The sequence below is a fragment of the Scyliorhinus canicula genome, chromosome 13, assembly GCF_902713615.1.
Source record: "Scyliorhinus canicula chromosome 13, sScyCan1.1, whole genome shotgun sequence".
Classification (NCBI taxonomy): domain Eukaryota; kingdom Metazoa; phylum Chordata; class Chondrichthyes; order Carcharhiniformes; family Scyliorhinidae; genus Scyliorhinus; species Scyliorhinus canicula.
Window position 1 is genome coordinate 3,552,034 of NC_052158.1, and position 130,230 is coordinate 3,682,263.

A 130,230-nucleotide genomic window follows, 5' to 3' on the forward strand; every position below is an offset into this window, starting at 1 on the left:
AAGCAATCCATGTTTCTACATTTTCTTCAAATGCCTCTATGTCTTCGAATGCCTTTGCCCACCATTGCCGCCCCGATTCCTGGGTCTTTAAAATAACCTTTATTGTCACAAGTTGGCTTACATTAACACTGCAATGAAGTTACTGTGAAAAGCCCCTCGTCGCCACATTCCTGTGCCTGTTCGGGGACATGGAGGGCGAATTCAGAATGTCCAATTCACCTAACAGCACATCTTTCGGGACTTCTGGGAGGAAACTGGAGCACCCGGAGGAAATCCAAGCAGACACGGGGAGAACGTGCAGACAGTGACCCAAGCCGGGAATCGAACCTGGGCCTGGCACTGTGAGGCAACAGTGCTAACCACTGTGCTACCGTGCTGCCCACTTACCAATTTATTTGACTTCCTCCCCTCTTCTTTTTCTCTTCCAAACTGGTGTTATTTTTGTTTCACTTCCTTTCTTAACGCAGTTTGCTAATTTTCGATGGGGTTTTGGGCCCCCCGGTATTTTTAATGAAACAGTACTGTCGCTATTCTCACCAATGGTTCCTTTCTCGTGCTCAGATTCTCCGAGGCACCTCGAGAAGGAGTTGGTTTTTAAAAAAAGCTTCGGCGGATGTGCAGATCGGCAATCAGTTCCTGACACATTCCAAGATAAGCAGGCATTCCAAAGCATTCCTAAAGCTAAATCTACCGCACTTTTCATTGACGGTGAGGTGATCCCCTGAAAGGCGATTCTTGACTTGAAATCCTGCTGAATTATGCCTTTCGACTGCTGACAAAAGACACCTCCTCTCTAGTTTTGTTTAAAGATTGGGTTTTCATTGAAGATCTTTCTGGAAATCCTCCTTCATCGCCAGTTTTGATTAAAACCGTGCTTTAAAAAAAACATCATTCTGAAAAACCTTGCGGGAGTCTTGGGCGGCATGGTAACACAGTGGGTAGCGCTGTTGCTTCACAGCTCCAGGATCCCAGGTTTGATTCCCGGCTTGGGTCACTCTCTGTGTGCGGAGTCTGTACGTTCTCCCCTTGTCTGCGTGGGTTTCCTCCGGGTGCTCCGGTTTCCTCCCACATGTCCCGAAAGACGTCCTGTTAGGTGGATTGGACATTCTGAATTGTCCCTCTGTGTACCCGAACAGGCGCCGGAATGTGGCGACTAGGGGCTTTTCACAGTAACTTCATTGCAGTGTTAATGTCAGCCTTCTTGTGACAATACAGATTATTATTATTATTGCTCCTTACTGTTTTGGTAGTAGAGAACAAAAAGCAAGAGAATAGGTTGTCACACCGTAGGTTATTTCACCAGCAAGACCCTATATTAAAATTGAGAAAAATTATTAACGATATTAAAAAATTCCCCTTCCAACAATCCAGTGACAACGACAGCACAGTTAGAGCAATATATCCAGCATAACAAAACAAATCCCACTTCATCAGTACTGACTTTTCAGTATAAGTCAACCAGATAAACCAAAATTATTTAACTTCAGAGCATACAGCATTCTAACACTTAGACCAAAATAGAGAAGGGTTTACACAGATGTCAAACCAAGTTTCCGAACAAAAATGTTTACGTCGTCTGGGCAGTCAAAGAAGTGGGGCGGGGTTCACCGTCCCTCTGCACCCATTTTCTCCGTCCCAGCAGCCGGCCAATGGGGTTTCCCATTGTGGGCACCCCACAATGTCGGGAAAACCGGGGGGGGTTGGGGGGGGGGGGGGGGGGGGGGTGGGTGAGTGCGCTGCAGGTGATGCGGAGGATCCCGGCGATGGATAATCCTGCCCGTGATCTTTTCCCTCCACAGAGACTTGAAGATGGGCCGGGTACAGAAGCCAAACCCTCCTTGAATCGGGCAGATTTTGCCCTGTTAAATGCTGCCCCTTTTTTCGCCACCTCTGTGCTAAGGTCCTGGAACAGCCGGATCGAGTTTAACGTCCCGGTGCTCCCTGGCCCGCTGCAGGATCTGCTCCTTTTCTTTAAAATGATGTAACTTTATGATGATTTATGATTATTGCTCAAGGGGGGGTTCTTCTGCATGAGGTCTTGGTCGCAGCGGGCGATTAACCTAAGCTAATTCTGGGGAGGATTTGAGAATTTTGCTGGCTATGCATTCTGCTGGGCCATTGCCCTTCCTCCCCGCCAGTAAACCCACGAAGTGGATGTTTTGTCTTCGAGACCCGTTTTCCAGGTCACTTGCTTTATTTATTAAATACTTGTTCGATTCCAGGGCCGAAGACAAGTTTTTTCTGCGCGCCGTGATCCGCTCGCTGTGGCCGGAGACGGCCACTTCCATATTTTTGACCGTGTCTCCCCCATGCCTCCATATTTTTGTTCACCCCTTCCGATTGACTTGAAATTTGGTTCAGGGACTCACCTACTGACCTTTGCACTTCTCTGCCCAGCCCCCGATGTGACTGGTGTCCTCGGCTGATGGCCGCACGGTTGCCTGGGTGGGGGGGGGAGAGGGGGGGGGGGGTACACTCGCTGCCGCCATTTTGTCCGCTACCGATTTTAGGGAAGTTTCTGAGTCTGAGGAACACACTGGGCTCTCCACTCTCCTTTTCTTGTGTTTTTTTTAGGCATTCTTCTTTGCTGTACTGTTTCACCCAGCGATTTATTTTATAGTTGTGGTTACCGCTACCGTTTAGCGCGATACAGATTTTGTTCGGGTCGGTGTGAGTCCAGATGCGTTCACTCCGTTTACATTCAGCGGAGGAAGTCCATCCTTCTGGGGAGATACTCTTAAAAGTTTTCATAGTCATTTTGTTTATTGTGATTCAGGTGTTCCAGAGCATCATTTTCCTTCCTAACCCTGTGCGGAATCTCCTCAACTCTCACTGCAGTTAAGGAGTAAATGTGAAGACCGTACTCGTTTGAAATTTCCGTTGAATGTGAATTGGTTATCGCGGTGTTCCTGAATTTTCCCATCCAATATTCTCAAAAGTTCTCCGAAGTAGCTGGAATCCTAGTCCTGATGTCTCTGCGCGTCTGTTCCACAACCTCCTCATATTCTTGCAAACACCATCTGCCCACTTCTCTGCTCGGTGCATGCCATTGACTTTTGTTGGTGGAAATAGAGCAAAGATGTTTTGTTCATGTTTTGTATCATTAACTGGCTTCCTCTCAATGTGGGGCTGGATTCTCCACGGGCGGGACACTCTGTTTTGCCGGCAGCCTGGGGGTTTCCTGACGGCGTGGGGCTGCCCCACAATGGTAAACCCCATTGACCAGCCGCTGTCACGGAGCATCCCGCCGGCGGGGTAAAACAGAAATGTGTCGCGGCGGGGCGGAGAATTCAGCCCGTGATTTTTAGTAACATGGAAGATTTTCATTTACAAAGAACAAAGAAAAGTACAGCACAGGAACAGGCCCTTCGGCCCTCCAAGCCCGTGCCAACCATACTGCCCGACTAAACTAAAACCTTCTACACTTCCTGGGTCCATATCCCTCTATTCCCATCCTATTCATTTATTTGTCAAGATGCTCCTTAAACGTCACTATCGTCCCTGCTTCCACCACCTCCTCCGGCAGCGAGTTCCAGGCACCCACACAGGGATCAATCAACATGTACAAACACCGCAGCCAATCACCAGTTAGAAAACACACACGATAAAGGCAGAGGGCACCATGGTTCCCGCTCATTCTGGGTGCTGCCTCTGAGTGTAGCAAGAACTCATCCAGCCCAGCACGGACTCACAACACGTGCTGAGAGAATCAACTGGTTCGGACAAGGCTTAGGTCTCTAGTTTAAGTTAGCATCATTTAGACCCACAGTCATCGTTAGTTAGTTAGAAGTAGTTAATAAAATTGAGTTGAACCTTCATCAGTGTTGGAAGTGTCTGTTCATTTCTCAAGTCTACACTAGCCAACACTTCACAGGGGGTGAATGTGGTGAATGTATTATATTAATAATCCACCAGTGTATTTGTATTTGTTTCTGTGCTATGTTGTTGCCCTTGTGGGCTTCTCCTATGGGCCATTGTATGGCATTATCCATAGGGGAACATGTTGAGACATGTATGGGCTCCGCCCATGCCTCCTCCCCTTGAAGGGAGGTATAAAGAGCAATCGACCTGCAGGCAATTCTCAGCATTGGTTCAGTCGCAGGCAGGCACTGTTCTAAGTTGATTAAAGCCACGGTTTACTTCTACTCATGTCTCGAGTGAATTGATGGTCGCATCAGTCTGTCACTCTCTCTGTCCCTCTCACTCTGTCTCTCCCACTCTCTCTGTCTCTCTCTCTGTCTCTGTCTCTCTGTCTCTCTCTCTCTACCTCAGCTGACTCTCTGGGTAGAGTGTCTGTCAGTCTTGGGTGGAGGTTTCTTGCTCGATGGAATGGATGAGAGAGAGAGATTCAGGGTCAGCCTCCAGTATATAGACCTTTCTGGTATTTCCCAGAAAGTTCTGTCCTGTCCTCCAATCAGGGTGCAGCCCTCAATTGGTTTGGATGTGTGGGGAAGGTTGTCCTTTTCCTCTGCCCAGGTGCCGTTCTGTCCGGAGAGAGGGTTCAGATACAAATGCCTCCTTTGTCTCTGCTGAGATTATGTTTGTCTTGTGCCCATTCGCGCTCCTTCCTTCTGATGCTTCCAGTCAGCACCTGACTGCTGAAGTCCGGTGGGGCTGCGCTCTGTCTGCTTTTGCCAGACTGCGGATTTCAGCAGACTTTGGACAAGTCTGCTTTTAAATACCAGCATCCTCCCCGTTGGCCAAGTTTTAGGTTCAATGTCCCGGCAGCCATTTGGCTACAAGAGGTCAGTTGGCAAAATTAAAGCACATGGGATTGTGGGTAATGTAGCGACGTGGTTCGGGAATTAGTGACAGACAGGAAACAGAGAGTGGGAATAAATGGATCTTTTCCCGAGTGGCAGGCAGTGACTAGTGAGGTACCACAGGGGTCAGTGTTTGGGACCCAGCTCGTCACGATATATATAAATGACCTGGATGAGGGAACCAAATGTAACATTTCCAAGTTTGTTGCTGACACAAAACTGGGTGGAATTGTGAATTGTGGGGAGGATGCAAGGAGGCTTCAAGGCCATTTAGACAAGTTGAGTGAGTGGACAAACACATGGCAGATGTAGGACAACGTGGCTAAATGTGAAGTTATTCACTGCGGTGTGACATACAGAAAGGAAGAGGATTATTTAAATGGTGATGTATTGGGAAGTGTGGATGTACAAAGGGATCTGGGTCCTTGTACAGCAGCCAATCAAAGTGGAGAGGCAGCTGCAGCAAGCAATTCGGAAGGTGAATGGTTTGTTGGCCTTCATTGTGAGAGGATTGGAGTTCAGAAGTAGGGATGTGTCGCTGCAGTTATACAGGGCCTTGGTGAGACCACACCTGGAGTATTGTCAGCAGTGTTGGTCTCCCTGCCTGGGAAAGGATTTACTTGTCACAGAGGGAGTGCAGCGGAGGTTCACTCGGCTGATACTGGGGTTGGGGGGACAGTGCAATGAGGAGAGATTGGTTCGACTGGGTCTGTGTTCACTCGGGTTTGGAAGGATGATGGGAGATCTGTGTGTTTGTGTGGGCGTCACCCCCAACAACCCAAAGCAATGCAGGTGGATTGGTCACGATAAATTGCCCTTTAATTGGGGAAAACTAAATTTAGTGTACCCAATTCATTTTTTCCGATTAAGGGGCAATTTAACGTGGCCAATCCGCCTAACCTGCACATCGTTGGGTTGTGGGAGTGAGACCCACGCAGACACAGGGAGAATGTGCAAACTCCACACGGACAGTGACCCAGAGCTGGGATCGAACCTGGGACCTCGGCACCATGAGGCAGCAGTGCTAACCACTGCATCACCGTGCTGCCCTGGGGAAAACATTTTGTTAAACTAAATGTGTGCTGCAAGGGCAAAACTGACCAAGAATTGTACATAAGTCCCGAAAGACATGCTTGTTAGGTGAATTGGATATTCTGAATTCGCCCTCCATGTACCTGAACAGGCTCCGGAATGTGGCGACTAGGGACTTTTCACAGTAACTTCATTGTAGTGTTAATGTCGGCCTACTTGTGATAATAAAGCTTATTATTAATATAATTATTATTATAAGATCTGATTGAAACGTATAAAATTCTAACAGGTCTGGACAGACTGGATTCAGGGAGGATGTTTTCCCTGGTTGGGGAATCTCGAACCAGGGGACACAGTCTCAGGATACGGGGCAGACCATTCAGGACTGAGATTAGGAAATATTTCTTCATTCAAAGGGTTGTGAATCTATGGAATTCCTGACCACAGGAGGTTACCACAAGTCCCTGAAATATTCCCTGGCTCTACACTCCTGACCCAACACTTACCCTGGAGCATCTCGACATCAAGGCCTCCTACGTCAGACTCCTATTCATTGACTACAGCTCCGCCTTCAACACCATAATCCCAGCCAAACTCACATCTAAGCTTCAAAATTTAGGACTTGACTCCTCTCTTTGTAACTGGATCCTCGACTTCCTGACCCATAGACCACAATCAGTGACAATAAACAACAAATCCTCTTCCTTGGTAGTCCTCAATACCGGGGCCCGCAAAGCTGCGTACTTAGCACCCGACTATACTCCCTCAGCACACACGACTGTGGGGCAAAATTTGGCTTCAACTCCATCCACAGGTTTGCTGATGACACGACCACAGTGGGTCAGATCTCAAACAACGATGAGTGGGAATTCAGGAAAGTGGGCAGCATAATCAAAGACCCCTCCCACCCAGGTTATTCTCTCTTCTTCCATCAGGCGGAAGAAACTAAAGTCTGAGATCACGCATCTCAAAATCAGTTTCTTCCCCGCTGTTACCAGACTCCTGAATGACTCACCTGTGGACTGAACTGATCTCTCCACACATCGTCTCGACTCAGTAGTACTACACTTCGTATGCTTCACCCAATGTCTATGCATTTACATTGTGTATCTATCGTATGTTTTTCATGTATATAACAATCTGTCTGGACTGTACACAGAGCAATATGTTTCATTGTACCTCAGTACACGGGACAATAAACCCAAATCCAAATATTCAAGAAAGAGACAGATAATTGTTTACATTTCAATGGCATCAAGGGGTTTAGGGAGAAAGCTGGAATGTGGCATTGAGATAGAGGATCAGACACAATCATATTGAATGGTGGAGCAGGCTCGAAGGGCCGAATGGACTCCTCCTGCTCCTTTTTTATATGTTTCTGTGTTTATGTGTGAGGTTTGGTGGGGGGCGGGGTTGCCCCTGTGCTTGTAGGGGAGGAGGTTCCCCGTATCCCTGGGGGATGGGGGCGGCGGAAGTCCGCGCATGCGCTGGAGCGTCACCGGCTGCTGACATCATACCGGCGCATGCACGGGGGACGGGGTCTCTTCAGCCACCGCCATGGTGGAGACGTGGCGGAGGTGGAAGTAAAAGAATGCCCCCACGGCACAGGCCCGCCCGCTGATCAGTGGGCCCCGATCGCGGGCCAGGCCCCCGTGGGGGCACCCCCCGGGGCCAGATCGCCCCGCTCCCCCCCAGCACCCCGGCGCCCACCCGCGACCCCAATCCTGCCGGCACCAGACGTGCTTTGATTCCCGCCGGCAGGAAAGGATTGTCAGCGGCGGGACTTCGGCCCATTGCGGGCCGGAGAATCGCCGCAGGGGGCTCGCCGACTGGTGCGGTGCGATTCCCGCCCTTGCCGATTCCCGGGTGGCGGAGAATTCGGGCCACAGCGGGGCGGGATTGACGGCGACCCCGGGCGATTCTCCGACCCTGCGGGGGGGGGCGGAGAATCCTGCCCCAGCTCTCTGTGCACAGAGAGCAAAACCCATCCAATGTGTCAAAGAGCAGCACGGAGTTAATTCCTGATGGATTGGGAAAAAGGGTCAGGAATGACCAGGATGCTGAAGAGAGTTGAGATTCTCGTCATTCACAAAAAGTCCCATCTGGTCAGTGTGTGGAATAGTCTGTCCGAATCAAACTGCCTGTGCCCGGCTTCACACGCTGATCCCTGTTTGGGCAGAGATGTGAAAGTGAGTGTCTGCCTCCTCAAAACCAGATCGTTCCCCATTGGCAGCTTTGATTGGCAGCCTGCCCTGGAGAAGGAAAACTCTGATTTGAAACCCCAGCCATGGGTCAAATAGTAAAGTCTTCATTGGCTGACAGTGCGGAAGGAGACAGGCCAATGGTCTGGGTGTAGAAAGAGCTGCTGAGGCTCTCCAGCTTGTTCAGTATCGAGGAAAAGGACAAGTCTAAAGTTAAAAGCTGCAGCCTTTCAGCTGCTACACTGTGACACACATTACAGCAGCTCAGAGCAGAGAGCGGCTCTGTACAAACCGCACCCACTTCAATATACTCACTGTGCAGCTTGTTCAACAAATCAACTCAACCATCATCAATATGAAAAGCCCTAAGGGCTGGGGGAGGAGTCAGCCAGCACCAGAGACATTTCAGACTCGTTTTTAATTCAAATATTATTCTTGGAAAAAATTGAGACAACCGTGTAATTCTCCACAGCTGATTTTTATTTTTAAAATCTTCATTTTCACAGTGATATAAGTTTCGGTCAAAATTCATAACAAATAAATACCAAACATCTAACTTGAGTTGGAGTCAGGCTGGGTTTACGTAAAGGGACAGGTCAGGAGGAGCTGGACAATATGTTTCAGTTTGTGTTTCCCACAAAGTAAAACACAGTTTGACCATCCATGCCTGGGGCTGCTTTGAGACAGAAGTATATGAAGGAGAGCAGCAGGCTGCCTGTCACTCACAGGGCAAAATCCCCACCCCCTCCCATCCTCTCTCCACCCACCCCCACCACCAACAGACCTTCACTCTCATCGCCTGGGTTCAATTATTCCCTGTCACTCCCTCTAACCCGGTTTATTCTGAATTCTGCTCCGGCTTTTATCTCCAACTCCCAAAGCAATCGGACCGAGAGCAGCAAACAACAATAATTCCTTGAGGATTGCAGTGAACGTCATGAGGGAGTTACTGAACTGAATGTGTTCAGCAGCAGAGCAGGAACATTGAAACTGAAAGTTGTTTGAATCAGGAAGTGCTGAGTGTGAACATGGCTTCCAGACAACAGGAGGAAAGTTGGACCGAGGAGGCAATTTGTCCCATTTGTCTTGATTTCTTCACTGATCCGGTTTCACTGGAGTGTGGACACAACTTCTGCCGCTCCTGTATCACCCAGTGTTGGGAAAAGGAGAGAAATTCCTGCCCGGAATGTCGACAGGAGTTTCCAGAAAGAAATCTCAGAACCAATCGGGTCTTAGCGAATCTAGCTGAGAAAGCTCGAAAATTAAAGCTGAATGGGAAAGAGAAGGAAAGTAAACTTCACTGTGAGGAACATCAGGAAGAACTGAAGCTGTTTTGTGAAACTGACAAGAAATTGATCTGTCTGATTTGTAGAGATTCGCGGAAACACAAATCTCACAACTTTCTGCCGATTTTAGAAGCTGTTGAAATCTACAAGGTAAACGGGAACAGATTTCTCACGTCAGATACCTGGGGGTGCAGGTTGCTCGGGATTTGGGGGGGTGGCTCCGTAGGTACAACATTTCTAATTTGGTGGGGAGGGTGAAAGCTGATCTGGCAAGGTGGGATGGTCTCCCTCTGTCACTGGCGGGTCGGGTACAGGCGTTAAAATGAACGTGTTGCCGCGATTTGTGTTTATTTTCCAATACCTGCCAATTTTCCTGCCAAAGGCATTTTTTAGAGAGATTGAAGGGATGATTACCTCGTTCATCTGGGGAGGGAAGGTGGCCAGAATTAGAAAGGTGCAACTACAGAGAGGAAGGCAGGCAGGAGGAAGGCAGGCAGGAGGAAGGCAGGCAGGAGGAAGGCAGGCAGGATGAAGGCAGCCAGGAGGAAGGCAGGCAGGAGGAAGGCAGGCAGGAGGAAGGCAGGCAGGAGGAAGGCAGGCAGGAGGAAAGCAGGCAGGAGGAAGGCAGGCAGGGGGAAGGCAGGCAGGAGGAAGGCAGGCAGGGGGTTTGGGTCTTCCGAACCTGATGTATTATTACTGGATGGTGAATGTGGAGAAGGTACGGGGCTGGGTCAGAGGGGTTGACTCCCAGTGGGTCAGAATGGAGGAGAGTTAGGGCAGCACGGTGGCCTAGTGGTTAGCACAACCGCCTCACGGCGCTGAGGTCCCAGGTTCGATCCCGGCTCTGGGTCACTGTCCGTGTGGAGTTTGCACATTCTCCCCGTGTCTGCGTGGGTTTCGCCCCCACAACCCAAAAACGTGCAAGCTAGGTGGATTGGCCACGCTAAATTGCCCCTTAATTGGAAAAATGATTGGGTACACTAAATTTATAAAAAAAAAAAAAAAAAGAATGGAGGAGAGTTTGTGTAGGGGGTCGGGATTGAAGGTGCTAGCAACAGCGCTGCTCCCGACGGCCCTGGGGAAATACTCAGAGAGTCCGGGAGTATTAGATTTGTTGGGAATTTGGAGGCAGTTTCGCCAGCACTTCAGGTTGGGGTCAGGGTCAGGGAAATGCCGATTCGGGGGAACCACAGATTTCAGTCAGGGAAGTGGGATGGAAATTTTCGGAGATGGGAGGAGAAAGGAATTAGGACACTAAAAGATTTGTTTCTTGGGGGTCAGTTTGCAGGATTGAAGGAGCTGGGAGTGAAGTATGGGCTGGAGCAGGGGAAATATTTAGATACATGCAGGTTCGAGACTTTGCCAGAAAGGAGATACAGAGCTTCCCAGTGGAGCCGGCCTCCACATTGCTGGAGGAGGTGCTGACGACAGGGGGACTGGAGAAGGAGGTAGTGTCGGCGGTTTACGGGGCTATTTTGGAAGAGGATAAGGCAGTGCTGGAAGGGATCAAGGGAAAGTGGGAGGAAGAGTTGGGAGAGGGGATGGAGGAGGGGTTCTGGTGTCAGGTGCTCCGGAGAGTGAACACCTCCACCTCATGTGTGAGATTGGGGCTGATACAGCTGAAGGTGGTATACAGAGCTCACCTCACAAGGACGAGGATGAGCCGGCTCTTTGAGGGGGTAGAAGATGTGTGTGAATGTTGCGGGGGAGCCCCGCAAACCATATTCATATGTTTTGGTCCTGTCCAAAGCTAGAGGATTACTGGAAGGAGGTGTTTAGGGTAATCTCTAAAGTGGTGCACGTGAAACTGGACATGGGCCCTCGGGAGGCCATATTCGGGGTGTCGGAACAGCCGGGGTTGGAAACGGATGCGGGGGCAGATGTTGTGGGGGTGGGTTTGGCGCTGCCGAATCTGTGCAGCTACTACTGGGCAGCAAACGTGTCGATGATTCGGGAATGGATAATGGAGGGAGAGGGAGTGGCATGGAAAAGACTAGAGGCGACGTCTTGTGTAGGTACCAGCCTGGGGGCACTGGTGACGGCACCGTTGCCGCTTCAGCCGACGGGGTATACCACGAACCCGGTGGTGGCGGTGACGCTGAGGATTTGGGGGCAATGGAGGCGGCACCGGGGGGAGACAGGGGCCTCAGTCTGGTCCCCGATACGAAACAACCATAGGTTTGCTCCGGGCAGGATAGATGGTGGGTTCCGAAGCTGGCACCGGGCGGGAATTAGAAGGTTGGGGGATTTATTCATTGACGGGACTTTTGCCAGTCTGAGGGCACTGGAGGAGAAATTTGGGTTACCCCCGGGAAATGCCTTCAGGTATATGCAGGTTCAGGCGTTTGTCAGGAAGCAGGTAGGGGGATTCCCGTTGCTGCCTGCCCGAAGGATATAGGACAGGGTGATCTCGGGTATGTGGGTCGGAGAGGGTAAGATCTCGGAGATATACCAGGAGCTGCAGGAGATGGAGGAAGCCTCGGTGGAGGAGCTGAAGGGTAAGTGGAAAGAGGAGCTGGATGAGGAGCTGGATGAGGGCCTGTGGGCTGACACCCTGGGCAGGGTCAATTCCTCCTCATCTTGTGCCAGGCTCAGCCTGATCCAGTTTAAAGTAGTACACAGGGCGCATATGTTAGGGGCAAGGATGAGTGGGTTTTTTGGGGTGGACGACAGATGTGTGAGGTGTTCGGGGAGCCCAGCTAACCACGCCCATATGTTCTGGGCGTGCCTGGCCCTTGCGGAGTTTTGGGAGGGCTTTGCAAAGGTTATGTCTAAGGTCTTGGATACTCGGGTAAAACCGAGTTGGGGGATAGCGATATTTGGGGTATTGGAGGATCCGACGGTGCAGGAGTCGAAAGAGGCCGGAGTTCTGGCCTTTGCCTCCTTGGTAGCCGGGAGAAGGCTCTTGTTAATGTGGAGGGACGTGAAACCCCCAAGCGAAGAGGCTTGGGTCAGTGACATGGCGGGATTTCTCAGGTTGGAGAGGATAAAGTTTGCCTTACGAGGGTCCTTGCAGGGGTTCCCCAGGCGGTGGCAACCATTCCTTGACTTTCTCGGGGAACGTTAGGTGGAGGTCAACAGCAGCAGCAACTCAGGGTGGGGGGGGGGGCTGATTTCTTTCCCCTTTTGAAAGGGGCGTTTGCCCTATTTTGTTTTGAGTTGGGTGTTAATTTGTTAAACTGTTTATTGTTTAGAGGGTTAAGTTCTTTTTGGTTGCCATGTTGCCCTTTTTTCTTTGTATTATTTTCCTTTTTGGAGGGTTTTGTAAAATTATTGAGAAACTCTGAATAGATACATTTTTTTAAAAAAATTTGATCACCTGATTATCTGATCACATTTTCAGGGTCTAACACTTTTATTTTCTGATTTTCTCTCCCAATCCCAGGATGGGGTGAAATCTTCCTTAGATTCTCTCACACAGAAGAAATCGACGGTTCTAGAAATGGAGCAGCAGCAGAAACAGAAGATTTCACAAATTAGGGTAAAGTCTCCCTGTGCTGAGCTTCCAAATTTAATTCATTATTTTGTGTTTTTATTACAGAAACATATTATTTTTAATGTTTCTTCTTATAGAAACAGTCGGTCAGTCTGCAGAGCCACATCACATCCGAGTTCACTAAAATGCACCAGATTCTCACTGAGAAAGAGCAGCGTTTCATCCGAGATCTCAGGGAAGAAGAGGAACAAATTCTGAAAACAATGGAGGAAAATCTTTGTGAAATTCAGGAGAATTTAAATTCTATTCAGGAGAAACTCTCAAAGTTGGAAAACCAGTTGGAACAAAAAGACGGAGTGAGATTTCTGAAGGTGAGGGATTATATTTCAGTTTAGTTCAGTGAAAGTTCAGTCACAACATGATCCACACAAGCCTCCTCCCATCCTACTTCATTTCCCTGTCAATATATCCTTCTGTTCCTTTATCCCTCATGTGTTTATCCAACTTCTCCTTAAATGTATCCCTGCCTTTCCCTGGGTGGGTGGAATTTAATGCTGTCCCCCCCCGGGGTACATTTAGTGTATCCCTGCCTTTCCCTGGGTGGGTGGAATTTAATGCTGTCCCCCCCGGGGTACCTTTAGTCAGGGTGTGGGGTGAGTGGAAGTATGGGGAATGACACTGTGTGGAGTTTCTGTTGTCTTTCCATCTCTATACAGATTAAGTCCGCGGTGGTAAATCTTGTGGGACAGCCTTCCTGTAACCAATTCAGCCCCTTAACAGGGCAATTACAGTTCTCATCCTGCTGTCACTGGTATTCCCCCAGCAATGAGCAGGGGTCTCACAATACGGGAAGCCTGAAAATCAAATCCTGTTGGGATTACTGGTGGGATTCTGGGAGGGGGTGGGGGGGAGAGATGTTGGGATTGAGGATGTAGCGGGAATGCCCTTGTTCAGTTGCACTGTGTACCTGATTGAGGGACTGTAAGAGGTTCACACTCCCGTTTCCTCTGACTGATGGTTCTTGACTTGAGGATTTTAGAAAAAACATTGGGTGGCACAGTGGTTTGCACGGTGGTTAGTACTGTTGCTTCACAGCGCCAGGGTCCCAGGTTCAATTCCCGACTTGGGTCACTGTGCAGAGTCTGCACGTTCTCCCCGTGTCTGCGTCGGTTTCCTCCGGGTGCTCTGGCTTCCTCCCACAAGTCCTGAAAGACGTGCTGTTGGTGAATTGGACATTCTGAATTCTCCCTCTGTGACCCGAACAGGCGCCGGAATGTGGCGACGAGGGGCTTTTCTCAGTAACTTCATTGCAGCATTAATGTAAGCCTACTTGTGACAATAAAGATTATTTTATAGAAATATTAAATACACAGACTCAACCACAAACTTGTTTTTCAGAAAAACACTCCCAACACGGAATACAAAGAGCTCTAAACTAATGTAAATAACATTACACAACATTTAATTGGTTTTTCTGATTTAAATCCCTCCACAATTTAACCTCGGCTTCCACATAAACACACAAATCACCACAACTTATTAAAAAGCCTCTCCTGAAAATCCACAGACAAAACCCCACATTTCAGCCCAAACCTTCCTTATTTCAAACCCAAATCCCCCCCAGGAATTGGTTGTTACCCTGAAGTTATTTTAAAAACCTCAGCCCCAATCCCCCTGGGATTTGGCTGATAAATTCCAATTCCCCACCCGGCTGCTCCTTCTGGTGTGAATTGTAGGCCCGGGAGCCAGGTTGACTGTTCTTGACCCTCCTTCTTGACTGCAGTGCCAGACCCTTGTATCTTGCCCCTTCACAGTCGGGGGGGGGGAGGGGAGGGGTGGGGGTCTTGAGAAAGCTGGGGGCTTCACCCTGCGCGGCTGTGAGCCCCCACCGGGCAGAGGATCAGTGCGGGGGTGGCGCCGACTTTCTGGTCGTAAGACCAGGTGGATCCTGCAGAGATAGCCGCAGGATCGGAGAATCCAGCCCCCTATGTCCGGACACCATGCTCACTGCTGTGACAGACTGGAGTAAATTCCACCCCGTGTGATAATGAGTTCCACATTCTCATCACTCTCTCGGGAAAGAAGTTTCTCCTGAACTCCCCATTGGATTTATTTGTAACTATATTATGTTTATATCCCGATTTCTGGATTCTCTACAAGTGGAAACATCTTCACTGAATCTCTCAAACCCGACCCCTTTCATCATTTGAAAGATCTCTATCAGGTCTTCTCTTTTCTACAGTAAAGTTGATCAATCTTTGCTGTTAGTTGAAGCCTCTCAGTTGCTGTCGATCTTTTTGATACTTTCTCCTGTGCTTCAATATCCTTTGTGGAACATCCTCTTTCTATTCCATGTCTGCAGCAATGGGAATTGACAATTCTCAGCAGCTTGTAACAATGTGAGGGTCATTTCTGCTTTCTGGATAAAGACAGTCCGTCTCTGTCAACTCAGATTTGTGTTTTGTTTTTTTCAGGAGGAAGGATCTCGGAAGAGGAGGTAGGACATGAACTTTACTGAAACTCTGGGCAAGTTGGTAAAATTACTCAGCAAAGTATTTGTGGTCAGTTTATAATCAACTCTTTAATATTTACAGGATTAGCGATGAGGATAAAAAGCTGTCACTAGCAGATGGTGTCCTGTCCATCGGAAAATTCAACAGGCCTTTCCCATTCCCAGTGTGGAGAGAAATGCTGGATGTCATTAACCCTGGTAAAACTCAGATAAGTTCCTCTGACCTGATTTTTAAAAAAAAATATTTAATGTATTTGAAAATTTTTATAATAATAACATTAACAATGACATCAACATGGTATAATAAACATTTACCCCCCCATCCCAATCTTCACACACCCCAACCATAAAACAACAATCCGGCCCTCTCCCCCGCCTCCCGCTTGGAATTCTGCATCTTCTGACATTTTAATTTTCCCCGAGAAAGTCGACGAACAGCTGCCACTTCCGGGTGAACCTGACCATTGACCCTCTAAAGGCGAGCTTTATTTTCTCGAGACTGAGAAACCCAGCCATGTCACTAACCCAGGTCTCTACACTCGGGGGCTTTGAGTCCCTCCACATTAACACGATCCATCTCCGGGCTACCAGGGAGGCAAAGGCCAAGACGTCGGCCTCTTTCGCCCCCTGAACTACTGTCTCTTCCGACACTCCAAAGATCGCGACCTCCGGACTCGGCACCACCCATGTTTTTAGTACCGTGGACATTGCCTTAGCGAAACCCTGCCAAAACCCTCTAAGCTTCGGGCAAGCCCAAAACATGTGGACATGATTTGCTGGGCTTCCCGCGTACCTCGCACACCTATTCTCTACCCCGAAAAACGTACTCATCCTAGCCGCTGTCATGTGTGCCCGGTGGGCTACCTTGAACTGTGTCAGGCTGAGCCTGGCACATGATGAGGAGGTATTAACCCTGCTTAGGGCATCCACCCATAGACTCGCCTCTATCTCTCCTCCTCGCTCGTCCTCCCACTTGCCCTTAAGCTCCTCCACCGGAGTTTCCTCCGCCTCCGAAAGCTCCTGGTAAATATCCGATACCTTCCCCTCTCCCACCCAGGTACTGGAAACTACTCTATCCTGTATCCCCCATGGCGGCAGCAGCGGAAAGGCCGGCACCTGTTTTCTCAGGAAGTCTCACACCTGCAAATACCCAAACCCATTCCCTGCTGGCAATTCAAATTTATCCTCCAAGGCTTTCAAGCTGGGAAAGCTCCCATCTATACATAGATTCCTCATCCTTCTAATTCCTGCCCTTTGCCATCTCCGGAACCCACCATCCAGCCTACCCGGAACAAACCGATGATTATTATAAATCGGGGTCCAAACCGATGCTCCCTCCACTCTCTTATATCTCCTCCATTGCCCCCAGATTCTCAGAGCCGCCACCATCACCGGACTTGTGGAGTATCAGGCCGGCCAGAACGGAAGAGGTGCCGTTATCAGTGCTCCCAAACTGGTATCTTTACATGACGCCGCCTCCATCCACTCCCATGCCGACCCCTCCCTCTCTACCCACTTCCTAATCATGGCTATATTAGCCGCCCAGTAGTAATTGCAGAAGTTCGGCAGCGCCAACCCACTCTCTCCCCGACTGCGTTCCAGCAACACTTTCTTCATTTGCGGGGTTTTACCCACCCACACAAAGCCCAAAATAACCTTATTCACCCGCTTGAAAAAGGCCTTTGGGATGAAGATGGGGAGGCACTGACAGAAATCTGGGGAGGACCGTCATTTTCACGGTCTGCACCCTCCCCGCCAGTGATAGCGGGAGCATGTCCCATCTCTTACAGTCCCCTTCCATTTGATCTACCAACCGGGATAGGTTTAACTTGTGCAGTGCCTCCCATTCCCAGGCCACCAGGATTCCCAGATATCAAAAGCTCTTCCCTACCATTCTAAGCAGCAGCTCTCCCAGTCTCTTCTCCTGTCCTCTTGCCTGGATCACGAACATCTCGCTTTTCACCATGTTCAATTTATACCCCAAAAAATTGCCAAATTCCCCCAGGATTCGCATAACTTCCCCCCTCCCCCTGCCACCCGAACCAGCCCTTTCCAGTTCCTAGAGGCTCTCAACGCCATGGCCAATGGCTCTATGGCCAGAGCAAACAGTAATGGGGAGAGGGGGCACCCTTGCCTCGTCCCTCCATGTAGTTTAAAATACCCCAATCTCAGCCAGTTCATACGCACACTCGCTACTGGTGTCTGATAGAGCGACCGCACACAGTCAATAAAGCCCTCGCCAAACCCAAACCTTCCCAGCGCCTCCCACAGGTAATTCCACTCCACCCAATCAAAAGCCTTCTCCACATCCTTCGCTACCACCACCTCCACCTCCTCTCCTTCCGAGAGCATCACAATAACATTTAGAAGCCTTCGAGTATTGGCCTTGAGTTGCCTGCTCTTTACAAATCCCGTCTGGTCTTCCCCTATCACCCCCGGGACACAGTCCTCTATCCTTGTGGCCAGTATCTTCGCCAGCAGTTTGGCATCCACATTCAGTGGAGAAATTGGCCTGTATGACCCGCATTGCTCCGGATCCTCCTCCCGTTTCAGGATCAATGAAATCGAGGCCTGCGACATTGTCGGGGGGAGGACTCCCTTCTCTCTTGCTTCATTAAATGTCCTCACCAGCAGTGGGCTCAATAGGGGCAGCAGGGTAGCATGGTGGTTAGCATAAATGCTTCACAGCTCCAGGGTCCCAGGTTCGATTCCCGGCTGGGTCACTGTCTGTGTGGAGTCTGCACGTCCTCCCCCTGTGTGCGTGGGTTTCCTCCGGGTGCTCCGGTTTCCTCCCACAGTCCAAAGATGTGCGGGTTAGGTGGATTGGCCATGCTAAATTGCCCGTAGTGTCCTAATAAAAGTAAGGTTAAGGGGGGGGGAGGTTGTTGGGTTACGGGTATAGGGTGGAGACGTGGATTTGAGTGGGGTGATCATGGCTCGGCACAACATTGAGGGCCGAAGGGCCTGTTCTGTGCTGTACTGTTCTATGTTCTATGTTCTATATCTCTGAAAACTTCTTATAGAATTCCACCGAGTAGCCATCAGGCCCCGGGGCCTTGCCCGGCTGCATGCCCTCCAGCCCCTTGATTATTCCTCAATCTCAATTGGGGCTCCCAGCCCTTCCACCAGATCCTCATCTCGGAAACCTCAACTGATCAAAAAACTACCTCATCCCCTCCACCCCAGCCAGGGGGTCCGACTCATATAATTTACTCTAGAAGTCCTTTAACACCTCGCTTACCCCTGCTAGGTCCAGGACAGTATTCCTGCCTCTACTCTCTACTTTACCTATCTCCCTGGCCGCCTCCCTTTTCCTGAGCTGGTGTGTTGACATTCTGCTTGCCTTTTCCTCGTACTCATAAATCGCCCCCCTTGCCTTCCTCAACTGTTCCACCGCTTTCCCTGTGGTCAACAGCCCAAACTCCGCCTGTAACCTCCGCCGCTCCCTCAGTAGCCCCGTGTCCGGGGCCTCCGAGTATCTCCTGTCCACCTGGAGTATCTCCTCCACTAACCTGTCCTTCTCAGCCTGGTCCCCCTTTTCTCTGTGGGTCCGTATCGAGATTAATTCCCCTCTGACCACTGCCTTCAAAGCTTCCCAAACCATGGCTGCAGAGACCTCCCCTGTATCATTTGTTTCCAGGTAGTTCTGGATGGACTTGTTAACCCACCCACAGATCGCTTCATCCGCTAGCAACCCCCATCCAGTCTCCACAGTGGGCGTTGCCCTCTCTCCACACTAATCTGTAGATCCACCCAATGAGGGCAGCACGGTGGCGCAGTGGTAGCACTGCAGTCTCACGGCGCCGAGGTCCCAGGTTCGAACCCAGCTCTGGGTCACTGTCTGTGTAGCGTTTGCACATTCTCCCCGTGTTTGCGTGGGTTTCGCCCCCATAACTCAAAGATGTGCAGGGTAGGTGGATGGAACACGCAAAGTTGCCCTTAATTGGAAAAAATGAATTGGGTACTCTAAATTTATTTTTTAAAAGATCTACCCAATGTGGGGCATGATCCGACACTGCGATTGCCGAGTACTCAGTATCCACCACCTCCGGTATTAGCGCCCTGCCCTGAACAAAAAAGTCGATGCGAGAGCATACCTTGTAGACATGTGAGAAAAAGGAAAACTCCTTCGCCCTTGGCCGTGCAAACCTCCATGGGTCTACTCCCACCATCTGTTCCATAAACCCCTTCAATTCCTTTGCCAGCCTCCTCCCTGTCCTGGATTTTGACCGCTCCAATTCCGGATCAATGACCGTGTTAAAGTCTCCTCCCATGATCAGGTTATGTGACTCTAAGTCTTGGATCTTACAAAACACCCACCTCATCAATTCCACATCATCCCAATTCGGAGCATATATGTTCACAAGTACCACCCACACCCCCTCCAACTTCCCACTCACCATTATGTACCTACCCCCGCTTGTCTGACACGATTCTCCCAGCCTCGAATGCCAATCGTTTGTTGATCAAGATCGCTACCCCCCCCGGTCTTTGAGTCCAGCCCTGAGTGGAAATGAAATGAATGAAAATCGCTTATTGTCACAAGTAAGCTTCAAATGAACAGAGAACATAGAACAGTACAGCACAGAACAGGCCCTTCGGCCCTCGATGTTGTGCCGAGCAATGATCACCCTACTCAAACCCACGTATCCACCCTATACCCGTAACCCAACAACCCCCCCCCCCCTTAACCCTACTTTTTAGGACACTACGGGCAATTTAGCATGGCCAATCCACCTAACCCGCACATCTTTGGACTGTGGGAGGAAACCGGAGCACCCGGAGGAAACCCACGCAGACACGGGGAGGACGTGCAGACTCCGCACAGACAGTGACCCAGCCGGGAATCGAATCTGGGACCCTGGAGCTGTGAAGCATTTATGCTAACCACCATGCTACCGTACTGCCCAGAAGTTACTGTGAATAGCCCCTGGTTGCCACATTCCGGCGCCTGTTCGGGGAAGGTGGTACGGGAATTGAACCGTGCTGCTGGCCTGCTTTCATCTGCTTTAAAAGCCAACTCTTTAGCCCTGTGCTAAAGCAGCCCCTATGCTTGGCTAACGCACCCATTTCTCAATCTTCTGAACAAAGAACAAAGAAAAGTACAGCACAGGAACAGGCCCTTCGGCCCTCCAAGCCTGTGCCGACCATGCTGCCCGTCTAAACTAAATCTTCTACACTTCCTGGGTCCGTATCCCTCTATTCCCATCCGATTCATGTATTTGTCAAGATGCCCCTTAAATGTCACTATTGTCCCTGCTTCCACCACCTCCCCCGGCAGCGAGTTCCAGGCACCCATTACCCTCTGTGTAAAAAACTTGCCTCGTACATCTCCTCTAAACCTTGCCCCCTCGCACATTAAACCTATGTCCCCCAGTAATTAACCCCTCTACCCTGGGGAAAAGCCTCTGACTATCCAATCTGTCTATGCCCCTCATGATTTTGTAGACCTCTATCAGGTCACCACTCAAACTCTGTCGTTCCAGTGAGAACAAACCGAGTTTATTCAACCGCTCCTCATAGCTAATGCCCTCCATGCCAGGCAACATCCTGGTAAATCTCTTCTTCACCCTCTCTAAAGCCTCTACATACTTCTGGTAGTGCGGCGACCAGAATTGACACGATACTCCAAGTGTGGCCTAACTAAGGTTCTATACAGCTGCAACATGACTTGCCAATTTTTATGCTCAATGCCCACGGCCAATGAAGGCAAACATGCCGTATGCCTTCTTGACTACCTTCTCCATCTGTGTTGCCTCTTTCAGTGACCTGTGGACCTATACACCTAGATCTCTCTGACTTTCAATAGTCTTGAGGGTTCTACCATTCACTGGATATTGCCAACCTGCATTAGACCTTCCAAAATGCATTCCCTCACATTTGTCCAGATTAAATTCCATCTGCCATCGCTCCGCCTAAGTCTCCACACGACCTAAATCATCTAGTCTGTAACCTTTAGGTGTGTCTCTTGTAGCATTGCCATGTCCGCCTTCAGCCCCCTCAAACACGCGAGCCCTCTTGACCGGCCCATTCAGCCCTCTGACATTCCATGTAGTCAGCCTGGTCGGGGGGGCTTACCGCCCCTCCCCCTGCCGACTAGCCATCACTCTTTTTAGGCTAGCCTCTAGCTCGCGCCCTCCGCTTCCTCGAGCACCCCCCCCCCCCGCATTCGCCTTTCCCAACCTCCCATTTGACCCTTAGTAACAGTTTCTCCCAGTCAGCAAAGCAGCTCCACCCACCTCTCCCCCCTCGCAACAACACTAGCAACCCAACCCCCCAAGTCCAGCTCCAGCTTAACACCTGCTCACCCCCCATTGTGCTTCCGAGAGTGAGCTGACCCATGCTGACTTGATAGCGCCGCCCCTGGCACCAAGCAGTCTGTCTCCCCATTGTTCTCTCCCCTCTCCCCCCACTTGGACAAACATATTAAAAGCATCACATTCGCCAGGAAACAAACATCAGAAAAAACAGTGAAGAAACAGCCACTTTAGAAAAAAAAACCCCAAAAAACAGAACCAACCCCAAAGACCATCCCCCCTCTAACCAGCTCCCTGCAAGACAAAGTTACCTTTAGCCATCCAAACAGCCCCTTATTACACACAGCACTACTGATACTGATACAGCCCAGCACAACAAATCACCACCACAGTAATCTCCAAGGCTTCAGTGTTTTTTAATTCACCTCCAGCCTCTTTTCTTTAATAAAAGTCCATACTTTGTCTGGCGTTTCAAAGTAGAAGTCCCGTTCCTCATGTGTGACCCACAGACGGGCTGGGTACAGCATCCCAAACTTCACCCCCTTCTTAAAGACGGCCGTTTTTGCCCGATTGAATCCAGCTCGCCTCTTGGCCAAATCCGCGCCCAGGTCCTGATAAACGCGCAGCTCACAATTCTCCCACTTGCTGCTCCGTTCCTTCTTGGCCCACCGCAGAACGTGTTCCTTGTCCAGGAATCGGTGAAAGCGTATCACCATCGCCCTCGGTGGCTCGTTCGCTCGGGGCTTCTTCGCGAGGGCTCTGTGCGCTCTGTCCACTTCCAGGGGCCGAGGGAACGCCTCAGCCCCCATCAACTTCTCCAACATGTCCGTCACATAAGTCCTTGCATCCAATCCCTCACTGCCTTCAGGGAGGCCGACAATTCTAAGATTCTGCCTCCTGGACCTGTTCTCCAGGTCCTCCAGGTTCTCCTGCATTCTTCTCTGGCGGTCGTTCATCATCCCCACCTTGGTCTCCAGCACGGTTATGTATTCCTCGTGCTCGGACACCTTTTTCTCCACCTCCTGGATCGCTCTCCCGTGGGTCTTGATTCTGCACGACTTGATCAATCGGAGCTTTAATCGGGTCCAGCGTGTCCTTCTTCAGCTTGGTGAAGCAATCTTCAAAAAACTCCACCAGCTGCTCCATTGACCACTGTGCCGTCTCCCCGCGGCCCTGCTTCTCCGCCATGTTTTCCCGCGTTGCCGGCTCTGCTCGTGTCTTCCTTATAGGACTTTGTCTTCTCACACGGCCACTTCTGGTCCAATTCTCCGTACACCGGAGGGGGATTTCTCCTGTCTCACTCTTCACTGATTTATCCAATAAAATCCAGAAAAAAACAGAGGAAAAGTTCCAAACGTCCGTCACAGGCGGGAGCTGTCAAATGTGCGACCTACACCTCCATGGTCGCCACCGGAAGTCCCTCTGTCCTGATTTATATCTTATATTTGAATCATTATCCATATAAATATCACAGACACCGGGCGGGATTCTCCGTCTCTGCCACCTGCCAATGGGATTGCCCATTGTGGCCACCCACACCGCCGGGAAACCCACGGGCGTGGGAGCGCTGCCGGCGCAACGGAGAATCCATCGGCAGAGAGAATGTTTAAGGGCTTTGTATAAAGAAATGAGGATAAAAATGGTCCTGATTGGAATTAAAGTCTGATTCATGCACCTCATCCACTTTCTAAAAATCATTCTCAGCTTGGTCAGCTGAAACTGTCAGCTCCCTAAACATCACCAATACAGGAACTCTCAGATGGAGCTCTGTCTCCAGAACCCATCGATACTTTACAAACTTCAGCAAGTGGAAACTCTGCCATTCCCAGCTGAACCTTTCCTCCTCTACAATCCTCATCCTCCTGATACATCTCCACCTTGTGGACCAGACTCATGTCCATGGCCAAGGTTAGGACAGGAAGCCTGGGAATGAGGCTTTGTCTGCCTGTTGAGGGAGGAGGAGTGGTGAGGGGGATGGAGTCAGCTGGTCTTCACTGTGGACCTGGGGAACAAGCCCTGGATTGCAATCCATTTCCTGAAAGTGTCAGCAAAGCCCATTTTCTCAATTGTCTTGAGGAAACATTGCACTCACTCTGGATGAATATCTTTTATACATCCAGGGAGAGGATTAAGGTAGAGGTTTGTCTGTGGAGAATCAGGTTGGCCGTGCCACCTGGGCACCTTGGCAATGCCAGGCTGGTAGTGGTAGGGTGCCTGGGTGGCACCAGCAGTGTCAGGGTACTGATGTGTTATGTACTCTGGGATAACACAGGCTGCAACTGGATGCAGCTTTCCCCAAAAGATACTCTAGACCCTGGAGTGAGTTCAATCTGATTTATTGAACCAGTAGCACAGTTAGCACAGTTCTCTATGAGTTCGACTCTCTGCCAACCTAAATGTGGTTACTCTGTCTGACTGAACCAGACTAGCTCTCAGCCACGTGCTGGAGGTGTGATACTGTACACACACCCTGACTCACTCTGTAGATGTTCATCAGTGGAAAGAGGCGGAGTGTGAGTGCCTCGTGCCTTTTACAGTGAGATACCACCCCTCAGTGTCCTGCCTGCCCATTGGTCATGTCCTGTTCTCTGTGTTCATTAGCTACCTGTCTGTATATCATTATCTGCATACTGCATATCGCGACATCTCCCCTTTTTTATGTTTTGTTGGCATTTGGGAACGTACTCACATGTGGTGGCATATATTAACATCTTTATAAGTGGTGGCATATGTGAACGTATTTACATGTGAAGACAGCTGTCTAATGTGAGAAAACAGAATATAGCAAACAAAACAAATGTTCATAAGTCCCGTCTCTGGGGCTTGCGTCTGATCCTTGTCGACCACCGGAGAGGTGGTGGTGGGGACGACGGGGCCTTGACAGGCGGGATAGAAGCCTGACTGCTGGCCTCGTAGTTCGAGGTATCAGGAGGTGGCAAAACAACAGACGGAAATGGAGAAGAAAGCGGTTGCGGGCAGGCAACTTTGCACAGTGCCCGGTCTGTTTCATCTCACAACAGAACCATCAGCCATACGTACAACATACGAGCGGGGTGCTGCCTGTCGAATAACGACAGCTGGAGCTGGCCAGCCACCATCCGGTATCTTGATCCTGACAGTGTCTGCCGGGGATAACACGGGTAAATCAGTGGCATGAGCATCATAGCCCTGATTTTGCTGGTTTCGGAGCTGCTGCACCTTCTGCAGCACCGGGAGGTGAGCCAGGTTGGGCAAGTGTATGGCTGGAAGTGTCGTCCGCAGGTCCCTGTTCATTGGGAGTTGAGCCGGCGACATGCCCTGTACGCAAGCAGCGCAAGGTAGATGTCAGAAGCAGAATCCGCGGCCTTGCAGATGAGCTGTTTCACAATGTGCACCCCATTTTCAACCTTCCCATTGGATTGCGGAGAGTGTGGGCTGGAAGTTACATGTTTGAAATGGTATGACTTGGCAACATAGACCGCTCGTGGCTGCTGGAGCCCGGGCCATTGTCACTCATGACAGTGTGGGATACCATGCCTGGAAAACGTCTCCTTACAGGCCTTGATGATGGTCCGAGATGTGAGGTCTGAGAGCTTCACGACTTCAGGGTAGTTCAAGAAATAGTCAATAATCAAAACGTAGTCATGACCATTCGCACGAAAGAGGTCGATGCCAACCTTGGACCACAGGGAGGTCTAGATTTCATGCTGCTGGAGTGTCTCCTTGCTCTGTGCTGGCTGGAAGTGTTGACAGGTCGCACAGTTGAGGACCATGTTTGAGATGTCCTGGCTAATACCGGGCCAGTGGACAGCCTGTCCGGCTCTGCATCTGCATTTCTCGACACCCAGGTGTTCCTCATGGATTTGGCAGAGCACCAAGCTCTGGAGACTGAGTGGAATGACAATCCGGTCCAGCTTGAGGAGGATACCATCTCTCACCGTCAGGTCATCCTTTACATTGTAAAACTGAGGACACTGCCCTTTCTGCCAGCCATTGGCGAGGTGGTGCATGACACGCTCCAAGAGGGGGTCTTTGGCTGTCACCTTGCGGATACGAACCACCTTCTCATCAGACGCCGGGAGGGTGCTAGCACAAAGCTGCACCTGTGATTCAATCTGCCGGATGATTTCCAGCGGTTCACTAGGCAATGTGATGGAGCGGGACAATGTATCGGCGATGATGAGCTCCTTGCCAGGCGTGTACACTAAGTCAAAGTCGTACCTTCTGAGTTTAAGGAGGATGCGCTGCAACCGAGGCGTCATGTCGTTCAGGTCCTTGTGGATAATGTGGACCAGAGGCCTATGATCCGTCTCGACAGTGAATGACTGCAGGCCGTAGACATAGTCGTGAAACTTGAGATTGCCAGTGAGAAGACCCAGGCATTCCTTCTCTATTTGCACATACCTTGTTTTGGTGGGCGTCATGGCCCTCGATGCACGGGCTACCGGTGCCCAGGATGAAGGGTCATCGCGTTGAAGCAGCACCGTACCGATGCCATCCTGGCTCGCATCTGTCGAGATCTTCGTCTCCCTGTCTGGGTCGAAAAATGGCAAAACGGGTGCAGTGGTGAGCTTGGCTTTCAGCTCCAACCACTCTGCCTGATGTGCTGCCTTCCACTCAAAGGCAGTGGACTTTTTCACCAGGTTTCGTAGGGCCATGGTGTGTGAGGCCATGTTTGGGATGAACTTGCCCAGAAAGTTGACCATGCCCAGGAAGCGCAACACCGCCTTCTTGTCTTCAGGGACCTTCATGGCTTTGATGGCCTTGACCTTGTCTGTGTCCGGGCGCACACCCTGCTGAGAGATCTGGTCACCTCGGAACTTGAGTGTCGACATGTCAAAGCAACGTTTGGCCCTGTTCAGCTTCAGGCCATTGGCATGGACACGGCGGAATACCTGCTGGAGACGGGAAACATACTCTTCAGGGGTCGTGGACCATATGATGATGTCGTCCACGTACACACGAACCCCTTCAATACCCTCCACCATCTGCTCCATGATGCGATGGAAGATCTCTGATGCCGAGACAATGCCAAACGGCATGCGGTTATAGCAGTGTCTGCCAAACGGTGTGTTGAAGGTGCAGAGCCTTCTGCTGGACTCATCCAGCTGGATTTGCCAAAATCCATGTGACGCATCTAACTTGGTGAAAGAACGTGCGTGTGCCATCTGACTGGTGAGTTCCTCCCGCTTCGGGATGGGGTAGTGTTCACGCATTATATTCTTATTGAGATCCTTCAGTCTGTATATCATTATCTGCATGTCTGCATATCGTGACAGGTACCCTGCCCAGTGGGCGTGCCCCTGGGGGCCTCTGATCCCCTGGGAGACCCCCACGATGCCGTTCTGCCTGGTACCTGTTTGTGGAAATCAGTACCGAACGGCGCCCGCCCGAGGTCTCTGAGGGGAAGGGAGATTGATCCCACACCTCGGGAAACTGAGGAATCTGCATATTAAAGTGAGACTAGCTGCCTCGCTTTAATATGTCAATTTCTGCAAAGTGACCCCGCCCACAATGGGCAGGATTCACATCACAACGTCTCGAGAGATCACGTTAGATGTCACGGGATGTTGTGAGCCGGGTAGATCCCGAGAGCGGGGTCTCCTGGCTTTTATCGTCCACGCTGAGCCGCGGCGAGCTGCTTTTCGGGCGCAGCGTGGCCATTGGATCGCGCCCTGAGTGTTGCCGTGGGGACTGAATTAGCGCTGGAGAGCCTGACAAGCTGGAGCTGTTTATAAACGCTCCGCTCCCCAAACACTCCCATTCCAGACAAGAAGGTGGCTCCACGGAGACCTGCCCCCAGACTTTCTGAGTCAGTGGCCAATCGCGGGGTGGACGTGGTGGAGCAGAGGCAGGACACCCTCTTCCCCAGGGTGGGAAGGAGACCCAAGCCCACCATCATCAACAGGGCCTGGGAGGAGGTGGCAGAGATGGTCAGTGCTGCCAACCTCACCAGGAGGACTGGGGCCCAGTGCCGAAAAACGATGAACGATCTCCTGAGGTCAGCTCGGGTGAGTCACCACCTCTGTGTCCCTGGCATCACTCCTGTCCCTCACTCCTCACAACCCACCTGCCTGCATCTCCCTCACACCCCACCCTGCACCAAACCCCAACACCTGTATTGTCCTCTTTGGCCTGGTGCCTGGCACACACATGCCACCAGCTACAGACCTCCCGTAGAACTCACCTCCATGCGTCTCACCATGTCCTTTATGTGTTCCCGAGGACAAGGTGACCCACAATCACCGGGAGTGGCAGAAAACCGGCGGGGGCATCCCAGACCTGAGAGTGCAAACCCCCGGGGAACAGAAGGCGATGGAGCTCGCGGGCGAGGCAGAGGGAAGGGCCGTCTCAGAAACAGAGGTCGGCATGTGGTAACCAAGTGAGAGCCCAATGCAAAGCTGATGGCCCAACAGCAACTGAGTGACCCCCTCTCCCACAGACCTCTCCTTCCCAAGATCTCACCGTGTCTCTTGTCTTTTGTCTTGCGGGATCACCATCAGACGAGGCCGGGCCGTCCGGGGTCGCTGACCCCCAGCCACATCCCCAGAACACCCCGGAGCACCAGTCCGGGGAAGACACCGACTTCTCGTCACTACTGTCACCTGCACCCTCCACCATCGCAGAGACTATCACCTCGGGGGGCATTTTAGTGAAGAGGCTCCTGGGTCACCTTCTGGTGCTCACTTCACACAGGCTGCAGCACATCAGGTGGAGGCAGGGACTCCCGAGGGAGCGGGCGGTCGGAGGGCTGCCCGATCCCAGGAAGCAGCTGTAGCCGGACAGGGATCGAGCTTCTGGGATGTATGGCGGGGGCAGGGCCCCAGGACACTTGAACCTGGGGTCACCCTCAGTGAGAGGTGGCAGGAAACGGGGCCAGAAGTGTGAGGCCGCCGTGTATGTCAGCTTACCCAGTGAGTGAGCCGTTACCACTCACTATCTCCCGAAACCCCCTCCCCACAAGCTATATGGGCCTGTCAGATGGATTGGCCGGCACACATGCAGGGATGATCCAGGCGGACAGTGGAATGTGATCCTAAAGGCAGGAGTCAGACTTTGTCAAACGATGAGGAGATCCAGAGCTCATCTCCCAGCGAGTCGTCATCATCCTCTGTCCCGTGGACAAGACCCGCTGATACTGACAACCCAGCACCAACACCCTGTGGGGATTCTGGTAGGACCCTCGGAGGGAGGGAGGGGGAGCTGGGGTAGTGGGATGGAGTGAAGGGAGGAGGGACAGAGAAGGTGGAGTGAAGGGAGGAGGGACGGGGAAGGTGGAGTGAAGGGAGAAGGGACGGGGAAGGTGGAGTGAAGGGAGGAGGGACGGGGAAGGTGGAGTGAAGGGAGGAGGGACGGGGATGGTGGAGTGAAGGGAGGAGGGACGGGGAAGGTGGAGTGAAGGGAGGAGGGACGGGGAAGGTGGAGTGAAGGGAGGAGGGACGGGGAAGGTGGAGTGAAGGGAGGAGGGACGGGGAAGGTGGAGTGAAGGGAGGAGGGACGGGGAAGGTGGAGTGAAGGGAGGAGGGACGGGGAAGGTGGAGTGAAGGGAGGAGGGACGGGGAAGGTGGAGTGAAGGGAGGAGGGACGGGGAAGGTGGAGTGAAGGGAGGAGGGACGGGGAAGGTGGAGTGAAGGGAGGAGGGACGGGGAAGGTGGAGTGAAGGGAGGAGGGACGGGGAAGGTGGAGTGAAGGGAGGAGGGACGGGGAAGGTGGAGTGAAGGGAGGAGGGACGGGGAAGGTGGAGTGAAGGGAGGAGGGACGGGGAAGGTGGAGTGAAGGGAGGAGGGACGGGGAAGGTGGAGTGAAGGGAGGAGGGACGGGGAAGGTATCTGCGGCTCTGGGGAAGGGGGCACCACATGGAAGTGGGGGGGGGGTATGGGTGGAAGGACAGGGCGGGGAGCTGCCGGTGACCAGGCCTCTTAGTTGGCCAATTGAGAGGTGATGAGGTTGTCCCGTGTGCGGCGGCCCTGGAGCACACGTTGGGCGGCCTGTCCTGTCAGCCCGGGCGTCCTTCCTCCTCCAGCATGTCGCCCTCTGCTGGCTGATGTTATGAAGGACACAGCAGGCCAGCAGGATGTTAGAGACCCTCCTGGGTCTCCAGCCATTGGAATGGCTTCTTGAGGATGTCGATGCTCCGCTCAATGACGCTCCAGGTTTCTGCATCGGCCTCGTTATAACGGGCCTCGTCGCGTCGGTCTGGGACTTCTGGACAGGTGTCATTAACCATGGCCTCAGCGGTTAACCCTTGTCGCTAAAGAGCCAACCCCTCACCTGAGGGAGCACCTCGAAGGTGCCGGGAACCGACGAGTGCGCCAGGATATAAGCGTCGTGCCCGCTGCCTGGGTATCGGGGGCAGACGTGTGGGATGTACAGCTGGTGGTCACACACCAACTGCACATTCAGGGAGTGGAATCCCTTCCTATTGATGAAGGGCCCCCCTGATGATCCGGTACTTGTAGGGGGACATGCGTACCATCGATCACCCCCTGGACCTGGGGCATGCCAGCGATGGAGGGAAATCCTGCTGCCCGGGCATCCTGGTGTGCCTGGTCCAGACTGAAGGTTATATAGTCCGCTGCCCGGGTGCATAGGGCATCCGTCACCGCGCGGATGTACCTGTGAGCCGATGTCTGCGAGATCCCAGACAGGTCCCCGCTCGGCCCCTGGAAAGCCCCAGAGACAGAGAGGTTCAGGGCGACCGTCACCGTGACGGCCACCGGGAGCGGGTGACCTCCAAACCCCAGCAGTGTCAACTGCACCACCTCCTGGCACAGGTGGCACCTGGTCTCACTGGTTAGCCGATGTCTTCGGCGGCACAGGCGGTCCGGCAGCTCCTCGAAGGACAGGCGCCGATGGTAAACACGTGCCCTGATGCGGCGCCTCCTTCACACCTCCTCCTCGGCCTGTTGGACGGACGGCACTCGAGCCTCACCGGCTGGGCCCTGCTCTTCTGGGGCCGGCTCCTCTTGTGCAGGATCCTCCCTGAGCAGGCCCTGTGCCTCCAGCCTCCGTGTGTCCGTAACGGGAGCTGTGGCCAGGAAGATAGCGAGCATTCCTGGCTCCGCTCCAAAATTCATTCTCCGCAGGGGGGAATAGAGAAGACATGTTAGCACAATGAGTATTCCCGAACCCATCCCGATTCAACAGGCTGCACGGTGACCCTGAATTGTACTTCAGCTCCACCCTCCACATGTCCCCACAAAGCCCACCCCCACCCCTCAGCCGCTCCCCCCGATATGTTGCCGTCTGCACTGCACCCCTGTCCCCATCAGTGAGGGGCACCGGGCCTGTGATGTGGGGAGGCTCTATCCTCACCGACCATCCCTGTCGACAGGGGTACCGGTGGGTGATGGAACCCGTGTCAGCGACAGGCTCTCTGGCCCGTGTCCTGTTTCCTCCAGTGGGGTTTACTGTGGGTCTCCTCACTGGGTGGGCCGTGTGTTATCCCACCAGCAGGGGGGCACCTGGTTGTGGGGTGGAGAGGGTCACCGTGTGCCCCCAATCGCCTCCATGCTTAGAGGCTTGTGTGTGGGCAGGTCCGACAGATGGGGGTGAGGCAGGGAAGTGTGTGTCTGCTGGGAGCTTAGCTGCAGTATGATGTGGGTCCTGGGTGTGACACACAGGTTGTTACAACCTGTCCGGGGGCAGGGTGGATGGCAGCAGGGGCGCGGTGGGCAGGCAGGGCTTGGAGACAGCTGGTGGTCCTGAGGGGTGGGCTGGCAGATAGTGTGACTGGTGAGGCCTCTGCCCTGAGAGGGGCAGTGTGCCAGGGAGGGTGCCAAAGGCCACGGTGCATGTGTCCTTTGTTTGGGGTGAGCTCTGCTATTCCCCTGCTTCCCCTGCAGTGGGGCTGAGCTTCTGATGAGGGAACTGAGGAGTGGCAGCACCTGGTGTGTGACTGATTGAGCTTGGCCACGCCCATCCCGGTGATGGCTCAGCCGGGGTCTGAGGCTTTCCAGAGGGGCGGCCTGGGTGGGCTGCCAAATGACCAGAGGCTCTATGAACATTTCCAGGACACAGTGAGCAGTCAGCAGAGTGAGCAGCCAGGGGCCTGTGAGAAGCAGCAAAGGGGTGTGTTTAAAACCCAGATTGCAGCAATGGGGGTCTGAGCCAGGCCACCCTGATCCCGAGGGGGACACCCCGAGTGCACAGACCTGTCACCAAGTCGCTCCCTGTTACTGCCCCCGGCCCAGGCAGGCAAACCCCCCCCCCCCCCCCCCCCCCCCCCCCCCCCCCCCCCCCAGCAAGTCCGACAATTATTGAGGCTTTTTGAGAGTTTATTACCCTCTCTCTGCCCCTCAGCAGCCATGGAGCCCAGTCCCCGTTTGGAAATATTTGCACTAATTCACACCCGCGTGACTTCTGCCTGAGAGGGCGGAGCATCGTGGAAGGGCGGAGCATACTGTGTCCAATCCGCTGATTAGATTTAAATCTATGTCAATGAGGGTTTTACATGGGCCCGCTGCAGGGCACAAACTTTGATTTCACCGCCAGGGAGGGACTGGAGCCTGGCGTCGGAATCAGTGCCGGGCACAAACCTCGATTTGTGCATTACGCCCGATTCTCCGCCCGATCGCGCTTCCGGTGTCGTGAAGCGGAGAACCCGCCATATTTGTTTCCATGGAGCAGAACGGAAATATCTCGGTGTTAAGATCTTCTAAATTTGAGAAGAGATTAGTTTATTTTGATGATCTCTCTCACACACACACACACAAACACACACAGTCTCACACACACACACATCAGGTCAGCTTATTTTGATGTTGAGGAACAGGAAATCAAATCAAAACTGGTGAAATCTTCCCCTGATCCCCAGTGAGTCTCCCCCGGATCCCCAGTGAGTCTCCCCCGATCCCCAGTGAGTCTCCCCCCGATCCCCAGTGAGTCTCCCCCCGATTCCCAGTGAATCTCCCCCCGGATCCCCAGTGAGTCTCTAATTTCCTGTTTTCTCTCCCAGTCTCTGTGACCCTGGATGTGGAAACAGCGAATCCCTGGCTCGAGGTGTCTGAGGATCTGAAGAGTTTGAGATGGACCGAGACCCAGAGAAGTCTCCCTGACACCAGGAAGAGGTTTACAGACTGGCCCTGTGCGCTGGGATCAGAGGGATTCACATCGGGGAGACATTACTGGGAGGTGGAGGTGACGGGGAATCGGGACTGGAGTCTGGGAGTAGCCGCAGAGTCTGTGGAGAGGAAGGGCTGGGTCAGACTGAGCCCAGAGACTGGATTCTGGACCATTGAGCGGTATCAGGATGAGTTTTATATAAACTCCTCTCCTGAATCCCCTCTCCGTGTCGGTCAGATCCCCGGGAAGGTGGGAGTTTATCTCAGTTATGAGTCTGGGACAGTTTCATTTTACAACGTGGACACCAAGTCCCATCTCCACACCTTCACTGGGAATAAATTCACTGAGAAACTTTATCCTTTATTCTGGACTTGGGATGAAAACCAGTTTCTGAGAATCTGCTCCGGTTCTGATCTGGACCCGAAAAGGGGCGGGGCCTCGGGGTGGTGACATCATCACTGACATCACAAGGTCAGGGGTCGGGATCAGAAATCACTCTTGACAACAGGTTGTACTAAATGAGTCATTTAATTTCCAAATTGTAAAATCTCAATCAGACTGTAAATAAGAACAACACAAATAGAAATGTCAGAGAAATAAAATAAAAACGAAATTAAATATCCTGAACTTTTGCTTGCCGTTTATTGTAGTGCCAATTGCAGCCACACGATGGTGATGTCGAGCTGTACAAAGATCAGTAAAGTTTTACAGCGCAGTATCGCCACCTGCTGCTGGATACCTGGTACTGGCAGGAATAAAAAAAACAAAAAATGCTCAAACACTCGCTGCCTGGGCTCAAGCCTGGACTTTTAAAAAAAATATCTTTATTGTCACAATTAAATGAAGTTACTGTGAAAATCCCGTCTTGAAGCCGCTGCAGTCCCTGAGGTGTAGGTACACCCACCGTGCTGTTAGGGAGGGAGCTCCAGGATTTGGACCCGGCGACACTGAAGGAACGGCCGATATATTTCCCAGTCAGGATGGGGACTGACTTGGAAGGGAACCTCCAGGTGGGGGTGATCCCAGGTATCTGCTGCTCTTGTCCTTCTAGATGGTGGTGGCCATGGGTTTGGGATCACTGCCTGTGCGGAGTTTTGCAGTAAAATGGACGATAGTCATGAGTAGCGATAATCAGCAAAGTGACAGGATATTGCTCGTTCAAACTTGAACAATTGCAAACCTTGCATTGATCTAACAGCACCCTGCAAATAACATTGACAGCTTTTAAGATAAGTCACACGAAACTCACATTTTAATCAATTAATTGTTTGATTATAACTTAACTAAACTAATCATTTAACATTAATTTCCGTACATTACAGAAGAATTCTGAAACAACATTCCAGTAACCATTATAATCAATTTCGATGAGCATTAAGTATTAAAGACCAAAGAAGTAGCGCTTTTGGCTGATATTTACACAGCTAGTTACATGTGGGAAAATGGTCATATACTTACATTGAAATAAACCTGGACAAACTAAAGCTAATTGTTGGAAATTAACTGGGAGACCTGTAGAAATGTTTAACAAATCCTCAGAAAAGTTTTGTCAGATTAGGAAATGGGTTTTGAAATTGGAATTCCCTCCCTAACAGCACGGTGGGTGTACCTGCACCCCATGGACTGCAGTGGCTTCAAGACGGCAGCTCAGCACCACCTTGTCAAAGGGAAACTAGGGATGGAGAATAAATTCTGACCTCGCCAGCGATGTCCAGAACCCATAATGGAAGAATAAAAACTGTTACAAAGCCTGGAGATTGCTGCATTTGGACATGAACTGCTTCAATATCTGAATAATAATCTTTTATTGTCACAAGTATGAAGTTACAGTGAAAAGCCCCTAGTCGCCACATTCCGGCACCTGTTCGGGGAGGCTGGTACAGGGATTGAACCCGTGCTGCTGGCTTTATTCTGCATTAACAAAACAGCTGTCTAGTCCACTAAGCTAAACCGCCCCATTAGCTACGATGTTGAATGTTGGGCGATTAAGACTCTGCCTGCTTACTCAGGTGGGTATATAGGATCCCACTGAATCATTTTGAGTTGGGGAGAGTTCCTCCCCGTGTCCTGGTCAATATTTATCTCTCAATCAATATGGCTGTGAAATTTTTTAGATGCGAATTGACCTTTGAAGTCATGAAACAAATGGAGGATTTTCTTTTAAATGATGTGTGTGGTGTGAATTTAGCTTATTTTATATCACTGTTAAAAGGCACTAATTCTTTGTTTTAAGCAGAGTAAAAGGCAGCTTTGAAGAAAGTTAACTTTTTTATTTGAAACTGAAGTTAAGTTGTCAGCTTCCCCACCCCTCAGGGTTCTCAGACACTGAATAGAAACACAAGTTGCTGCAGTCCCAGAGGCTGCTTTCCCCTTTTTGAGAGAGAGCTGACTGGTGGTGGGTTTAACCTGAGGGTCACCACATTTCAGGCGAGGAGCAAGGTTGAACCTTCCTGAATAACCATAGCTGATATGGGAGTTGAACCCACACTGCTGGCATCGCTCTACATTACAAACCAGCCATCCAGCCAACTGAGCTGAACCAACTCCCTTTAACCCGACTCCCATTTGCTGTGTTATATTGGCCAATGTAAAACAATCTTACTTTTCAGTTCAGCGATGCTAGAATGCCCATTGCTGTGAATGTTTGTGAAACAAGTGCATTGAGTGAGAGAGTTCCAGCGGGCTGATAGCGATATGGTGAAGGGTTTACCAGGTGTGGGCCATGAAAGCAACGTGAACAATGTGAGGGATGAAGCAGAAATTCCACATTCTGTACCACCTGCATGTCCTCACACTTGGTGGAAAGCCGACTGATGGGGATTTTTTTCAGGGCCAGAATCGTCCCCAGAGCCTTCGTTTGTCAACAAAGGGTTTCTTGATATCACGATGAGTGGATCGAATTGGCTGAAGACTGGCTTCTGTGATGCTGGGGCCCTCCGGAAGTGGCCGAGGTGGATTATCCACTCGGCATGTCTGGCTGAAGACAGTTGGAAATGCTTCAACCTTATCTTTTGCACTGATGTGCTGTGCTCTCCCGTCATTGAAGACCATTTTTAGAAGTGTTTCAGGAGTGCGACAGACCAGATCTGTTGGTTGTGCAATCGCTTAGCTCTGCCTATTACTTGCTGCTTATGCCCTTCACCACACAAGTAGTCCTGTGTTATCGTGCACCAGGCTGACACCTCATTTTTAGCTCTGCCCAGTGCTGCGTCTGGATGCCCTCCTGTATTCCACATCAGGCATTTTCAAAGTTGGGGTCGTGACCCACGGGGCGGTGACGGGAGGGTTGCGTAGCCGTCCGTCGCGGCGTTCTCGATTGCGCAAATTTGCGCACAATAGCCGGCTTTTAACAATGCTGGCTGCGAGCGGCCTTCAAAATGACGGCTGCGACCTGATGGAACCATCAATTCACCAGACACGTGTTTCCGATATGAATCTAGGCTTTAATCGACTTACTTCAGAGCCAGCCTGTTACCCGTTGATGAACTCTTAGTGAACTCAGGCTGACTCTGGACAAAGGTATTTATACAGCTGCACTAGGGGGAGGAGTCATGGGCGGAGCCAAGGGTGGAGCCCAGGACAAGTTCCTGTGTACTCCCAGAGCTACTCCCCCTAGTGGTAGGCTAGCGCTACTGCGCTTACAAAGACAGCGTGAATTATCATATATATATATATATATTACATTCACCACACGACCATATAAAAAATTGTGGGTGCACTGCCGTCATTTTGAAGGCGGCTCGCAGTCGGCATTGTTAAAAGCCGCCTGTTGAGCGCAAATTTGCGCAATCGGAGACGCAGGAGAAGATTTTTCTTTAAGTTGTAATTTAATGTTCCTGCCTGAAGGGAGGCAGAGAGCAGGTCACGCCCCCTGAACGTCGACATCACGGGCTTTGGGTGCGATTGCGATATTTTGCCAGCAGCAAACAAGGTAAGAGAAAATGGTGGGTCGCGAAGGTCAGCCGGCGTGGGTCGCGAAGGTCGGCCGGCATGGGTCGCGAATGTCGGCCAGTGTGGGTCGTGAAGATAGGCCGGTGTGGGTCGCGAAGTTCGGCCGGCGTGGGTCACGAAGGTCGGCCGGCGTGGGTCGCGAATGTCGGCCAGTGTGGGTCGTGAAGATAGGCCGGTGTGGGTCGCGAAGTTCGGCCGGCGTGGGTCACGAAGGTCGGCCGGCGTGGGTCACCAAGTTCGGCCGGCGTTGGTCGTGAAGGTCGGCCGGTGTGGGTCACGAAGGTCGGCCGGCGTGGGTCACGAAGGTCGGCCGTCGTTGGTCCTGAAGGTCGGCCGGCGTTGGTCGCGAAGGTCGGCCGGCGTGGGTCATGAGGGTCGGCCGGCGTTGGTCGTGAAGGTCGGCCGGCGTTGGTCGCTAAGGTCGGCCGGCGTGGGTCGCAAAGGTCGGCCGGTGTGGGTCGCGAAGGACGGCCGGTGTGGGTCTCGAAGGTCGGCAGGTTAGTAAAAATGGGTCCCCGGAAAAAACTTTGAAAAACACTGCTCTACATTGAACCGGGCATAAGCTACTGGTTTGATGGTGTGAGATCAGAGATTGATGACCACAAGTTTAGTAACTAAACAAACTGTTTATCGTAACAAATAAACTAAGTACAGAGTGCAAAAAATGTGCTCCCACGACGCCAGACTCAGACTGACTGGGAAAGCCCATGCTCATCCCCAGGATTCACACACTTCAGCAGAGATGTACATGGGACTGAATGGACAATTTATGTGCTGTAATATTTAACCATTTATAATAGAAATCTATCACCGACAACTATCTGTGACAACTGTTGTAGCCACACCACTATTCTGTCTGAGACCAATTCACTCAACGCAGGCTGGAGACCTCCCTGCTCTCTCAGTCTCAGTATCACACCTGTTATGGGCCAGGGTTTAGAGAACCCCAAAGTGTATCATGGAGTTCACCTGACCCACAACTTTTACTAGATTGTGGTATGGGGAGCACACGGCCCACTCTACAGGGGTGGGTACAGCAGAAATGGAAAAGTATTTTTTAAAGCAAAACAATGTTTATTCTATGAACTCAAATTAACCTTTTTAAAACATACAGTGAACATCTTAGAAACCATTAATTCAAATACAACCCCAAAGAATACAACACTAAGTAATCCTTAAGCTGTCCTTTCAACATCCATAAGACTTACAAAAAACCTTTATACAAAAGCACATCAGGTTAAAGACACTACTGAGAGCAGTTATTAGTTATAAATCACCAAAGGATCGATTTACAGTCTTTAGGTGACAGAGAGAGAGAGACTAATACCCCTTCTGGCCGTGACTGCAGCTATCCAGCTTCGAAAACGAAACTAAAACACACCCTGCAGCAAACAGCCTAAAACAAAAGTAAAAAGCTGACAGACAGCCCAACTCCACCCACTCTCTGACATCACTGCAGTAATAAACACCCATTTCTTAAAGGTACTCTCACTCCAGATATTTATATCCACACCCATTTATAAACACCCATTTCTTAAAGGTACTCTCACATGACACACCAGTCAGTGCATTTACCCACTGGGCAATCAGGGCCACATGAGGAACTCTGAAATCTAAATCAGAATATAGTAATAATTCAGGACAGAGAGAGACCCCAATCATCGTCTCTCTCTCTCTCTCTCTAGAGAAATAAACAATAATAGAACGTCAGCCATCTGCTGTGAGACTGGGAACCCCAATAGATATGGATATAGATCAATAATCGAGTTTCCCAAACTTACTCTGACACTGACCAGCTGCATAAATTAACCAGCTGAAAATCCAGGTCCCTAGGTATCTCCTTATGCAAATTTCTAACATCACCAGGTTAAAGTCCAACAGGTTTGTTTTGAATCACTAACTTTTGGAGCACTGCTCCTTGCTCAGGTGAATTCACCTGAGGAAGGAGCAGTGCTCCGAAAGCTAGTGATTCAAAACAAAGTTGTTGGACTTTAACCTGGTGTTTTAAAACTTCTTACTGAGCTCACCCCAGTCCAACGCTGGCATCTCCACATCATGGCAAATTTCTAAAGCTAGTCTGTTAACTTATAAACTACATGAGCAAGAAAGTTTCAAAGCCAATGTATAAAACAGCTTTCTTTACAAAGGAACAGAATATTTCTCCAAAATATGGACAAATATGTTTCCTTAACTGTCTCTTCTTCTCCCGGTGAAGGATGATTGCAATGCTTCAATGTCCTTCGAAACAATGGGTGGAATCATCCTCTCCTGTTGGCAGGGGATGTGCTTGGCAACATAAGTGGACAATATGACAGGAAGGCCAAAATCCATAGTAGTCTGTGTTTGGTATGTCCAATGTTGGGAACATAATTCTAATGCGTTTGCATTTCAAAGTGCTGACGTGTTTGACAACTGAATATGAATGATATGTATCTGGTGAACGGCATTTCGGGGTTAGTTTGCTACCTAGCTGCAGGAAGCACTCACAATCTTCAGCACCACATTATTTTTAGGCAAGTCTCTACTTGCTGGCAAATGGCTTCTGATTTGCCCACCACACCTCGGGCAGCACGGTAGCACAGTGGTTCGTACAGTTGCTTCACAGCTCCAGGGTCCCAGGTTCGATTCCCGGCTTGGATCACTGTCTGTGCGGAGTCTGCACGTTCTCCACGTGTCTGGGTGGGTTTCCTCCAGGTGCTTCGGTTTCCTCCCACAGTCCAAAGATGTGCAGGTTAGGTGGTTTGACAATGTTAAATTGCACTTAGATCACAGATCATAGAATTTACAGTGCAGAAGGAGGCCATTCGGCCCATCGAGTCTGCACCGGCTCCTGGAAAGAGCACCCTACCCAAGGTTAACACCTCCACCCTATCCCCATAACCCAGTAACCCCACCCAACACTAAGGGCAATTTTGGACTCTAAGGGCAATTTAGCATGGCCAATCCACCTAACCTGCACATCTTTGGACTGTGGGAGGAAACCCACGCACACACGGGGAGGGTGTGCAGACTCCGCACAGACAGTGACCCAAGCCGGAATTGAACCTGGGACCCTGGAGCTGTGAAGCAATTGTGCTATCCACAATGCTACCGTGCTTCCCTAGAAAGGTGGGGTGGGGTTACTGGATTACGGGGATAGGGTGGAGGTGTGGGCTCGGGTACGGTGCTCTTTCCAAGGGCCGGTTCAGACTTGATGGGGCCGAATGGCCTCCTTCTGCACGGTAAATTCTATGACAGGGAGCGTGGGCGATGGGCAGTGATGAGATTGTTCACAACCTGCCATTGGTGTTAAGTTGTTCCAGCGACAGGAGTTGGACACTGAGCCGCTCGACGTACTTCACCATCCATTTAGGTCATGGCTGATCGTTGCCTCAAACATATTCTCCCCATAATGTGCGGCCTGGAAGTGTGTTGGGGGCAGGTTCAACCCAGACATTAAGGAGGGCGTTAGGTGATTATTTGAATGGAAACAATGTGCAGGGGTTTGGAAAAAGGCAGGGGAACAGCACTAAGACATGGTGCTTGTTTGGAGGGCTAGCACAGACAGGACGGGCCGAATGGCCTCCTTCTGCCATTTTCCCGCCTCTCCCTCAGTCATTCCCGTTTTTTCACTGGGAATTGCAACATCCTTGAGCTCTCCCTCCCTTCCCCCTACTCCGGACCCCGCCCACCCACCTTTTCGTCCAATCACAGTCTGACTTTCCCCCCTGCCGGCACCTTCTCCTCCAATCACAGTCTGACTTTCCCTCTGCCCCGCCCCCTCAGGGTTCTCAGATACTGAATAGAAACGCAAGTTGTGACAGTCCCAGAGGCTGCTTTCCCAACTGAGCTAAACCAACTCCCTTTCATCCTACTCCCATTTGCCGTGTTATGTTGGCAAATGTAAAACAATCTTACTTTTCAGTTCAGCGATGCTAGAATGCCCATTGCTGTGAATGTTTGTGAAACAAGTGCATTGAGTGAGAGAGTTCCAGCAGGTTGATAGCGATATGGTGAATGATTTACCTGTCTTGATGTCAAGGGCAGTCACTCTCACCTCACCTCTGGCATTCAACTGTGTTCTAGCGCCACCAGGTGACCAAAGTCACTAATGCAGGGAAAATAAATCTGTGGAGTCCCGATCTCAGCCAGCGGGTGGCGGTGTTGCTCCATGCAAAGCAGGATTTTTATGCATAAAATGTTTTTATTTATTTACCTGAATAAAGAACAAAACAGAGGAACCCTGGAGAGATATTATCAGATATTAGTAACTGAAATGAAATTGTGTGAACTAATTGAACATTGAAATAAATTTCAGGGGCTGAATAACATAAGGATTCTGAGAAATTACTGGGTTAAAAATAAATCCATAGACAGTTTGTGGGTTTAAGTTTACTGTTTTGCTGACAAGTAATGTTGTTGCATCAATTAAACTATGTTTATACACTATAACAATTTGATCTGTTGTAATAAAAACAAAATACTGCGAATGCTGGAAATCATCTGAAAAAGATTCATATTCCACTCGATACGTCAACTCTGTTTCTCTCTCCACAGACTGGACCTGCTGAACATTTTTCCATGATGTGGAGATGCCGGCGTTGGACTGGGGTAAGCACAGAAGAAGTCTTACAACACCAGGTTAAAGTCCAACAGGTTTGTTTCAAACACGAGCTTTCGGAGCGCAGCTCCTTCCTCAGGTGAATGGTGAGGTATGTTCCAGAAACATTTATATAGACAAAGTCAGAGATGCTGGACAATGCTTGGAATGCGAGCATTTGCAGGTAATCAAATCATTACAGATCCAGGGAGAGGGATAATCACAGGTTAAAGAGGTGTGAATTGTCTCAAGCCAGAACAGTTGGTGGGATTTTGCAAGTCCAGGCCAGATGGTGGGGGGTGGATGTAATGCGACATGAATCCAAGATCCCTGTTGAGGCCGCACTCATGCGTGCGGAACTTAGCTATAAGTTTTTGCTCGGCAATTCTGCGTTGTCGCGTGTCCTGAAGACCGCCTTGGAGAACGCTTACCCGGAGATCAGAGGCTGAATGCCCTTGACTGCTGAAGTGTTCCCCGACTGGAAGGGAACATTCCTGCCTGGTGATTGTCGCACGATGCCCATTCATTCTTTGTCGCAGTGTCTGAATGGTCTCGCCAATGTACCACGCTTCGGGACATCCTTTCCTGCAGCATAAGAGGTAGACTACATTGGTCGAGTCGCACGAATATGTGCCGCGTACCTGGTGGGTGGTGTTACCACGTGTAATGGTGGTATCCAAGTCGATGATCTAGCATGTCTTGCAGAGATTGCCCTGGCAGGGTTGTGTGGTGTCGTGGTCGCTGTTCTGAAGGCTGGGTAATTTGCTGCAAACAATGGTTTGTTTGAGGTTGCGCGGTTGTTTGAAGGCCAGTAGTGGGGGTGTGGGGATGACCTTGGCAAGATGTTCATCTTCATTGATGATGTGTTGAAGGCTGCGAAGAAGATGTCGTAGTTTCTCCGCCCCAGGAAAGTACTGGACGACGAAGGGTACTCTGTCAGTGGTGTCCCGTGTTTGTCTTCTGAGGAGGTCGGTGCGGTTTTTTGCTGTGGCGCGTTGGAACTGTCGATCGATGGGTCGAGCGCCATATCCCGTTCGTACAAGAGCATCTTTCAGCATCTGTAGGTGTCTGTTATGCTCCCCCTCGTCTGAGCAGATCCTGTGTATACGGAGGGCTTGTCCATAGGGGATGGTTTCTTTAATGTGTTTCGGGTGAAAGCTGGAGAAGTGGAGCATCGTGAGGTTGTCTGTGGGCTTGCGGTAAAGCGAAGTGCTAAGGTGACCGTCCTTGATGGAGATGAGTGTGTCCAAGAATGCAACAGAATTTGGAGAATAGTCCATGGTGAGTCTGATGGTGGGAAGGAATTTATTGATCTCATCGTGTTGTCGTTTCAGTGATTCTTCGCTGTGGGTCCAAAGGAAAAAAATGTCATTGATGTATCTGGTGTATAACATCGGTTGCAGGTCCTGTGTGGTGAGGAAGTCTTGTTCAAACTTGTGCATGAAGATGTTGGCATATTGAGGTGCAAATTTGGTCCCCATGGCTGTTCCATGCATCTGGATGAAGAATTTGTTGTCGAAGGTGAAGACGTTGTGATCTAGAATGAAGCGGATGAGTTGCAGAATTGCGTCTGGAGATTGGCAGTTGTCGGTGTTGAGGACTGAGGCTGTTGCAGCAATGCCGTCGTCATGGGGGATGCTGGTGTAGAGTGCCGAGACATCCATTGTGACGAGAAATGTTCCTGGTTTAACTGGTCCATGGGTGCTGAGTTTCTGTAGGAAGTCCGTCGTGTCGCGACAGAAGCTGGGTGTACCTTGTACGATGGGTTTCAAGATGCCCTCGATGTGGCCAGAGAGGTTCTCACACAGGGTCCCATTGCCTGAAACGATAGGACGGCCTGGTGTGTTGGCCTTGTGTATTTTCGGGAGGCAGTAGAGATCTCCAATGCGGGGATTACGTGGGATGAGAGCACGTAGGGTGCTCTGAAGGTCTGGATCCAAGGTCCTGATCAGTCTGTTGAGTTGGCGGATGTGTTCCTTGGTTGGATTTGCGGGTAACTGTCAGTAGTATTCCTGGTTGTTGAGTTGTCGGTATACTTCTTTGCAGTAGTCCGTTCTATTCAGTATGACGGTGGCCCCTCCTTTGTCTGCTGGTTTGATGACGATGTTGCGGTTGGTTTTGAGAGCGCGGATGGCGTTGCGTTGTACTTGGGTGACGTTCGGGGCTGCCTTGTGAATGCGACTGATGAATCTGGCATTGACGTGACTCCTGACGGCTTCAGCATACATGTCGAGTCTAGGGCAGCGGCCTTCCGGAGGGGTCCAATTCGACTCTTTCCTTTTCGTTTGCTGCACCGCAGATCTCGCGGTCTGCTGTTCCGGTTCATTGGTCGTCTCCTTGGGTTCACTGTCGGCCTCTTGCGGGTCTGTGGAAGAATTCTTCTGTGCCAACATTTTTCCAGAACTTTTTGTTTTTATTATTAATTTGATCTGCTGGTTAATTGAACAGGGAAACATGTTGTTCCAGTCTCACCAGGAGCTGCTGCACTGGTTTTTAAAAATCTAATTTTATTGCTGCAATACCATTCTCAGCCAGGGGGAGGTGGTGTTGCTCTGTCTAATTTCACATTCATCTTCACATTCTAACAATCCACCAATGTCCCAGTTACTAAACCAGGAGGACATTCTTATCCTCTCTGTACTCGGAATCCAGGCCCAGATTTGTGAATTCAGCTCCTGACACACAGCAAGATCCCAAACGGGGAAATTTCACTTTCCCAACCTGTGCTTTTTTGAACGTTGTCCAGACCGGCAATGTGGAATTTCTCGATAGGAACTCGGTGTGTGACAGGAACATGGAAGTGGGAAGTTCCAGGTATCCAGCAGCAGGTGGCGATACTGCGCTGCAAAACTTTACTGATCTTCGTACAGCTCAACATCACCATCGTGTGGCTGAAACTGGCACTACAATGAACTGCAAGGGAAAGTTCAACTCTGGGCTGAATTTTCACTGTGATCACCGGTCACAAAAGGCGCTGGAGTCAAGTGCAGGAGCCGAGTGAGAAATGGAAACACAGAAGAAATCCCAGCTACAGCTTTACACTGCAGTATCACCATAACATGATCAAAAACATTTAATAGTCCCAAAAAAGAATAAATGTTGACATTTTGAGGCGTAGATGCCTCAGTAATGGTTTTGACTTTTGAAGGTGATTAGTGCAGTCACTTTGTGTCTATGATGTGACCCAGATATTCAATAGAAGATTGGCAAAATTCACAATTATCTTTCCACATTCTTAATCGGTAATCTTCGAGGCTCTGGAGTGCAGCATCTCGGTTGTGGAGATTCTTCCTCATTCTTTCCAGGAACTAAGATATCATCTCAGTAAAACTGGCCTCCTAATCCACTTAGAATTTGATCCATGACACGTTGGAACATCTCAGGTGTGGACGTGACACCAAATTGAAGACTTTAATATCTGGACAGCCCATTGTGTGTCACGATTGTCAAAGATAGTTGTGAATCTGGATCCACATTCATCTGGAGAGAAGCTTGACTAAGGTCAATTTTCCTGAAGTGTTGGCCTCCAGCCAACCCAGTGAATAAACCATCAATCAGAGGCAGAGGCACTTACCTCACCTTTAAGCATCTTGCTTGACTGAATCTTTAACTTGACTGAGATCTTCCTCATACTCTCCATTCAAGACAATGGTTTGTTTCTTTAAAATTTTCGGTGACCTGCTTCGGAATCTGACATGAGATTCACCTGGGCCCAGTTTAGTTTAATCTTTTCCAGCCAGGTTCTCCACATTAATGCTGGATAATTTCCTTTAACAATGTGCAGGGACAAATCTGCGGTCTGTCCATTCAACTGCTCAGGTAAATTGATACGGCCCCTCAACAGAACCACTTTTCCAGTAAGAAAGTCCATTCACATCAGCATGAGGGCAGACTGGTGTAAGTTACGCCTGCTCTCCCACAGCGTGCTGCTGGTGAGCAAACCTCCCAGAGGAGCTCAGGTGAATGCATCACTCAGGGTGAGGGTGATGCCCGGTGCACTGCCCCCCTGACAGTGCATGTGGTCATCGGGATATGGAGTGGGTATGAGGGAATGGAGAGGTCTTGGGGGGTGGGGAGTGGTGGAGCAATGTGAGTGGTAAGTGCTGCCTGACCCTCATGTTCGGAACTGAGCTGATGTCCCAGCAGATAGAAGTGGGTCTTCAATCCCGTCCACTTCAGCATCGGCTTCCTCCATTCCTCCCTTAGGCCTGCTTCAGGAGGTGGTGGCCCTGACTCCAGCCCAATCCTGCCATCCCACCATTAAGTAGAACACTTCCCTATGTCATGACAGAGTACCTTTAAGAAATGGGTGTGTATATAAATATCTGCAGTGTGAGTACCTTTAAGAAATAGGTGTTTATTGCTGCAGTGATGTCAGAGAGTGGGTGGAGCTGGGCTGTCTGTCAGCTTTTTACTTTCGTTTTAGACTGTTTGCTGCAGGGTGGGTTTTAGTTTTGTTTTCAGAGCTGGATAGCTGCAGTCACGGCCAGAAGGGGTATTAGTCTCTCTCTCTGTAATCTAAAGACTGTAAATCAATCCTTTTGTGATTTAAAACTAATAACTGCTCTCAGTAGTGACTTTAACCTGATGTGCTTCTGTTTAAATATTTTTTTAAAGTCTTATGGATGTTACCAGGACAGCTTAAGGATTATTTAGTGTTGTATTCTTTGGGGGTTGTATTTGAATTAATGGTTGCTAAGATGTTCACTGTATGTTTTAAAAAGGTTAACTTGAGTTCATAGAATAAACATTGTTTTGCTTTAAAAATACTTCTCCATTTCTGCTGTACCCACCCCTGTAGAGTGGGCCGTGTGCTCCCCATACCACAATCTATTAAAAGTTGTGGGTCAGGTGAACTCCATGATGCACTTTGGGGTTCTCCAAACCCTGGCCCATAACACCTACATTAAATTACAACTGCCCCAAGTCTGCCCATTCCAGCAGCCAGTCCATGTTCTCTTGAAGTTTATTATTCTGACCAGTCCCTGGGCGAGGTCACCAAATTCCTTCCCCTCCGTCCCCTTCTGTGGGAACTATCTCGGCACGAGCCTCAATTTATTCTGATTCCGGACAGGATATCCCTAAGTTGTTGTGCCCCGGGTGAGGAAGGATGAACTGGCTCCCTTTCTTTATTCAGCCCCCTCAGTTGGCCCAAATAAGATTAATTTTAAAAGTATCCCTTCATTGCAGATACCCTTTTCCTGTCCATGTCTGAGTTAAAACTTCAACATATCCGCCCGTAATTCAGCCTCTGTCTCTCCGGGCCGCTCACTGATCCTCCAATCACAGCCTCTGTCTCTCCGGGCAGCTGACTGATCCTCCAATCACAGCCTCTGTCTCTCCGGGCCGCTGACTGATCCTCCAATCACAGCCTCTGTCTCTCCGGGCCGCTGACTGATCCTCCAATCACAGCCTCTGTCTCTCCGGGCCGCTGACTGATCCTCCAATCACAGCCTCTGTCTCTCCGGGCCGCTGACTGATCCTCCAATCACAGCCTCTGTCTCTCCGGGCCGCTGACTGATCCTCCAATCACAGCCTCTGTCTCTCCGGGCCGCTGACTGAGCCTCCAATCACAGCCTCTGTCTTTCCGGGCCGCTGACTGAACCTCCAATCACAGCCTCTGTCTCTCCCACTCTCTCCAGCCGCTCGCTCGCGCTGTGACCGTTGAGCTTTGAGCGCTCAGCTCGCGGCCGCTCTCCAGCCGCCTTCACTCAGTCTGCAGCGGGGCCGCGCGCGCGCTCCTCTGCTCGGCAGTTAAACACCGTTTAAAATCAGAGCCACCTGATCAGAAAAGGGGCAGCAGGGAAATGGAGAAGCGCAGCGGGGGGGCTGCACAGGGACAGCTGCAGCTTCACCCCCCCTCACTCTTTGATATTTCACTCACATCCTTCAGGGAAATGTCTGCATCCACAAACAAAACTCCCTGGCAGCCCTTTGCCATCACTCCCACATTCATTTCCATTCAAACTGCTCACATCCCCGCGGGAGGGAGGGAAGCGGGGCGGGCGGGACGGACTATTTAATGGACCATTAAAAGTTGTTGGTGAGAAAGTGTCATTTGAGATCTCTGTCCATCACATCCATCTCCCATCACTTTGCTGATTATTTCCAGCAGACTGATGGGGCGGCAATTAGCAAATTGCATTTGTCCTCTTTCAGTTTTCATTCTGTCTTTACTCTCCTGTTGTATAACTCTATTTATTGGCTAGATATTTAGTTGCTGGTTAGTCTAGTTGCTTCTCCGCCCTCCTTCACTCTTTCCTTTATACTTACACTTCATTTCCATTTCATTTTTTACCGATCCTTCCCCCCGGATGAAACCAGTTGAATGTTTCCAGCTTCCATTCACCGGCTCCATTAAAGGAGGGGCCTCACGGTAGCATGGTGGTTAGCATCAATGCTTCACAGCTCCAGGGTCCCAGGTTCGATTCCCGGCTGGGTCACTGTCTGTGTGGAGTCTGCACGTCCTCCCCGTGTGTGCGTGGGTTTCCTCCAGGTGCTCCGGTTTCCTCCCACAGTCCAAAGATGTGTGGGTTCGGTGGATTGGCCATGCTAAATTGCCCATAGTGTAAGGTTAATGGGGGGATTGTTGGGTTACGGGTTACGTGGGTTTAAGTAGGGTGATCATTGTTCGGCACAACATTGAGGGCCGAAGGGCCTGTTCTGTGCTGTACTGTTCTAAAAAAAAAAAAAAAATTCTGTCAACAGAAAGGTTGGGAAAGGAAGCCTGGGAATGAGGCTTTGTCTGCCTGTTGAGGGAGGAGGAGTGGTGAGGGGGATGGAGTCAGCTGGTCTTCACTGTGGACCTGGGGAACAAGCCCTGGATTGCAATCCATTTCCTGAAAGTGTCAGCAAAGCCCATTTTCTCAATTGTCTTGAGGAAACATTGCACTCACTCGAGATTAATATCTTTTATACATCCAGGGAGAGGATTAAGGTAGAGGTTTGTCTGTGGAGAATCACATTGAATAACCACCTCCACATGTGGCCTCATATCCAATATTATGGCCGGGAATATAGAACATAGAACAGTACAGCACAGAACAGGCCCTTCGGCCCTCGATGCTGTGCCGAGCAATGATCACCCTACTCAAACCCACGTATCCACCCTATACCCGTAACCCAACAACCCCCACCCCCATCCTTACTTTTTAGGACACTATGGGCAATTTAGCATGGCCAATCCACCTAACCCGCACATCTTTGGACTGTGGGAGGAAACCGGAGCACCCGGAGGAAACCCACGCACACACGGGGAGGACGTGCAGACTCCGCACAGACAGTGACCCAAACGGGAACCGAACCTGGGACCCTGGAGCTGTGAAGCATTTATGCTAACCACCATGCTACCGTGCTGCCCTCAAATATCTTGGTGTTGGGATCTGGATCTAAATTTCCCAGTCGGTATTGAAGAAGAAATGACTTTATTTTGATGATGTCACTCACACAGTCCAACAGAGTGTGTTTCCTCCCCTCAGGGCAGATCCTTTTGATGTTGAGGAACAGGAAATCAAATCACATATGGTGAAATCGAGGAGGGAACCTTCACCAACCCTAGTGAGTCTCTCCCGATCCCCAGTGAGTCTCCCCCCAATCCCCAGTGAGTCTCTCCCCCTGATCCCCAGTGAGTCTCCCCCCGATCCCCAGTGAGTCTCCCCCCGATCCCCAGTGAGTCTATCCCCCCGATCCCCAGTGAGTCTTTACCCCGAACCCCAGTAAGTCCCTCCTCCGATCCCCAGTGAGTCTCTCCCCTGATCCCCAGTGAGTCTCTCCCCCGAACCCCAGTGAGTCTCTCCCCGATCCCCAGTGAGTCTCCCCCGATCCACAGTGAGTCTTTACCCCGATCCCCAGTAAGTCCCTCCCCCGATCCCCAGTGAGTCTCTCCCCTGATCCCCAGTGAGTCTCCTCCCCCCGATCCCCAGTGTCACCCCCCCCCCCCCCCGGATCCCCAGTGAGTCTCTAACTTTCTGTTTTTTCTCCCAGTCTCTGTGACCCTGGATGTGGAAACAGCGAATCCCTGGCTCGAGGTGTCTGAGGATCTGAAGAGTTTGAGATGGACCCGGACCCGGAGGAGACTCCCTGACACCAGGAAGCGGTTTACACACTGGGACTGTGTGCTGGGATCAGAGGGATTCACATCGGGGAGATATTACTGGGAGGTGGAGGTGACGGGGAATCGGCGCTGGAATCTGGGAGTAGCCACAGAGTCGGTGGAGAGGAAGGAATGGGTCAGTCTGAGCCCAGAGACTGGATTCTGGACCATTGGGCGGTATAAGGATCAGTTGTATATAAACTCCACTCCTCGATCCCGTCTCCGTGTCGGTCAGATCCCCGGGAAGGTGGGAGTTTATCTCAGTTATGAGTCTGGGACAGTTTTACAACGTGGACACCAAGTCCCATCTCCACACCTTCACTGGGAATAAATTCACTGAGAAACTTTATCCTTTCTTCTGGACTTTGGATTTAAACCACTTTCTGAGAATCTGCTCCGGTTCTGATTCGGATCCGGAAAGGGGTGGAGCCTCGGAGTGGTGACATCATCCCTGACGTCACAATGATTTGACCCCGTGATTCGGGTCGGGGCAGAGGTCAGGGTCGGGGTCAGAAACCACACTGACAACAGGTTGTCACTGAATATGTCATTTAATTTCCAAATTGTAAAATCTCAATAAGACTGTCATTAAAAACCACACAAATGGAAATATCAGAGGATTAAAATAAAAAGGAAATTAAATATCCTGAACTTTCCCTTGCAGTTCATTGTAGTGCCAATCTCAGCCACACGATGGTGATGTTGAGCTGTACAAAGATCAGTAAAGTTTTACAGCGCAGTATCGCCACCTGCTGCTAGATACCTGGTACTGGCAGGAATACCAAAAACACAAAGTGCTCAAACACTCGCTGATCAGAGAATTCAGACAGGGCCTTTCTTCACAACTGAAAGAGAATTGGATCAGAAACAAAGGAGGAGAAATAAACATCAGCGTGAACTTCCCAATTCCAGAGCAACACCACCTGGCTGAGAATGGTATTGCAGCTATAAAATTTGATTTTTAAAAACCAGTGCAGCAGCTCCTGGTGAGACTGGAACAACATGTTTCTCTGTTCAATTAACCAGCAGATCAAATTAATAATAAAAACAGAAAGTTCTGGAAAATGTTCAGCAGGTCCGGTCTGTGGAGAGAGAAACAGAGTTGACGTATCGAGTGGAATATGAATCTTTTTCAGATGATTTCCAGTATTCGCAGTATTTTGCTTTTATTACAACAGATCAAATTGTTAGATTGCATAAATATAGTTTACTTGATGCAACAACATTACTTGTCAACAAAACAGTAAACCTAAAACCACAAACTATCTATGGATTTATTTTTAACTCAGTAATTTCTCCGAATCTTTGTTATTCAGGTCCTCAAATTTATTTCAAGTTCAATTAGTTCACACAACCTCATTTCCAGCTCCAAATGTGATATCAGGATTTCAGTCACTAGTATCTGATGACATCTCCCCCAGGGTTCCTGTGTTTTGATCTTTGTTCGAGTAAATAAATAAAAATATTTTTAACATAAAAATCAGATTTTGCATGGAGCAACACTGCCACCCGCTGGCTGAGATCGGAACTCCACAGATTTATTTTCCCTGCATTACTGGCTTTGGCCACATGGTGGTGATAGAACACAGTTGTTTCTTTTTAGGGAGACGATTCTGTTGACTGTTTACTGACACTAACTAGCGAAGGGAGCATTACTGTTTGTGTCAGTGAATGGCTCCATTAGTCTGTGTAGATATTAGGGATGGACAACAAATGCTGGCTTTGCCATTGACACCCACCTGTTCTGAGCTGCCACCATGTGCTGGCAGACGCAGGTCAGTGAAAGGGGTCCCAGTGCGCGGAGGGTAGGAGAGGCCGGGGTGGTCGTGAAAGGGGAATTCAGGTTCTTGGGGGATGGGCCAGAGGATAGAGAGGTCCAGAGGTCATCGGGCCTCAAGGTGGGGTGATGACCGTAATCAGAATTGGGGTTCTGATGGAGGCACTGCCTCCTCCACACTCCCCGATGAGAGTTGACATTCCCGGGTCTCCCCCATCCTGGGCTGGCATCTGCCTGCCAGTCTAAAAGTTGAGGTTGGCCGTAAAACTGCCCTTAAGTGGCCATTAATTGGGGCAAGGGCAGGTTTCCTGTCTGAGGTTCTGCCAAACCCAGTGTAAAATCACTGCAGGGTCGGGATGGGTGGGAATCTGGAGGGAATCCCATCCAAGCAAATTCACGCCTCACTCCCACCACCACCTCAGACCCCCCCTGAGGGGAGAGAGCAGAGAATTCTGGCTGTAAAATTGCGTAAATTCAGAAACAAGTTGGATGCAACAGTAGTTATGTTAATTGGAGCTGCTAAATCAGATATCTGGGGCGTGATTCTCCCAAACCGGGAGAAATCGTGAGGCTGGCGTCAAAAACGGGCGGATTTGACGCCAGCCTCCGCCCCTCCCGACCGGGAACCGATTCTGGTCCCCGGTCGGGGCTAGCATCCCGTGGCCGTGAACTCCGGCATCGCGGGCTTAACGAATTTCGTTAAGTCCGCTTGCCAGAGTTTGCGACGGCTGACGCGTCACATGACGTCAGCCGCGCATGCGCGGATTGGAAGACTCCAACCCGCGCATGCGCGGATGACGTCATCGAGCATTTGCGTGAAACCCGCGCATGCGCGGGCCGGGATGCCCCTCAGCCGCCCCGCGAATGGATAGAGCGGGGCGGCGGAAGGACAAAGAGTGCGCGGGGTAAGTACCCGCTGCCCGCGATCGGTGCCCACCGTTCGCGGGCCCATGGCACCCATGGCACGGCCGTGGTACTGCCGTGCCAATCGGTGCCATGGTTCCCAAGATTGCAACTTTACGGCCGTTTTTATGAACGGTCAGACCAGGTGTGTTTGACGTTCCTAAAAACGGTCAGAAAGGGCTTGGACTTCGGCCCATCGGCCAGCTGAGAATCGCTGCTCGGGAGGCGGGCGTGGGGGCGGAGAATCGCGGGAGGGCTTCAGACCAGCGTGGCCGTAAAAATTTACGACCTCCGCTATTCTCCGCACCGTCGTGGGTGCGGAGAATCACCCCCCTGTTATTTTCAGGACACAGTGAGCAGTCAGCAGAAGTGTAAAATGTTTTAAGTTAGGCAGGCAGCATGGTCAGCGCAGGCTTGGAGGGCTGAAGGGCCTGTTCTTGTGCTGTACCTTTCTTTGTTCTTTGAGATTGGGTTCTTTGGCTTAGACTCTGGGTCTGGGACGTGGTTCTCAGACAGACTGGAGACAGACTTTATCAAAGAAATCATGGAATCATTGCTGAAGTGCAGAAGGAGGCCATTCGGCCCATCAAGTCTGCACTGGCCCACTCCATAATAATAATAATAATCACTTATTGTCACAAATCGGCTTCAATGAAGTTACTGTGAAAAGCCCCTAGTCGCCACATTCCGGCTCCTGTTCGGGGAGGCCGGTATGGGAATTGAACCCGCGCTGTTGCCTTATTCTGCATTACAAGCCAGCTGTAGCCCAGTGTGCTATCCCTGTCATCTCACCAAACCCACAAACCTTTGGACACTAATGGGGCATTTTATCATGGCCAATCCACAGAACCTGCACATCTTTGGAATGTGGGAGGAAACCGGAGCACCCGGAGGAAACCGGTACAGACATGGGGAGAAAGTAAAACTGCACACATAGTCACCTGAGGCCGGAATTGAACCCGGGTCCCTGGCACTGTGAGGCAGCAGTGCTAACCACTGTGCCACCCATGAATAATCCAGGGGCTCAGACTAATGCTCAGGGAAAATGGGTTCAAATCCAACCAAAGCAGTTGGTGTAATTTAAATTGAATTAATAAATCTGGAATTAAAAGTCTGTCTGAGTCATGGTGACCATGGGTGGAACTTTCCAGACTCTTCCCGCATTCCCAGGGATAATTCCCGTCCTCCTGCCCCGTGACCTCGTGTGAAGCCGCATCATCACGTTGTCACGTGACCACTCGGTCTACATCATCCCCGATTGGTTGGAACACCCGGAGACACGAGATGTGAGAGTGTGAGCAATAGGGAACCATGTAGGAACCATTGTGTAACATCCAAGTTAAATGAGCGAACAATGCAGAACTATTTACTGAGACAGTGAGGCACGGATTGAACCAGGCCTGAAAATGATGCTCCATTATCATTATTAATCATCTCAAATCCCCCAACTCACAGAACTTGTTCCACAAGATCTTTCACAATAGTGAATGTGCCGGTATCACCTCGAGCTGATACTGAGAATAAACAAATCCAGCCGCTCTTTACATTGACAAACACAATGGGGGGGGGGATTTTCTGCTGGTCTTCACCACGGGCGAGAATGACGACATTCATGGAAAATCTCCCGAGGCCGTGGGAACGAGAATCACGGCGGCGAGATTTTGTTCTCTGATTTTCCCGCCCCTCGCTGGTGTCATGGGAGTGTCCCTTTAAGAAAGGTTTTTGTTGTATCACATGGCTTCATGTGATGTCATTTTTGTGGGTGGAGCTGGTTTGTGGGAGTGTGAGGGTTTTACTTTCTCTTTCTGGACTGGTTTGAACTGCACAGGATGAAAGAAGTGTCTTTCCCTGTCTTCCTTTTAAAAGTTGTTCCAGACTGCTTGGTATTTAAAAGAGATCAGTGCTTTCTGGAAGGTATTCAAATCTGCTGTTTGAAAAGTGGAACAGAGTATCAGTAACAATAGTCTTATTCAAGTAAGAATGCTGTGTGCTGGGATTTATTGGGATTTCATTATTAAATTACAACAGTTAAGGGGGAATTCATTAAGAGTTATACCCTTAATACTGAGGGGCAGAACGGCAGCACAGTGGTTAGCACAGTTGCTTCACAGCTCCAGGGTCCCAGGTTCGATTCCAGGCTTGGGTCACTATTTGTCTGGAGTCTGCACGTTCTCCCTGTGTCTGCGTGGGTTTCCTCCGGGTGCTCCGGTTTCCTCCCACAGTTCAAAGATGTGCAAGTTAGGTGGATTGGCCATGATAAATTGCCCTTCGTGTCCAAAGGGGTTACTGGGTTACAGGGATAGGGTGGAAGCATGGGCTTAAGTAGGGTTCTCTTTCTAAGAGCCGGTGCAGACTCGATGGGCCGAATTGATTGGATTGGATTGGATTTTGTTTATTGTCACGTGTACCGAGGTACAGTGAAAAGTATTTTTCTGCGAGCAGCTCAACAGATCATTAAGTACATGAAAAGAACAGAAAATAAAAGAAAATGCAAGAAAATCCATAATAGGGCAACACAAGGTACACAATGTAACTACATAACACTGGCATCGGATGAAGCATACAGGGTGTAGTGTTAATCAGGTCAGTCCATAAGAAGGTCATTTAGGAGCCTGCTAACAGTGGGGAAGAAGCTGTTTTTGAGTCTGTTCGTGCGTGTTCTCAGACTTCTGTATCTCCTGCCCGATGGAAGAAGTTGGAAGAGTGAATAAGCCGGGTTGGAGGGATCTTTGATTATGCTGCCCGCTTTCCCCCGGCAGCGGGAGGTGTCGATGGAGTCAATGGATGGGAGGCAGGTTTGTGAGATGGACTGGGCTGTGTTCACGACTCTCTGAAGTTTCTCGTGGTCCTGGGCCGAGCAGTTGCCATACCAGGCTGGGATGCAGCCCGATAGGATGCAGTCTATGGTGTATCTGTAAAAGTTGGTGAGGGTTAATGTGGAAATTCCGATTTTCCTTAGTTTCCTGAGGAAGTATTGGCGCTGTTGGCCTCCTTCTGCACTGTAAATTCTATGATTCAATTCATAGATTACTGTAGCTGTGTGGGGTCTTTAAGTTTGTAATTGATAAAAATTCTTGCTGTGTGTGTTTGTACAAATGTTAACTAAATTCTGAGAATAAAGCTTGTTTTTTTGATTAAACGTGCCTGAGAAGTCTGTTCAATAACACCTGAAAGGAAGGCTCTTGTGCTCATCCTGGCCAAATTCAAACAAAGTTATAGGTCAGATGAACTCCATAATATACTTTGGAGTTTTCTAAAGCCTGGCCCATAACACTGACTGTCATAATAGACATCCATGTATATGATGGAGCGCAGACAGGCAGTGATTGACACACAGGATGACCAGTGAGCACACAGAACACAGCAGCCAATCACCAAACAGGGCACGACCACTATAAAGCCAGAGGGCACCAGTTTTCCCTCTCTCTCGGGATCTGAGACATTCAGAGCTCATGAGCATAGCCAATTCAAACACCATGTGGTAGTCAGTAAGTCTGGTCAGGCTAGCATCAGGTCTCCAGTCAAGTCAGCATAGTGTCAACCCACAGTTGGACATGTAAAATAGTTAGGTGTTAAATAAAATCGTGTTGCATCTCATAAAGTGTTGGAAGCCTGTCTCTCGCTACACTGCATCAAACGCAGTCCACCTAGACCCAGCCTGCCCAACACATCATGGTACCAGGTATGGGTGCTGAAAATTGACAGACCTACCTTGAGTGAATCAGCGTTGACCAAGAAACAGCCATCAAGTGACATGGAAAATGTCCGCCCTCCTCCGCAGCTCCGCATCGCCGGCTACCTCGGTGCAAATTGGAAGATCTTCAACCAGAAGTTCCAGCTCTATCTCGAGGCCACCGACCTCGGGGCCGCATCGGACGCCAGGAAGATCGCACTCTTCCTCTCCACAGCCGGGGACCACGCCATCCACATCTACAGCTCCCTTACATTCGCTGAAGGCGAAGACAAGACAAAATTTAAAACAGTCCTGCTGAAGTTCGACAGCCACTGCGACATTGAGGTCAATGAGAGCTTTGAACGGTACGTTTTCCAGCAGAGGCTTCAGGGTAAGGATGAACCTTTCCAATCATTTGTGACCCATCTCCGCATCCTCACGCAGTCCTGTAACTATGACTCCACAACTGATTCCATGATCCGGGATCAGATCGTTTTCGGGGTCCACTCCAATTCCCTTCTCCAGCAGCTCCTGAAAGTTAAGCAGCTCACCCTCACCATCGCCATCGAAACGTGCGTTCTCCACGAGCATAACAACCGGAACTCCCACATCAGGGCGACTGAAATGGCAAAGCTAAACCCCCACAAGGCAGAAAGGTGCAGGCCATCAAACAGCTCCAGGGCCTGAGTCTGGATGATAGTGGCCATTTTGCGCGCTTTTCCCGGGCTCCAGCGCATGTGCGCCACGACCAAGGGGACGGCAAAACCGACGACCAGCCCGTGCAAGTGCGCACGTCGTTCGACCGCACTGCACATAGGCAGTGGCGCATGGAACGTCCTGACGTCGGCGTCATGACGTGTCCGAATTGTGGCTCCGCCCATTTAAAGCGGCAATGTCCGGCAAAATCACGACTGTGTCTACAGTGTGGCAAGCTTGGCCACTACGCAGCCCTTTGCAGATCTGCTCCACTGCCCAGCATCCAGCGATCCCAGCCACGGCGCAGGAGCGTCCGGTCAATACAGAAGCCGTGCCAGACTCCGACCCCGACAGCCCAACAGATCCTGACGCCGAGTGCCTTAAATCCCCATTCCGGGTGGGCATCATTATTAAGCATGAGCTGCCTTTCTCAAAGATGGTGAAACAACTCCCAATCCTAAGCGTGGATCCTGACGATGAGTGGTGTGCTGTCCTCACAGTTAACAAGGCTCGCATCCGTTTCAAGCTGGACACCAGAACATCAGCGAACCTCATTTCGAAATCCGATCTCGACACCATCCGCGTCAGACCAAGCATTCTTCCACCGGCCTGCCAGCTCCTTGACTACAATGGCAATGCCATTGCTGCCAGTGGCTCATGCCAACTCGGAGTTTCCAATTAGTCATTTAAAGCGGATTTGAAATCGTAGGACCTGACAGAGCTTCCCTGCTCGGTGCTCGGGCCTGACAGAGCTTCCCTGCTCGGTGCTCGGGCCTGACAGAGCTTCCCTGCTCGGTGCTCGGGCCTGACAGAGCTTCCCTGCTCGGTGCTCGGGCCTGACAGAGCTTCCCTGCTCGGTGCTCGGGCCTGACAGAGCTTCCCTGCTCGGTGCTCGGGCCTGACAGAGCTTCCCTGCTCGGTGCTCGGGCCTGACAGAGCTTCCCTGCTCGGTGCTCGGGCCTGACAGAGCTTCCCTGCTCGGTGCTCGGGCCTGACAGAGCTTCCCTGCTCGGTGCTCGGGCCTGACAGAGCTTCCCTGCTCGGTGCTCGGGCCTGACAGAGCTTCCCTGCTCGGTGCTCGGGCCTGCAAACCCCTGAACCTGGTTCAGCGAGTCCACACCATGTCATCCTCACAGGCGACCGCCTCACCTGATGAAAACTTCCAGGCTGAAATTGATGACATCATCACGCAGTACCTCAGCGTGTTCGAAGGTATGGGCACAGTCCCATACCGATACAAAATCCTGCTCAAACCAAACACCACCCCTGTGGTTCACGCACCACGTCGGGTGCCGGCACCCCTCAAGGACGACCTCAAGCAGCAGTTGCAGGAATTCCAGGGCCAGGGCATCATGTCAAAGTTCACAGAACCCACGGACTGGGTAAGCTCCATGGTCTGCGTCAAGAATCCGTCTGGGGAGCTTCGAATCTGTATCGACCCCAAAGATTTAAATCGCAACATCATGAGGGAACATTACCCAATAACAAAACGAGAAGAGTTGACCAGCGAGATGGCACATGCCAAATTCTTTACGAAGCTGGACACCTCCAAGGGGTTCTGGCAAATACAGCTGGACACATCCAGTCGCAAGCTGTGCAAATTCAATACCCCGTTCGGTCACTACTGCTGCAACTGGATGCCTCAGAGGTATTTCACCGCATAATGGAACAGATGGTGGAGGGCATCGAGGGGGTGCGAGTGTACGTTGATGTTGTCATAATCTGGTCCACAACTCCTCAAGAACACATTGATCGCCTCAAGCGGGTATTCCACAGGATTTACGAGCATGGCCTCCGACTCAACAGGGCCAAATGCTCATTCGGTCAATCAGAAATCAAATTTCTTGGCGACCACATCTCGCAGCAAGGCGTGCAGCCGGATGCTGACAAGGTTTCAGCGATCAAAGCCATGAAGATCCCAGCTTTCTAGGGATGGTCAACTTCCTTGGGAAGTTCATCCCCAACATGGCGTCACACACCACAGCCCTCCGCCATCTCGTCAGAAAACCGACTGAATTCCGGTGGCCGCCTGCTCATGGGAAAGAATGGCGTGAGCTGAGGGTGAAACTCACCAAAGCCCCGGTGCTGGCATTTTTCGACCCCACCAAGGAGACAAAAATATCCACCGACGCGAGCCAGGATGGCATTGGGGCAGTGCTCCTCCAACGGGATGACTCCTCCTCCTGGGCCCCAGTTGCATAATCCTCCAGAGCCATGACGCCCACTGAGCAACGGTACGCTCAGATTGAGAAGGAATGCCTGAGCCTCCTAACGGGCATCGATAAGTTCCACCACTATGTATATGGCCTCCCTAAATTCACGGTTGAGACAGACCACAGGCCATTGGTCCACATCATTCCAAAATACCTCAATGACATGACGCCACGGCTGTAACAAATCCTTCTCAAGCTCCGCTGCTACAATTTTGATCTGGTCTACACCTCAGGCAAGGACCTCATTGTTGTGATGCCCTTTCCAGGTCTATCACCACACCGTGTGAGCAAACTGACATCGTCTGTCAAATCGACGCTCAGGTTCAATTCTGTGCCTCCAACTTTCCAGCCTCTGATGAAAGGGTCATTCATATTCGTGAGGAAACGGCCAGGGATCCACTGCTCCAGCGGGTGATGCAGCACCTCACGAATGGCTGGCAGAAGGGACAGTGTCCCCAGTTTTACAATGTCAAGGACGATCTGACGGTGGTGGACGGCATCCTCATGGAGCTGGATAGAATCGTGATTCCGCAGAGCATGCCACCTATGGTGCTCGACCAACTCCACGGGGGCCATCTGGGAGTCGAGAAATGTCGACGCAGAGCTCGGGAGACAGTCTACTGGCCGGGCATCAGCCAGGATGTTGCCAACACGGTCCTCAACTGCCTTACATGTCAAAGATTTCAGCCAGCTCAGCCTAAAGAAACTCTGCAGCAACCTGAGATGGTAACCTCCCCGTGGCCCAAAGTCAGTGTCGACCAGTTCCATGCCAAGGGGCGTGACTCTGTCCTCCTGGTCGACTACTTTTCCAATTACCCCGAGGTGGTGAGACGATCTGACATCACGTCGGCGGCGGTGATTAGGGCGTGCAAAGAAACATTTGCCAGACATGGGATCCACTCACGGTGATGAGTGACAACGGCCCCTGTTTTTACAGCCAGGAGTGGTCTGACTTTGCCCGGCTGTACAATTTTCACCACGTCACATCCAGCCCCCTGTACCCGCAGTCAAACGGGAAGGCCGAAAAAGGGATTCACATCGTCAAACGATTACTGTGTAAGGCTGCAGGCCCGGGCTCCGACTCCAACCTGGCGCTGTTGGCATACAGAGCTACCCCGCTGTCCACTGGGTTGTCCCCAGCACAGATGCTAATGAACCGCTCTCTGCGAACAACGGTTCCAGCCCTCCACATTCCCGACCTTGACCACTTCCTGGTCATACAGAGGATGCAGCAGTCTCGGGCCCAACAGAAGTCAGCGTACGATGCTCATGCCACAGATCTTCCCTACCTGGTCCCGACTGATCGAGTTCGTGTACAGCTGCCTGACGGCGCGCACGTGGCATCGGGGGTCCAAAATGGCGGCGTGCGGGATCACTCGTGGAATGGGGGGTGGGGGCAGCGAGGTCAGCGGGCCGCACGGGGCCCTAGAGGAGCGCGGGGGGGGGGGGGGACCCGCAGTCGCTGCTCGGGACGGCAGCGACCAATTTTGATTGACAGACGGCCACAAAGTGGCCCTTCTTGCCGCAGCTTTTGCAGGTTGCGGTTCGGGCCGGGCAGCGTGGGCGGGGGGTGCTTGGCCTAGCCGCAAAAGTAGCAGCGGGGCCCCGTGGGTTTATCGGGGCATCCCGCAGCGCAGGCCTGGGGGGGGTCCGAGTCTGCGGAGGTGAGGGGGGTCATGTTCCACGCTGCCCAGGGGGCCGCCGCGCGGTCGGGAGAATACGCGCGGGCGTTGCGGTCAGCGAGATCTGAAGAGGATGCGAGTGTCCTTGCCCCAGCGAGGCTTAAAGTGTCTTTTTCCAGGAGTCTCTGGCCTATTTGGGACGATTGCATACCCGCAACGAAAGCGTCTCTGATCAAACGTTCGGTATGCTCGGCCGCAGAGACTTGCGGGCAGGCGCAATTTCTCCCCAGGACAATGAGGGCCCGGTAGAATTCGTCGAGGGTGTTGCACGTTTTGCTATGGGTGCAAAACGCGTTTATTGGGGTGTATTAACTTGCCTCTGTTAAAGGCCGTGTGCTTAACACCACTAGGCTCTGTCTATGTATTTTTCAGCTCAGGAGTCGCCAGTTGCCGTATAGACAACTCACAAAATATCTCAAGGTCAGGTTCAAAGTAATAAAACGATACACCGATTAGTAAGTTCCAAACGATCAATATTTATTATACAATTATAATAAATACGCATGCACACACTAAGGGACTAAGCTATGACTAAACTAAGCAAACAGAATACTTAACTACACAGGAACAGGCAAGGTCAGGGAGCGAGGCCTTCGTCCCGGTCTTGGTCTGCAACCTTCAGAAAGCGTGCTGGTCACTGGGGGTCTAGCGGGCTTGGTTCGCGTAGCGAGCGTCGTATTGGCACTTACGGTTCGGCGGCTGGTGCTCAACGGCTGGAGTCAGGATACACGTTGGAGATCTTGGTCAAAGCCGGAGCACGAAACAACAGACAGGACCATGTGTGGGGTCTATTTTTATAGGGGTCCCCAATTTCCTTCCCTTTTCCTGGGCGGGCTTTACCTTCAGGTATCGATTGGATCGCTTCCAATCGATATCTTTTGAATTCCTCCAATGTGAGGGTCTTTCTCGATGGTGGGGGCGGTTTCTATAGTGGATACTTCTGGTGCCGCTCTGTCTGGACATCCACTTAAAGTATCTTATTCAAACCCAAATGTTGCCATTGTGTGTGCCTAGATCTGGACTGCCTCATTAGTATGTAGAACGTTCTGCCATTATCACCTTTGGTTGGAGATCTTCCACCTGGCCAGAAACTGGTTTTGCTGCTTGCAAAATGCTAATGAGTGTTTGCAGGCTGTTTGCCTTGGCTAAACTGTTTTTCCCTACAGTCTTAGCGATTCTCCATTTTGTTTGGTTCAGTGTCCATTTTAGGTGGCTACAGTGGCTACATTCCCTCCTTGTGATCCTCACAATCAAAATATTGTGAAGGATCACCTATGTACGTTGCCTTGAGTGCATCTGGGTTGCCTTCTTTGTGTTCCCTGACCTCGGCAAGCTCCTGAGCGTCTACTCTGTCCTTAACTATGGGAAGAAAAATTTTTTAACTGACATCTCTACTTGGCGCTATGTCAAAGGGGACATGCATTACCACAAACTGGGAACCTCTACCTATCACAATTATCCTTAACTTAACTTAAACATTTCATTACAGACTAAACCTCATCCATTCATACCACATCACATAATATTTCCTGACTCGGCAGTCGAGTTCAGGACAATATAATACATGGGTACATTTTTTAATTCATTACACAGTGCTTTATTCATCATGGGGCAAAGGGGATTGATGAAACCGGAAAATAGGAGATCGAACTCCATAGACGGTTGAGGGGCAGGAACGGGAGGCTCTCCTCTTCCACTTCCTCAACCTGAGGGTCTGTACAAGTATGGCGAGGATCGCAATCACTAGCAGTGATTCGATTACGTATGACATGGAGTACCATGTCATAAATTTTGTGCACCAGGTCTGAACCTCACTGATCAGAGCTGAGCACTGGGGAGTTGCTGTAAGTGAAACATTTACGATGGGGGTTGTGGGGGAAACGTGTCTTGCTTCCACACAAACAAATATAACATTTAAAAGCAATAAGTGGGCTTCCATCATCTTCTCTTTGTTCTCCTTCTTTTCTTCCTCCTGTATGGCCGATCCTTGCTGTGGTCCCTGTTTCGTCCTTCGAAAGCTATGGGATCAAGCACAGTATCTGTCAATACAGCTTAATATCCGTACTTGTTAGTGTATCTGTCTTTCAATTCCAATTGACCCATTAAAAATGACTGGCCAAGTCACACCCTGTGACTCCCCTCATTTTTTTTTTTCAAAAGCGAGTTTAATGAACACAATACACCTAACAACTCTCCTCCTGCGAGCCGTCTCGCAGGCTGTGCTCATTTACCATCCGAATGTTCCTGGATGTAAATAGCATGTGGGATGGCGGCCTAAGGGCTGCCTAACGAAAAATGAAACAAATTGGAAACAAAAGGTCGAATGGGTTGCGTATGGGCCGCTACGGGTACGATTTGAATGGGATCCCCGGGTAGGGCGTGCTGTGCCATACCCGAGCTTGGCTGACCAAAGTGGGTTCTCAGGCAGGGCGGGTCCTCAGTGCCGTTTGTCCACTGCCTGAGTAACCTGGAATAAACGGGCAAGAATGTGTTTATCATGGATTTGCAGCCTCTATTCGCCGAATAGAGGGGCACCTAAAAACAATGGAGGAGCCAAGATGCTCCTTCATCTGAAAACAGGGAACAAGTCGTGAACCGTGTCGGTTCACCAGAGGATACAACTGAAGTTCTCAGAAGTTTCGGCAGGCAAGCTAACGTGCTTGCGAGGTGGTCGCAATCCTTACAACTGAAAAGATCTCCAATCAAACGGTTGGGTTGCGAACCGAAGTTCTCAAAGGTATTTGCGGACAAGCTAACGGGTGTGTGAGGTGGTCACAATCTTTTCAGCTGAAATGAAGGTGTCCAGCCTCCAAACTCTTAACATATTAACAAACAAACATAAACTGACAAACAAACATGCGTGCAGGTTCCATCAGAAAGGACATCGCTTCCCTCAAACGATTCCTATTTTACATCATCTGGACACCTCACTTTTCCTCTGTCTCTGTGAACAGGGTCACAAAGGGGTTGCCGTATCGGGATTCAGACACCGTGTCGTCCTGCTCTCCCGGATCCCACACCCTTGTGTGGATCAGGCATGATATCTTTGAATTGTGTGACCGGGGGTCACTTTCATCGTTGCGGACAAGTCGGTACGAATTGTCCCTGTGCCAGAGTGTTGGGTCCAAAAGTGAATGGGTATTGTCGGGGTCGTCGGGGTCGGGTGGTGGGTCTGGGTTTTTAATGTAAGTGACTTCCATGGGGTCACTGTAGTCGGGGTCATAGTCGCTGCTATGTGGGCTGTAGTGTGGTGTGCTGTGGCTGTCCTCAGAGTCAGTGTCTGTATCGCTGTCTCTGCCGCGGCAGCTTGTGGGCATTTCGGGGCGTGGTCTGTCATGGTCAGTGGGCGGAGTCGTGGGCGAGTCCGATGAAGAACTGGTCTGTGAGGGGGATGGTGGAAACGTGTCTCTGGTGGGTGGGGTGAGGTGTTCTGCTGCATCTAGCAGGACGTGGTGTGCATGGTTGGCCTGTGTTCCATATGCCTTTAACTGGTTGATATGGAACCACGCGGTCTTACCATTAGGATATTTTATCCTATAAACTGAGGGGCTAATTTTATCCGAAATTGAGTATGGTCCGGAATATTTTGGTGCCAAAAAACTGCTGGGGTTGTATACAGATAGCATTACCTGTTGCCCAACCTGGAATTCTGTGGGGTGTACGGTCTTATTAAAGAATGCTGTGCGTTGTTTACGGCGTTTCCCTAGCTGAACTGCGGCTGCAATCTGTGCAGACCTCACAGTCTCAACCAGGTCTTTGACTGCCTTTTCATGTGTGAGGGCCGTCACTTCGGGGCTAGTCATGTCCAGTCCTAAAAGGAATTCTGTACCTTTCATAGGGCGTCCGGTCATGAGTGTGTGTGGTGTGTATCCTGTGGAAGTGGAAACTGTATTTCTGATGAACATTAATGCAAATGGGAGCACTGAATCCCATGTGGAGTTGTTCTCTTGAACCATTTTCCTAAGCGTGGATTTTAGGGTCCGATTCATGCGCTCGACAATCCCGCTGGACTGTGGGTGATACGCAATATGAAAATTTTGTTTTATTCCAAATATTGTCAGGACGTTCTTCATGACCCGTCCTGTAAAGTGAGATCCCTGGTCCGAATCAATGCTACGGGGTAAACCCCATCTCGTGAAGATGTGGTGGGTCAGGATCTTTGCAGCTGTCTTAGCTGTATTTGTTCTAGAGGGGAATGCCTCTACCCATTTGGTAAAGGTATCGATGACCACCAGAACGTATTTATAGCCATTCCTACAAGGGGGCAATGGTCCTATAAAGTCGATCTGGAGGTTTGTCCAGGGGCCATTAACTGGTCGAGTATGCCGAAGTTGTGCCTTTTTAGAATACCTCTCCGGGTTATTCTGGGCGCAAATAAGGCAATTCTCAATGTAGTGACTTACATCTGTCCTTAGGTTAGGCCACCAACAGAGCTGGCTGAGGTGCCTCGTGGTTGCGTCGATCCCTTGATGCCCGTGTCCATCATGGAACAAAGCAATCATTGCATTCCTGTCCTGCTGCGGGACCACATAAAGCTGATCCTTCATGATCACACCCTCATGTGTGGTCAGTGCGTGTCGGAATTTGTCATACTGTGGCACAAAGTTGCCTTTGAAAATCTCCCTGAGATCCTCATCTTGCTTTTGTGCCTCTACTAAATCTTTAATACTGGTCTGTGAGACTTGGACTGCGCTCACAGGGGCGCTAGCTGGTGCGCTAGCTGGGGGTGTCCATAAGTGTCCTCGCCTGGAACCTGCCTTAGCCAGTGCGTCGGCTTTTACATTCCCAGGGGGGGATGACCTATGGTGGCTTCTTACTTTGATAATGCCGAAGGTCCTGTCCTTCGCTTTCTCTAAAATGTGTTTGAGTAAAGGGGCTGATGGAAGGGGTTTCCCATCTGCGGAGACAAAACCTCGTGTCCTCCACAGGGGCAGAAAATCGGTTAAACTATTGCAGACATATAAACTGTCCGAATATATGTCCGCTGGGCTGGGGAAAGAATCGGGGTGGTCCACTATATACGCTATGGCCGCGAGCTCTGCTGCCTGCGCGCCTAAGTGTCCGGGTAGTTTTAAAGCTATCTCTTCGAGAGCGCGCCCCTGCGCGTCCTCGACATAGATGCCGCATCCTGTGATACGCTCACCTTCTAAAACTGTGGATGAACCGTCTACGTATATCCTCAGTGGTCCACACGTGTCTGTGGGTTGGGGACTTTGTTTTGGGTTCCCTATCTTCCTGGGGGGGTGTCTTTGCTATAAAGGGTCCTGTGTTATGTAAGGGGGCTACAATTTCACATTCATGGGGCTGTCCTGGGTATTGGAGGTTGTCGGCTAAAAATGTGTGTGTGCGGGTCCGTTTTACTGTAATGTCCCGTCCTTGTAAGAGTAGTGTCCATCTAGAACATAGAACATAGAACGATACAGCGCAGTACAGGCCCTTCGGCCCTCAATGTTGCACCGACATGGAAAAAAAAACGAAAGGCCATCTAACCTACACTATGCCCTTATCATCCATATGCTTATCCTAGCTGCCCTAATCTGGCTAACTGAACCGTCCTTCAGTCGACCGTCTAGGAGTAACTGTGTGGGGGTGTGCTCGGTCAAAATGGTGGTGGGGTTGAGTCCGGTAATGTACGAAAAATATTGCACTGCCCAGAAGACAGCAAGGAGGTGCCTCTCGCAGGCTGAAAATCCTTGTTCAACTGGGTCTAACAGTCGGGAGGCATAAGCCACTGGTCTTAGCTGCTCGTGCCGTTCCTGAGGTAACACGGCCGAGAGGGTCAGATCTGTGCTCGCTACCTCTATTGCATAGGGGGAGAGTTGGTCTGGGACTTGTAGCGCGGGTGCTGCGCTAAGGGCTTTCTTTAACTCTTCCACAGCCTCTGTATGCTGCGGAAGCCATTCCCAGGGGGCTCCTTTCTTAAGGAGGTCTGAGAGTGGGGCGGCTTTTGTCGCGAATCCGTCGATGTGGTTCCGACAATAACCAACCAGTCCTAAAAACGACCGGAGGGCTGAAACATTCTGGGGAAGGGGCAATTTGACAATCGAATCAATTCTTTTGAATTCGATCTCGCGTTTGCCGTGCGTGATGACTGTTCCCAAATACATCACTTTACTTTCCAAAATCTGGGCCTTTTTTGGGTTAACTTTACATCCAATCGCGGTTAAAAGTTCCAGGAGTTCGGCCAGAAGCGTAATGTGCTCTGCCTTTGTGTGTGTCTGCAGTAGTAGGTCGTCTACATACTGTACCAGACATTCGGGGCGGGAAAATTTTTCTAAGCCATTCGCCAGCTGTCGGTGGAAAATGGAGGGGGAATTGTGGAATCCTTGTGGAAGGCATGTCCACGTATACTGTTGTGTTTTAAAAGTGAAGGCAAATTTGTACTGGCACGCCTTTGCCAATGGGATTGACCAGAAGCCATTGCTAATGTCCAAAACCGTGAAATATTTGGAGTTGAGTCCCTGTTTGAGCATGGTCTCGGGACTTGTTGCTACCGTGGGGGCTACTGCTGGGGTTACTTTATTGAGTTCCCGATAATCAATGGTCAGACGCCATGATCCGTCGGGCTTTCTCACTGGCCAAATAGGGGCATTATTGGTCGAGGCTACTGTTCTAAGCACACCTTGCTCCAATAAGCTACCTATCACTTTCTCTATTTCTACCTCTGCTTCTAGGGGAAATCCAAATTGTTTTTGTGGTCTGGGGTCAGGTCCGGTAACGTGAATTTGTCCAGCCATTCTGCCGCAGTCATGCCGGTGACTGGCAAATGCTGTCCTATGTTTGTTGAGTACTGCCTTAACTTGTCTGTCCGTGTTTAGTGTAGTCGGGTCAAATGAGTATTCTCCTACTGCACTAATCCTATTAGCGTACTCTCCTACTGTGAGAGTAGCGGGTGCTCTGTCCGATCTTGCCATTCGCCAGACACATTGGTTCACTGGGTCGAACGACAGGCTATGGGCATTCATAAAATCTATCCCTAGGATGTGTTCTGCTGTCCGGGGAAGATTTACTAGAACAATGGGGTGTTTGGTGGAAATGTTCCCTAGCTGGATTGCTACGGGTGCTGTAATGTGTCCCTGCTGCGAGTGTCCTGTGAACCCGCTAAGTGTGATGGTGGAGGTGGTCGGCCACGTGTCTGCTTGTGCCGTGGTGGTGGAGTTAATTGTGGTGCGGGAGCCTCCTATGTCCCAAAGTAACTCTATGGGCTTCCCTCTTAACTTTGCCGTGACTACCGGTCTTCCTGATGGATCCCATAGTGTGTCACAGACCCAAGTGGGGGAGCCCGAACACCGTCAGTCCGTTCCGTCCACATTGGTCTGTCCTGACTGGATCCCTATACTATGGATCGGTTTTGTTTTATTCCTGTTCAGAGTGCCTGTCTGCTGGCCTCTCTGTGATCTCTGGGGTCCATTACATTCTTTTGCCCAATGTCCTAACTGTCCACAGTTGTAGCATTCCTGCGACTTCTGTGGAGGGCTGCTCTTTCCTTCATTCACCCATGCGGGTTTTTGGTGCTCTCTCACTGCCTGTATGTCTGCTGCAGCCTGAGCTTCTTCTGGGGATTTCACTCTGCTCTTGCCCTGAACTGATTGCTCCCAAGCGCGGGACAATCTTTTCAGGACCCACTTCTCATTATGGGCCTCCTCTGAGGGGTCATAGCTGTTGCAAGCGCTCTGTCCTGCTTCTGTTGCATGTGAAATTATGGTGCGCGTCCATTTAACCATGTTTTCACGGTTCAAATGGGCTCTATTTAAATCGCCAAATACTGCATTAAAATGGATCCACAGCCTTCCGGCGAATGCTGTGGGGTGCTCGGATTTCTTCTGCCGGCACTTATTAAGTCCTTCTACGGGGTCACCTCGATTATACCCTATGGCATCTAAAATGGAGGTGTGCATTTCCTCTAGGGTGCCTCCGCCAACGTTCTGTGGGTCGGGGAGGGCTGCTACAACCGATTGGTCCAAACTCAGAACTGTGAGTTTAACCTGCTCTCTCTCGTCCAGGCCGTACATGGTAGCCTGTTGCTTTACCTTTGCGAAAAACTGGTGGGGGTCTGCGGTGGGGAGAAACGGAGTGATCTTCTCACACGCGTCCCTGAGTTGGGTTACAGTTAAGGGGGTGGTGTAAGTTAAATCGGGTGCGCCTTCTATGGTCGCTTTTCTCTGGGTGGTGACTGGATTCATTGGAATGGTGACTGTGGGGGGTTGGGGTGCTTGCCTTTTCTGCTGCGCTGCTGGCGCACATGTTCCCTGAACATAACGCTGCGCTGTCTCACTTAACTCTTTCCAGTCTGGGGCATTCTCCTCATCTAACTGCGTTCCAAAGGTGCTTTGAAACCCGTTTTGCACCGAAAGCAGCGATTGCAGCTCTGCAATCTGTTTCCTGCATTTCGCGTGGTCTACAGTACTTTGTCTTTGTTCTGTGGTGGCAGCATGGAGTGCTCTCAAAGCTGCTTTAAGGTCAGAGAATTGCCTCTGCAAAGCCTCTACCTGCTTCTCTGATTCTTCTCTTATCAGGACGGCACGTTGCACGTCCTGATAGGCCTTTTCGTACTGGGTCTGGGAACTGCTGAGATGGGCTAGACAACACTGATGTGCCCTCTTGGCATCATCCACCTCTCTACCTTTCTCTGCCAACTTCCCTCTTAGATCCATGTTTTCCTTTTCGATGTCCCTGACATCCACTTTACTCATTCTATTTCTTTCTTCTAATTCTGCCCGGAGCGTCTGAACGACCTCCTCTGTGCCTCGCAATTGTGCCAAACAGGACACAATCGCCATCGGCTTTCGCGCTTTACTCATGTTTTTCTTGTGAATTTGAGAGAGGTTCTCCCACCAAGTATGTCCTATACTTCCGGGACCTGTCTCCTCATTCAAACAAAACTCTTTCCAAAGGGGCCATCCCTTTCCTTGCAGATACTTGCGGAGTTCCAGCTCCCACATGGGACACTGACCTACTCGGCAACTGCTGCTGGTCGCTGCGACCACAAACCGTTCTGGGTTCATGAGGCGTTCCATTGCCTGCATGGCCATTTTCTCTGACTCACTTTAAATTTAGGAACAGGGGGTGTTGAGGTTATGTCTCACGAAACGGGTAAGGCTTACGCTATGTTCCGTTCACAAAACTACCGAAAGTTTGTCGCAACAAAAATGCTTTCAGGTTTTCCTTACAACCCTGTTAGTACGCATGCACTAAACACACTTCCGAATTACGCTTATTGCTTTGAACACCTTGAATATTTGTGATTTCTTTCCGTTTTCTTTACCAGATTTCCAATTCAAATTTCAGGGTCCTCGACGGAGTGGGGGTACCACTTGTAACCGTGTCCCGTCAGGATGTCGCCACTAAATGTTGAATTAGTTTACTGGTATGGGTGTAAAACGCGTTTATTGGGGTGTATTAACTTGCCTCTGTTAAAGGCCGTGTGCTTAACACCACTAGGCTCTGTCTATGTATTTTTCAGCTCAGGAGTCGTCAGTTGCCGTATAGACAACTCACAAAATATCTCAAGGTCAGGTTCAAAGTAATAAAACGATACACCGATTAGTAAGTTCCAAACGATCAATATTTATTATACAATTATAATAAATACGCATGCACACACTAAGGGACTAAGCTATGACTAAACTAAGCAAACAGAATACTTAACTACACAGGAACAGGCAAGGTCAGGGAGCAAGGCCTTCGTCCCGGTCTTGGTCTGCAACCTTCAGAAAGCGTGCTGGTCACTGGGGGTCTAGCGGGCTTGGTTCGCGTAGCGAGCGTCGTATTGGCACTTACGGTTCGGCGGCTGGTGCTCAACGGCTGGAGTCAGGATACACGTTGGAGGTCTTGGTCAAAGCCGGAGCACGAAAACAACAGACAGGACCATGTGTGGGGTCTATTTTTATAGGGGTCCCCAATGTCCTTCCCTTTTCCTGGGCGGGCTTTACCTTCAGGTATCGATTGGATCGCTTCCAATCGATATCTTTTGAATTCCTCCAATGTGAGGGTCTTTCTCGATGGTGGGGGCGGTTTCTATAGTGGATACTTCTGGTGCCGCTCTGTCTGGACATCCACTTAAAGTATCTTATTCAAACCCAAATGTTGCCATTGTGTGTGCCTAGATCTGGACTGCCTCATTAGTATGTAGAACGTTCTGCCATTATCACCTTTGGTTGGAGATCTTCCACCTGGCCAGAAACTGGTTTTGCTGCTTGCAAAATGCTAATGAGTGTTTGCAGGCTGTTTGCCTTGGCTAAACTGTTTTTCCCTACAGTCTTAGCGATTCTCCATTTTGTTTGGTTCAGTGTCCATTTTAGGTGGCTACAGTGGCTACAAGGGACTCATCGGGGAATTGCTGTCTCCAGGAGGTGCCGTGCGTAGACCTGGTTCACGGGCCGGATGAAATGTCCCTTCAGCAGGTCCATAGCTGCCTCATAGTCGGGCTCATCCTCAATGAGAATGTAGACAGCGGTGCCCACGCACAAATGGACGATGTGGAGTTTCTGTTCCCTCATCGGGCGGTTTTCTGCTGTGTTGAGGTAGCTGTTAAAACACGCCAGCCAGTGTTTAAACGTTGCTGACGCATTTGTGGTGTGCGGGCTGATTCGGAGGCAGTCTGGCTTGATTCAAAGCTCCATTTCAAAAAATCCTGTGCATTAAATTGATGCACCATCAATCGGACACGAGATGAGAAGTAGTTCCAAACGACAGGCTTTAATGCACAAGATATGTGCCCGGCAGTAGACGTACAGAGAGAAAGGCCGACTGCCAGCCGGTACGGGTTCTTATACCCCGCCTCGTATGTGGAGCTACCTACCTCTCAGCCAATTGGAAGAGAGGCACATGACTTGCCTGGGCCAATGGGCAGCGAGTCTTCTGCACCAATGGCAGCTCGGTTCTAGGGTAACATAATGTCCCTAGTCATACTACCACACTCACATGCAAAATGTGGCAGAATCCACTGGCCATTAATCAGATGTGGAAACTGGCCCAGCAGCTACCAAGTAAATCACCCTGGATATGAAAGAGCGGAAGTCAAACAATACAGCTGTTAAACTGGACATAGCAGTTAGAAAAATCCTAAATTTGACACATGTAGGATAAAGATTCAGCCTATTCCTGTTAATTCAAACTTACAACTCAAATGACTTTGTAGTTTGATTTAGTTTGGATAGGAACAACAGGGAAACATCAACAGATCGTAAGAGACATTAAAATACCAGGCACCTCTAAACACTCTTCAAGTCACATCAAAGTACAAGCTATCGATCCCTCAGGGTTAAACCCGCCAGTCCACACAAGACCAAGCAGGCTGCGCAAACATGATCTCTGGAATCTCACTCTCTGTCCGTCACACATATCCAGCCCACGGCCTCTGGAACCCATTGTGTCTGTGCCCGGACTTACTCTGGGCACAGGACCAACCACCGTGAACAGAACCAGAACTTCAAGCTAACGCTAATGTTAAGGTAAAGCATCCACACGTTTGTATAATGACCTTTGCAGCCTCAGGATATCTGTAAAGTGGATTACCTCTGAAGGTCATTCACTATTAAGCCAGAAAATATGGCAATTAACTTGCACACAGACAGATTCTTCAAACAGCAATGAGATGAATAACCAGGATTTAGTGTTTGCGAAGTTTTCTTCAAATATTGCCTGAACAGAGGTTAAAAGCAGACCCAAATGACAGTGGAACACTCACTGACTATTATGCCGAGATTGTCAAATTGAATTTTCACCTAAATTAAGGGATTGGGAAAATCCCGGCAAAAATTGAGCCCTTGTGTCGGGTTTAAATCTCAATTTTCTGACTCAGAGGCAGGAGGGCTGCTGTCAGCCATTCTGACATTGTAGCAAAGACAGAGTTACAGGATGCCTGATTTACAATTGTGTACTATTTGTTCAGAAGTAAAACTCAAAGAATCACCTTGGCTCCACATTTTGCTTCCCGACTGACTAAACGTTTGTGTAATTCATTAGTTCCAGCTTTAAATCGAGGTTGCAAAGGTACTTCAGTGTCTATGATGCATCTTTGGCATCACATGGGAATACAAAGTCAGCAATAAAGGTCTCCATTCCAGGGCAAACACAGCAAGAATGTCAGCACTAATCAGGCAAAATAGCCGTCACTGGCTTAGACATGTGCATGTGATGACAGCCAGCGGCAGCCACATCAATATGGATACAGGGAGGCAGCCCCCTCTCAGAGACCAGCAACGCATCCAAAGCTCAGATGTTAAAATGCTGTCAGGAAAGGCATGAAAACCCTCAACATCAACCGTGACGAAGTGGGAAACTCCAGCTGATAGTCAATGCAAAACACCAGCTGCGGGCAGGAATTCACCAGCAGAACAACATGTGGTTTCGGAAGCTCTAAAACAGGCACCAGTCCTCCAAACAGGCCATCACCAAATATCATCCCACATCATCAGCAAGGAGCAACTTCCCATGTGGCATTGTGGCAGACATTGCCTTTCCAGAATCAGCTTGTTCAGGCAAAGGGGCAGCAGGTGATCTCTCTGACCCCTGCCTGACCTCTGCCAATCTACCAACACAGCACAGCCAGAACAGAACGAATGTTTATTGTTTAAACTGGCAAACCTCTGAGAAACTGAACATCGGCAAACTCTAACACAAATGAACAAATAATCAGCACCCCCCCCCATTCCCTCCAACACCCTGCCCGGCCCGCTCCGCCCTTTGTAAGAGCTCCGGGAAGAAGGGCCATTTTTTGTCGGTTTGCCAGGCCAAATCGGTCGATGCTGTGCCGTGCAGCAACCAGGGATCTCCTCCTCCGGGCCCTTCCGGGCCCTTCCAGCGCACCGCACCAATCTCTCCCCCCCCCCCCCCCCCCCCCCGGGCCCCTGCGCCCGGCCTGCACACCTCTCTGCCCCCGCTCTCAGCAGCTCCAATCGGCCCGCCGGCTTCGCTAACCCCGCCCCCAGCAACCACGTGCGGGTCCTGTGGGCGGCGTCATCTTGGGCCTCGGACACCACGTGCCGGTCCTGGGCGCCGCCATCTTGGGGCCCCGACTCCACGTGCGGGTCCTGGGCGCCGCCATCTTGGGGCCCCGACTCCACGTGCGGGTCCTGGGCGCCGCCATCCTGGACTGGCACACAAGGTCCTGCCAGCACCCACTCAGCCGACGACGACGACGACGATGGATCTTCTCCACGGCTCACGGCCATTCAGCTCGACCAGTCACGTCCACGCACGCTCGCAAAGATGACGACACAAATCCACCTCAACAGGCATGAGATGGGCTGCCTGCTGGACTCCGGGAGCACGGAAAGCTTCGTACACCCTGACACGGTAAGACGCTGCGCGCTCCCTGTCCACCCTGTAAAACACAAAATCGGGTTAGCCTCAGGTTCGCACTCCGTCCGCATCACCGGCTGCTGCATCGCGGACCTCACGGTCCAGGGGAAGGTTTTTAAAAATTATAAATTCCTTGTCCTCCCTGACCTTTGCGCACCGGCACTCCTAGGACTGGATTTTCAGTGCACCCTGCAGAGCTTGACCTTCCAATTCGGCGGCCCTATACCCCCCCTCACTGTCTGCAGCCTCGCGTCCCTCAAAGTGGACCCCCCCTCCTTGTTTGCTAATCTCACCCCCGATTGCAAACCCGTCGCGACCCGGAGCAGACGGTACAGCGCCCAGGACCGGTCCTTCATCAGGTCCGAGGTCCAGAGGTTGCTGAGGAAGGGGTCATCGAGGCCAGCAACAGTCCCTGGCGAGCCCAAGTGCTGGTGGTCCGGACTGGGGAGAAAAACTGGATGGTCATCGACTACAGCCAGACCATCAACCGGTTTACGCAACTGGACGCGTATCCTCTCCCCCGTATTTCCGCCATGGTAAACGAGATTGCGAAATACAAAGTCTTCTCCACTGTGGACCTCAAGTCCGCCTATCACCAGCTCCCCATCCGCGCGAGTGACCGCAAGTACACTGCGTTCGAGGCAGATGGGCGCCTCTACCACTTCCTAAGGGTTCCATTCGGTGTCACAAATGGGGTCTTGGTCTTCCAACGGGAGATAGACTGAATGGTCGACAAGTACGGATTACGGGCTACCTTCCCGTACCTCGATAATGTCACCATCTGCGGCCACGACCAGCAGGACCACGACACCAACCTCCGAAAATTCCTCCAAACTGCAAAACTCCTTAACCTAACTTACAATGAGGATAAATGCGTGTTTAGCACCGACCGTCTAGCCATCCTCGGCTACGTAGTGCGTAACGGAGTGATAGGCCCCGATCCCGAATGCATGTGCCCCCTTATGAAACTCCCTCTCCCCAATACCCTCAAATCCCTTAAACGCTGCCTGGGTTTCTTCGCTTACTACGCCCAATGGGTTCCCAACTACGCGGACAAGGCCCGTCCCCTCATGCAAACCACGACCTTCCCGCCGTCATCAGAGGCCTGCCAGGCCTTTAGCTGCATCAAAGCGGACATCGCAAAGGCCACGATGTGCGCCATCGATGAGTCCCTCCCCTTCCAGGTCGAGAGCGACGCATCAGAAGCAGCTCTGGCGGCCACCCTGAACCAATCGGGCAGACCCGTGGCCTTCTTCTCCAGAACCCTCCAGGCTTCCGAACTCCGCCACGCCTCAGTGGAAAAGGAAGGCCAGGCCATAGTCGAAGCTGTGCGACATTGGAGGCACTATTTGGCCGGCAGGAAGTTTACCCTCCTCGCAGACCAACGGTCAGTGGTCTTCATGTTTGATAATGCACAGAGGGGCAAGAGAACGACAAGATCTTGCGGTGGCGGATCGAGTTGTCCACGTACAACTACGATATCTTGTATCGTCCTGGGAAACTCAATGAGCCTCCTGATGCCCTGTACTTCGGTTCCTGCGCCAGCACGCAGATAGACCACCTCCGCTCCCTCCACGCGGACCTCTGCCATTCAGGGGTGACACATTTCTATCATTTCATAAAGACCCGCAACCTGCCCTACTCCATCGAGGAAGTCAGGACAGTAACCCGTGACTGCCACATCTGCGCAGAGTGCAAACCGCACTTCTACCGCCCCGAGCGCGCACACCTGATCAAAGCATCCCGCCCCTTCGAACGTCTCAGCATTGACTTCAAGGGGCCCCGTCCCTCTAGCAACCGCAACATTTACTTCCTGACGGTGATCGATGAATACTCCCGCTTCCCCTTTGCCATTCCCTGCCCCGACATGACCACATCGACCGTCATTAAGGCCCTCCTCTCCATCTTCTCCCTGTTCGGCTACCCAGCGTACATACACAGCGATCGGGGGTCCTCCTTTATGAGCGACGAGCTGCGTCAATTCCTGCTCGACCGGGGCATTGACTCTAGCAGGACGACCAGCTATAACCCCCGGGGTAATGGACAGGTCGAGCGGGAGAATTGTACCATCTGGAAGACCATACTACTGGCCCTCCGGTCCAGTAGGGATCACCTATTTCCCGATGGCAAGAGGTGATCCCCGATGCCCTACATTCTATCTGCTCCCTCCTCTGTACCACAACTAATCAGACACCTCTTGAACGTCTTCTTGTTTTCCCCAGGAAGTTGTCCTCCGGATCCCCTCTCCCGACGTGGCTGGCCACCCCCGGGCCCATCTTGCTCCGGAAGCATGTGCGGGTGCACAAGTCCGAACCGTTGGTGGAACAAGTCCAGTTACTCCACGCTAACCCGCAGTACGCGTACGTGGAGTACCCCGACGGTCGGCAGGACACGGTCTCCCTCCGGGACCTGGCACCCGCCGGCGTGCGGCCCTACCCCCTTCACCACAGACCCCCCCCATCCCTTTTCCCCCAGCGCCCCACCCAGGCCACCCCTCCCCCATCCATGGCGTCTCCCCCACCAGCCCGGGTTACGGAGACAGTTCAGGACCATCGCTCCCGGAGTCCAGGACATCAGCTGAACCACCACCATCGGCTGAACCAACGTCACCAACTCCACTGCGGCGGTCTGCCAGGACGTCACGGGCAACGAAAAGGCTGATCGAGTCCATTTAACTTTCAACACCACCATGGACCTTGTATGGACACTATGCACTGTTGCTAAATGTCTGGGCCAGTGGGAAGCCAAGGATACATTTTTTTTCCTTCTCTCCTTACTACTCATACCACCAGCTCTCCCCCCCCCCCCCACCCAGATCTCGTTGACACCCCCCGCCACCGCTTCTTTCTCTGCAAGGGGTGAATGTGGTGGTATGATTAGCAGAGCTGCCTGCCATTGGTGCAGAACACCGGCTTACCATGGCCCTGGTCGGTCATATGCCTCTCGCCCGGTTGGTTGAGACCAGTCATGTGACGGCTCCCCGATTGGTCGAGAGGCTGAGTTAACCCCGCCTCCAGGGCGGGGTATTAATACCCAGTACTTCCGGCGGTCGTCCTTATACTGTAATCGACCGCAGGGCTAACATCTAGCTGATTAAAGCCATACTTTTGTCCAACAACATATCTCGTGTTCAATTGATGGTACATCAAAAGTTAAACACAATTGACCATCCATGCCTGGGGCTGCTTTGAGACAGAAGTTAATGAAGGAGAGCAGCAGGCTGCCATTCACTGACAGGACAAAATCCCCACCTCCTCCCATCCTCTCTCCACCCACCCCCACCACCAACAGACCTTCACTCTCATCGCCTGGGTTCAATTATTCCCAGAGAATAATCAGCTCTGAAAAAGAGTCATATAGAATTGTAACATTAACTCTCTTTCTCTCCCCACAGATGCTGCCAGATCGGATTCGTTTTCCCAGCATTTTCTGTTTCTATTTTGGATTTCCAGCACCTGCATTATTTTCCTTCAATTATTCCCTGTTGGTCCCTCTCACCGTGTTTATTCTTAATTCTGCTTTGGCTTTGTCTCCAGGTCTCAAAGTGGGTGGTAGCTAGAGCAGTAAATAACATTAATTCCTTGAGGATTGCAGTGAACGTCATGAGGGAGTTACTGAACTGAATGTGTTCAGCAGCAGAGCAGGAACATGGGGGAGGGGTGTTTTCTAGAGCTGTTGGGGAGGGTTTAAACTAATGTGGCAGGGGGATGGGAACCGATGCAGGAAGTTGGAAGGTAGAAAAACTGGGACAGAAGCAAAAGGAAGTAAGGGGAAAAGTGCAAGGCAGAGAAGACATAGTCAAAAATCTAAAAGGGCGACAGTACAAGGTACAGTGACTGAGGGGAGCTCAGTGAATAGGCCCAGTAATAACAAAAGGAATAAAACTGGAGATGTTAAGATTCAAAACAGAGGTAAAAAACCAACATAAGTGTACTTTACCTGAATGCTCGTAGTATTCGGAATAAAGTAAATGAGTTGATGGCACAAATCATCATAAATGACTATGATTTAGTGGCCATTATTGAAACATGGTTAAAGGATGGTCACGACTGGGAGTTAAATATCCGAGGGTATCAAACTATTCGGAAGGACAGAGTGGATGGTAAGGGAGGTGGTGTTGCTCTGTTATTTAAGGATGACATCCGGGCAATAGTAAGGGATGACATCGGTGCTATGGAGGATAAGGTTGAATCCATTTGGGTGGAAATCAGGAATAGTAAGGCGAAAAAGTCACTGATAGGAGTGGTCTATCGGCCACCAAATAGTAACGTTATGGTGGGGCAGGCAATAAACAAAGAAATAACTGATGCAGGTAGAAATGGTACAGCAGTTATCATGGGGGATTTTAATCTACATGTCGATTGGTTTAACCAGGTCGGTCAAGGCAACATAAGAACATAAGAACATAAGAACTAGGAGCAGGAGTAGGCCATCTGGCCCCTCGAGCCTGCTCCGCCATTCAATTAGATCATGGCTGATCTTTTGTGGACTCAGCTCCACTTTCCGGCCCGAACACCATAACCCTTAATCCCTTTATTCTTCAAAAAACTATCTATCTTTACCTTAAAAACATGTAATGAAGGAGCCTCAACTGCTTCACTGGGCAAGGAATTCCATAGATTCACAACCCTTTGAGTGAAGAAGTTCCTCCTAAACTCAGTCCTAAATCTACTTCCCCTTATTTTGAGGCTATGCCCCCTAGTTCTGCTGTCACCCGCCAGTGGAAACAACCTGCCCGCATCTATCCTATCTATTCCCTTCATAATTTTAAATGTTTCTATAAGATCCCCCCTCATCCTTCTAAATTCCAATGAGTACAGTCCCAGTCTACTCAAGCTCTCCTCATAATCCAACCCCTTCAGCTCTGGGATTAACCTAGTGAATCTCCTCTGCACACCCTCCAGCGCCAGTACGTCCTTTCTCAAGTAAGGAGACCAAAACTGAACACAATACTCCAGGTGTGGCCGCACTAACACCTTATACAATTGCAACATAACCTCCCTAGTCTTAAACTCCATCCCTCTAGCAATGAAGGACAAAATTCCATTTGCCTTCTTAATCACCTGTTGCACCTGTAAACCAACCTTCTGTGACTCATGCACTAGCACACCCAAGTCTCTCTGAACAGCGGCATGCTTTAATATTTTATCGTTTAAATAATAATCCCGTTTGCTGTTATTCCTACCAAAATGGATAACCTCACATTTGTCAACATTGTATTCCATCTGCCAGACCCGAGCCCATTCACTTAACCTATCCAAATCCCTCTGCAGACTTCCAGTATCCTCTGCACTTTTCGCTTTACCACTCATCTTAGTGTCATCTGCAAACTTGGACACATTGCCCTTGGTCCCCAACTCCAAATCATCAATGTAAATTGTGAACAATTGTGGGCCCAACACGGATCCCTGAGGGACACCACTAGCTACTGATTGCCAACCAGAGAAACACCCATTTATCCCAACTCTTTGCTTTCTATTAATTAACCAATCCTCTATCCATGCTACTACTTTACCCTTAATGCCATGCATCTTTATCTTATGCAGCAACCTTTTGTGTGGCACCTTGTCAAAGGCTTTCTGGAAATCCAGATATACCACATCCATCGGCTCCCCGTTATCTACTGCACTGGTAATGTCCTCAAAAAATTCCACTAAATTAGTTAGGCATGACCTGCCTTTAACAAACCCATGCTGCGTCTGCCCAATGGGACAATTTCTATCCAGATGCCTCGCTATTTCTTCCTTGATGATAGATTCCAGCATCTTCCCTATTACCGAAGTTAAACTCACTGGCCTATAATTTCCTGCTTTCTGCCTACCTCCTTTTTTAAACAGTGGCGTCACGTTTGCTAATTTCCAATCCACCGGGACCACCCCAGAGTCTAGTGAATTTCGGTAAATTATCACTAGTGCATCTGCAATTTCCCTAGCCATCTCTTTTAGCACTCTGGGATGCATTCCATCAGGGCCAGGAGACTTGTCTACCTTTAGCCCCATTAGCTTGCCCATCACTCCCTCCTTAGTGATAACAATCCTCTCAAGGTCCTCACCTGTCATAGCCTCATTTCTATCAGTCGCTGGCATGTTATTTGTGTCTTCCGCTGTGAAGACCGACCCAAAAAACCTGTTCAGTTCCTCAGCCATTTCCTCATTTCCCATTATTAAAACTCCCTTCTCATCCTCTAAAGGACCAATATTTACCTTAGCCACTCTTTTTTGTCTTATATATTTGTAAAAACTTTTACTGTCTGTTTTTATATTCTGAGCAAGTTTACTCTCATACTCTATCTTACTCTTCTTTATAGCTTTTTTAGTAGCTTTCTGTTGCCCCCTAAAGATTTCCCAGTCCTCTAATCTCCCAGCAATCTTTGCCACTTTATATGCTTTTTCCTTCAATTTGATACTCTCCCTTATTTCCTTAGATATCCATGGTCGATTTTCCCTCTTTCTTCCGTCCTTCCTTTGAGGAGGAGTTTATAGAATGTATCCGCGATAGTTTCCTAGAACAGTATGTAATGGAACCTACGAGGGAACAAGCGGTCCTAGATCTTGTCCTGTGTAATGAGACAGGATTGATTCATGATCTCATAGTTAGGGATCCTCTCGGAAGGAGCGATCACAATATGGTGGAATTTAAAATACAGATGGAGGGTGAGAAAGTAAAATCAAATACTAGTGTTTTGTGTTTAAACAAAGGAGATTACAAGGGGATGAGAGAAGAACTAGCTAAGGTAGACTGGGAGCTAAGACTTTATGGTGGCACAGTTGAGGAGCAGTGGAGAACCTTCCAAGCGATTTTTCACAGTGCTCAGCAAAGGTTTATACCAACAAAAAGGAAGGACGGTAGAAAGAGGGAAAAACGACCGTGGATATCTAAGGAAATAAGGGAGAGTATCAAATTGAAGGAAAAAGCATATAAAGTGGCAAAGATTGCTGGGAGATTAGAGGACTGGGAAATCTTTAGGGGGCAACAGAAAGCTACTAAAAAAGCTATAAAGAAGAGTAAGATAGAGTATGAGAGTAAACTTGCTCAGAATATAAAAACAGACAGTAAAAGTTTTTACAAATATATAAAACAAAAAAGAGTGGCTAAGGTAAATATTGGTCCTTTAGAGGATGAGAAGGGAGTTTTAATAATGGAAAATGAGGTAATGGCTGAGGAACTGAACAGGTTTTTTGGGTCGGTCTTCACAGTGGAAGACACAAATAACATGCCAGCGAGTGATAGAAATGAGGCTATGACAGGTGAGGACCTTGAGAGGATTGTTATCACTAAGGAGGTAGTGATGGGCAAGCTAATGGGGCTAAAGGTAGACAAGTCTCCTGGCCCTGATGGAATGCATCCCAGAGTGCTAAAAGAGATGGCTAGGGAAATTGCAGGTGCACTAGTGATAATTTACCGAAATTCACTAGACTCTGGGGTGGTCCCAGTGGATTGGAAATTAGCAAACGTGACACCACTGTTTAAAAAAGGAGGTAGGCAGAAAGCAGGAAATTATAGGCCAGTGAGCTTAACTTCGGTAGTAGGGAAGATGCTGGAATCTATCATCAAGGAAGAAATAGCGAGGCATCTGGATAGAAATTGTCCCATTGGGCCGACACAGCATGGGTTCATAAAGGGCAGGTCATGCCTAACTAATTTAGTGGAATTTTTTGAGGACATTACCAGTGCAGTAGATAATGGGGAGCCGATGGATGTGGTATATCTGGATTTCCAGAAAGCCTTTGACAAGGTGCCACACAAAAGGTTGCTGCATAAGATAAAGATGCATGGCATTAAGGGTAAAGTAGTAGCATGGATAGAGGATTGGTTAATTAATAGAAAGCAAAGAGTGGGGATTAATGGGTGTTTCTCTGGTTGGCAATCAGTAGCTAGTGGTGTCCCTCAGGGATCCGTGTTGGGCCCACAATTGTTCACAATTTACATAGATGATTTGGAGTTGGGGACCAAGGGCAATGTGTCCAGGTTTGCAGATGACACTAAGATGAGTGGTAAAGCGAAAAGTGCAGAGGATACTGGAAGTCTGCAGAGGGATTTGGATAGGTTAAGTGAATGGGCTAGGGTCTGGCAGATGGAATACAATGTTGACAAATGTGAGGTTATCCATTTTAGTAGGAATAACAGAAAACGGGATTATTATTTAAACGATAAAATATTAAAGCATGCCGCTGTGCAGAGAGACTTGGGTGTGCTAGTGCATGAGTCACAGAAGGTTGGTTTACAGGTGCAACAGGTGATTAAGAAGGCAAATGGAATTTTGTCCTTCATTGCTAGAGGGATGGAGTTTAAGACTAGGGAGGTTATGTTGCAATTGTATAAGGTGTTAGTGAGGCCACACCTGGAGTATTGTGTTCAGTTTTGGTCTCCTTACTTGAGAAAGGACGTACTGGCACTGGAGGGTGTGCAGAGGAGATTCACTAGGTTAATCCTAGAGCTGAAGGGGTTGGATTATGAGGAGAGGTTGAGTAGACTGGGACTGTACTCGTTGGAATTTAGAAGGATGAGGGGGATCTTATAGAAACATTTAAAATTATGAAGGGAATAGATAGGATAGATGCGGGCAGGTTGTTTCCACTGGCGGGTGAAAGCAGAACTAGGGGACATAGCCTCAAAATAAGGGGAAGTAGATTTAGGACTGAGTTTAGGAGGAACTTCTTCACCCAAAGGGTTGTGAATCTATGGAATTCCTTGCCCAGTGAAGCAGTTGAGGCTCCCTCATTACATGTTTTTAAGGTAAAGATAGATAGTTTTTTGAAGAATAAAGGGATTAAAGGTTGTGGTGTTCGGACCGTAAAGTGGAGCTGAGTCCACAAAAGATCAGCCATGATCTCATTGAATGGCGGAGCAGGCTCGAGGGGCCAGATGGCCTACTCCTGCTCCTAGTTCTTATGTTCTTATGTTCTTATAGCAACTGAAAATGGTTTGAATCAGGAAGTGCTGAGTGTGAACATGGCTTCCAGACAACAGGAGGAAAGTTTGTCCGAGGAGGCAATTTGTCCCATTTGTCTTGATTTCTTCACTGATCCGGTTTCACTGGACTGTGGACACAACTTCTGCCGCTCCTGTATCACCCAGTGTTGGGAAAAGAAGGAGAGAAACTCCTGCCCGGAATGTCGACAGGAGTTTCCAGAAAGAAACCTCAGAGCCAGTCGGGTCTTAGTGAATCTGGCTGAGAAAGCTCGAAAATTAAAGCTGAGTCGGGAAGAGAAGGAAAGTAAACTTCACTGTGAGGAACATCAGGAAGAACTGAAACTGTTTTGTGAAACTGACAAGGAATTGATCTGTGTGAATTGTGTAGTTTCGCAGGAACACAGAGAACACCGCTTCATCCCGATTAAAGAAGCTGTTGAAATCTACAAGGTAAAAGGGAACAGATTTGATCCCCTGATTATCTGATCACATTTTCAGGGTCTAACACTTTTGTTTTCTGATTTTCTCTCCCAATCCCAGGATGGGGTGAAATCTTCCTTAGATTCTCACAGAAGAAATCGACGGTTCTAGAAATGGAGCAGCAGCAGAAACAGAAGATTTCCCAAATTAGGGTAAAGTCTCCCTGTGCTGAGCTTCCAAATTTAATTCATTATTTTGTTATTTTTATGACAGAAACATATTATTTTTAATGTTTCTTCTTATAGAAACAGTCTGTCAGTCTGCAGAACCACATCACATCCGAGTTCACTAAAATGCACCAGATTCTCACTGAGAAAGAGTAGCGTTTAATCCGAGATCTCAGGGAAGAAGAGGAAAAAATTCTAAAAACAATGGAGGAAAATCTTTGTGAAATTCAGGAGAATTTAATTTCTATTCAGGAGAAACTCTCAAAGTTGAAAAACCAGTTGGAACAAAAAGACGGAGTGAGATTTCTGAAGGTGAGGGATTATATTTCAGTTTAGTTCAGTGAAAGTTCACAGTCACAACATGATCCACACGAGCCTCCTCCCATCCTACTTTATTTCCCTGTCAATATATCCTTCTGTTCCTTTCTCCCTCATGTGTTTATCCAGCTTCTCCTTAAATGTATCCCTGGCTTTCCCTGGGTGGGTGGAATTTAATGCTGTCCCCCCCCAGGGTACATTTAGTCAGGGTGTGGGGTGAGTGGAAGGGGACATGGGGAATTACACTGTGTGGAGTTTCTGTTGTCTTTCCATCTCTACACAGATTAAGTCCGTGGTGGTAAGTCTTGTGGGACAGCGTTCCTGTAACCAATTCAGCCCCTTAACAGGGCAATTAATGTTCTCATCCTGCTGTCACTGGTATTCCCCCAGCAATGAGCAGGGGTCTCACAATACGGGAAGCCTGAAAATCAAACCCTGTTGGGATTACTGGTGGGATTCTGGGAGGGGGTGGGGGGAGAGATGGTGGGATTGAGGATGTAGCGGGAATGCCCTTGTTCAGTTGCACTGTGTACCTGATTGAGGGACTGTAAGAGGTTCTCGCTCCCGTTTCCTCTGACTGATGGTTCTTGACTCAAGGATTTTATAACGAACAAAATTACACAGACATGGGGATTGGTTCAACCACAAACTTGTTGTTTAGTAAAAACACTCCCAACACCGAATACAAAGAGCTCTAAACTAGTGTAAATAACATTACACAGCATTCAATTGGTTTTTCTGATTTAAATCCCTCCACAATTTAACCTCGGTTTCCACATAAACACACAAATCACCACAACTTATTAAAAAGCCTTTCCTGAAAATCCACAGACAAAACCCCACATTTCAGCCCAAACCTTCCTCAATTCAAACCCAAGTCCCCCCAGGATTTGGTTGTTCCCCTGAAGTTATTTTAAAAACCTCAGCCCCAATCCCCCTGGGATTTGGCTGATAAATTACAATTCCCCACCCGGCTGCTCCTTCTGGTGTGAATTGTAGGCCCGGGAGCCAGGTTGACCGTTCTTGACCCTCCTTCTTGACTGCAGTGCCAGACCCTTGGATCTTTTCCTTTTAATGATGATTGTTATCGGAATATCACAAACACATTTCCTGAAGCCATCCTGCTGGACGGTCAGTGCTCAGCACCTTTCAATCTCTTTACACAGTCATTTTCAATCCCAGGGTCACGGCGTTCCCGATCACGGGAAGTGGGACCCTCATAAAATCCAACCCATGGGGTTTAAACTGAATTGAAAAAGCAGCAGTTAATGATGCTGAAATCAGGTTTAAACTGGTTTCACAGACTCATTAATGAAACTAATTAACTTCCTGCCCCTAGTCCGGAGCATTGGCCCCTTCCCGACTCTGACTTAATCCCGGGAGGTTTTCCTGCCATCGACAGACTGAGCCGTGTCCTCTCGTGTGATTCCCTATGTCCGGACACCATGCTCACTGCTGTGACAGACTGGAGTAAATTCCACCCCGTGTGATAGTCAGTTCCACATTCTCATCGCTCTCTCGGGAAAGAAGTTTCTCCTGAACTCTCAATTGGATTTATTTGTAACTATATTATGTTTCTATCCCGAATTCTGGATTCTCCAGAAGTGGAAACATCTTCACTGAATCTATCAAATCCGACCCCTTTCATCATTTGAAAGATCTCTATCAGGTCTTCTCTTTTCTACAGTAAAGTTGATCAATCTTTGCTGTTAGTTGAAGCCTCTCAGTTGCTGTCAATCTTTTTGATACTTTCTCCTGTGCTTCAATATCCTTTGTGTAACATCCTCTTTCTATTCCATGTCTGCAGCAATGGGAATTGACAATTCTCAGCAGCTTGTAACAATGTGAGGGTCATTTCTGCTTTCTGGATATAGACAGTCCGTCTCTGTCAACTCAGATTTGTGTTTTGTTTATTTCAGGAGGAAGCATCTGGGAAGAGGAGGTAGGACATAAACTTTACTGAAACTCAGGGCAAGTTGGTAAAATTACTCAGCAAAGTGTTTCTGGTCAATTTATAATCAACTCTTTAATATTTACAGGATTAGCGATGAGGGTAAAAAGCTGTCACTAGCAGATGGTGTCCTGTCCATCGGAAAATTCAAAAGCCCTTTACCTTTCCCAGGTTGGAGAGAAATGCTGGATGTCATTAACCCTGGTAAAACTCAGATAAGTTCCTCTGTCCTGATTTATATCTTATATTTGAATCATTATCCATATAAATATCACAGACACCGGGCGGGATTCTCCGGCCCACCAGCTCCCTTTTCCTGGGCGGCGGCCCTCACCGGCAGCGGGATTCTCCGTCTCTGCCACCTGCCAATGGGATTGCCCATTGTGGCCACCCCACACCACCGGGAAACCCGCGGGCGTGGGAGCGCTGCCGGCGCAACGGAGAATCTGTCAGCAGAGAGAATGTTTAAGGGCTTTGTTATAAAGAAATGAGGATAAAAATGGTCCTGATTGGAATTAAAGTCTGATTCATGCAACTAATCCACTTTCTAAAAATCATTCTCAGCTTGGTCAGCTGAAACTGTCAGCTCCCTAAACATCACCAATACAGGAACTCTCAGATGAAGGATTATCTGTTACGTGTTAGGTGGATTGGCCATGCTAAATTGCCCGTAGTGTCCTAATAAAAGTAAGGTTAAGGGGGGGGGGGTTGTTGGGTTACGGGTATAGGGTGGATGCGTGGGTTTGAGTAGGGTGATCATGGCTCGGCACAACATTGAGGGCCGAAGGGCCGGTTCTGTGCTGTGCTGTTCTATGTTCTATGTTAAGCTCTGTCTCCAGAACCCATCGATACTTTACAAACTTCAGCAAGTGGAAACTCCGCCATTCCCAGCTGAACCTTTCCTCCTCTACAATCCTCATCCTCCTGATACATCTCCAGCTTATGGACCAGACTCATGTTCATGGCCAAGGTTAGGACAGGAAGCCTGGGAATGAGGCTTTGTCTGCCTGTTGAGGGAGGAGGAGTGGTGAGGGGGATGGAGTCAGCTGGTCTTCACTGTGGACCTGGGGAACAAGCCCTGGATTGCAATCCATTTCCTGAAAGTGTCAGCAAAGCACATTTTATGCATTGTTTTGAGGAAACATTGCACACACTCCAGATGAATATCTTTTATACATCCAGGGAGTGGATTAAGGTAGAGGTTTGTCTGTGGAGAATCACATTGAATAACCACCTCCACATGTGGCCTCATATCAAATATTGTGGCCGGGATTCTCCATTTGGGAGAGTAAGGGTGTGATTCAACTAAAAGGGAACAAAGTCCCAGAGCGAGCGTATTTAACCGTGTGTTTCCCGGAGCTCACAGTGCCGAGAAACACATGGCTATAAAACGCCCCCCACGTTGGGTCAGGTGCCTAAGTGGGGAACGCGGGGCCGAGGCCGCACATCGTCCCGTTTTGTGCAGTTAGGAGCTGCGCTCGCCGGAACTCCTCAGCGCAGCGAGAGATCGGGACGCCAGTTTAAAATGACAACCCGATCTCCAAGGCCGCCGCACCCCCCCCCCCCCCCCCCCCCCCCACGACATTTTCACTTCAGGGTACAATGGACCTGAACTCCCAGAACTCACTGGACATCAATTTTCCCCAGGACTCTTCCATTGACCATGTAGTCTGCTCTTGAGTTAGATCCTCGAAAATGCATCACCTCGCATTTGCCTGGATTGAACTCCATCTGCCATTTCTCTGCCCAACTCTCCAATCTATCTATATTTTGCTGTATTCTCTGACAGTCCTCCTCGCTATCTGCAACTCCACCAATCTTAGTCTCAACACCTAGAAAGTGACCACAACACAACACCGAGAAAGTGACCCCCACACAACACCGAGAAAGTGACCCCCACACAACACCTAGAAAGTGTCCACACACAACACCTAGAAAGTGACCCCACACAACACCTAGAAAGTGACCCCCACACAACACCTAGAAAGTGACCCCCACACAACACCTAGAAAGTGACCCCACACAACACCTAGAAAGTGACCCCACACAACACCTAGAAAGTGACCCCACACAACACCTAGAAAGTGACCCCACACAACACCGAGAAAGTGACCCCACACAACACCTAGAAAGTGACCCCTACACAACATCGGGAAAGTGACCACTTCAGTTCCCAATCCAATACCCATTATCTTTGTTTTAAATCTTTTGAATTTTTTTATAGTGAAAGGAATCTGTCGTCTTGTTTTTTAAAAAATAATTTTTATTCAAGTTTTCACATTTTCACAAAAAAGAAAACAATAACAGAAAATTCTAAGAACAAAAATAACAGAACCCCCACCCACCGTATACACAAAAGAGAAACAATAAATTAACGCCCGTCGTTGGCAAAAAACAGATATTCAAACCAAAACCAAAACAAAGAGACAAACCCCCCCCCCCCCCCCCCCCCCCCCCGCCACTCCGCCCGGGTTGCTGCTGCTGCTGACCTTTTGTTTTTACCGTTCTGCCAGGAGATCGAGGAATGGTTGCCATTGCCTGAAAAACGCCTGCACTGACCCCCTTAGGGCAAATTTCACCCTCTCCAATTTAATAAACCCCGCCATATCATTGATCCAGGCCTCCACGCTTGGGGGCCTCGCATCCTTCCACTGAAGAAGAATCTTCCACCGGGATACTAGGGACGCAAAGGCCAGAATACCGGCCTCTTTTGCCTCCTGCACTCTCGGTTCCACTGCAACTCCAAATATTGCGAGTCCCCAGCCCGGCTTGACCCTGGATCCTACCACCCTCGATACCGTCCTTGCCACCCCCTTCCAAAAGTCCCTCAGCTCCGGGCCTGTTAATTCCTGATTCTTTGTGGCCAGTCTGGACTCAATAAAATCTGAGATGGATTAGGAGGTATCAATTATTGTTTTATTTCCACCAGCTTGCAAGGCTGACTCACTCGTGGGACATTAGAACACACACAGCTGGCTTCTAAAGCTCCCGAAAGTTAGTGAGAGCTAAGACAAAAAAATCACAGCACATATTGATTGAATCACATCAAGATTCGCATACAAGCTTCCATAGGCCAATGTATACACCTTCTGACCTGGCCATATATCCTGATTGGCTCACTTCGCATTTTCCCAATCCTGGCCCCTTGTTTCCCAGCATCCTTTTCACTATTCCCTCCATGAGGGAAAGCTCCCCTCCCCCTTCCTAGCCATGCTGTGCTCATCCCTTTGTTCTCTGTCTGTGAACTCATTACCCTCAGGGTCCTACTGTCCATCATATTCATTTGTTCACTTCCTCAGGCATGCCCAGAACATGTGGACATGGTTTGCTGGGCTCCCTGAGCACCTAATACACCTGTCCTCGCTCCCAAAAAAACGGCTCATCCTCGTCCCGGTCATATGAGCCCTATGATGCACCTTAAACTGTATGAGGCTAAGCCTCACACAAGAAGAGGAGGAGTTCACCCTTTCTAGGGCATCCACCCACGTCCCCTCCTCAATCTCCTCACCCAGCTCCTCCTCCCATTTATCTTTCAGCTCCTCCACCGAGGCCTCGTCTACCTCCTGCATCACCTGCTACGCTTCCGAGATCCTCCCCTCTCCAACCCATACCCCCAAGAGCACCCTGTCCTGAACCCCATGCGGCGGCAGCAGAGGGAACCCCACCACCTGCCGCCTGACAAACGTCCTTACTTGCATGTACCTAAAGGTGTTCCCCGGGGGTGCCCGAATTTCCGTTCCAGCTCACCCAAGCTCGCAAACTTCCCGTCAACAAACAGGTCCCTCAGCCTCCTGACACTTGCACTGTGCCAACTCAGGAACCCGCCATCAATTCTCCCCGGAACAAACCGGTGGTTCCCCGGTATCGGGGACCCCATCGAGGCCCCCACCTCCCCCCTGTGCCGCCTCCATTGCCCCCAAATCTTGAGGGTAGCTGCCACCACCGGGCTCATGGTATACCTCGTTGGAGGGAGCGGCAGCGGCGCCGTTACCAGCGCTTCCAGGCTCGTGCCCACACAGGATGCCATCTCCATCCTCTTCCATGCTGCCCCCTCCCCGTCCATTACCCACTTACGCACCATCGCTGCGTTGGCAGCCCAATAATACCCACAAAGGTTGGGCAACACCAGCCCCCCCACATCCCTGCCCCGCTCCAAGAACACCTGTCTCACCCTTGGAGTCCCGTGTGCCCACACAAACCCCGTAATGCTCCTGTTAACCCGCCTGAAAAAGGCCTTCGGGATAAGGATGGGGAGGCACTGGAACAGGAACAGAAACCTCGGGAGCACCGTCATCTTGACTGACTGCACCCTACCCGCCAAAGACAGCGGAAGCATGTCCCACCTCTTAAACTCCTCCTCCATTTGCTCCACCAGCCTTGTGAGGTTTAGCTTATGCCAGGCCCCCCAGCTCCTGGCCACCTGGACCCCCAAGTACCTGAAGCTCCTCTCCGCCCTTTTCAGTGGGAGCCTCCCAATCCCCCCCTCCTGGTCCCCCGGGTGTACCACAAACAGCTCGCTTTTCCCAAAGTTAAGCTTATACCCTGAGAAATCCCCAAATTCCCGGAGAATCCCCTTCACCACATTCCCCGCATCGGATCCGCCACATACAACAATAGGTTGTCCGCATAGAGCGACAATCAGTGCTCCTCCCCACCCCGGACCAGCCCCCTCCAATCCCGCGACTCCCTCAACGCCATAGCCAGGGGTTCAATTGCCAGCGCAAAAAGTAGGGGGGACAGGGGACACCCCTGCCTCGTCCCTCGGGATAGTCGAAAATACTCCGACCTCCTCTTATTCGTGGCCACACTCGCCATCGGGGCCTCATACAACAGCCTCACCCAACTGACAAACCCCTCCCCAAACCCGAACCTTTCCAGCACCTCCCACAAGTACCCCCACTCGACCCTATCAAAGGCCTTCTCCGCATCTAGCTCCACCACTATCTCCGCCTCCCCTTCTACCGTCGGCATCATGATAACGTTCAAGAGCCTCCGTATATTAGTGTTCAGCTGCCTCCCCTTCACAAACCCTGTTTGATCCTCGTGGATAACCTGCGGCACACAGTCCTCTATCCTCGTGGCTAAGATCTTTGCCAACAACTTGGCGTCCACATTCAGGAGTGAGATCGGCCTGTATGACCCACACTGCAGGGGATCCTTGTCTCGCTTAAGAATCAAGGAGACCAGCGCCCGAGACATCGTCAGGGGCAAAGACCCCCTCCTTCCCTCCCCTCGTTGAAGGTCCTAACCAACAGGGGGCCCAGCAGGTCTGCATACGCCTTGTAAAATTCAACCGGGAACCCATCCGGCCCCGGCGCCTTCCCCGACTGCACGTTCCCTATCCCTTTAACCCGCTCCTCAAGCTCAACTGGCACCCCCAGACCCTCCACCCGTCCCTCCTCCACCCTCGGGAATCTCAGTCGGTCCAAAAAGCGCCCCATCCCCCCCTTCTGCGCCGGAGGTTCGGACCGATATAGTCTCTCATAAAAGTCCCTGAAGACCCCCTCTGCACTATATTTCCTCCCCGATCCTTAATTCCACCAATCTCCCTAGCCGAATCCCGCTTACAGAGCTGGTGTGCCAGCATCCTACTCGCCTTCTCCCCATACTCGTACACAGCACCCTGAGCCTTTCTCCATTGAGCCTCCGCCTTTCTGGTGGTCAACAAGTCAAACTCAGCCCGAAGGCTGCGCTGCTCCCTCAGCAATCCCTCCTCCGGGGCCTCCACGCACCTCCTGTCCACCCTCACCATCTCCCCCACCAATCTCCCCCACCAATCTCTCCCTTTCTCTCTGCTCCTCTCTCTCCCTGTGGGCCCAAATGGAGATCAACTCCCCCTGAACCACCACCTTCAGCGCATCCCAGACCATCCCCACTTGGACCTCCCCATTATCGTTGGCCTCCAGGTACCTCTCGATGCATCCTCGAACCCGCCCCCTCACATCCTCGTCCGCCAGCAGCCCCACCTCCAAGCGCCACAATGGGCGCTGGTCCCTCTCCTCCCCCAGCTCGAAGTTCCACCCAGTGCGGGGCATGGTCAGAAATGGCTATCGCTGAGTACTCAGCGTCTACTACCCTCGCAATCAGCGCCCTACTCAAAACAAAGAAATCGATCCGGGAGTAGGCATTATGCACATGGGAGAAGTAGGAAAATTCCCTGGCCCTCGGCCTCGCGAACCTCCAAGGATCCACCCCTCCCATCTGGGCCATAAACCCCCTCAGCACCTTAGCCGCCGCAGGCCTCCTACCCGTCATGGAACTGGATCGATCCAGTGGCGGATCCAGCACCGTGTTGAAATCCTCCCCCCATTATCAGGCCCCCCACCTCCAAATCTGGAATCCGGCCCAACATGCGCCGCATGAAACCCGCATCATCCCAATTCGGGGCATATACATTGACCAGCACCACCCGCTCCCCTTGTAGCTGGCCGCTCACCATCACGTACCTCCCGCTGCTGTCTGCCACCACACTCGACGCCTCAAACGACACCCTCTTCCCCGCCAGGATTGCCACCCCCTCGGTTTTTTGCATCCAGCCCCGAATGAAGCACTTGGCCCACCCACCCGTTCCTCAACCTTACCTGATCCGCCACCTTCAGGTGCGTCTCCTGAAGCATAGCCACGTCCGCCTTCAGCCCCCTCAGGTACGCGAACACGCGGGACTGTTTGACCGGCCCATTCAGTCCCCTCACATTCCAGGTGATCAGCCGGATCGGAGCGCCACCTGCCCCCCTCCCCCGTGGACTAGCCATCACCCTTCCGTAATCCGCCACGTGCCCGCGCCCCCCACTCAGCCCGTTCCCCACAGCGACAGACCCCCATCCCGACCCCCTCTGCACGCTCCAGCTCCTTCTTGGCCATTCCAGCAACAACCCGGTATCCCCCCCTCTTCCCTCCCCCCCCACCCTCCCCACACCGCCCCCCCCCCCCCCCAAACTAGGGCCCCCCCAGCTGCGTAACTCCGGTCATTGTACTTCTGTAAGTCAGCAGACTCCTGCTGACCCCAGCTGCTCCCGCCACCCCAATTACCCTCCCCAGTGTCACACAACCATTCCCCCAATGCCGCCCCCGCCCCCTGCTTCTCCAGCGCGGGGGAGAAGCCCGCGCCCCCCATCCCAAGCCCCCCCCCCGACCCAAAATGCGGGAAGACAGGGACATGACCCAACAGGGCCGCGAACCCCACCCAAACCCGCAACCAGTGAAATAATAAAAATCCCAACATGATATGATAAAATACCCAAGTAAACAGATAACAGTCCCGAAAAGCAGAAAAGAGAAGGCAAGACAGCAGAAAAAAACATCGTCCAATAGAACCAAAAAGAGCGAAAGGATATCAAGGAGGACAAAAACTCCGGGCTGCGTACAACGTTCCCCAGCCCCCAGTCCTCAGTTCAAGTCCAGCTTCTCTGCCTGGACATATGTCCAGGCCTCCTCCGGGGAGTCAAAATAAAGTTGGCGGTCTTTCTAAGTGACCCACAGGTGTGCCGGCTGTAACAGGCCAAACTTGACCCCCTTCTTGTGGAGCATTGCCTTCGCCCGGTTAAACCCAGCCCTTGTCTTCGCCACCTCCGCACTCCAGTCCTGGTAGATTCTGATCTCCGTATTCTCCCACTTACTACTCCTCTCCCTCTTCGCCCAACGAAGCACACACTCACGGTCGACCAAGCGTTGAAAGCGGACCAGCACCGCCCTGGGCGGCTCGTTCGGCCCGGGCTTCCGCAACAGCACCCGATGGGCACTCTCCAGCTCCAGGTGTGCCCGGAACGACCCCGCGCCCATCAGTGAGTTCAGCATCAGGACCACGTAGGCCCCCAAATCCGAACCTTCCAGCCCCTTCGGGAGGCCCAAAATCCGCAGATTCTTCCAGCAGGAGCGGTTTTCCATCTCCTCCATCCTTGCCAACCATTTCTTGTGAAGCTCCTCGTGCGACTCCACCTTCACCACCAGGCCGAGGAGTTCGTCCTCGTTCTCCGAAGCCTTCTGCTGCAGCTCCCTAATCTCCGCAGCCTGAGCAGTCTGAGTCGCCCCGAGCCTGTCCAGCGATGCCCTCAACGGCTCCAGGATCTCAGCTTTTAGTTCCTGGAAGGAGCGCAGCAGCAGCTCCTGCTGCTCCCTCGCCCACTGCTGCCACGCTGCCAGTTCCTTGCCAGCTGCCATCTTGTCCTTTTTGCTTCGCACCTTCTTCTGCTGCAAATCCCATCCACCGGCCGCCAAGCACAGAGGCTGCACCCACCCGGGGAAAAATCAAATCAGCGCCGTTGCGGGCCCTTAAAAGAGCCCTTGGTGAGATCTTTTCACAGTTGTTCCCTCTGCTACTAGAATTCAGCTTTCATAAAGGCCCTGAGGTCAGCTTGAGGCCTTTAAACTCGCCCTTCCCCCGCCTGCATGCTGGAAGAGGCTTTTGTCTCTGCTGTAGCTCCAGACAAATCTTTCACTGTTTCTGCGGGTCTGGTAACCAAGAAACATACCATTCCTGGGGGAAAGTACTCCTCCAACATTCACCTTTGCATTTTCATCAAAATTCCACCCCATATTGCTTAAAAAGGAGCTCTTTCTGTAACCTTGGGCAGGAGCTGCCTTTTGTGTGACCACTTACTCCATGGTGCACACCAGAAGTCGTATCTGTTGTCTTGTTGACTATGCAATAATTACCACTCACTCCTGCCTGTGAGAACAGTCGAAATTAATCCTGTCCAGATTCGCTGTTCTGTCTTTGTTCTGTATTCAAATAATGTAAAATCACATCTACCTTTTTACAGGATCAGAGACGGAGTCAGGCCTGTCAGGGTGGTGATTCCCTGAACAATATCAATGAACAAATTTGTTTACCAGTAATCTATTTATATTACTCATTTGCTCCGCCCCTTTCAGGGCTGTGGTTTATAAAGTTGCTGCTGGAAACAGGAAATGAAACTGAAAGATTTTCACTGAACTCTGATCACCATTTTCGTTGGAGTGCAGAACAAGGTGATCAGCCCTTCGAGATGGAAGATGATCTTTCCTGTTCTATTTGCCATGATCTGTATAAAGATCCTGTCTTACTCGGCTGTGATCACAGCTTCTGTCGATCCTGTATAACCCAGTACTGGGAGGAAGCTGACACCAACTCCTGTCCTGTCTGTAGAAAGGAGAATTCATCCAGGGACCTGAGACCAATCCGCATTCTCTCCAACATCGTGGAGACATTTTTTAAAAGTGATAAAGGTGATAAAATTCAGCAGGAATGCAGCCGTCACAAGGAGAAGCTGAAATTATTTTGTAAAACTGACAATCAGCCCATCTGTCTGGTTTGTCAGACTTCAAAAAATCATCAAAACCACGAGTTGCTGCCAGTGGACGAAGCTGCTGAAGAGTTTAAGGTGAGGAAATATTGTTTAAAACAAAAAACAGAAACAGAGACCAGGGGCGAAATTCTCCGACCCCCAGCAGGGTCGGAGAATCGCCTGGGGGTGCCTAAAATCCCTCCCCCGCCGTGGCAGAGATTCTCCGCCACCTGGGAAGTGGCAGCGGCGGAATCTCGCCACTCCGATCGGAGAGGCCCCTGCGGTGATTCTCCGGCCCGGATGGGCCGAAGTCCCGCCGCTGGGAGGCCTCTCCCGCCGACGAGGTTTAAACCACGTCTGGAACGGCGGGCCTGGGGTGGCGGGGGGGGGGGGGGCGATCGAACCCCGGGGGGGTGCCCCCACGGTGGCCTGGCCCGCGATCGGGGCCCCCCGCTCAGACTCCGGGCCAGTGCCCTGGCTGCACTATTTTCCCAGAACCCCACATCACGCATGCGCCGGCAGTGACGTCAGCGGCCAGCTGCCACTGACGTCACTGCCGGCGCATGCGCCAACCGGCGAAAGGCTTTCGGCCAGCCCCGCTGCCGGGGGTGCCGGTTTTTTGTGCCGGTCTTCTGGTGGCAACCGCTCCGGCGCGGGGCTGGCCCCCAAAGGTGGGGAGAATTCCCCACCTTTGGGGAGGCGCGACCCCTGAGTGCTTGGCGCCACTCCCCTACTCCGGGACCCTCCATCACGCCGGGTAGGGGAGAATGCCGCCCCAGAATCCTGAACAGGGAACATTCACAGATTTGGGTGTGAGTGTCACTCAATGTTTATTATTTAATTACTCAGTCTTTAGATGAACTGTTATTTGTGTCACTGCTTCAGAAAGCAGGAACAGAAAGGGAAAGAGTTTCACTTTAGTCCAAACACCATTTTCATAGAGCTAATCAACAACTTATATTTATCAGGGCTGCGGAGGTTTCTTCTATAACCAAAATGGGTTTATTGATAACAAGGTGAAGGTTAACTATACACAGGCACACAGGTCTCTGAAACAGGTCTTTACTCTATGACGCCTGGGTTCACACTGCCCAAGCCCCCGTTCCCAGGGCCTCGCGCTTTTCCACCATTGGGCCGGGTTCACTCGCTTTTGTGCGATAGGCCCTGAGCTGGTCACGTGGATTGTGAGGATGGTCCCTTAAAGAGGCTGTACTACCACATCCCTCCCTCCTTCGGCCCCTCAGCAACATCATTACAACATGGGCCATTTACAGTTAAATATATACATTAAATATGAGACAAAAAAGGAGGGGGTCCACAACAGTGTTTCATAGAGTTAATCTGTTAGGGTACTTCTTCAGCCTAATGGACCGCGTCAGCCCCCCAACAGGCTCCTCCACCAATGAGGTAGTTTTATTGTCAACAGCAGGAAGTCGCCTTGACGATTCGACCATTACTTTGGGGGGCCCCCTCCCCTCCCCCCTCCCCCCTCCCCCCCCCCCCCCCCCCTCCCCCCTCCCCTCTCCTCCCCCCCTCCCCCCCTCCAGCACCTCCAGGGGTATTTAGCAGGGCCTTTACGGAACTCCCCAGTTCCCTCGGTTCTGGTTCCACTGTGGGGGCAGTGGTGATGCTGCTGGTTCCACCTGCTCAGCCACTGGGGTTGTGGCCTCTCTGCTCCTTACTCGGTCTATCTGCTTCCACACCCGTCTGCCCTGTAAGACTTTACCACAATCCCGCTGGGTAAACACAGTGAACCTGAAGCAAAGTTTCTGACAAAGACCAGGTCGGCAACTTTAAATGACCCGTCTCCTTTTACATAACGGTGCTGCTTCTTTCGGGAAGCCGGCCCAGCATCCACCCCCCCCTGACAAATTGGCCAAAACAAAATCTAATGGAGTCTGGAGGCGACGACCGACCAGTCGCTCCGCCGGTGTGACTCCAGTGCTGGCATCGGGGGTGGTGTTATACAAGAGAAGGAAGTTGGCCAACTTGAGGTGTCCTGGTCTGTGGGATTGTTTCTTCATTGCTGACTTGAACATCTGAACTGCTCTCTCTGCTATTCCGTTTGAGGCCTCGGGGTAAGGGGCTGTTCGAGTGCGGTGTATGTCTTTTGTTTTCTTTTAAATATTTTCATTCAAGGCTTTTCAAAAAAATATAAACACGCAAAATATGAAAAGGACAACCAAAAAGCAACAAACGACCATCACAACAACCCAGCCAACAACCCCAACCCTCCAGCCACTCCGACACCAACCCCCCCCACCATGTCTCGCCTTCCCCACTTTTAACCCCCTCACCCCTCCCCCGAAAGCCCTACCCACCCCCCCTCGCTGACCCCTCAATCCTCCTTGAAGAAATCTATGAACCGTTTCCATCTCTGAGTGAACGCTTCTCCCGACCCCCGCAGAGTGAACCTGACCTTCTCCAGCCGCAGGAATTCTGTCAGGTTGCTCACCCACACCCCTGCCTTCGGCGGCTCTGGGTCCCTCCAACAGAACAAAATCCATCTCCGGGCTATCAGGGAGGCAAAGGCCAATAGACCGGCCTCTCTCTCCCCCCCTGCACTCCCGGATCTCCCGACAGCCCAAATATTGCCACCTCCGGACCCGGGGCCACCCTCACCCCCAGAACCTCAGACATCCCGTTCGAGAACCCCTGTCAGAGCCCCCTCAATCTTGGACACACCCAGAATGTGGATATGGTTCACGGCCTCCCCCTCCCCCCTTGCACCCACCGCCCACACCCATCCTCCACCCCCTCTAAAAACCTGCTCATCCTCGCCACCAGCATGTGGGGCCTATGCATCACTTTAAACAGGGTGAGACTTAACCTCGCACACGACGAGGACGCATTCACCCTCCGCAAAACTCAGCCCATGTCCCAGCCCCCAGCTTCTCTCCCAACTCCTCCTCTCACTTGCATTTACCATCCTCCACCCGGGCTCCCTCCCACTCCATCAGTTCCTTGTAAATACCCAAAACCTTCCCCTCCCCTATTTGGGCCTCCGACAGAGGTTTATCTTGCAGCACCGGAGGCAGCAGCCCCGGGAAAGACGGCACCTCTCTCCTCACAAAATCCCCAACCTGCAGGAACCTAAGCCTGAGGCAACTCAAACAATTCCTCCAACTCCTCCAGCCCAGCAAATTTTCCCCAAATAAACAGGTTCCTGAAATACTCAATCCCCGCCTGTCGCCACCCCCTGGACCCTCACATCCAGTCTCGCCGGCACAAACCTATGGTTATCACAAATAGGCGCCCACCATGACGTGCCCTCCAACCCCGAGAGCTGCCGACATTGCCACCACACCCTCAGAGCCGACACCACCACTGGACTAACGGAATACCTCACCGGCGAGAACGGCAGAGGCGCCAACAACAAAACTGTCAAACACGTCGCCCTACACGATGCCGTCTCCACCTGTCCCCTAATCGACCTCTCCTCCACGGCCCATTTCGTCACCATCGTAATGTTTGCAGCCCAAAAATAATTAATTTAATTGGTCAATAGCAGACACCCCTCCCCCTCGCCCCGATCCAGAAAATCCCACTGCACCCGCGGGGCCTTCCCCGCCCACACAAACTCTGAGATCACCCCGTTAACCTTTCTGAAAAACGACTTACGGACAAAGATGGGGAGTTTCTGAAACATGAACAGACCCCTCGGCAGCACAGTCATTTTTACTATCTGCACCCGTCCTGCCAATGACAATGGCAAAACATTCCACCTCCTAAAATCCGCCTTCGACCCAACTATCAATCGAGCCAAATTCAGTCTATGGAGCTGGGCCCAGCTCGTACCACCTGGATACTGAGGTATCTAAAGCTCGTCCCCACCACCCTAAACAGCAGCTCCCCTAACCTCGTTTCCTGCCCTCTGGTATTGATCGGGAACACCTCGGTCTTTCCCATATTCAATTTATATCCAAAAACTGTCCAAATTCCCCCCAAATCCCCATGATACCCCCAATAGAGCCCAACGGGGTTGAAATATATAACAGCAGATCATCTGCGTACAACAAAACCTTCTGCTCGACCAGCATCTTACCCCACCCCCCCTCCTCCCCTGCTCAACCCCTCTCTAATCCCTCAATTCCCTAAGTGCCATTGCCAGTGGCTCTATTGCCAAGGCAAAAAGCAACAGGAAGAGCGGGCACCCCTGTCTCGTCCCAAGGTGTAACCCAAAGTATCCGAAACTCATTTCGGTTCATCCGCACACTCACCACCGCCGCCATATTCAGCAACCGCACCCAATCCACAAACCCCTGCCCGAAGAATAGTACTCTCTAAGTAACTCTTAATCTTTCCTTTCAACATCCATAAAACAAAAATAACCCTTTTTACAGAAAGACATCAGGTTTAACTTCACTACTGAGAACAGTTGCCACTTTGAAATCACCAAATCAACATTCATAAGCTTGCAGAGATTCATACACATCTTGCTGTGACTACAGCTTCTCCAAATCTAAAACAAAACTAAACACACCCTGTAGCTGCGAGCCCAAAGTGAAAGTAAAAGCAGACAGACAGCCCAGCTCCACCCACACTGATAAACACCCATTTCTTAAAGGTACATCCGCTGCAGCTATTTTATAAACCCCCATTTCTAAAAGGTACTCTCACATGACACCTCCCCCAAAGAAAAAAATATACCATCAACTCCAAGACGGTTTCATTTTTCACCTTTACACTTTCCTTGAAGAAATGTGGACAATGAATATACGTATTTTTTTACAAAACAAAACATTTATAACAACAGTCCATTTTTGTTCTTCTTCCTCCAACTGGAATCCTTCTCGATTGACAGTCTCTTTGGCAAGAAGGTCTCTGCATGATCCATCCATTTCTCTACGCCTCGGCATGTCGCTTTAAAGTCAGATACTTTAGTTCAACCTGATCACAGAGTCCCTTGTAATTCTCCAACACAGGAGGATTGGTTATCGCAGCATTCAGGCTGTCAAATGCCTGTGGAGACTCCTTTGTCCACTGAAATTTTTGACGCTTCTTCAGCAAGTCCAACAGTGGAGCAACCACGCAACAAAAATCCACTCATGCCCAGAAAACGCATTATTTCCCTTCGTCTTGAGGGTATTGGAAACTCCTCAATAACTTTTGTTTTCACATCCTGTGGGACCATTCGGCCCTGTCCATTTGTATGGCCAAGGAAAGTGACTTGGGCTTTTCCAAATTCCCTTTTGGCTAGGTTATCACCAAACCTGCCTCCTGAAGTCGATCGAATAATTCATCAAATGTTTTAAATGTTCTTTCCATGTCTGGCTGAAAATTATCAGATCGTCGATGTATAACGCACAATAGGGTAATCCTGAAACAACATGGTTAGTTAACTGTTGAAATGTGGCTGGGGCGTTTTTCATGCCAAATGGCATAACTTTGAATTGGTATATCCCATCTGGAGTCACAAAAGCTGAAATCTCCTTCACCCTTTCGGATAAAGGTAACCTTTAAGTAAATCCAGTTTAGAAATAAAAGCTGATTGTCCCACTTTCTCAATGCAATCCTCCAAACGTGGGATGGGATAAGAGTCCGTTCTTGTAACTGCATTAACCTTTCTATAGTCCACACACAACCGTTGGGTACCGTCCGGTTTTGGTACCAACACTATGGGTGAGTTCCATTGGCTGCAACCCACTTCAATTATGCCATTTTTAAGCATACTTTCAATCTCTTTGTTAACCTGTGCCAATTTTAAAGGGTTAAGTCTATATGGATGTTGTTTGATTGGAACAGCATTTCCCACATCTACATCATGTATAGCCATTTTAGTGCTTCCCAACTTATCTCCACAAACGTGCCCATGTGATATCAATAACTCTTTCAGATCAGTCCGTTTTTCTTCTGGAAGGTAACTCAACAATTTATCCCAATTTTTAAGAACATCCTGATTTTCCAATTTAATTTGAGGTATGTCAAATTCAAAGTCATCTGGATTTGGTTTGTCTCTTTGAGTTAGACTCATTAAAACCTCCTCCTTTTGCTTCCTTCCCTTTCAAAGTACCTTTTAAGCATATTCACATGACACATTCGGTGAGTTTTCCTTCTATCTGGCGTTCTTACCACATAAGCTGGTTTAGCACACTGGGCTAAATCGCTGGCTGTTAAAGCAGAGCAAGGCAGGCCAGCAGCATGGTTCAATTCCCGTACCAGCCTCCCCAAGCAGGCGCCGGAATGTGGCGACTAGGGGCTTTTCACAGTAACTTCATTGAAGCCTACTTGTGACAATAAGCGATTTTCATTTCATTTCATAATTCACCGCACTTAATTTCCTTTCAATCTGATAAGGTCCACAAAACCTTGCTTTTAAAGGTCCACCTACCACTGGTAACAATACTAAAACTTTATCTCCACTGGCAAAACTTCGAACATTGGATTTCCTGTCCGCTACCCATTTCATCACATTTTGTGCAACTTTTAAATGCTGTCTAGCCAATTCACCTGCTCTATTTAATCATTCATTAAAATTTGACACGTAATCCAATAATGTAATTTCCGATTTCTCACTCACCAATTTTTCCTTAATCAATTTAAGTGGTCCTCTTCCCTCATGACCAAAAATTAGTTCAAAAGGACTGAGTTTGGTTGACTCATTAGGTGCATCCCTAATTGCAAACAGTATGAATGGAATTCCTTTATCCCAATCCTCTGGATAATCGTGACAATAAGCCCTCAACATTGTCTTTAGTGTCTGATGCCACCTTTCTAACGCTCCCTGCGATTCTGGATGGTACGCAGCTGATTTAAATTGTTTTATTCTTAAGCTATCTATAACTTCGTTGAATAACCTTGAGGTAAATTTTGATCCTTGATCCGATTGTATTTCTGTGAATAGTCCATGTCTGGTAAAGAATTTATGTAACTCCTCCACAATCTTTTTAGCTGTAATATTACGTACTGGAATGGCCTCTGGAAACCTAATAGACACATTCATTATAGTCAAAAGATATTGATTCCCACTTTTCGTTTTAGGAAGCTGTCCAATGCAATCAATTAAAGGTTCCTCAAATGCTGGAATGGGTATTAAGGGCGCTGGATTTATCACTGCTTGAGGTTTCCCTATCACTTGACATGTGTGACATGATCGACAGACTTTAACTGCATCTTACTGTAGTCCAGGCCAATAAAAATGTTTTGGGATTTTAGCTTGAGTTTTCCTTACTCCCAAATGACCTCCCACTGGTACCTCATGTACAACTTGCAACACCTCCTTTCTATACCCTACCGGCAATACCACTTGATGAACTTCTGCCCATTTTTTATCCGCCTGCATTTTATCATCAAGACATCACTTTTACGGTAATAATACTCTGGTGTCCTCTCAGATTCCTCTTCCCTATATGCTTTCAGACACATCCGTTTTATTCCTCTACCTTTCTGTTGTAACTCCACCAATTTTCCTGAACTAAAAATATCTGCCTCATCCTCCACCTGTTCTTGTTTTGTTTTTTTTAATTTTTTTTTTAAAATTTAGATTCCCCAATTATTTTTTCCAATTAAGGGGCAATTTAGTGTGGCCAATCCACCTACTCTGCACATTTTTTGGGTTGTGGGGGCGAAACCCACGCAGACACGGGGAGAATGTGAAAACTCCACACGGACAGTGACCCAGGGCCGGGATCGAACCTGGGACCTCAGCGCCGTGAGGCGGTTGTGCTAACCACTAGGCCACCGTGCTGCCCGAAACCCACGCAGACACGGGGAGAATGTGAAAACTCCACACGGACAGTGACCCAGGGCCGGGATCGAACCTGGGACCTCAGCGCCGTGAGGCGGTTGTGCTAACCACTAGGCCACCGTGCTGCCTTCTTGTTCTTTTTTAACCTTCTGATCAAAAATCGTTTCTGATAATTAAACTTCAACTTTATCTTCACTCTTTGATTTCTCCTCTTGTCTTAACCTGTGACTTTGCGACCTTGTTACTACACAATCTGGAAAAATCCCAGCATATTCGTCCTTCAACACTCTAGTTGTCTAATTTTCCACTCGCTTATCAGCCACAGTAGGCATCACTCCCACCTGCGATCCAGCTGTATCACTACCCAAATAAACTGTATTCCTGGACAAGATAGTTTCTCTATTACTCCTACTACCACTTCACCACTCTTCACTGGACTTTCCAACATAACCTTATGTAATGGAACACTACTCCTCTCACCCTGAATTCCACATATTGCCACCTTTTCTGGCAATATTCTTCCCAAACTATATAACTCCTCATCTCTTACCATTAAAGATTGGCCAGCTCCCGTATCTCTTAAAATTGTGACTTCTTTACCTGCTGCTCCTGATACACATGAGTAAACTTTACCCACACAAGTAAATTCTTGAAAGACATCTGGCACCTTCTTCTCAATCACCTCTTGATCAGGCTGTACAACCTTTTGCACCTCCTTCACTTCATTTATGACTTTAACAAATCCCACGGTCTTATTTGGTTTTACCACATCAGCCTTCCCAGTGCTTTTCTTCAACCACCAACACTGTGACTTTACATGGCCTAGTTTATTACAGTGAAAACATTTGAAACTTTTCATTTCTTTTCCAACCTCCTGGATTTCTTTTTTAATCTGAGGTATACTCTCTTTATTGTCTCCCATCAGATCACCTTTACCTTTACCACTTGTATATTTCTCATGTCCCCAGTTTCTATCCCTCACAGGCTGAAACTGATGTCGGAAACCAAGCTTTGAGTTATGAACTAATTCATAATTATCCGCCATTCTGCTGCTAACCTCACAGTTTTAACCCTCTGCTCTTCCACATGAGTTCTCACTACATCAGGAATTGAATTTTTAAACTCCTCCAAACGTATAATTTCTCTGAGAGCTTCATATGTTAGGTCTATTTTCATAGCTCTCAAAATTACTCTTTTTGATCCTTTCAAATTCCATGTATGTTTGACCAATTTTTTCCTTCAATTTCTAAACCTTTGTCTGTAGGCTTCAGGCACTAGTTCATATGCATCTAAGATGGATTTTTTCACCTCCTCATACATCCCAGATACCTCCTCCGGTAGTGATGCAAACACTTCACTAGCCCTACCTCCCAGCTTTGTTTGAATCAGTAATACCCACATCTCCTGTAGCCATTTCATTTGTTTAGCTACCTTCTCAAATGAAATGAAAAAGGCTTCCACCTCCTTCTCATCAAACCTTGGCAATGCTTGGACATATTTAAATAGATCCCCGCCAAGCCTTCAACTTTGACGCTCTTTCTCTTTATCCTCATCACTGTCCTCAAACTGTACGTTTCCCTTTACACCCGCCAATTTTAACTGACTGTCATGTTTCTTTGCCATTTTCCAAAGTTCTAACTCTCTGTCTTTCTTTTTCCTCTCTCTCATTCTCTCTCTCTTTCTTTTCCTCTCTCTCTTTCTCTCTCCCTTTCTTTTCCCTTGAACTGTATCTCCCTTTCTCTTTCTTTCTGTTCTGCTGGAGCTATTCTTTCTGTTTTGCATTCTTCTCTCTCTTTTCTTTTTCCTCTCTATCTCTTTCGTATTCAAGCTGCTTTAATTCTTACTCATGTTCCATTTGTTTAACTTGTAAGTGAATTTTTGCCATTTCCAATGAGTCAGACTGTATTTCAGGCAATTTTAAATGCTTAGCCACCGCTATAATTTCCTCATCTTTTTGCATTTTGTCAGGTAATGTTAAATGCAATGTTTTTGCCAAATCGAAAAGCCTGTTTTTAGTCTCTGTCCATAAGGTACTGCGTGTGACTGTCTCCACCCCCAAAGACTTCAGAGCCTCTGAAAGAGCCATTTTCCACAACACACTCCCTACTTAAACTGGAATACCACACCTGAAAAGCAAACACAATATGCTCACTTCTCACTGGGTGCGATTCTCCGCAACAGCGGAGAATCGGGAAGGCTGCCGTGGAAGAGGCCGTCTTCCATGGCAGCCTCCGCGCCCCCTCCCAGGACCAGATTCTCCCCCCCGGGCGGGGCTAGGAGCCGGGCCCCGGGGGTCTCGGCGGCGCGGCCTTGACGACCGTCGTCAAGGCTGTGTGCCGGGAATGACGCGCGGCTGGCGCCTGTATGACGTCAGCTGCGCATGCACGGATTGGACGGCTCCAACCCGCGCATGCACGGATGACATCATCATGCAGACGGCTCCGACCCGCGCATGCGCGGAGCCGTCTTTTCCCTTAGCCGCCCCGCAAGACGTGGCGGCTTGATCTTGTGGAGCGGGGGAGGGAAAATAGTGTGTCTGTTTTGGACGCAGGCCCGACGATCAGTGGGCACCAATCGCGGGCCTTTGCCCTCCGGAGCATGGCCGTGTTGCTCCCACGCCAATTGGGCCCCAAACGGGCTTCTGGCGCCTGTTTCACGACGGTGGCGACCAGGTGTGGTTGCCGCTGTCGTGAAAAGGTCGTAAGCTGCCGGCCACTCTGCCCATCGGCCTCGGAGAATCGGCATTCACCGTTAAAAACGGTGAGTAGGCGATTCGGCGTGCAGGGGGGTGAGAATAGCGGGAGGCGCCAGGGGGGGCGCGAAAAATGGCAGGAGGCCCTCCCGCTATTCTCCCAGGCTGTGTGGGGAGTGGAGAATTCCGCCCACTGTCTTTAAGTTCACTCAGCCAATCCAATAGATAAACTTTTATCCCGGACAAGCCCCCAATTTGTTATGAGCCAGGGTTTAGAAAACCCCAAAGTGTGTTATGGAGTTCACCTGAGCCACAACTTTCAATAGATTGTAGTTATGGGGAACACACGGGCTTACTCTGCAGGTGTGATGAAACAGAAATCTACAGCACATTTAAATTAAAACACTATTTATGAAACCAGTCAACACTTTATAAACCCACAGTAAACATCTTAACAACTATCAACACCAATAAATTCCCCAAAGAATACTCTCTAAGTAACTCTTAATCTTTCCTTTCAACTTCCATAAGACAAAAAGAACCCTTTTTACAGAAAGACATCAGGTTTAACTTCACTGCTGAGAACAGTTCCCACTTTAAAATCACCAAATGAACATTCATGAGCTTGCAGAGATTCATACACATCTTGCTGTGACTACAGCTTCTCCAAATCTAAAACTAAACACACCCTGTAGCTGCGAGCCCAAAGTGAAAGTAAAAGCAGACAGACAGCCCAGCTCCACCCACACTCTGACATCACTGATAAACCCCCATTTCTTAAAGGTACATCTACTACAGTTAGTTTATAAACCCCATTTCTTAAAGGTACTATCACATGACACTGTGAAGAATAGAATGAGATTTAATTTGGGGTTTTCTATTTCAGAAAGATGTACAAATTATGTTTTTGTTCAGGAGGAACTGCGAACCTCACTCAAGCCAGTCCAGGACAAGAAGGAGGAATGTAACACTGTAAAACGTGATTATGAGAAAACATTAACTCACATTCAGGTATTTCTGAGCTTATTTTGTTCTACATTCTGTAAACATTGGCAGAATTGTACTGTGCAGAATTCTGGGGCTGGATTCTCCAATTTGAAGACTACGTGCTGACCCCAGCGTGAGAACAGTGGCTTTTTAGGCCTGAAACAATAGTGCAAAAGCTGCACCGATCCTCCGTCTGGTGGGGGGCCTAGCAGGAACACAGCGTAAAGCCCTCGGCTTTGATGTGGATATAGCTGGAGAATTGCCGGGTCTGTGGCAGCGGATGGGCACGGTGGCAGCCTGCAGCGGCCGCGCCTTGCAACATGGCTCCAGCCATACGCGGACCCAGCCTGCCAAAAACTGTCCCCCTGTAATCAGCCTCGCCACCCCAGGAACACCACCCACTAGTGCCCCTAGCCCCCGCCAAAGCCCCCCCCCCCCCAGCCTGCCAAAAACTGTCCCCCTGTAATCAGCCTCGCCACCCCAGGAACACCACCCACCAGTGCCCCCCGCCAAAGCCCCCCGCCCCCCCAGCCTGCCAAAAGCTGTCCCCCTGTAATCAGCCTCGCCACCCCCGGTCTCTATTAAGTGACAGTGGAGTAGGTGTAAAAAAAAATCACAAAGATAGTTCCAGAACTTGTCTTAATGCACAAAGTATTCGGAATAATGTAGATGAACTGATGGCGCAAATCAAGGTAAATTGATCCGATCCCATAGCCATTACAGAAAGGTGGTTACAAGGAGATCAAAACTGGCAACTTAATATTCTGGGGTACTTGACCTTTCAGAAGGACAGGAGGGAAGGAAACGGTGGTGGGGCAGCTCTGTCAATAAGAGATTAAACAAGCACAGCTGTGAGAGACAATCTCGACTCGGATGATGTCGAGTCCATTTGGGTGGAAGTAAAAAGCAGCAAGGGAAAGAAGACACTGGTAGGAGTGGTGTCTCGACCCCCAAACTGTAGCCACACTGTAGGAAAGGGTATACATTTAGAAAATAGGAGCATATAAAAGAATAGAGAAATAATTATGGTTGACTTTAATCTTCATGTTGATTGGGTTATTCAAGTTGGAAAGAGTAGCTATGACAACAGATTCATAGTGTATTAGGGATAGTTTCCCAGAGCAATATGCCATGGAGCTAACCAGGGAACAGGCTATCTTGGATCTGGTAATGAGGCAGGTTTAATAAATGACCTCAGAGTAACTGATCCCCTCAGAAATAGTGATCATAACATGATGGAATTTAAGGATGGGATTTACTGGCTGTTCAAACTGATGGGCAGTCACATTCCCTCGCGGGCGCACTGGTTTCCCAGCGATGAGGGGTGCTGTCAGTGGGAAATCTCATTTATAACGGCGAGTCCGGTAGATCCCACTGACCGGTCGCCTCCCCCGGCGAAAATGCACAGCGGGATGGTCGGTAAATCCCACCCTAATATTCAGATTGAGAGTGAGAAACGTGGGTCTGAAACAATTGCGTTTAACTTCAATAAAGGGAATTACAATGAAACGAGGATAGAATCAGCTAAAATGGACTGGGCAGATAGATTAGCAGGAAAGACAGTGAACAAGCAGTGGCAGACATTTAAGGAGGGAATTCATGACTCACAGCAAAAATGTATCTCAGTAAGGAGGAAAGATTCTAAAAGGGGGATAAAGCAACCCTGGCTCACCAAGGAAGTTAAGGAGCGCATTAAGTTGAATGTGAGTCATCGGGCTCTGCCAGTCCTGGTCGCTCTCCATTATTTGTACCATGGTGTTGATGCCCTCAGCGATGGCCCTCAATGACTGGGCCATGCTCTGGAGTGTCACCTGCATCTGGAACATGTCCCTCAGCAACTGGGACATGATGTTGAGGCCCTCAGCCATGGACGTCACGGACTGACCCACACCCTGGGCACCACCACTCAAGGTGCGGATGTCGTGCTCCAAGCATTCTACTGCAGTCGCCACCCTAGCAGTGTTGGCCGGGTGCCACATATTTTTAGCACCTTCAACAGCAGCCAAAGCCTTTGGGATTCCTCCAGTCGGCTACCCAGTTGCTGGAATGTCGCTGACATCCTCCACTGAATGTTGTGGCTCTGGCCTATCATCTGCATCAGCTCTGGGACAATCTTGTCCAAAGGCAATTTGGCATTGTCCATCTGGCTGGGGCCCAGCTGAGGCCTGGGATCAGCAGACCTCCGACTGCTGCCTCCCTTGAATGTTCCTCCCTCCACCTGATGTGCATCAGCAACTGTGAGGTGCTCACCAGATTGTGCCCCAGAGGCCTGTCCACTAATGTCGCCACCGAGGTGTGTGTCTCTGCACTAGTGGAAGATGGAGGTGATATCTGTGATGCCTCAATGGTGGTCTGCTCGGAGCTCTCCTCCAAGGTGGTCTCTTGGGTGACGGGGGGAGGGGGGGGGGTGTGGTGGGGGTGGGGGAGTCACATCAGATAGAGATCCTGTGAGACAGTGGACATGTGGTCGGTGAGAGGGAACGATTACTTTGTCTCACTTGAGAAGGTCACCTGGGTGAAGGGGGCGTAGATCCTCACCCCTGTGGCACAGGCCAACCTCGCTGTCAGTGACTGCTCTCTCCTCAGTCAAACCTGCGATCTCCAGGGCCTGTTCCTCATCGGGGGTAGGACTCGCATCTCTCCCATCCGTCTTGGCCCTTCCCACTTATTATGGGCTATCTTCTCCTGTGGAGGCAAAGAGAGAGCATTGTGAGCCGCACGTTGGCATTGCTGACCCTGCTGCTGGTCCTCTGACCCCCTCGGGGGAACAGGGGGCGGGATTCTCCGACCCCCTGGGGGTCGGCGGGGGCGGGAATGGCGACGCGCCGGTCGGTGGTCCCCCCGCAGCAATTCTCCGGCCCGCGATGGGCCGAAGTCCCACCGCTGACAGGCCTCTCCCGCCGGCGTGGATTAAACCACCTACCTGACCGGCGGGATTGGCAGGCGCGGGCGGGCTCCGGAGTCCTGGGGGGGCGCGAGGCGTTCTGACCCCAGAGGGTGCCCCACGGTGGCCTGGCCAGCGATTGAGCCCACCGATCGGTGGGCGGGCCTTTGCCGTGGGGGCACTCTTTTTCTTCCGCTGTCGTCATGGTTTTCACCATGGCAGAGGCGGAAGAGACCCCCTCCCCTGCGCATGCGCCGGTATGACATCAGCAGCCGCTGTCGCTCCAGCGCATGCGCAGACCTACGCCGGACGGCGAAGTCCTTTCGGCCCTGGCTGGCGAGGCGCCAAAGGCCGTTCACGCCAGCCGGCGGAGTGGGAACCACTCAGGCGCGGGCCTAACCCCTCAATGTGAGGGCTTGGCCCTGAAAGGTACGGAGACGTCCGCACCTTTGGGGCAGCCCGACGCCGGAGTGGTTCATGCCACTCCAACACGACGGGACCCCCCGCCCCGCCAGGTAGGGGAGAATCCGGGCCAGGGAGTCCCGACTCTCATTCACAGCATCTGGCCAGGTCAGCATCTCCAAAGCGAGGAGCAGGTCTGTGCGCTGCCATGCTTGTGTGTTGACTGGGAGTGAGTGGTGAGGGAGCGTTTAAAAGCAGCTCCCCCTTGTTAGTGGTGAGACGCTGAGGCTCGAGTCTGAGACAGCCAATAATGGCGAGTATCTGGTGGGGACCCATTTTTGGCACTAAGTGCCGTTGAACACGGGCCTCCATCTCGCCAACGCGTCCATCGGGAAACATCCTGACAAATGACACTTCAAAATGTTTCCAGGGAATTTCCCCCATTATTACATTGGAGACGGTTCAGTGAAGGTTCAACAGGATGATCCCCGGAATGGAGGGATTGTCCAATGAGAAAAGGTTAAACCGGTTGGGACTCTACTCATTGGAATTCAGAAGAATGAGAGGCGATCTCATTGAAACATATCGGATTGTTAAGGAGCTGACAGGGTCAATGCTGAGAGGATGTTTCCCTCATGGGAGAGTCGAGGACCAGAGGGCACAGTGTCAGAATAAAGGGGGGCCAATTTCAGACTGAGATGAGGAGGAATTCCTTCTCTCAGAGGGTTGTGAGTCTTTGGAAGTCCTTCCCACAGAGAGCTGTGGGGGCAGAGGCCTTGTGTATGGCTGAGACAGATAGATTCCTGATCTGGGTTACCGGGAAAGGGCAGGAAAGTGGACATGAGGAATGTCAGATCAGCCACAATCCTATTGAATGGCAGAACAGACTCGAGGGGCCGAATGGCCTATTCCCCTGTTCCTATTTCTTATGGTCTTAACTAAGAGGTTAAATCTATCAGGAAAGATTAAACTGACTGTGGCTCTTTTCTCTGGAATAGAGAAGCTGTGAGGTGAGCTGAGTTCTTTATAATTATTTCAGGGTTTGATAGTGTAGATCCAGAGAACATGTTTCTACTGGACAGAGAGTCCAAAACCTGGGGTTTAAAATCCAAGATAATCACCAGTAAACCAAATAGAGAAATCAGTAACTCGATCCTCAGTTACAGCTCCCTCTCCTGAATAAATTATCATCTGCTATCGATTATCTATTATATCTAATCAATTAACTAGATTTCACTGCATTAGGGAATAGTGTTCTGTATAAAAGACATATCTGGCAGCAGTGGTTAGCACTGCAGTCTCACAGCGCCAAGGTCCCAGGTTCGATCCCGGCTCTGGGTCACTGTTCCGTGTGGAGTTTGTACATTCTCCCCGTGTTTGCGTGGGTTTCGCCCCCACAACCCAAAGATGTGCAGGGTAGGTGGATTGGCCACGCTAAATTGCCCCTTAATTGGAAAAAATGAATTGGGTACTCTAAAAAATTTTTTTTAAATAAAAGACATGTCTTTGTCTCAATAAATTACAATGTTTGGGAATTAACTGGATTAGGAATGTTTTTCTCTGGAGTATTCTGATCTGCACAGAACTGTTCAGGCTGACCAACCTTTTAAAAATCTTCATTTAATTTTCAATCTCACTGATATTTCCCAAAGGACCAAAGTGTAAAGACAGAGAAACAGATTAAAGCCCAATTTGAAAAACTTCACCAGTTTCTCCGTGAGGAAGAGAGGATTGAGTTGGAAGATCTGAAACTGGAGAAAGAGAAAAAGAGTCAGGAGATGAAGGAGAGGATTGAGAAGATAACGGAGGAAATCTCATCGCTTTCAGTCACTGTTCAGGATATTGAACAAGAGCTGAGTGAACAGGACAACATCAAGTTTTTAACGGTAACTGTTTATTTATTTTTCTCTCCTTCACCGTCTTGAAGAATGAGCAGGTTGTGTCATCAAAATCCAGAATATAAAACTCACCGACCAAAACAACCCCAATTACCTGAGACATTTGGGTTTCTCTGCGTCACACCCAAGATCACTGACGGCTCTTTAACACGGAAATGACTAAATCTGGAGCTTGTTTACTGTAATATTCTAGAGGGATAGTTTCATCAAATTAAACCATGAAGAAAATCAGCTTCATTCAGAGTGAGGAACCCTCCGAATGGTCAGACCATTCTCCCCTGAGTGGACATTTCCAGGCGAGCTGTTGGTCTGAGACTGGGAACTACAGTCCAGGATCCAGCCAGGCAGGACCATGTTTCCAATGCTTGGCTGCTCCCCGGCTAGAACTGGAATGATTCTGTCCAGGAGAGAGCTCTCCACAGGGTCAGATACACAGATAGGTAAAGCTTCATCCCAGCAGTTAAATAGTTCAATGTTCAGAGAGTGAGAGGGGAGAGTCTCCACACTGAAAACATTTAAATTAAGATCAATTTGATTTTCAGAATTTCCCAGGAAGTTCAGTGAACCCCCTGAGTATTTACTTTAGTGAATTCTCTGCTGTGCACTGAGATGCTGATGAATCTATTTGAACAGTGTTGGGTGAGGGATAAATGTTGACCAGGACACTGAGAGACTCCTGTGCTCTTCTTGGAATAGAGTCTTGGGATCTTTTACCTTCACCTCAGCAGACAGAAGAGAGCTGGGTTTCAGATCTGAGTGGAAAGCCGCTCCCTCTGACAATGGAGTTCCCACTCAGCTGGTTGCTCATTGAGCTCAGTGTGACTCACAGCAAGTGGAGCTGACATTAGAATGCATTCTGTCTGCTTCAGCTTATCAGCTTACACAGAGTGGGCTGACACTCTATCTGCAGGATACTGCAGACAAAGATTCAAACACAAGTTTGATGAGTCCCAAGACTGAAGGTTAAACTAACATTGCAGATTTTACCCAGTTTCTCGGATAGTCAGTGATTTCTATTGGAGACTGGTACAGGTACAGGTACACCCCCCCCAAATCCGGCTGTCCCCCCAGGTACACCCCCCCCAAATCCGGCTGTCCCCCTAGGGACAGCCCCCCAAATCCGGCTGTCCCCCCAGGTACAGCCCCCCAAGTCCGGCTGTCCCCCCAGGTACAGCCCCCCAAGTCCGGCTGTCCACAAACCGGAATTGTCCCCAAACTGGAATTGTCCACAAACCGGAATTCTCCAAAAACCCGGAATTGTCCCCAAACCGGAATTGTCCACAGCCCGGAATTGTCCCCAAACCGGAATTGTCCACAAACCTGGAATCGTCCCCAAACCGGAATTGTCCCCAAACCGGAATCGTCCACAAACCCAGAATCGTCCCCAAACCGGAATTCTCCAAAAACCTGGAATTGTCCAAAGACCGGAATTGTCCACAAACCCGGAATTGTCCAAAAACTGGAATTGTCGACAAACCCGGAATTGTCCACAAACCGGAATTGTCCACAAACCCGGAATTTTCAACAAACCCGGAATTGTCGACAAACCGGAATTGTCAACAAACCCGGAATTGTCGACAAACCGGAATTGTCCACAAACCCGGAACTGTCCACAAACCGGAATTGTCGACAAACCCGGAATTGTCCACAAACCCGGAATTGTCCAAAAACCGGAATTGTCCACAACCCGGAATTGTCCACAAACCCGGAATTGTCCACAAACCCGGAATTGTCCACAACCTGGAATTGTCCACAAACCCGGAATTGTCCCCAAACCCGGAATTGTCCAAAAACCCGGAATTGTCCACAACCCGGAATTGTCCACAAACCCGGAATTGTCCACAAACCGGACATTTTTCTCTCCGTGAACTGCTCAGCATTTCCAACATGTATATCATTGACCCTGTCTGTTTAATAACCTGTACCTTATGACAATGGAATTCCTGTTCATCTGGTCATTTTCCATCAGGAACATGTCTGTATTTTCAGCAATATTCAAGATCTTTCTACCAAGTGAGTGTTGATAAATTAATGCCAGTGATTGGACATTGATGAGGATTTTATAATTGGATTGTAACTCTGTGAGTTGTATTGTGGAGAAACTCACAGTCCAGTGAGGACAGCAAGAGGCAGTCCAATAACTTTCTATATTTAAAATGTACTTTTCTGTGGAATCCAGTCTGTTACTTTACCTTTTGTGATAAAATGTTCTCCAAACACAAACAGTAATAATTGTTCTTGTTCCACAGAAATTTCCAGATTTACAGAGAAGGTAAAATCACCCCCTTGATTTGATTTAATTTCTAACATATTTCTCGGCCAGCCTGGAATGATCCAACACTGACCTTTACCTCCTGTTTCAGACTGAAGCGAACTCTCCCAGAGCCACAGGAGGTTTACCCTTTAATAAATGTGGGGAAGTACATTGGCTCACTGCAGTACAGAGTGTGGAAAAAGATGCTGACGGTGATTAATACAGGTGGGTGTGAGCTTCCTGACCCCAGCTATTAAACAGCTCTCTATTATTAGTGGAAGGGATCTTTATATTAAATATAGAATTGTATTTGTAACAGATTAGATTTAACTTCAGTCAGTTTTCTGTTAAAATACAGAATTGTCAGATCAGATATTGTTACGACCCCCTGGGCTAGTGCGCAGTCAATTCAGTCCCACTTGACCCAGAATAACAACACAATTTAAGTTAATAAAGAATTCATTGGAAAACACCCAGGGCGGAATTCTCCGCAATGGCCGATGCCGGAGTGAAACCCGGAGTGTTTCACTCCGGCGTCGGAGGCCGCTCCTCGCCCCCCCCAATTCTCCACCCCCGGGGGGCGAGGAGCGGCGTTGCGGGAAACTTGGCCACCGGGCCTTGACGCTTGCGACCAGGTGTGGTTGCTGCTGGTGTGAACCCGTCGGGGTCGTCAGGCCGCTCGGCCCATCCGGACCGGAGAATCGCCGGTCGCCGGGAAAGAGCGGCGATTCTCCGAGTTTGCGACACACCAATTGGGGGGGGGGGGGAGAATCGCGGGGGGTGCCAGAGCGGCCCTCCCCTGATTCTCCCACCCGGCGTGGGGAGCGGAGAATCGCGCCCCCAGGGTGGGATTCTCCATTTTTGGGACTATGTTCCCACGCCGTCGTAAAAACTGTGGCCTTTCAGGACAGAAAAACTGGCGTGAAAGGGCCACATATTCCTCACCCTGCAGGGGGCTAGCAGGGACCCGTCGGGAAGCTTGCAGCTTTTGCTGCTGATAGGGGTCCCCACACTTCCGGGTCAGAGGTCGGGCATGTACACGGTGACGGCCATCAGTGGCCTTGCCGCGCTCCATGGCGGATTCAGACCAAATAGTCTGAGTGCCCCCGATCGTCCGTGTGCCTGACCAGGACCACGCGCCCTCCCAAAATTACCTTTCAGCCCCGAAAGGCTTTGTTCCTTAACCACCCAATAATTACAGTCACCAGGTTTGTAAATATAAACACTATTAATTTTATTGATAACACGAACTATAATTAAATGTGCAGCAAATACAACAGATTGACTATTATCTAATTCCTAACCCCCCTCCCCACTTAAACCCACCCCACCCTCTACACACTCACCCCACCCTCTACACACTCACACTCACTCACTCTCACACACTCACCCCACCCTCTACACTCACTCACCCCACCCTCTACACACTCACTCACACACACTCACCCCACCCTCTACACTCACTCACACACACTCACCCCACCCTCTACACACTCACTCACACACACTCACCCCACCCTCTACACACTCACTCACTCACCCCATCCTCTACACACTCACTCTCACACGCACAGACACACTCACTCACCCCACCCGCTACTCACACTCACTCTCACACACACAGACACACACTCACCCCACCCTCTACTCAGACACTCACACACAGACTTACACTCACACACACTCACTCACACACCCCTCACATACACACTCACTCAAACACAAACTCACTCACACGCGCAAACTCACAAGACACCCACACACACTCTGACATACAGACACACACACATGCACACTCACACAAACACACACTCACAATCACACACACTCATTCACACACACTCCCTCACACACTCCCTCACACACTCATACAGACACTCACACACACACACTCACACATACTCACACTCATTCACACACACACACAAACTCATACACACACTAATTCACTCACTCACACACACACATACTCACAGACATACAAACTCACACACACTCATTCACACACACATACGCCCACACAAAACTCATACACACACTAATTCACTCACTCACACATACACACTCACAGACACACACTCACTCAGTCACACACACACGCGCGCACACACTCACACGTGCACACACGCACCCGCACACACACACACTCACTCACTCACACAGACACTCTTGTGCTCTCCCTCGCTCTCTCTCTTCCTCTCTCGCTCTCTCTCCCTCTCTCGCTCTCTCTCTCTCCCTCACTCTCTCGCTCTCTCCCTCGGTCGCTCCATCGCTCTCTCTCTCTCCCTCGCACTCTCTCTCTCACTCTCCCTCTCTCTCTCCCTCGCGCTCTCTCTCTCCCTCGCGCTCTCTCTCTCCCTCTCGCTCTCTCCCTCCCTCCCTCTCGCTCTCTCCCTCTCGCTCGCTCTCTCCCTCACTCTCGCTCTCTCCCTCGGTCGCTCCATCGCTCTCTCTCTCTCCCTCGCGCTCTCTCTCCTCTCTCTCTCTCTCTCTCTCTCCCTCGCTCTTGCTCTCTCCCTCGCTCTCTCTCCCTCGCTCTCGCCCTCGCTCTCTCCTCCCTCGCTCTCTCCCTCCCTCTCGCTCTCTCTCCCTCCTCTCGCTCTCTCCCTCCCTCCCTCTCGCTCTCTCCCTCCCTCCCTCTCGCTCTCTCCCTCCCTCCCTCTCGCTCTCTCCCTCCCTCCCTCTCGCTCTCTCCCTCCCTCCGCTCTCCCCACCCTCCCTCTCGCTCTCTCCCTCCCTCCCTCTCGCTCTCCTCCCTCCCTCTCGCTCTCTCCCTCCCTCCCTCCCTCTCGCTCCCTCCCTCCCTCTCGCTCCCTCCCTCCCTCTCGCTCTCCCTCCCTCCCTCCCTCTCTCTCCCTCCCTCCCTCTCGCTCTCCTCCCTCCCTCTCGCTCTCTCCCTCCCTCCCTCTCGCTCTCTCCCTCCCTCCCTCTCGCTCTCTCCCTCCCTCTCGCTCTCTCCCTCCCTCCCTCTCCGCTCTCCCCCCCTCCCTCTCTCGCTCTCCCCCTCCCTCCCTCTCTCCCTCCCTCCCTCTCGCTCCCTCCCCTCCCTCCCTCTCACTCTCTCCCTCCCTCCCTCCCTCTCGCTCTCTCCCTCCCTCCCTCCCTCTCGCTCTCTCCCCCCTCTCGCTCTCTCCCTCCCTCTCGCTCCCTCCCTCCCTCCCTCCCTCTCGCTCTCTCCCTCCCTCTCGCTCTCTCCCTCCCTCCCTCTCGCTCTCCTCTCCCTCCCCTCTCGCTCTCTCCCTCCCTTCTTCTCGCTCTCTCCCTCCCTCCCTCTCGCTCTCTCCCTCCCTCCCTCTCGCTCTCTCCCTCCCTCCCTCTCGCTCTCTCCCTCACTCCCTCTCGCTCTCTCCCTCCCTCCCTCTCGCTCCTCTCTCTCCGTCCTTCCCTCTCGCTCCTCTCTCTCCGTCCTTCCCTCTCGCTCTCTCCGTCCTTCCCTCTCGCTCCTCTCTCTCCGTCCTTCCCTCTCGCTCTCTCCCTCCCTCCCTCTCGCTCCCTCCTTCCCTCTCGCTCTCTCCCTCCCTCCCTCTCGCTCTCTCCCTCCCTCTCGCTCTCCCTCCCTCCCTCTCGCTCTCCCTCCCTCCCTCTCGCTCTCTCCCTCCCTCCCTCTCGCTCTCCCTCGCTCCCTCTCGCTCTCTCCCCCCTCCCCCGCTCTCCCTCCCTCCCTCCCGCTCTCTCCCTCCCTCCCTCCCGCTCCTCCCTCCCTCCCTCTCGCTCTCCCTCCCTCCCCTCTCGCTCTCTCCCTCCCTCCCTCTCGCTCTCTCCCCACTCCCTCTCGCTCTCTCTCCCTCCCTCTCGCTCTCTCTCAACCTCGCTCTCTCTCTCCCCCGCACACACTCTCTCCATCGCTCTCACTCTCTCCCTCGCTCTCCCTCGCTCTCACCCCCTCGCGCTCTCCCTCGCTCTCTCTCTCGCTCTGGCTCACTCCCTCGCCCTCGCACACGCTCTCTCCATCGCTCACTCCCTCGCCATCGCTCTCCCTGGCTCTCTCCCACACTCCCTCGCTCTCACTCTCTCCCTCGCTCTCTGTCTCTCCCTCACCCTTCTTTCCCTTGCTCTCTCCCTCTCCCTCGCGCTCTCCCTCACTTTCTCACTCTCTCCCTTGCTCTCTCCCTCGCTCTCTCTCTGTCTATCTCTCCCTCGCTCTCTCTATCTCTCACTCACTTTCTCACTCTCCCTCTCTCCCTCGCTCTCTCTCTCTATCTCTCCCTCGCGCTCTCCCTCACTTTCTCACTCTCTCCCTCCCTCTCTCTATCTCTCCCTCCCACTTGCTCACTCTCTTCCCTCCCTCCCTCCCTCCCTCTCTCTCTTACTCTTGTACTTTCCATCTCTCCTTTTCTGTCTATCTCTCTCTCTCTCGATAACGGGGTTTCCTCAGCCTCTCCGCAGGGTGTGGTCTCCGGGTAAAACCTTCCCCGGTTTCCCGTCTCTTCCCGTTTTCCCTGTGCTCTGTTTAAACTCTTCCCCGGGGGATGAATTTCTAATTCTGGTTCATTGCTGATTTTCCCCAATCACTAACCGGCTGTGAAAGTTACAGTGAGAGTGACTAACATTTTATCCGTGTCCATCTGTTCCCAGCTCCAGTGACCTTCGACCCTAATACAGCCGATCCTGCCCTTCTCCTGTCTGAGGACCTGAGCACCGTGAGAAACACCGGGAAATGGGAGCAGCTTCCCGACAATCCGGAGAGATTTGATCACTTTGCCATGATCCTGGGATCAGAGGGATTCACATCAGGGAAACATTCCTGGGAGGTGGAGGTGGGAAACAAAACTGAGTGGGATGTGGGTGTGGCCAAGGAATCGGTCAATAGGAAGGGGAAAATCACCCTGATTCCAGATAACGGATTCTGGGCATTGGCGCTGAGAGACGGGAATAAATACTGTGCCTGTGAGAAACCATCAAAACTCTTAGATCTGAGTGTGAAGCCGAGAAAGATTCGAGTCTGTCTGGATTATGAGGGAGGGAAGGTTTCCTTTTATAACTCAGATAACAAGTCCCATATCTACACTTTCACTGGGACATTCACTGAGAAACTCTATCCTTATTTCAGTCCAGGTTTCACTGAGGGGGGTAAAAACACCGAACCCCTGAAAATCTGTCCCCGGACAGTAACAATCCGGGAGGATGAGGGTTTAGTCCCTTCATCCCAATAAAGACTGTTTCCTGGAGGTGGGGGAGGGGGAGGGTCACTCACTGGGTCACTGGGTGGGGGAGGGGAAGGCCCCACACACTGGGACACTGGGTGGGGGAGGGGAAGGCCCCACACACTGGGTGGGGGAGGGGAAGGCCCCACACACTGGGTCACTGGGTGGGGGAGGGGAAGGCCCCACACACTGGGTCACTGGGTGGGGGAGGGGAAGGCCCCACACACTGGGTCACTGGGTGGGGGAGGGGAAGGCCCCACACACTGGGTCACTGGGTGGGAGAGGGGAAGGCCCCACACACTGGGTGGGGGAAGGGAAGGCCCCATTCTCAGTCACTTCCATAGCCCCACCCTCAGTGGCCATCTGTCGATGCCGTGACGTTCCGTCCTGGAGTCCGGAGGAGGCGGGGGCTCCTGGTGGGATGCTCCCGATGTGGGAGGCCTCCTCTTGCCCATTGTGGATTCTGTGTGGTGGGTGTTACACATGGTAACCCGGGCAATAGAGACTGAGGCCAATTTACGGCCTGTAATTTCTGTAGCCTGGAGCAGTCTGTGTTTAATATTTATACAGAGTGTGTGAGATTCCAGCTCCTCTTCCATTACCTGAAGGGGCTGATCCTCAATGTCTGGTTACAGTTCAGTCCCACGTTCCTGATCATTGACCACCCAGTGCTGAGGAGATCGGGCAGAGAACCCCCTTGTTCTCCTGCTCTTGGGCCTGGTAAAGGTGGCCATTAACAGGTCCAGGCAGTGGGCAGTTGAGAGGATTATTCGGTGTAATTTGCTGCCTCTCTTCCACAGCTCCATCCATGCCTGGGTGTCCCTCGAGGAGTGGGAGCACACATTCCACTGGGACGCTTGATGGCACCCACGGCCAGTGGGTAGGGGGTGGGAGGGGGTCAGCGGTGGGGGTGATGGTGGGGGGATGGGATGGTCGCTGGTGTTCATCATCAATCATCCAACATCATCATCATCCAACTCCATCTACAAGTTTGCTGACGATACGACCATAGTGGGCCGGATCTCGAATAACGACGAGTCCGAATACATGAGGGAGATAGAGAACCTAGTGGAGTGGTGCAGCGACAACAATCTCTCCCTTAATGCCAGCAAAACTAAAGAGCTGGTCATCGACTTCAGGAAGCAAAGTACTGTACACACCCCTGTCAGCATCAACGGAGCCGAGGTAGAGATGGTTAGCAGTTTCAAATTCCTAGGGGTGCACATCACCAAAAATCTATCCTGGTCCACTCATGTCGAAGCTATCACCAAGAAAGCACAACAGCGCCTTTACTTCCTCAGGAAACTAAGGAAATTCGGCATGTCCACATTAACCCTTACCAACTTTTACAGATGCACTATAGAGAGCATCCTATCGGGCTGCATCACAGCCTGGTATGGCAACTGCTCGGCCCAGGACCGCAAGGAACTTCAGAGAGTCGTGAATACCGCCCAGTCCATCACACGAACCTGCCTCCCATCCATGGACTCTATCTACATCTCCCGCTGCCTGGGGAAAGCGGGCCGCATAATCAAGGATCCCTCCCACCCGGCTTACTCACTTTTCCAACTTCTTCCATCGGGCAGGAGATTCAGAAGTCTGAGAACACGGACGAACAGACTCAAAAACAGCTTCTTCCCCACCGTCACCAGACTCCTAAATGACCCTCTTATGGACTGACCTCATTAACACTACACCCATGTCTGCTTTGTCCGATGCCAATGCTTATGTAGTACATTGTATATATTGTGTTGCCCTATTATGTATTCTCATGTATTTTCTTGAATTCTGTTTAATTCCCTTTTCTTCCCATGTACTGAATGATCTGTTGAGCTGCTTGCAGAAAAATACTTTTCACTGTACCTCGGTACACGTGACAATAAACAAATCCAATCCAATCCAATCCAATCATCAACCCTGGGAAAATCATTTTAATTTGAGTTTTAAAGTTTATTTTAAAGTTTTGGATCTTTGCCACAATGGGTTATTCCTCACCCTTTCAAATGGGGAACTTCATCGTTTAGGATTTCTTCAAAAGAGGAAAAAAAACAGATGCAGACTGAAACTGTCCTTGTTGGGTTAGGAGGTAGATGCTTGTATTGTCTAATTCTGTAAATAAATGATATATAAGTGTGTAAAGATTAGCTCCAGTTCTATCCTTCACCACTGTCTTTAAGGAATATCACACTTTGGGGGAGAGTGACAGTGAATCCTCCACAGAAGAAGCTTTGGTTGGTGTTCCCAGGACAGAGTCTCACCCGGCATCACTGAATGGTTAAAAGGGAATGTTTCACTTTGACATCATTTATCTCGCCTACACTTCCATCCCATTCCCAAACTTTAACTCGCTGCTCTGTCTTGTTACTGTCACTGACTCTGGGATGATTTTAGAATTAACTCGGACAAAATGGTTTGAAGTGTTTAGATTGGCCAAAGACACGACTTTTCACCTTTACACAGTAAAACTTTAGTTGGAAGAACAATAACATAACATTAACATTGACTGCTTCATTATGAGGAGTCAAAAACACGGCTGAACATTGTGCGGTCATCTGCGAACATCCCCACTTCTGACCTTCTGATGGAAGGCAGGTCATTGATGAAGCAGCTGAAGATGTTTGGGCCTCGGACACGACCCTGAGGAACTCCTGCAGTGATGTCCTGGAGCTGACGAGATTGACCTCCAACCACCACAACCATCATCCTTTGTGCCGGGTATGACTCCAACCAACAGAGAGCTTTCCCCCTTATTCTCATTGACTCCAGTATAGCTCGGGCTCCTTGATGCCACACTCGGTCAAAAGCTGCCTTGATGTCGAGGGCAGTCACTCCCACCTCACCTCTGGCATTCAGCTCTTTTGTCCATGTTTGACCCAAGGCTGTAATGACCCTGGCATAACCCAAACTGAGCGTCTGTGAGCAGGTTATTGCCGAGCAAGTGTCGCTTGATAGCACTGTTGATGATTCCTTCCATCACTTGAAATGAAATTAAATGAAAAAGAAATTAAATGAATGCTGATGATGGAGAGTAAACTGAGAGAGCAGAAATTGGCTGGGGTGGATTTGTCCTGTTTCTTGTGTACAGGACAATTTCCCACATTGCCGGGTAGATGCCAGTGTTGTAGCTGTACTGGAACAGCTTGGCTAGGGGTGCGGCAAGTTCTGGAGCACAAGTCTTCAGTACTATTGCCGGGATATTGTCAGGGTCCAGAGCCTTTGCAGTATCCACTGCCTTCAGCCGTTTCTTGATATAATAGCAATATTAATCTTTATTATTGTCACAAGTAGACTTACATTAACACTGGAATGAAGTTACTGTGAAAATCTCCCAGCCGCCACATTCCGGCGCCTGTTTGGCTACACAGAGGGAGAATCCGGGACTTGTGGGAGGAAACCGGAGCACCCGCACAGACAGTGACCCAAGTTGGGACCCTGGTGTGGTGAAGCAACAGTGCTAACCTAATGGAGCCATTCACTGACACAAACAGTGACGCTCCCTTTGCTCGTTACTGTAAGTTCGTAAACAGTCAACAGAGTCGTCTCCCCAGAAAGAAACAGCTGTGTTCTAGCACCGCCATGTGGCCAAAGTCAGTAATGCAGGGGAAATAAATCTGTGGAGTTCCGATCTCAGCCAGCGGGTGGCAGTGCTGCTCCATGGAAAATAGGATTTTTACGTTTAAAATGTTTTAAATCATTTACCTGAATAAAGATCAAAACAGAGAAACCCTGGAGAGATATCATCAGATATTAGTGACTGAAATGAAGTTTTGCGAACTAATTGAACATTGAAATAAATTTGAGGGCCTGAATAACAAGGATTCTGAGAAATTACTGGGTTAAAAATAAATCCACAGACAGTTTGTGGGTTTAGGTTTATTGTTTTGCTGACAAGTAATGTTGTTGTATCAAGTAAACTATATTTATACAATCGAACAATTTGATCTGTTGTAATAAAAATAAAATACTGCGAATGCTGGAAATCATCTGAAAAAGATTCATATTCCACTCGAGACGTCAACTCTGTTTCTCTCTCCGCAGACCGGACCTGCTGAACATTTTTCCAGAACTTTCTGTTTTTATTATTAATTTGATCTGCTGGTTAATTGAACAGGGAAACATGTTGTTCCAGTCTCACCAGGAGCTGCTGCACTGGTTTTTAAAAATCTAATTTTATTGCTGCAATACCATTCTCAGCCAGGGGGAGGTGGTGTTGTTCTGTCTAATTTCACTTTCATTCTCACATTCTAACTATCCACCAATGTCCCAGTTATTAAACCAGGAGGACATTCTTATCCTCTCTGTATTCGGAATCCAGGCCCAGATTTGTGAATTCAGCTCCTGACACACAGCAAGATCCCAAACTGGGAAATTTCACTCTCCCAACCTGGGCTTTTAAAAAATATTTTCCAGACCGGCTGTGTGGAATTTCCCAATGGAAGTGGGAAATCCAGGCTCATGTTTATTTTCCCTCCTCTGTACTGATCCAATTCTTGTTCAGTTGTGAAGAAAGGTCCTGCCTGAATTGTCAGATCAGCGAGTGTTTGAGCATTTTTTTTTTTGGTATTCCTGCCAGTACCAGGTATCCAGCAGCAGGTGGCGATACTGCGCTGTAAAACTTTACTGATCTTTGTACAGCTCGACATCACCATCGTGTGGTTGAAAGTGGCACTACAATGAACTGCAAGTGAAAGTTCAGGATATATCATTTACTTTGTATTTCAGTCTTCAGGCATTTCTTTTTGTATTGTTTTTATTTAGTCCAATTGGTATTTTACAATTTGGAAATTAAATGACACATTTAGTGACAACCTGTTGTCAATGGCGGTTTCTGACCCTTGACCTCTGACCCGGATCCTAATCACCGGGTCAAGTCATTGTGATGTCAGGGATGATGTCACCACCCCGAGGCCCCGCCCCTTTCCGGATCAGGATCAGAACCGGAGCAGATTCTCAGACACTGGTTTTCATCCCAAGCCCCGAAGAAAGGATAAAGTTTCTCAGTGAATTGATTCCCAGTGAAGGTGTGGAGATGGGACTTTGTGCCCACGTTGTAAAATGAAACTGTCCCAGACTCATAACTGAGATAAACTCCCACCTTCCCGGGGATCTGACCGACAGGGAGACGGGATCGAGGAGAGGAATTTACATTAAACTCATCCTGATACCGCTCAATGGTCGAGAATCCAGTCCCTGGGATCAGACTGACCCAGTCCTTCCTCTCCACAGACTCTGCGGCTACTCCCAGACTCCATTCCCGATTCCCCGTCACCTCCACTTCCCAGTAATGTCTCCCCGATGTGAATCCCTCTGATCCCAGCACACAGGGCCAGTGTGTAAACCTCTTCCTGGAGTCAGGGAGGACTCCTCGGGGTCCCAGTCCATCTCAAACTCTTCAGATCCTCAGGACACTCGAGCCAGGGATTCACTGTTTCCACATCCAGGGTCACAGAGACTGGGAGAAAAAACAGAAAATTAGAGACTGACTGGGGATCGGGGGGAGACTCACTGGGAATCGGGGGGGAGACTCACTGGGGATCGGGGGGAGACTCACTGGAGATCGGGGGAGAGACTCACTGGGATCGGGGGGAGACTCACTGGGGATCGGGGGGAGAGACTCACTGGGGATCGGGGGGAGACTCACTGGGGATCGGGGGAGAGACTCACTGGGGATCGGGGGGGAGACTCACTGGGATCGGGGGAGGACTCACTGGGGATCAGGGGGAGAGACTCACTGGGGATCGGGGGGAGAGACTCACTGGGGACCGGGGGGAGAGACTCATGGGGATCGGGGGGAGAGACTCACTGGGAGGCGGGGGGAGAATCACTGGGGATCGGGGGAGAGACTCACTGGGGATCGGGGGAGACTCACTGGGGATCGGGGGAGAAACTCACTGGGATCGGGGGAGACTCACTGGGGATCGGGGGGAGACTCACTGGGTAACGGGGGAGAGACTCGTTGGGGATCGGGGAGGAGACTCACTGGGGATCGGGGGGAGACTCACTGGGGATCGGGGGGGAGAGATTCACTGGGGATCGGGGGAAAGACTCACTGGGGATCGGGGGAGAAACTCACTGGGAATCGGGGGGAGACTCACTGGGGATCGGGGAGAGCCCTGGGGATCAGGGGGAGAGACTCACTGGGGATCGGGGGAACTCACTGGGGATCGGGGGAAGAGACTCACTGGGATCGGGGGGGGGAGACTCACTGGGGGTCGGGGAGAGAATCACTGGGGATCGGGGGGGAGAGACTCACAGGGAATCGGGGGGGAGAGACTCTCTGGGGATCGGGGGAGAACTCACTGGGGAGCGGGGGGAGAACTGGGGATCGGGGGAAACTCCTGAAGATCAAAATAAGCCAACATGATGTGTCTGTGTGTGTGTAACTGTGTGTGTAACTGTGTGTGTGAGACTGTGTGTGTGTGTGGGGTGACATCATCAAAATAAACTAATCTCTTCTCAAATTTAGAAGAAGATCTCAACACTGAGATGTTTCCGTTCTGCTCCGTGGAAACAAATATGGCGGATTCTCCGCTTCACGACACCGGAAGTGCGATCGGGCGGAGAATCGGGCGTAATGCCCAAATCGAGGTTTGTGCCCGGCACTGATTCCGACGCCAGGCTCCAGTCCCTCCCTGGCGGTGAAATCAAAGTTTGTGCCCTGCAGCGGGCCCATGTAAAACCCTCATTTACATAGATTTAAATCTAATCAGCGGATTGGACACAGTATGCTCCGCCCTTCCACGATGCTCCGCCCTCTCAGGCAGAAGTCACGCGGGTGTGAATTAGTGCAAATATTTCCAAACGGGGACTGGGCTCCATGGCTACTGAGGGGCAGAGAGAGGGTAATAAACTCTCAAAAAGCCTCAATAATTGTCGGACTTGCTGGGGGGGGGGGGGGGGGGGGGGTGTGCCTGCCCGGGCCGGGGGGAGTAACGGGGAGCGACTTGGTGACAGGTCTGTGCACTCGGGGTGTCCCCCTCGGGATTGGGGTGGCCTGGCTCAGACCCCCATTGCTGCAGTCTGGGTTTTAAACACACCCCTTTGCTGCTTCTCACAGGCCCCTGGCTGCTCACTCTGCTGACTGCTCACTGTGTCCTGGAAATGTTCACAGAGCCTCTGGTCATTTGGGAGCCCACCCAGGCCGCCCCTCTGGAAAGCCTCAGACCCCGGCTGAGCCATCACCAGGATGGGCGTGGCCAAGCTCAATCAGTCACACACCAGGTGCTGCCACTCCTCAGTTCCCTCATCAGAAGCTCAGCCCCACTGCAGGGGAAGCAGGGGAATAGCAGAGCTCACCCCAAACAAAGGACACATGCACCGTGGCCTTTGGCACCCTCCCTGGCACACTGCCCCTCTCAGGGCAGAGGCCTCACCAGTCACACTATCAGCCAGCCCACCCCTCAGGACCACCAGCTGTCTCCAAGCCCTGCCTGCCCACCGCGCCCCTGCTCCCATCCACCCTGCCCCCGGACAGGTTGTAACAACCTGTGTGTCACACCCAGGACCCACATCACACTGCAGCTAAGCTCCCAGCAGACACACACTTCCCTGCCTCACCCCCATCTGTAGGACCTGCCCACACACAAGCCTCTAAGCATGGAGGCGATTGGTGGCACACGGTGACCCTCTCCACCCCACAACCAGGTGCCACCCTGCTGGTGGGATAACACACGGCCCACCCAGTGAGGAGACCCACAGTAAACCCCACTGGAGGAAACAGGACACGGGCCAGAGAGCCTGTCGCTGACACGGGTTTCGTCACCCACCGGTACCCCTGTCGACAGGGATGATCGGTGAGGATAGAGCCTCCCCACATCACAGGCCTGGTCCCACTCACTGATGGGGACAGGGGTGGAGTGCGGACGGCAACATATCGCGGAGCATCGGCATCCTCAAGAAGCCATTCCAATGCCTGGACTGCTCTAGAACATAGAACATTACAGCTCAGTACAGGCCCTTCGGCCCTCGATGTTGCACCGACCTGTGAAACCCCTCTAAAGCCCATCTACACTCTTCCCTTATCGTCCATATGCCTATCCAATGACCATCTGTATGCGTTTAGTGTTGGCGAGTCCACTACTGTTGCAGGCAGGGCATTCCACGCCCGTACTACTCTCTGAGTAAAACTACGCTCTGGTGGGAATCTCCAATATAGCCCCAGGAGGGTCTCTAACATCCTGCTGGCCTGCTGTGTCCTTCATAACATCAGCCAGCAGAGGGCGACATGCTGGAGGAGGAAGGACGCCCGGGCTGACAGGACAGGCCGCCCAACGTGTGCTCCAGGGCCGCCGCACACGGGGCAACCTCATCACCTCCTGATTGGCCTGGTCACCGGCAGCTCCCCCGCCCTGTCCCACCTCCCATACCAACCCCCCACTTCCATGTGGTGCCCCCTTCCCCAGGGCCGCAGATACCTTCCCCGTCCCTCCTCCCTTCACTCCACCTTCCCTGTCCCTCCTCCCTTCACTCCACCTTCCCCGTCCCTCCTCCTTCACTCCACCTTCCCCATCCCTCCTCCCTTCACTCCACCTTCCCCGTCCCTCCTCCCTTCACTCCACCTTCCCCGTCCCTCCTCCCTTCACTCCACCTTCCCCGTCCCTCCTCCCTTCACTCCATCCCACTACCCCAGCTCCCCCTCCCTCCCTCCGATGGTCCTACAAGTATCCCCACAGGGTGTTGGCGCTGGGTTGGCAGTATCAGCGGGTCTTGTCCACGGGACGGAGGATGATGACGACTCGCTGGGAGATGAGCTCTGGATCTCCTCATCGTTTGACACAGTCTGACTCCTGCCTTTAGGATCACATTCCACTGTCCGCCCGGGTCATCCCTGCATGTGTGCCGGCCAATCCATCTCACAGGCCCATATAGCTTGTGGGGAGGGGGTTTCGGGAGATAGTGAGTGGTAACGGCTCACTCACTGGGTAAGCTGACATACACGGCGGCCTCACACGTCTGGCCCCGTTTCCTGCCACCTCTCACTGAGGGTGACCCCAGGTTCAAGTGTCCTGGGGCCCTACCCCCGCCATACATCCCAGAAGCTCGATCCCTGTCCGGCTACAGCTGCTTCCTGGGATCGGGCAGCCCTCCGACCGCCCGCTCCCTCGGGAGTCCCTGCCTCCACCTGATGTGCTGCAGCCTGTGTGAAGTGAGCAGCAGAAGGTGACCCAGGAGCCTCTTCACTAAAATGCCCCCCGAGGTGATAGTCTCTGCGATGGTGGAGGGTGCAGGTGACAGCAGTGACGAGAAGTCGGTGTCTTCCCCGGACTGGTGCTCCGGGGTGTTCTGGGGATGTGGCCGGGGGTCAGCGACCCCGGACGGCCCGGCCTCGTCTGATGGTGATCCCGCAAGACAAAAGACAAGAGACACGGTGAGATCTTGGGAAGGAGAGGTCTGTGGGAGAGGGGGTCACTCAGTTGCTGTTGGACATCAGCTTTGCATTGGGCTCTCACTTGGTTACCACATGCTGACCTCTGGTTCTGAGACGGCCCTTTCCTCTGCCTCGCCCGCGAGCTCCATCGCCTTCTGTTCCCCGGGGGTTTGCACTCTCAGGTCTGGGATGTCCCCGCCGGTTTTCTGCCGCTCCCGGTGATTGTGGGTCACCTTGTCCTCGGGAACACATAAAGGACATGGTGAGACGCATGGAGGTGAGTTCTGCGGGAGGTCTGTAGCTGGTGGCATGTGTGTGCCAGGCACCAGGCCAAAGAGGACACTACAGGTGTTGGGGTTTGGTGCAGGGTGGGGTGTGAGGGAGATGCAGGCAGGTGGGTTGTGAGGAGTGAGGGACAGGAGTGATGCCAGGGACACAGAGGTGGTGACTCACCCGAGCTGCCCTCAGGAGATCGTTCATCGTTTTTCGGCCCTGGGCCCCAGTCCTCCTGGTGAGGTTGGCAGCACTGACCATCTCTGCCACCTCCTCCCAGGCCCTGTTGATGATGGTGGGCTTGGGTCTCCTGCCCACCCTGGGGAAGAGGGTGTCCTGCCTCTGCTCCACACGTCCAGCATGCGATTGGCCACTGACTCAGAAAGTCTGGGGGCAGGTCTCCGTGGAGCCACCTTCTTGGCTGGAATGGGAGTGTTTGGGGAGCGGAGTGTTTATAAACAGCTCCAGCTTGTCAGGCTCTCCAGCACTAATTCAGGCCCCAGCGAATCAGACACCAGCGGGAATGGGAATTGCTCTGATTCCCGTGGGAAGAGCACTGGCTCATTTGCATGTCCTGACTCGCTTCCCGAATAGCGCCCCCAAGGGAACGGGAAGAGCCGCAATTCAGTCCCCACGGCAACACTCAGGGCGCGATCCAATGGCCACGCTGCGCCCGAAAAGCAGCTCGCCGCGGCTCAGCGTGGACGATAAAAGCCAGGAGACCCCGCTCTCGGGATCTACCCGGCTCACAACGTCCCGTGACATCTAACGTGATCTCTCGAGACGTTGTGATGTGAATCCTGCCCATTGTGGGCGGGGTCACTTTGCAGAAATTGACATATTAAAGCGAGGCAGCTGGTCTCACTTTAATATGCAGATTCCTCAGTTTCCCGAGGTGTGGGATCAATCTCCCTTCCCCTCGGAGACCTCGGGCGGGCGCCGTTCGGTACTGATTCCCACAAACAGGTACCAGGCAGAACGGCATCGTGGGGGTCTCCCAGGGGATCAGAGGCCCCCAGGGGCTCGCCCACTGGGCAGGGTACCTGTCACGATATGCAGACATGTAGATAATGATATACAGACTGAAGGATCTCAATAAGAATATAATGCGTGAACACTACCCCATCCCGAAGCGGGAGGAACTCACCAGTCAGATGGCACACGCACGTTCTTTCACCAAGTTAGATGCGTCACATGGATTTTGGCAAATCCAGCTGGATGAGTCCAGCAGAAGGCTCTGCACCTTCAACACACCGTTTGGCAGACACTGCTATAACCGCATGCCGTTTGGCATTGTCTCGGCATCAGAGATCTTCCATCGCATCATGGAGCAGAGGGTGGAGGGTATTGAAGGGGTTCGTGTGTACGTGGACGACATCATCATATGGTCCACGACCCCTGAAGAGTATGTTTCCCGTCTTCAGCAGGTATTCCGCCGTGTCCATGCCAATGGCCTGAAGCTGAACAGGTCCAAATGTTGCTTTGACATGTCGACACTCAAGTTCCGAAGTGACCAGATCTCTCAGCAGGGCATGCGCCCGGACACAGACAAGGTCAAGGCCATCAAAGCCATGAAGGTCCCTGAAGACAAGAAGGCGGTGTTGCGCTTCCTGGGCATGGTCAATTTTCTGGGCAAGTTCATCCCAAACATGGCCTCACACACCATGGCCCTACGAAACCTGGTGAAAAAGTCCACTGCCTTTGAGTGGAAGGCAGCCCATCAGGCAGAGTGGTTGGAGCTGAAAGCCAAGCTCACCACTGCACCCACCTTGGCATTTTTCGACCCAGGCAGCGAGATGAAGATCTCGACAGATGCGAGCCAGGATGGCATCGGTACGGTGCTGCTTCAACGCGATGACCCTTCATCCTGGGCACCGGTAGCCTGTGCATCGAGGGCCATGACGCCCACCAAAACAAGGTATGTGCAAATAGAGAAGGAATGCCTGGGTCTTCTCACTGGCAATCTCAAGTTTCACGACTATGTCTACGTCCTGCAGACATTCACTGTCGAGACGGATCATAGGCCTCTGGTCCACATTATCCACAAGGACCTGAACGACATGACGCCTCGGTTGCAGCGCACCCTCCTTAAACTCAGAAGGTACGACTTTGACTTAGTGTACACGCCTGGCAAGGAGCTCATCATCGC

At 50.7% G+C, this 130,230-nt stretch overlaps 1 protein-coding gene across 1 annotated transcript; it reads left to right on the forward strand.

Moving 5' to 3' along the window:
* The first annotated feature begins 8,766 nt into the window (after positions 1–8,766).
* Positions 8,767–118,464, forward strand: LOC119976431. The gene is made up of 17 exons (XM_038816965.1): positions 8,767–9,432; positions 12,668–12,763; positions 12,856–13,089; positions 15,193–15,215; positions 15,313–15,428; positions 32,424–32,977; positions 36,377–36,461; positions 82,313–82,764; positions 83,214–83,273; positions 85,199–85,221; positions 85,319–85,434; positions 94,102–94,589; positions 105,788–105,883; positions 110,798–111,031; positions 113,293–113,315; positions 113,407–113,522; positions 117,873–118,464. The coding sequence occupies exons 1-17, from the start codon at positions 9,025–9,027 to the stop codon at positions 118,448–118,450; spliced, it is 3,702 nt and encodes a 1,233-aa protein (XP_038672893.1). The 5' UTR covers positions 8,767–9,024; the 3' UTR covers positions 118,451–118,464.
* The last annotated feature ends 11,766 nt before the right edge of the window (positions 118,465–130,230 follow it).

What these genes read in the sequence shown, in the direction of transcription:
- LOC119976431 (XM_038816965.1), top strand. Translation starts at nt 9,025, where the DNA reads ATGGCTTCCAGACAACAGGAGGAAAGTTGGACCGAGGAGGCAATTTGT. An exon ending in AAACATTAACTCACATTCAG is followed by an intron (nt 105,884 to 110,797) that starts GTATTTCTGAGC and finishes TATTTCCCAAAG; the next exon opens with GACCAAAGTGTAAAGACAGA. An exon ending in TTTCCAGATTTACAGAGAAG is followed by an intron (nt 113,316 to 113,406) that starts GTAAAATCACCC and finishes CTCCTGTTTCAG; the next exon opens with ACTGAAGCGAACTCTCCCAG.